A 123,406-nucleotide genomic window follows, 5' to 3' on the forward strand; every position below is an offset into this window, starting at 1 on the left:
AAGGGGATAGAGTACCCAATTTAATCAACTCTAAGAGATGTTGATCATTCTGTCAGCATTTCTTCTTGATTCCAGTAAATCTAACGCATCCACTATATCATATGCAAATTGAATGCATTCATATTATGATACGAATATTATTAAAATATACGGACAGAAGCACAAAAGTCAACGCCAGTCTAAAAGCTCCACCTAACAGACAATATGTTTAAAGTAATGAGACACTACCACTGCAAGCTACTATCAGTTGTTTCGTGTTCTAAATTGTTTATTCAAACGTTGTAATGGAGACAAAACGAAGAATGCACCGTGAAGACGTATAAACACTTCTCGTTTCAATCAACAATAACTGCATGAGATATGCATGCAGGATGTGTTCACGGTTTTAATGGAGGTACGATCACCGCCTCTCGGACACCTGAATTCGGTGGTCACAACATCGCGGTATAGAATGCGATGATTGTATTGGTGAAAATACTAAGTCTTAAAATTAAATTGTTGCCGTCCAGTTTCGGATGCTCAATCTAAATGAATGAAAATATGGATTTTTTAAAAATGATTTATCAATTGCGAGTTTTGATAATAGTTCTCGATTTAAGTAAGCTAAAGAATGCAATGCATCGTTTGAGAATTAAATGCATTAATTTTACGATTCAAACAATAACATAATATGTAATTCGCAATGTAACACAAATCTCAAAGGAATTTTAAAATCTGCGACTAAAAGTTAATATGTCTTAAAAAGAAGAGAAGAAAAGAGACTAGCACTGCAAGGTACTGTCAGTTCTTTCCTGTTCTGATGAGTTAGATGAAACTTTGCAACGTGGAGAAAATAAAGACTGCACCGTACATATGTGAAAGAAACCTATCTTAGATCAAGTCATGAAGGTTACAATAATGAGTTCACAGTTTTGTGGGAAGTATGATTACGGGCTATCGGACACTCGAAAGCAGTGGCCACAAGGATCGCGCAATCCGGTGCGGTGATATTAATGGTTAAAACACAAAAAAGAAGAATAAAAAAAAAAATGACCAAAAAAAAAAAAAAGGAAAGAAAGAAAGATGTTAGTCGTAAAAATGAATTTTTGCTGACTTACAATTTTAGTTGCTAAATCAAAATGAAGAAATAATTCGGAAGAATTGTTTATCAGTATTTTGGAAATTCCCACAATTGATAATAATAATAATAATAATAATAATAATAATAATAATAATAATAATAATAATAAAAATAATAACAATAATAATATTAATAATAATAATAATAATAATAATAATAATAATAATACTAATTATGTGGACTTAGTACAGCGCCTAAGAGGTTAAAGCGCTAAGAGCTCGAAAATATTAGATAACAAACAAAAATATACACCAGTACAAGGATAGGATAGAAAAATCCCAACACTATTGAATTACAAAACAAAACGCTTCAATAGAAGTATATAGAATATGTAAATGAACTTACATATTTCATTCACTTTTTATCTGGATGGGTACATACAGGGTCACTACCATAATCAGTACCTTTATGAGGGCTGTGTGGAAACCAGAAAGACATTGACAAGCTAATGAATTTGAAAAAGAGGATATCAAAATTCAACATAAAAATGATTATATGAGAAAATAAAAACATTTCTGTGGGACATTTACCATCACACCTATTTGTAGCTAAATAGACGCGTGTACAAAGTGTAGTATAAATTTGTAATGGTATTAAAAATTGTACGCCCACCGTGGGACTCGAACTCACGACCCTCAGATTTAAAGTCTGATGCTCTACCGACTGAGCTAGGCGGGCTACTTGTTAATGCATGGTCGAATGTTGGCTCGGGTAGTTATGCGCAACATGGTTAATCGTTATCTCATCAACTTCACATAGCTAGCGTCTAGGATTGATTGGATCTTAGATGTTAGCCCCTTATGGAAACAATAATCCAGTTTATATGGCAATCAACCATTCACGGAGGAATTTAAATTTTGCTGCATAAGGAAATGCACAAATGTGTCATTAGCCGAGCAAGTTGCTAAAGTTAAGACTAGTCATTGTTTCTTTGTGTTAACAGTTATGATTTTACAGTCCGGACAACACAAACACTATCCTTCTGCTCTTCTCTTAAATCTTCGCATTCTTTCCTTAATTTCTCTCAGTTAATTACACATGTGAAAATCACCTATCTTGAAATTTTTTGTTTCCAGAGAAAGCAATGCTTACACACTACATAATCAATTAAATAGTACCTGTAAGTTGATAAACTTGCTTCCAATTAATTGTTCTCTATACATATTTGTGATTTTCTTCTATGGATCGGTACAGGAGAAAATACATAAATACGGAAGGTGTGTGTTAGATGTGGTGGTTTTATTTCTACGACATGGGAGATTTGTGTGTGTGTGTGTGTGTGTTTGTGTGTGCATGTGATTTGTATTTTTAAGGTAGCTTTTAAGAATTTGTCAGTCATATCGCTACGATGTCTGCAGTGTGGCAGTTTATAGTGATGGCTAGCACTGGGGCATCATGCCGCAGACATGTGGCATGATGTCCCACCCAGTCACTTTATCCTGAGACCCGGCCGACCAGTCCTAACACTAACCTCTTAATGCTGAGCTCCAAGCAAGGCAGCTGTTAGTACCATATTTGTAAGTCTTTGGTATGACTCGGCCGGGGATCGATCCCACGAACTCCCGCATCCGAGGCGTACGCTGTAATTACTAGGCCACCGGAGCTTTTAGGGATATTTGTTCATTGTCACGTAGTGAGTAGTAGCTAATGAGTTTTCAGTCCTTATGTCTGTATTTAAGTACGTGGAGTTGGACTATTTGGTCAGTCATATTTTGTATGTTCTTCTTGTAACATTATTCTTCAGATATATTTATTGTTGTGTTTAGATATTATTTGGAAGCAAACATTTGTTTGAATTATTCATTGGAGCCACAAAATGCTATGTGGGTTAAAATATTATTTTTGGCCTATTGTGAATTATTTCTAAAGAATTCTTGAAAATGCCATTGTGATATATCAGAACTGTTGGTAGACCAATGCATTTGAGGATGTAGATTTTATTCGGAACATTCTATTCCTTTGGACTTGAAGATAACATTTTGGGATGATTTTGGATGCAATTCATAATGCTGTAAGTCCCTCTTACATTTTCATTTTACAACTTTGTTAACTGAATTATTTGTTCAGTATTACAAACCGTTTTGGTTTTGCTTAGGTTTGTTTTTTAGTGTATGACCATAGATTCGTAACACTATTGGGTAATTATGACTCATTCATTTCTCAGTTAACGAACTAATATGCAGCATTACTGGAAATGCAAATATGATGGCAGCAGTGGGGGACGCATTTACTGAATTTTGTTTTCATAACAAAAAACTCTTTATTCCAAAGACTTGTGCAATGAAATGATATTGACGTGAAATGTAAAGAAAAGCATTTTCGTTTGAACCGAGCTCTGGGCATCTATCTGCACCATAACTGCTAAACGTCATGTGATACAAATATGGCCGCACCCTTTAAATATTTAATGGAAAGGGCTACGCAGCAAAATCCGAGACTGACAAACTGACAGAATTTGGATGAGTAGTGCCCCAATCTCAGTCGCTAGAGCATCCGACATTTAATCTAAGGGTCATGGGTGAAAGTCCGAGGGTAGGTGGTTATGATTTAGCTTCCACTGATTTTCAATTGTTGTCAAAATGAATATAGATATACCTGCAAGTATTTCTCTCCTTTCCTAAGATGTCCCTAAATGAGAGCGTATCCACATGTCCATGCGAAGGGGATAGAGTACCCAATTTAATCAACTCTAAGAGATGTTGATCATTCTGTCAGCATTTCTTCTTGATTCCAGTAAATCTAACGCATCCACTATATCATATGCAAATTGAATGCATTCATATTATGATACGAATATTATTAAAATATACGGACAGAAGCACAAAAGTCAACGCCAGTCTAAAAGCTCCACCTAACAGACAATATGTTTAAAGTAATGAGACACTACCACTGCAAGCTACTATCAGTTGTTTCGTGTTCTAAATTGTTTATTCAAACGTTGTAATGGAGACAAAACGAAGAATGCACCGTGAAGACGTATAAACACTTCTCGTTTCAATCAACAATAACTGCATGAGATATGCATGCAGGATGTGTTCACGGTTTTAATGGAGGTACGATCACCGTCTCTCGGACACCTGAATTCGGTGGTCACAACATCGCGGTATAGAATGCGATGATTGTATTGGTGAAAATACTAAGTCTTAAAATTAAATTGTTGCCGTCCAGTTTCGGATGCTCAATCTAAATGAATGAAAATATGGATTTTTTAAAAATGATTTATCAATTGCGAGTTTTGATAATAGTTCTCGATTTAAGTAAGCTAAAGAATGCAATGCATCGTTTGAGAATTAAATGCATTAATTTTACGATTCAAACAATAACATAATATGTAATTCGCAATGTAACACAAATCTCAAAGGAATTTTAAAATCTGCGACTAAAAGTTAATATGTCTTGAAAAGAAGAGAAGAAAAGAGACTAGCACTGCAAGGTACTGTCAGTTCTTTCCTGTTCTGATGAGTTAGATGAAACTTTGCAACGTGGAGAAAATAAAGACTGCACCGTACATATGTGAAAGAAACCTATCTTAGATCAAGTCATGAAGGTTACAATAATGAGTTCACAGTTTTGTGGGAAGTATGATTACGGGCTATCGGACACTCGAAAGCAGTGGCCACAAGGATCGCGCAATCCGGTGCGGTGATATTAATGGTTAAAACACAAAAAAGAAGAATAAAAAAAAAATGACCAAAAAAAAAAAAGGAAAGAAAGAAAGATGTTAGTCGTAAAAATGAATTTTTGCTGACTTACAATTTTAGTTGCTAAATCAAAATAAAGAAATAATTCGGAAGAATTGTTTATCAGTATTTTGGAAATTCCCACAATTGATAATAATAATAATAATAATAATAATAATAATAATAATAATAATAAAAATAATAACAATAATAATATTAATAATAATAATAATAATAATAATAATAATAATAATAATAATAATAATTATGTGGACTTAGTACAGCGCCTAAGACGTTAAAGCGCTAAGAGCTCGAAAATATTAGATAACAAACAAAAATATACACCAGTACAAGGATAGGATAGAAAAATCCCAACACTATTGAATTACAAAACAAAACGCTTTAATAGAAGTATATAGAATATGTAAATGAACTTACATATTTCATTCACTTTTTATCTGGATGGGTACATACAGGGTCACTACCATAATCAGTACCTTTCTGAGGGCTGTGTGGAAACCAGAAAGACATTGACAAGCTAATGAATTTGAAAAAGAGGATATCAAAATTCAACATAAAAATGATTATATGAGAAAATAAAAACGTTTCTGTGGGACATTTACCATCACACCTATTTGTAGCTAAATAGACGCGTGTACAAAGTGTAGTATAACTTTGTAATGGTATTAAAAATTGTACGCCCACCGTGGGACTCGAACTCACGACCCTCAGATTAAAAGTCTGATGCTCTACCGACTGAGCTAGGCGGGCTACTTGTTAATGCATGGTCGAATGTTGGCTCGGGTAGTTATGCGCAACATGGTTAATCGTTATCTCATCAACTTCAAATAGCTAGCGTCTAGGATTGATTGGATCTTAGATGTTAGCCCCTTATGGAAACAATAATCCAGTTTATATGGCAATCAACCATTCACGGAGGAATTTAAATTTTGCTGCATAAGGAAATGCACAAATGTGTCATTAGCCGAGCAAGTTGTTAAAGTTAAGGCTAGTCATTGTTTCTTTGTGTTAACAGTTATGATTTTACAGTCCGGACAACACAAACACTATCCTTCTGCTCTTCTCTTAAATCTTCGCATTCTTTCCTTAATTTCTCTCAGTTAATTACACATGTGAAAATCACCTATCTTGAAATTTTTTGTTTCCAGAGAAAGCAATGCTTACACACTACATAATCAATTAAATAGTACCTGTAAGTTGATAAACTTGCTTCCAATTAATTGTTCTCTATACATATTTGTGATTTTCTTCTATGGATCGGTACAGGAGAAAATACATAAATACGGAAGGTGTGTGTTAGATGTGGTGGTTTTATTTCTACGACATGGGAGATTTGTGTGTGTGTGTGTGTGTGTGTTTGTGTGTGCATGTGATTTGTATTTTTAAGGTAGCTTTTAAGAATTTGTCAGTCATATCGCTACGATGTCTGCAGTGTGGCAGTTTATAGTGATGGCTAGCACTGGGGCATCATGCCGCAGACATGTGGCATGATGTCCCACCCAGTCACTTTATCCTGAGACCCGGCCGACCAGTCCTAACACTAACCTCTTAATGCTGAGCTCCAAGCAAGGCAGCTGTTAGTACCATATTTGTAAGTCTTTGGTATGACTCGGCCGGGGATCGATCCCACGAACTCCCGCATCCGAGGCGTACGCTGTAATTACTAGGCCACCGGAGCTTTTAGGGATATTTGTTCATTGTCACGTAGTGAGTAGTAGCTAATGAGTTTTCAGTCCTTATGTCTGTATTTAAGTACGTGGAGTTGGACTATTTGGTCAGTCATATTTTGTATGTTCTTCTTGTAACATTATTCTTCAGATATATTTATTGTTGTGTTTAGATATTATTTGGAAGCAAACATTTGTTTGAATTATTCATTGGAGCCACAAAATGCTATGTGGGTTAAAATATTATTTTTGGCCTATTGTGAATTATTTCTAAAGAATTCTTGAAAATGCCATTGTGATATATCAGAACTGTTGGTAGACCAATGCATTTGAGGATGTAGATTTTATTCGGAACATTCTATTCCTTTGGACTTGAAGATAACATTTTGGGATGATTTTGGATGCAATTCATAATGCTGTAAGTCCCTCTTACATTTTCATTTTACAACTTTGTTAACTGAATTATTTGTTCAGTATTACAAACCGTTTTGGTTTTGCTTAGGTTTGTTTTTTAGTGTATGACCATAGATTCGTAATACTATTGGGTAATTATGACTCATTCATTTCTCAGTTAACGAACTAATATGCAGCATTACTGGAAATGCAAATATGATGGCAGCAGTGGGGGACGCATTTACTGAATTTTGTTTTCATAACAAAAAACTCTTAATTCCAAAGACTTGTGCAATGAAATGATATTGACGTGAAATGTAAAGAAAAGCATTTTCGTTTGAACCGAGCTCTGGGCATCTATCTGCACCATAACTGCTAAACGTCATGTGATACAAATATGGCCGCGCCCTTTAAATATGTAATGGAAAGGGCTACGCAGCAAAATCCGAGACTGACAAACTGACAGAATTTGGATGAGTAGTGCCCCAATCTCAGTCGCTAGAGCATCCGACATTTAATCTAAGGGTCATGGGTGAAAGTCCGAGGGTAGGTGGTTATGATTTAGCTTCCACTGATTTTCAATTGTTGTCAAAATGAATATAGATATACCTGCAAGTATTTCTCTCCTTTCCTAAGATGTCCCTAAATGAGAGCGTATCCACATGTCCATGCGAACGGGATAGAGTACCCAATTTAATCAACTCTAAGAGATGTTGATCATTCTGTCAGCATTTCTTCTTGATTCCAGTAAATCTAACGCATCCACTATATCATATGCAAATTGAATGCATTCATATTATGATACGAATATTATTAAAATATACGGACAGAAGCACAAAAGTCAACGCCAGTCTAAAAGCTCCACCTAACAGACAATATGTTTAAAGTAATGAGACACTACCACTGCAAGCTACTATCAGTTGTTTCGTGTTCTAAATTGTTTATTCAAACGTTGTAATGGAGACAAAACGAAGAATGCACCGTGAAGACGTATAAACACTTCTCGTTTCAATCAACAATAACTGCATGAGATATGCATGCAGGATGTGTTCACGGTTTTAATGGAGGTACGATCACCGCCTCTCGGACACCTGAATTCGGTGGTCACAACATCGCGGTATAGAATGCGATGATTGTATTGGTGAAAATACTAAGTCTTAAAATTAAATTGTTGCCGTCCAGTTTCGGATGCTCAATCTAAATGAATGAAAATATGGATTTTTTAAAAATGATTTATCAATTGCGAGTTTTGATAATAGTTCTCGATTTAAGTAAGCTAAAGAATGCAATGCATCGTTTGAGAATTAAATGCATTAATTTTACGATTCAAACAATAACATAATATGTAATTCGCAATGTAACACAAATCTCAAAGGAATTTTAAAATCTGCGACTAAAAGTTAATATGTCTTAAAAAGAAGAGAAGAAAAGAGACTAGCACTGCAGGGTACTGTCAGTTCTTTCCTGTTCTGATGAGTTAGATGAAACTTTGCAACGTGGAGAAAATAAAGACTGCACCGTACATATGTGAAAGAAACCTATCTTAGATCAAGTCATGAAGGTTACAATAATGAGTTCACAGTTTTGTGGGAAGTATGATTACGGGCTATCGGACACTCGAAAGCAGTGGCCACAAGGATCGCGCAATCCGGTGCGGTGATATTAATGGTTAAAACACAAAAATGAAGAATAAAAATAAATGGCCAAAAAAAAAAAAGGAAAGAAAGAAAGATGTTAGTCGTAAAAATGAATTTTTGCTGACTTACAATTTTAGTTGCTAAATCAAAATGAAGAAATAATTCGGAAGAATTGATTATCAGTATTTTGGAAATTCCCACAATTGATAATAATAATAATAATAATAATAATAATAATAATAATAATAATAATAATAAAAATAATAACAATAATAATAATAATAATATTAATAATAATAATAATAATAATAATAATAATAATAATAATAATAATTATGTGGACTTAGTACAGCGCCTAAGACGTTAAAGCGCTGAGAGCTCGAAAATATTAGATAACAAACAAAAATATACACCAGTACAAGGATAGGATAGAAAAATCCCAACACTATTGAATTACAAAACAAAACGCTTTAATATAAGTATATAGAATATGTAAATGAACTTACATATTTCATTCACTTTTTATCTGGATGGGTACATACAGGGTCACTACCATAATCAGTACCTTTCTGAGGGCTGTGTGGAAACCAGAAAGACATTGACAAGCTAATGAATTTGAAAAAGAGGATATCAAAATTCAACATAAAAATGATTATATGAGAAAATAAAAACGTTTCTGTGGGACATTTACAATCACACCTATTTGTAGCTAAATAGACGCGTGTACAAAGTGTAGTATAACTTTGTAATGGTATTAAAAATTGTACGCCCACCGTGGAACTCGAACTCACGACCCTCAGATTAAAAGTCTGATGCTCTACCGACTGAGCTAGGCGGGCTACTTGTTAATGCATGGTCGAATGTTGGCTCGGGTAGTTATGCGCAACATGGTTAATCGTTATCTCATCAACTTCACATAGCTAGCGTCTAGGATTGATTGGATCTTAGATGTTAGCCCCTTATGGAAACAATAATCCAGTTTATATGGCAATCAATCATTCACGGAGGAATTTATATTTTGCTGCATAAGGAAATGCACAAATGTGTCATTAGCCGAGCAAGTTGTTAAAGTTAAGACTAGTCATTGTTTCTTTGTGTTATCAGTTATGATTTTACAGTCCGGACAACACAAACACTATCCTTCTGCTCTTCTCTTAAATCTTCGCATTCTTTCCTTAATTTCTCTCAGTTAATTACACATGTGAAAATCACCTATCTTGAAATTTTTTGTTTCCAGAGAAAGCAATGCTTACACACTACATAATCAATTAAATAGTACCTGTAAGTTGATAAACTTGCTTCCAATTAATTGTTCTCTATACATATTTGTGATTTTCTTCTATGGATCGGTACAGGAGAAAATACATAAATACGGAAGGTGTGTGTTAGATGTGGTGGTTTTATTTCTACGACATGGGAGATTTGTGTGTGTGTGTGTGTGTGTTTGTGTGTGCATGTGATTTGTATTTTTAAGGTAGCTTTTAAGAATTTGTCAGTCATATCGCTACGATGTCTGCAGTGTGGCAGTTTATAGTGATGGCTAGCACTGGGGCATCATGCCGCAGACATGTGGCATGATGTCCCACCCAGTCACTTTATCCTGAGACCCGGCCGACCAGTCCTAACACTAACCTCTTAATGCTGAGCTCCAAGCAAGGCAGCTGTTAGTACCATATTTGTAAGTCTTTGGTATGACTCGGCCGGGGATCGATCCCACGAACTCCCGCATCCGAGGCGTACGCTGTAATTACTAGGCCACCGGAGCTTTTAGGGATATTTGTTCATTGTCACGTAGTGAGTAGTAGCTAATGAGTTTTCAGTCCTTATGTCTGTATTTAAGTACGTGGAGTTGGACTATTTGGTCAGTCATATTTTGTATGTTCTTCTTGTAACATTATTCTTCAGATATATTTATTGTTGTGTTTAGATATTATTTGGAAGCAAACATTTGTTTGAATTATTCATTGGAGCCACAAAATGCTATGTGGGTTAAAATATTATTTTTGGCCTATTGTGAATTATTTCTAAAGAATTCTTGAAAATGCCATTGTGATATATCAGAACTGTTGGTAGACCAATGCATTTGAGGATGTAGATTTTATTCGGAACATTCTATTCCTTTGGACTTGAAGATAACATTTTGGGATGATTTTGGATGCAATTCATAATGCTGTAAGTCCCTCTTACATTTTCATTTTACAACTTTGTTAACTGAATTATTTGTTCAGTATTACAAACCGTTTTGGTTTTGCTTAGGTTTGTTTTTTAGTGTATGACCATAGATTCGTAACACTATTGGGTAATTATGACTCATTCATTTCTCAGTTAACGAACTAATATGCAGCATTACTGGAAATGCAAATATGATGGCAGCAGTGGGGGACGCATTTACTGAATTTTGTTTTCATAACAAAAAACTCTTAATTCCAAAGACTTGTGCAATTAAATGATATTGACGTGAAATGTAAAGAAAAGCATTTTCGTTTGAACCGAGCTCTGGGCATCTATCTGCACCATAACTGCTAAACGTCATGTGATACAAATATGGCCGCGCCCTTTAAATATGTAATGGAAAGGGCTACGCAGCAAAATCCGAGACTGACAAACTGACAGAATTTGGATGAGTAGTGCCCCAATCTCAGTCGCTAGAGCATCCGACATTTAATCTAAGGGTCATGGGTGAAAGTCCGAGGGTAGGTGATTATGATTTAGCTTCCACTGATTTTCAATTGTTGTCAAAATGAATATAGATATACCTGCAAGTATTTCTCTCCTTTCCTAAAATGTCCCTAAATGAGAGCGTATCCACATGTCCATGCGAAGGGGATAGAGTGCCCAATTTAATCAACTCTAAGAGATGTTGATCATTCTGTCAGCATTTCTTCTTGATTCCAGTAAATCTAACGCATCCACTATATCATATGCAAATTGAATGCATTCATATTATGATACGAATATTGTTAAAATATACGGACAGAAGCACAAAAGTCAACGCCAGTCTAAAAGCTCCACCTAACAGACAATATGTTTAAAGTAATGAGACACTACCACTGCAAGCTACTATCAGTTGTTTCGTGTTCTAAATTGTTTATTCAAACGTTGTAATGGAGACAAAACGAAGAATGCACCGTGAAGACGTATAAACACTTCTCGTTTCAATCAACAATAACTGCATGAGATATGCATGCAGGATGTGTTCACGGTTTTAATGGAGGTACGATCACCGCCTCTCGGACACCTGAATTCGGTGGTCACAACATCGCGGTATAGAATGCGATGATTGTATTGGTGAAAATACTAAGTCTTAAAATTAAATTGTTGCCGTCCAGTTTCGGATGCTCAATCTAAATGAATGAAAATATGGATTTTTTAAAAATGATTTATCAATTGCGAGTTTTGATAATAGTTCTCGATTTAAGTAAGCTAAAGAATGCAATGCATCGTTTGAGAATTAAATGCATTAATTTTACGATTCAAACAATAACATAATATGTAATTCGCAATGTAACACAAATCTCAAAGGAATTTTAAAATCTGCGACTAAAAGTTAATATGTCTTGAAAAGAAGAGAAGAAAAGAGACTAGCACTGCAAGGTACTGTCAGTTCTTTCCTGTTCTGATGAGTTAGATGAAACTTTGCAACGTGGAGAAAATAAAGACTGCACCGTACATATGTGAAAGAAACCTATCTTAGATCAAGTCATGAAGGTTACAATAATGAGTTCACAGTTTTGTGGGAAGTATGATTACGGGCTATCGGAAACTCGAAAGCAGTGGCCACAAGGATCGCGCAATCCGGTGCGGTGATATTAATGGTTAAAACACAAAAAAGAAGAATAAAAAAAAATGACCAAAAAAAAAAAAAAAAGGAAAGAAAGAAAGATGTTAGTCGTAAAAATGAATTTTTGCTGACTTACAATTTTAGTTGCTAAATCAAAATGAACAAATAATTCGGAAGAATTGTTTATCAGTATTTTGGAAATTCCCACAATTGATAATAATAATAATAATAATAATAATAATAATAATAATAATAATAATAATAATAAAAATAATAACAATAATAATATTAATAATAATAATAATAATAATAATAATAATAATAATACTAATTATGTGGACTTAGTACAGCGCCTAAGACGTTAAAGCGCTAAGAGCTCGAAAATATTAGATAACAAACAAAAATATACACCAGTACAAGGATAGGATAGAAAAATCCCAACACTATTGAATTACAAAACAAAACGCTTCAATAGAAGTATATAGAATATGTAAATGAACTTACATATTTCATTCACTTTTTATCTGGATGGGTACATACAGGGTCACTACCATAATCAGTACCTTTCTGAGGGCTGTGTGGAAACCAGAAAGACATTGACAAGCTAATGAATTTGAAAAAGAGGATATCAAAATTCAACATAAAAATGATTATATGAGAAAATAAAAACGTTTCTGTGGGACATTTACCATCACACCTATTTGTAGCTAAATAGACGCGTGTACAAAGTGTAGTATAAATTTGTAATGGTATTAAAAATTGTACGCCCACCGTGGGACTCGAACTCACGACCCTCAGATTAAAAGTCTGATGCTCTACCGACTGAGCTAGGCGGGCTACTTGTTAATGCATGGTCGAATGTTGGCTCGGGTAGTTATGCGCAACATGGTTAATCGTTATCTCATCAACTTCACATAGCTAGCGTCTAGGATTGATTGGATCTTAGATGTTAGCCCCTTATGGAAACAATAATCCAGTTTATATGGCAGTCAATCATTCACGGAGGAATTTAAATTTTGCTGCATAAGGAAATGCACAAATGTGTCATTAGCCGAGCAAGTTGTTAAAGTTAAGACTAGTCGTTGTTTCTTTGTGTTAACAGTTATGATTTTACAGTCCGGACAACACAAACACTATCCTTCTGCTCTTCTCTTAAATCTTCGCATTCTTTCCTTAATTTCTCTCAGTTAATTACACATGTGAAAATCACCTATCTTGAAATTTTTTGTTTCCAGAGAAAGCAATGCTTACACACTACATAATCAATTAAATAGTACCTGTAAGTTGATAAACTTGCTTCCAATTAATTGTTCTCTATACATATTTGTGATTTTCTTCTATGGATCGGTACAGGAGAAAATACATAAATACGGAAGGTGTGTGTTAGATGTGGTGGTTTTATTTCTACGACATGGGAGATTTGTGTGTGTGTGTGTGTGTGTTTGTGTGTGCATGTGATTTGTATTTTTAAGGTAGCTTTTAAGAATTTGTCAGTCATATCGCTACGATGTCTGCAGTGTGGCAGTTTATAGTGATGGCTAGCACTGGGGCATCATGCCGCAGACATGTGGCATGATGTCCCACCCAGTCACTTTATCCTGAGACCCGGCCGACCAGTCCTAACACTAACCTCTTAATGCTGAGCTCCAAGCAAGGCAGCTGTTAGTACCATATTTGTAAGTCTTTGGTATGACTCGGCCGGGGATCGATCCCACGAACTCCCGCATCCGAGGCGTACGCTGTAATTACTAGGCCACCGGAGCTTTTAGGGATATTTGTTCATTGTCACGTAGTGAGTAGTAGCTAATGAGTTTTCAGTCCTTATGTCTGTATTTAAGTACGTGGAGTTGGACTATTTGGTCAGTCATATTTTGTATGTTCTTCTTGTAACATTATTCTTCAGATATATTTATTGTTGTGTTTAGATATTATTTGGAAGCAAACATTTGTTTGAATTATTCATTGGAGCCACAAAATGCTATGTGGGTTAAAATATTATTTTTGGCCTATTGTGAATTATTTCTAAAGAATTCTTGAAAATGCCATTGTGATATATCAGAACTGTTGGTAGACCAATGCATTTGAGGATGTAGATTTTATTCGGAACATTCTATTCCTTTGGACTTGAAGATAACATTTTGGGATGATTTTGGATGCAATTCATAATGCTGTAAGTCCCTCTTACATTTTCATTTTACAACTTTGTTAACTGAATTATTTGTTCAGTATTACAAACCGTTTTGGTTTTGCTTAGGTTTGTTTTTTAGTGTATGACCATAGATTCGTAACACTATTGGGTAATTATGACTCATTCATTTCTCAGTTAACGAACTAATATGCAGCATTACTGGAAATGCAAATATGATGGCAGCAGTGGGGGACGCATTTATTGAATTTTGTTTTCATAACAAAAAACTCTTTATTCCAAAGACTTGTGCAATGAAATGATATTGACGTGAAATGTAAAGAAAAGCATTTTCGTTTGAACCGAGCTCTGGGCATCTATCTGCACCATAACTGCTAAACGTCATGTGATACAAATATGGCCGCACCCTTTAAATATTTAATGGAAAGGGCTACGCAGCAAAATCCGAGACTGACAAACTGACAGAATTTGGATGAGTAGTGCCCCAATCTCAGTCGCTAGAGCATCCGACATTTAATCTAAGGGTCATGGGTGAAAGTCCGAGGGTAGGTGGTTATGATTTAGCTTCCACTGATTTTCAATTGTTGTCAAAATGAATATAGATATACCTGCAAGTATTTCTCTCCTTTCCTAAGATGTCCCTAAATGAGAGCGTATCCACATGTCCATGCGAAGGGGATAGAGTGCCCAATTTAATCAACTCTAAGAGATGTTGATCATTCTGTCAGCATTTCTTCTTGATTCCAGTAAATCTAACGCATCCACTATATCATATGCAAATTGAATGCATTCATATTATGATACGAATATTATTAAAATATACGGACAGAAGCACAAAAGTCAACGCCAGTCTAAAAGCTCCACCTAACAGACAATATGTTTAAAGTAATGAGACACTACCACTGCAAGCTACTATCAGTTGTTTCGTGTTCTAAATTGTTTATTCAAACGTTGTAATGGAGACAAAACGAAGAATGCACCGTGAAGACGTATAAACACTTCTCGTTTCAATCAACAATAACTGCATGAGATATGCATGCAGGATGTGTTCACGGTTTTAATGGAGGTACGATCACCGCCTCTCGGACACCTGAATTCGGTGGTCACAACATCGCGGTATAGAATGCGATGATTGTATTGGTGAAAATACTAAGTCTTAAAATTAAATTGTTGCCGTCCAGTTTCGGATGCTCAATCTAAATGAATGAAAATATGGATTTTTTAAAAATGATTTATCAATTGCGAGTTTTGATAATAGTTCTCGATTTAAGTAAGCTAAAGAATGCAATGCATCGTTTGAGAATTAAATGCATTAATTTTACGATTCAAACAATAACATAATATGTAATTCGCAATGTAACACAAATCTCAAAGGAATTTTAAAATCTGCGACTAAAAGTTAATATGTCTTAAAAAGAAGAGAAGAAAAGAGACTAGCACTGCAAGGTACTGTCAGTTCTTTCCTGTTCTGATGAGTTAGATGAAACTTTGCAACGTGGAGAAAATAAAGACTGCACCGTACATATGTGAAAGAAACCTATCTTAGATCAAGTCATGAAGGTTACAATAATGAGTTCACAGTTTTGTGGGAAGTATGATTACGGGCTATCGGACACTCGAAAGCAGTGGCCACAAGGATCGCGCAATCCGGTGCGGTGATATTAATGGTTAAAACACAAAAAAGAAGAATAAAAAAAAAATGACCAAAAAAAAAAAAAAGGAAAGAAAGAAAGATGTTAGTCGTAAAAATGAATTTTTGCTGACTTACAATTTTAGTTGCTAAATCAAAATGAAGAAATAAGTCGGAAGAATTGTTTATCAGTATTTTGGAAATTCCCACAATTGATAATAATAATAATAATAATAATAATAATAATAATAATAATAATAAAAATAATAACAATAATAATATTAATAATAATAATAATAATAATAATAATAATAATAATACTAATTATGTGGACTTAGTACAGCGCCTAAGAGGTTAAAGCGCTAAGAGCTCGAAAATATTAGATAACAAACAAAAATATACACCAGTACAAGGATAGGATAGAAAAATCCCAACACTATTGAATTACAAAACAAAACGCTTCAATAGAAGTATATAGAATATGTAAATGAACTTACATATTTCATTCACTTTTTATCTGGATGGGTACATACAGGGTCACTACCATAATCAGTACCTTTATGAGGGCTGTGTGGAAACCAGAAAGACATTGACAAGCTAATGAATTTGAAAAAGAGGATATCAAAATTCAACATAAAAATGATTATATGAGAAAATAAAAACATTTCTGTGGGACATTTACCATCACACCTATTTGTAGCTAAATAGACGCGTGTACAAAGTGTAGTATAAATTTGTAATGGTATTAAAAATTGTACGCCCACCGTGGGACTCGAACTCACGACCCTCAGATTTAAAGTCTGATGCTCTACCGACTGAGCTAGGCGGGCTACTTGTTAATGCATGGTCGAATGTTGGCTCGGGTAGTTATGCGCAACATGGTTAATCGTTATCTCATCAACTTCACATAGCTAGCGTCTAGGATTGATTGGATCTTAGATGTTAGCCCCTTATGGAAACAATAATCCAGTTTATATGGCAATCAACCATTCACGGAGGAATTTAAATTTTGCTGCATAAGGAAATGCACAAATGTGTCATTAGCCGAGCAAGTTGCTAAAGTTAAGACTAGTCATTGTTTCTTTGTGTTAACAGTTATGATTTTACAGTCCGGACAACACAAACACTATCCTTCTGCTCTTCTCTTAAATCTTCGCATTCTTTCCTTAATTTCTCTCAGTTAATTACACATGTGAAAATCACCTATCTTGAAATTTTTTGTTTCCAGAGAAAGCAATGCTTACACACTACATAATCAATTAAATAGTACCTGTAAGTTGATAAACTTGCTTCCAATTAATTGTTCTCTATACATATTTGTGATTTTCTTCTATGGATCGGTACAGGAGAAAATACATAAATACGGAAGGTGTGTGTTAGATGTGGTGGTTTTATTTCTACGACATGGGAGATTTGTGTGTGTGTGTGTGTGTGTTTGTGTGTGCATGTGATTTGTATTTTTAAGGTAGCTTTTAAGAATTTGTCAGTCATATCGCTACGATGTCTGCAGTGTGGCAGTTTATAGTGATGGCTAGCACTGGGGCATCATGCCGCAGACATGTGGCATGATGTCCCACCCAGTCACTTTATCCTGAGACCCGGCCGACCAGTCCTAACACTAACCTCTTAATGCTGAGCTCCAAGCAAGGCAGCTGTTAGTACCATATTTGTAAGTCTTTGGTATGACTCGGCCGGGGATCGATCCCACGAACTCCCGCATCCGAGGCGTACGCTGTAATTACTAGGCCACCGGAGCTTTTAGGGATATTTGTTCATTGTCACGTAGTGAGTAGTAGCTAATGAGTTTTCAGTCCTTATGTCTGTATTTAAGTACGTGGAGTTGGACTATTTGGTCAGTCATATTTTGTATGTTCTTCTTGTAACATTATTCTTCAGATATATTTATTGTTGTGTTTAGATATTATTTGGAAGCAAACATTTGTTTGAATTATTCATTGGAGCCACAAAATGCTATGTGGGTTAAAATATTATTTTTGGCCTATTGTGAATTATTTCTAAAGAATTCTTGAAAATGCCATTGTGATATATCAGAACTGTTGGTAGACCAATGCATTTGAGGATGTAGATTTTATTCGGAACATTCTATTCCTTTGGACTTGAAGATAACATTTTGGGATGATTTTGGATGCAATTCATAATGCTGTAAGTCCCTCTTACATGTTCATTTTGCAACTTTGTTAACTGAATTATTTGTTCAGTATTACAAACCGTTTTGGTTTTGCTTATGTTTGTTTTTTAGTGTATGACCATAGATTCGTAATACTATTGGGTAATTATGACTCATTCATTTCTCAGTTAACGAACTAATATGCAGCATTACTGGAAATGCAAATATGATGGCAGCAGTGGGGGACGCATTTACTGAATTTTGTTTTCATAACAAAAAACTCTTAATTCCAAAGACTTGTGCAATGAAATGATATTGACGTGAAATGTAAAGAAAAGCATTTTCGTTTGAACCGAGCTCTGGGCATCTATCTGCACCATAACTGCTAAACGTCATGTGATACAAATATGGCCGCGCCCTTTAAATATGTAATGGAAAGGGCTACGCAGCAAAATCCGAGACTGACAAACTGACAGAATTTGGATGAGTAGTGCCCCAATCTCAGTCGCTAGAGCATCCGACATTTAATCTAAGGGTCATGGGTGAAAGTCCGAGGGTAGGTGGTTATGATTTAGCTTCCACTGATTTTCAATTGTTGTCAAAATGAATATAGATATACCTGCAAGTATTTCTCTCCTTTCCTAAAATGTCCCTAAATGAGAGCGTATCCACATGTCCATGCGAAGGGGATAGAGTACCCAATTTAATCAACTCTAAGAGATGTTGATCATTCTGTCAGCATTTCTTCTTGATTCCAGTAAATCTAACGCATCCACTATATCATATGCAAATTGAATGCATTCATATTATGATACGAATATTATTAAAATATACGGACAGAAGCACAAAAGTCAACGCCAGTCTAAAAGCTCCACCTAACAGACAATATGTTTAAAGTAATGAGACACTACCACTGCAAGCTACTATCAGTTGTTTCGTGTTCTAAATTGTTTATTCAAACGTTGTAATGGAGACAAAACGAAGAATGCACCGTGAAGACGTATAAACACTTCTCGTTTCAATCAACAATAACTGCATGAGATATGCATGCAGGATGTGTTCACGGTTTTAATGGAGGTACGATCACCGCCTCTCGGACACCTGAATTCGGTGGTCACAACATCGCGGTATAGAATGCGATGATTGTATTGGTGAAAATACTAAGTCTTAAAATTAAATTGTTGCCGTCCAGTTTCGGATGCTCAATCTAAATGAATGAAAATATGGATTTTTTAAAAATGATTTATCAATTGCGAGTTTTGATAATAGTTCTCGATTTAAGTAAGCTAAAGAATGCAATGCATCGTTTGAGAATTAAATGCATTAATTTTACGATTCAAACAATAACATAATATGTAATTCGCAATGTAACACAAATCTCAAAGGAATTTTAAAATCTGCGACTAAAAGTTAATATGTCTTAAAAAGAAGAGAAGAAAAGAGACTAGCACTGCAAGGTACTGTCAGTTCTTTCCTGTTCTGATGAGTTAGATGAAACTTTGCAACGTGGAGAAAATAAAGACTGCACCGTACATATGTGAAAGAAACCTATCTTAGATCAAGTCATGAAGGTTACAATAATGAGTTCACAGTTTTGTGGGAAGTATGATTACGGGCTATCGGACACTCGAAAGCAGTGGCCACAAGGATCGCGCAATCCGGTGCGGTGATATTAATGGTTAAAACACAAAAATGAAGAATAAAAATAAATGGCCAAAAAAAAAAAAGGAAAGAAAGAAAGATGTTAGTCGTAAAAATGAATTTTTGCTGACTTACAATTTTAGTTGCTAAATCAAAATGAAGAAATAATTCGGAAGAATTGATTATCAGTATTTTGGAAATTCCCACAATTGATAATAATAATAATAATAATAATAATAATAATAATAATAATAATAATAATAAAAATAATAACAATAATAATAATAATAATATTAATAATAATAATAATAATAATAATAATAATAATAATAATAATAATTATGTGGACTTAGTACAGCGCCTAAGACGTTAAAGCGCTGAGAGCTCGAAAATATTAGATAACAAACAAAAATATACACCAGTACAAGGATAGGATAGAAAAATCCCAACACTATTGAATTACAAAACAAAACGCTTTAATATAAGTATATAGAATATGTAAATGAACTTACATATTTCATTCACTTTTTATCTGGATGGGTACATACAGGGTCACTACCATAATCAGTACCTTTCTGAGGGCTGTGTGGAAACCAGAAAGACATTGACAAGCTAATGAATTTGAAAAAGAGGATATCAAAATTCAACATAAAAATGATTATATGAGAAAATAAAAACGTTTCTGTGGGACATTTACAATCACACCTATTTGTAGCTAAATAGACGCGTGTACAAAGTGTAGTATAACTTTGTAATGGTATTAAAAATTGTACGCCCACCGTGGAACTCGAACTCACGACCCTCAGATTAAAAGTCTGATGCTCTACCGACTGAGCTAGGCGGGCTACTTGTTAATGCATGGTCGAATGTTGGCTCGGGTAGTTATGCGCAACATGGTTAATCGTTATCTCATCAACTTCACATAGCTAGCGTCTAGGATTGATTGGATCTTAGATGTTAGCCCCTTATGGAAACAATAATCCAGTTTATATGGCAATCAATCATTCACGGAGGAATTTATATTTTGCTGCATAAGGAAATGCACAAATGTGTCATTAGCCGAGCAAGTTGTTAAAGTTAAGACTAGTCATTGTTTCTTTGTGTTATCAGTTATGATTTTACAGTCCGGACAACACAAACACTATCCTTCTGCTCTTCTCTTAAATCTTCGCATTCTTTCCTTAATTTCTCTCAGTTAATTACACATGTGAAAATCACCTATCTTGAAATTTTTTGTTTCCAGAGAAAGCAATGCTTACACACTACATAATCAATTAAATAGTACCTGTAAGTTGATAAACTTGCTTCCAATTAATTGTTCTCTATACATATTTGTGATTTTCTTCTATGGATCGGTACAGGAGAAAATACATAAATACGGAAGGTGTGTGTTAGATGTGGTGGTTTTATTTCTACGACATGGGAGATTTGTGTGTGTGTGTGTGTGTGTTTGTGTGTGCATGTGATTTGTATTTTTAAGGTAGCTTTTAAGAATTTGTCAGTCATATCGCTACGATGTCTGCAGTGTGGCAGTTTATAGTGATGGCTAGCACTGGGGCATCATGCCGCAGACATGTGGCATGATGTCCCACCCAGTCACTTTATCCTGAGACCCGGCCGACCAGTCCTAACACTAACCTCTTAATGCTGAGCTCCAAGCAAGGCAGCTGTTAGTACCATATTTGTAAGTCTTTGGTATGACTCGGCCGGGGATCGATCCCACGAACTCCCGCATCCGAGGCGTACGCTGTAATTACTAGGCCACCGGAGCTTTTAGGGATATTTGTTCATTGTCACGTAGTGAGTAGTAGCTAATGAGTTTTCAGTCCTTATGTCTGTATTTAAGTACGTGGAGTTGGACTATTTGGTCAGTCATATTTTGTATGTTCTTCTTGTAACATTATTCTTCAGATATATTTATTGTTGTGTTTAGATATTATTTGGAAGCAAACATTTGTTTGAATTATTCATTGGAGCCACAAAATGCTATGTGGGTTAAAATATTATTTTTGGCCTATTGTGAATTATTTCTAAAGAATTCTTGAAAATGCCATTGTGATATATCAGAACTGTTGGTAGACCAATGCATTTGAGGATGTAGATTTTATTCGGAACATTCTATTCCTTTGGACTTGAAGATAACATTTTGGGATGATTTTGGATGCAATTCATAATGCTGTAAGTCCCTCTTACATTTTCATTTTACAACTTTGTTAACTGAATTATTTGTTCAGTATTACAAACCGTTTTGGTTTTGCTTAGGTTTGTTTTTTAGTGTATGACCATAGATTCGTAACACTATTGGGTAATTATGACTCATTCATTTCTCAGTTAACGAACTAATATGCAGCATTACTGGAAATGCAAATATGATGGCAGCAGTGGGGGACGCATTTACTGAATTTTGTTTTCATAACAAAAAACTCTTAATTCCAAAGACTTGTGCAATTAAATGATATTGACGTGAAATGTAAAGAAAAGCATTTTCGTTTGAACCGAGCTCTGGGCATCTATCTGCACCATAACTGCTAAACGTCATGTGATACAAATATGGCCGCGCCCTTTAAATATGTAATGGAAAGGGCTACGCAGCAAAATCCGAGACTGACAAACTGACAGAATTTGGATGAGTAGTGCCCCAATCTCAGTCGCTAGAGCATCCGACATTTAATCTAAGGGTCATGGGTGAAAGTCCGAGGGTAGGTGATTATGATTTAGCTTCCACTGATTTTCAATTGTTGTCAAAATGAATATAGATATACCTGCAAGTATTTCTCTCCTTTCCTAAAATGTCCCTAAATGAGAGCGTATCCACATGTCCATGCGAAGGGGATAGAGTGCCCAATTTAATCAACTCTAAGAGATGTTGATCATTCTGTCAGCATTTCTTCTTGATTCCAGTAAATCTAACGCATCCACTATATCATATGCAAATTGAATGCATTCATATTATGATACGAATATTGTTAAAATATACGGACAGAAGCACAAAAGTCAACGCCAGTCTAAAAGCTCCACCTAACAGACAATATGTTTAAAGTAATGAGACACTACCACTGCAAGCTACTATCAGTTGTTTCGTGTTCTAAATTGTTTATTCAAACGTTGTAATGGAGACAAAACGAAGAATGCACCGTGAAGACGTATAAACACTTCTCGTTTCAATCAACAATAACTGCATGAGATATGCATGCAGGATGTGTTCACGGTTTTAATGGAGGTACGATCACCGCCTCTCGGACACCTGAATTCGGTGGTCACAACATCGCGGTATAGAATGCGATGATTGTATTGGTGAAAATACTAAGTCTTAAAATTAAATTGTTGCCGTCCAGTTTCGGATGCTCAATCTAAATGAATGAAAATATGGATTTTTTAAAAATGATTTATCAATTGCGAGTTTTGATAATAGTTCTCGATTTAAGTAAGCTAAAGAATGCAATGCATCGTTTGAGAATTAAATGCATTAATTTTACGATTCAAACAATAACATAATATGTAATTCGCAATGTAACACAAATCTCAAAGGAATTTTAAAATCTGCGACTAAAAGTTAATATGTCTTGAAAAGAAGAGAAGAAAAGAGACTAGCACTGCAAGGTACTGTCAGTTCTTTCCTGTTCTGATGAGTTAGATGAAACTTTGCAACGTGGAGAAAATAAAGACTGCACCGTACATATGTGAAAGAAACCTATCTTAGATCAAGTCATGAAGGTTACAATAATGAGTTCACAGTTTTGTGGGAAGTATGATTACGGGCTATCGGAAACTCGAAAGCAGTGGCCACAAGGATCGCGCAATCCGGTGCGGTGATATTAATGGTTAAAACACAAAAAAGAAGAATAAAAAAAAATGACCAAAAAAAAAAAAAAAAGGAAAGAAAGAAAGATGTTAGTCGTAAAAATGAATTTTTGCTGACTTACAATTTTAGTTGCTAAATCAAAATGAACAAATAATTCGGAAGAATTGTTTATCAGTATTTTGGAAATTCCCACAATTGATAATAATAATAATAATAATAATAATAATAATAATAATAATAATAATAATAATAAAAATAATAACAATAATAATATTAATAATAATAATAATAATAATAATAATAATAATAATACTAATTATGTGGACTTAGTACAGCGCCTAAGACGTTAAAGCGCTAAGAGCTCGAAAATATTAGATAACAAACAAAAATATACACCAGTACAAGGATAGGATAGAAAAATCCCAACACTATTGAATTACAAAACAAAACGCTTCAATAGAAGTATATAGAATATGTAAATGAACTTACATATTTCATTCACTTTTTATCTGGATGGGTACATACAGGGTCACTACCATAATCAGTACCTTTCTGAGGGCTGTGTGGAAACCAGAAAGACATTGACAAGCTAATGAATTTGAAAAAGAGGATATCAAAATTCAACATAAAAATGATTATATGAGAAAATAAAAACGTTTCTGTGGGACATTTACCATCACACCTATTTGTAGCTAAATAGACGCGTGTACAAAGTGTAGTATAAATTTGTAATGGTATTAAAAATTGTACGCCCACCGTGGGACTCGAACTCACGACCCTCAGATTAAAAGTCTGATGCTCTACCGACTGAGCTAGGCGGGCTACTTGTTAATGCATGGTCGAATGTTGGCTCGGGTAGTTATGCGCAACATGGTTAATCGTTATCTCATCAACTTCACATAGCTAGCGTCTAGGATTGATTGGATCTTAGATGTTAGCCCCTTATGGAAACAATAATCCAGTTTATATGGCAGTCAATCATTCACGGAGGAATTTAAATTTTGCTGCATAAGGAAATGCACAAATGTGTCATTAGCCGAGCAAGTTGTTAAAGTTAAGACTAGTCGTTGTTTCTTTGTGTTAACAGTTATGATTTTACAGTCCGGACAACACAAACACTATCCTTCTGCTCTTCTCTTAAATCTTCGCATTCTTTCCTTAATTTCTCTCAGTTAATTACACATGTGAAAATCACCTATCTTGAAATTTTTTGTTTCCAGAGAAAGCAATGCTTACACACTACATAATCAATTAAATAGTACCTGTAAGTTGATAAACTTGCTTCCAATTAATTGTTCTCTATACATATTTGTGATTTTCTTCTATGGATCGGTACAGGAGAAAATACATAAATACGGAAGGTGTGTGTTAGATGTGGTGGTTTTATTTCTACGACATGGGAGATTTGTGTGTGTGTGTGTGTGTGTTTGTGTGTGCATGTGATTTGTATTTTTAAGGTAGCTTTTAAGAATTTGTCAGTCATATCGCTACGATGTCTGCAGTGTGGCAGTTTATAGTGATGGCTAGCACTGGGGCATCATGCCGCAGACATGTGGCATGATGTCCCACCCAGTCACTTTATCCTGAGACCCGGCCGACCAGTCCTAACACTAACCTCTTAATGCTGAGCTCCAAGCAAGGCAGCTGTTAGTACCATATTTGTAAGTCTTTGGTATGACTCGGCCGGGGATCGATCCCACGAACTCCCGCATCCGAGGCGTACGCTGTAATTACTAGGCCACCGGAGCTTTTAGGGATATTTGTTCATTGTCACGTAGTGAGTAGTAGCTAATGAGTTTTCAGTCCTTATGTCTGTATTTAAGTACGTGGAGTTGGACTATTTGGTCAGTCATATTTTGTATGTTCTTCTTGTAACATTATTCTTCAGATATATTTATTGTTGTGTTTAGATATTATTTGGAAGCAAACATTTGTTTGAATTATTCATTGGAGCCACAAAATGCTATGTGGGTTAAAATATTATTTTTGGCCTATTGTGAATTATTTCTAAAGAATTCTTGAAAATGCCATTGTGATATATCAGAACTGTTGGTAGACCAATGCATTTGAGGATGTAGATTTTATTCGGAACATTCTATTCCTTTGGACTTGAAGATAACATTTTGGGATGATTTTGGATGCAATTCATAATGCTGTAAGTCCCTCTTACATTTTCATTTTACAACTTTGTTAACTGAATTATTTGTTCAGTATTACAAACCGTTTTGGTTTTGCTTAGGTTTGTTTTTTAGTGTATGACCATAGATTCGTAACACTATTGGGTAATTATGACTCATTCATTTCTCAGTTAACGAACTAATATGCAGCATTACTGGAAATGCAAATATGATGGCAGCAGTGGGGGACGCATTTATTGAATTTTGTTTTCATAACAAAAAACTCTTTATTCCAAAGACTTGTGCAATGAAATGATATTGACGTGAAATGTAAAGAAAAGCATTTTCGTTTGAACCGAGCTCTGGGCATCTATCTGCACCATAACTGCTAAACGTCATGTGATACAAATATGGCCGCACCCTTTAAATATTTAATGGAAAGGGCTACGCAGCAAAATCCGAGACTGACAAACTGACAGAATTTGGATGAGTAGTGCCCCAATCTCAGTCGCTAGAGCATCCGACATTTAATCTAAGGGTCATGGGTGAAAGTCCGAGGGTAGGTGGTTATGATTTAGCTTCCACTGATTTTCAATTGTTGTCAAAATGAATATAGATATACCTGCAAGTATTTCTCTCCTTTCCTAAGATGTCCCTAAATGAGAGCGTATCCACATGTCCATGCGAAGGGGATAGAGTGCCCAATTTAATCAACTCTAAGAGATGTTGATCATTCTGTCAGCATTTCTTCTTGATTCCAGTAAATCTAACGCATCCACTATATCATATGCAAATTGAATGCATTCATATTATGATACGAATATTATTAAAATATACGGACAGAAGCACAAAAGTCAACGCCAGTCTAAAAGCTCCACCTAACAGACAATATGTTTAAAGTAATGAGACACTACCACTGCAAGCTACTATCAGTTGTTTCGTGTTCTAAATTGTTTATTCAAACGTTGTAATGGAGACAAAACGAAGAATGCACCGTGAAGACGTATAAACACTTCTCGTTTCAATCAACAATAACTGCATGAGATATGCATGCAGGATGTGTTCACGGTTTTAATGGAGGTACGATCACCGCCTCTCGGACACCTGAATTCGGTGGTCACAACATCGCGGTATAGAATGCGATGATTGTATTGGTGAAAATACTAAGTCTTAAAATTAAATTGTTGCCGTCCAGTTTCGGATGCTCAATCTAAATGAATGAAAATATGGATTTTTTAAAAATGATTTATCAATTGCGAGTTTTGATAATAGTTCTCGATTTAAGTAAGCTAAAGAATGCAATGCATCGTTTGAGAATTAAATGCATTAATTTTACGATTCAAACAATAACATAATATGTAATTCGCAATGTAACACAAATCTCAAAGGAATTTTAAAATCTGCGACTAAAAGTTAATATGTCTTAAAAAGAAGAGAAGAAAAGAGACTAGCACTGCAAGGTACTGTCAGTTCTTTCCTGTTCTGATGAGTTAGATGAAACTTTGCAACGTGGAGAAAATAAAGACTGCACCGTACATATGTGAAAGAAACCTATCTTAGATCAAGTCATGAAGGTTACAATAATGAGTTCACAGTTTTGTGGGAAGTATGATTACGGGCTATCGGACACTCGAAAGCAGTGGCCACAAGGATCGCGCAATCCGGTGCGGTGATATTAATGGTTAAAACACAAAAAAGAAGAATAAAAAAAAAATGACCAAAAAAAAAAAAAAGGAAAGAAAGAAAGATGTTAGTCGTAAAAATGAATTTTTGCTGACTTACAATTTTAGTTGCTAAATCAAAATGAAGAAATAAGTCGGAAGAATTGTTTATCAGTATTTTGGAAATTCCCACAATTGATAATAATAATAATAATAATAATAATAATAATAATAATAATAATAAAAATAATAACAATAATAATATTAATAATAATAATAATAATAATAATAATAATAATAATACTAATTATGTGGACTTAGTACAGCGCCTAAGAGGTTAAAGCGCTAAGAGCTCGAAAATATTAGATAACAAACAAAAATATACACCAGTACAAGGATAGGATAGAAAAATCCCAACACTATTGAATTACAAAACAAAACGCTTCAATAGAAGTATATAGAATATGTAAATGAACTTACATATTTCATTCACTTTTTATCTGGATGGGTACATACAGGGTCACTACCATAATCAGTACCTTTATGAGGGCTGTGTGGAAACCAGAAAGACATTGACAAGCTAATGAATTTGAAAAAGAGGATATCAAAATTCAACATAAAAATGATTATATGAGAAAATAAAAACATTTCTGTGGGACATTTACCATCACACCTATTTGTAGCTAAATAGACGCGTGTACAAAGTGTAGTATAAATTTGTAATGGTATTAAAAATTGTACGCCCACCGTGGGACTCGAACTCACGACCCTCAGATTTAAAGTCTGATGCTCTACCGACTGAGCTAGGCGGGCTACTTGTTAATGCATGGTCGAATGTTGGCTCGGGTAGTTATGCGCAACATGGTTAATCGTTATCTCATCAACTTCACATAGCTAGCGTCTAGGATTGATTGGATCTTAGATGTTAGCCCCTTATGGAAACAATAATCCAGTTTATATGGCAATCAACCATTCACGGAGGAATTTAAATTTTGCTGCATAAGGAAATGCACAAATGTGTCATTAGCCGAGCAAGTTGCTAAAGTTAAGACTAGTCATTGTTTCTTTGTGTTAACAGTTATGATTTTACAGTCCGGACAACACAAACACTATCCTTCTGCTCTTCTCTTAAATCTTCGCATTCTTTCCTTAATTTCTCTCAGTTAATTACACATGTGAAAATCACCTATCTTGAAATTTTTTGTTTCCAGAGAAAGCAATGCTTACACACTACATAATCAATTAAATAGTACCTGTAAGTTGATAAACTTGCTTCCAATTAATTGTTCTCTATACATATTTGTGATTTTCTTCTATGGATCGGTACAGGAGAAAATACATAAATACGGAAGGTGTGTGTTAGATGTGGTGGTTTTATTTCTACGACATGGGAGATTTGTGTGTGTGTGTGTGTGTGTTTGTGTGTGCATGTGATTTGTATTTTTAAGGTAGCTTTTAAGAATTTGTCAGTCATATCGCTACGATGTCTGCAGTGTGGCAGTTTATAGTGATGGCTAGCACTGGGGCATCATGCCGCAGACATGTGGCATGATGTCCCACCCAGTCACTTTATCCTGAGACCCGGCCGACCAGTCCTAACACTAACCTCTTAATGCTGAGCTCCAAGCAAGGCAGCTGTTAGTACCATATTTGTAAGTCTTTGGTATGACTCGGCCGGGGATCGATCCCACGAACTCCCGCATCCGAGGCGTACGCTGTAATTACTAGGCCACCGGAGCTTTTAGGGATATTTGTTCATTGTCACGTAGTGAGTAGTAGCTAATGAGTTTTCAGTCCTTATGTCTGTATTTAAGTACGTGGAGTTGGACTATTTGGTCAGTCATATTTTGTATGTTCTTCTTGTAACATTATTCTTCAGATATATTTATTGTTGTGTTTAGATATTATTTGGAAGCAAACATTTGTTTGAATTATTCATTGGAGCCACAAAATGCTATGTGGGTTAAAATATTATTTTTGGCCTATTGTGAATTATTTCTAAAGAATTCTTGAAAATGCCATTGTGATATATCAGAACTGTTGGTAGACCAATGCATTTGAGGATGTAGATTTTATTCGGAACATTCTATTCCTTTGGACTTGAAGATAACATTTTGGGATGATTTTGGATGCAATTCATAATGCTGTAAGTCCCTCTTACATGTTCATTTTGCAACTTTGTTAACTGAATTATTTGTTCAGTATTACAAACCGTTTTGGTTTTGCTTATGTTTGTTTTTTAGTGTATGACCATAGATTCGTAATACTATTGGGTAATTATGACTCATTCATTTCTCAGTTAACGAACTAATATGCAGCATTACTGGAAATGCAAATATGATGGCAGCAGTGGGGGACGCATTTACTGAATTTTGTTTTCATAACAAAAAACTCTTAATTCCAAAGACTTGTGCAATGAAATGATATTGACGTGAAATGTAAAGAAAAGCATTTTCGTTTGAACCGAGCTCTGGGCATCTATCTGCACCATAACTGCTAAACGTCATGTGATACAAATATGGCCGCGCCCTTTAAATATGTAATGGAAAGGGCTACGCAGCAAAATCCGAGACTGACAAACTGACAGAATTTGGATGAGTAGTGCCCCAATCTCAGTCGCTAGAGCATCCGACATTTAATCTAAGGGTCATGGGTGAAAGTCCGAGGGTAGGTGGTTATGATTTAGCTTCCACTGATTTTCAATTGTTGTCAAAATGAATATAGATATACCTGCAAGTATTTCTCTCCTTTCCTAAAATGTCCCTAAATGAGAGCGTATCCACATGTCCATGCGAAGGGGATAGAGTACCCAATTTAATCAACTCTAAGAGATGTTGATCATTCTGTCAGCATTTCTTCTTGATTCCAGTAAATCTAACGCATCCACTATATCATATGCAAATTGAATGCATTCATATTATGATACGAATATTATTAAAATATACGGACAGAAGCACAAAAGTCAACGCCAGTCTAAAAGCTCCACCTAACAGACAATATGTTTAAAGTAATGAGACACTACCACTGCAAGCTACTATCAGTTGTTTCGTGTTCTAAATTGTTTATTCAAACGTTGTAATGGAGACAAAACGAAGAATGCACCGTGAAGACGTATAAACACTTCTCGTTTCAATCAACAATAACTGCATGAGATATGCATGCAGGATGTGTTCACGGTTTTAATGGAGGTACGATCACCGCCTCTCGGACACCTGAATTCGGTGGTCACAACATCGCGGTATAGAATGCGATGATTGTATTGGTGAAAATACTAAGTCTTAAAATTAAATTGTTGCCGTCCAGTTTCGGATGCTCAATCTAAATGAATGAAAATATGGATTTTTTAAAAATGATTTATCAATTGCGAGTTTTGATAATAGTTCTCGATTTAAGTAAGCTAAAGAATGCAATGCATCGTTTGAGAATTAAATGCATTAATTTTACGATTCAAACAATAACATAATATGTAATTCGCAATGTAACACAAATCTCAAAGGAATTTTAAAATCTGCGACTAAAAGTTAATATGTCTTAAAAAGAAGAGAAGAAAAGAGACTAGCACTGCAAGGTACTGTCAGTTCTTTCCTGTTCTGATGAGTTAGATGAAACTTTGCAACGTGGAGAAAATAAAGACTGCACCGTACATATGTGAAAGAAACCTATCTTAGATCAAGTCATGAAGGTTACAATAATGAGTTCACAGTTTTGTGGGAAGTATGATTACGGGCTATCGGACACTCGAAAGCAGTGGCCACAAGGATCGCGCAATCCGGTGCGGTGATATTAATGGTTAAAACACAAAAAAGAAGAATAAAAAAAAAAATGACCAAAAAAAAAAAAAAGGAAAGAAAGAAAGATGTTAGTCGTAAAAATGAATTTTTGCTGACTTACAATTTTAGTTGCTAAATCAAAATGAAGAAATAATTCGGAAGAATTGTTTATCAGTATTTTGGAAATTCCCACAATTGATAATAATAATAATAATAATAATAATAATAATAATAATAATAATAATAATAAAAATAATAACAATAATAATATTAATAATAATAATAATAATAATAATAATAATAATAATAATACTAATTATGTGGACTTAGTACAGCGCCTAAGAGGTTAAAGCGCTAAGAGCTCGAAAATATTAGATAACAAACAAAAATATACACCAGTACAAGGATAGGATAGAAAAATCCCAACACTATTGAATTACAAAACAAAACGCTTCAATAGAAGTATATAGAATATGTAAATGAACTTACATATTTCATTCACTTTTTATCTGGATGGGTACATACAGGGTCACTACCATAATCAGTACCTTTATGAGGGCTGTGTGGAAACCAGAAAGACATTGACAAGCTAATGAATTTGAAAAAGAGGATATCAAAATTCAACATAAAAATGATTATATGAGAAAATAAAAACATTTCTGTGGGACATTTACCATCACACCTATTTGTAGCTAAATAGACGCGTGTACAAAGTGTAGTATAAATTTGTAATGGTATTAAAAATTGTACGCCCACCGTGGGACTCGAACTCACGACCCTCAGATTTAAAGTCTGATGCTCTACCGACTGAGCTAGGCGGGCTACTTGTTAATGCATGGTCGAATGTTGGCTCGGGTAGTTATGCGCAACATGGTTAATCGTTATCTCATCAACTTCACATAGCTAGCGTCTAGGATTGATTGGATCTTAGATGTTAGCCCCTTATGGAAACAATAATCCAGTTTATATGGCAATCAACCATTCACGGAGGAATTTAAATTTTGCTGCATAAGGAAATGCACAAATGTGTCATTAGCCGAGCAAGTTGCTAAAGTTAAGACTAGTCATTGTTTCTTTGTGTTAACAGTTATGATTTTACAGTCCGGACAACACAAACACTATCCTTCTGCTCTTCTCTTAAATCTTCGCATTCTTTCCTTAATTTCTCTCAGTTAATTACACATGTGAAAATCACCTATCTTGAAATTTTTTGTTTCCAGAGAAAGCAATGCTTACACACTACATAATCAATTAAATAGTACCTGTAAGTTGATAAACTTGCTTCCAATTAATTGTTCTCTATACATATTTGTGATTTTCTTCTATGGATCGGTACAGGAGAAAATACATAAATACGGAAGGTGTGTGTTAGATGTGGTGGTTTTATTTCTACGACATGGGAGATTTGTGTGTGTGTGTGTGTGTGTTTGTGTGTGCATGTGATTTGTATTTTTAAGGTAGCTTTTAAGAATTTGTCAGTCATATCGCTACGATGTCTGCAGTGTGGCAGTTTATAGTGATGGCTAGCACTGGGGCATCATGCCGCAGACATGTGGCATGATGTCCCACCCAGTCACTTTATCCTGAGACCCGGCCGACCAGTCCTAACACTAACCTCTTAATGCTGAGCTCCAAGCAAGGCAGCTGTTAGTACCATATTTGTAAGTCTTTGGTATGACTCGGCCGGGGATCGATCCCACGAACTCCCGCATCCGAGGCGTACGCTGTAATTACTAGGCCACCGGAGCTTTTAGGGATATTTGTTCATTGTCACGTAGTGAGTAGTAGCTAATGAGTTTTCAGTCCTTATGTCTGTATTTAAGTACGTGGAGTTGGACTATTTGGTCAGTCATATTTTGTATGTTCTTCTTGTAACATTATTCTTCAGATATATTTATTGTTGTGTTTAGATATTATTTGGAAGCAAACATTTGTTTGAATTATTCATTGGAGCCACAAAATGCTATGTGGGTTAAAATATTATTTTTGGCCTATTGTGAATTATTTCTAAAGAATTCTTGAAAATGCCATTGTGATATATCAGAACTGTTGGTAGACCAATGCATTTGAGGATGTAGATTTTATTCGGAACATTCTATTCCTTTGGACTTGAAGATAACATTTTGGGATGATTTTGGATGCAATTCATAATGCTGTAAGTCCCTCTTACATTTTCATTTTACAACTTTGTTAACTGAATTATTTGTTCAGTATTACAAACCGTTTTGGTTTTGCTTAGGTTTGTTTTTTAGTGTATGACCATAGATTCGTAACACTATTGGGTAATTATGACTCATTCATTTCTCAGTTAACGAACTAATATGCAGCATTACTGGAAATACAAATATGATGGCAGCAGTGGGGGACGCATTTACTGAATTTTGTTTTCATAACAAAAAACTCTTTATTCCAAAGACTTGTGCAATGAAATGATATTGACGTGAAATGTAAAGAAAAGCATTTTCGTTTGAACCGAGCTCTGGGCATCTATCTGCACCATAACTGCTAAACGTCATGTGATACAAATATGGCCGCACCCTTTAAATATTTAATGGAAAGGGCTACGCAGCAAAATCCGAGACTGACAAACTGACAGAATTTGGATGAGTAGTGCCCCAATCTCAGTCGCTAGAGCATCCGACATTTAATCTAAGGGTCATGGGTGAAAGTCCGAGGGTAGGTGGTTATGATTTAGCTTCCACTGATTTTCAATTGTTGTCAAAATGAATATAGATATACCTGCAAGTATTTCTCTCCTTTCCTAAGATGTCCCTAAATGAGAGCGTATCCACATGTCCATGCGAAGGGGATAGAGTACCCAATTTAATCAACTCTAAGAGATGTTGATCATTCTGTCAGCATTTCTTCTTGATTCCAGTAAATCTAACGCATCCACTATATCATATGCAAATTGAATGCATTCATATTATGATACGAATATTATTAAAATATACGGACAGAAGCACAAAAGTCAACGCCAGTCTAAAAGCTCCACCTAACAGACAATATGTTTAAAGTAATGAGACACTACCACTGCAAGCTACTATCAGTTGTTTCGTGTTCTAAATTGTTTATTCAAACGTTGTAATGGAGACAAAACGAAGAATGCACCGTGAAGACGTATAAACACTTCTCGTTTCAATCAACAATAACTGCATGAGATATGCATGCAGGATGTGTTCACGGTTTTAATGGAGGTACGATCACCGTCTCTCGGACACCTGAATTCGGTGGTCACAACATCGCGGTATAGAATGCGATGATTGTATTGGTGAAAATACTAAGTCTTAAAATTAAATTGTTGCCGTCCAGTTTCGGATGCTCAATCTAAATGAATGAAAATATGGATTTTTTAAAAATGATTTATCAATTGCGAGTTTTGATAATAGTTCTCGATTTAAGTAAGCTAAAGAATGCAATGCATCGTTTGAGAATTAAATGCATTAATTTTACGATTCAAACAATAACATAATATGTAATTCGCAATGTAACACAAATCTCAAAGGAATTTTAAAATCTGCGACTAAAAGTTAATATGTCTTGAAAAGAAGAGAAGAAAAGAGACTAGCACTGCAAGGTACTGTCAGTTCTTTCCTGTTCTGATGAGTTAGATGAAACTTTGCAACGTGGAGAAAATAAAGACTGCACCGTACATATGTGAAAGAAACCTATCTTAGATCAAGTCATGAAGGTTACAATAATGAGTTCACAGTTTTGTGGGAAGTATGATTACGGGCTATCGGACACTCGAAAGCAGTGGCCACAAGGATCGCGCAATCCGGTGCGGTGATATTAATGGTTAAAACACAAAAATGAAGAATAAAAATAAATGACCAAAAAAAAAAAAAGGAAAGAAAGAAAGATGTTAGTCGTAAAAATGAATTTTTGCTGACTTACAATTTTAGTTGCTAAATCAAAATGAAGAAATAATTCGGAAGAATTGATTATCAGTATTTTGGAAATTCCCACAATTGATAATAATAATAATAATAATAATAATAATAATAATAATAATAATAATAAAAATAATAACAATAATAATAATAATAATATTAATAATAATAATAATAATAATAATAATAATAATAATAATAATAATTATGTGGACTTAGTACAGCGCCTAAGACGTTAAAGCGCTGAGAGCTCGAAAATATTAGATAACAAACAAAAATATACACCAGTACAAGGATAGGATAGAAAAATCCCAACACTATTGAATTACAAAACAAAACGCTTTAATATAAGTATATAGAATATGTAAATGAACTTACATATTTCATTCACTTTTTATCTGGATGGGTACATACAGGGTCACTACCATAATCAGTACCTTTCTGAGGGCTGTGTGGAAACCAGAAAGACATTGACAAGCTAATGAATTTGAAAAAGAGGATATCAAAATTCAACATAAAAATGATTATATGAGAAAATAAAAACGTTTCTGTGGGACATTTACAATCACACCTATTTGTAGCTAAATAGACGCGTGTACAAAGTGTAGTATAACTTTGTAATGGTATTAAAAATTGTACGCCCACCGTGGAACTCGAACTCACGACCCTCAGATTAAAAGTCTGATGCTCTACCGACTGAGCTAGGCGGGCTACTTGTTAATGCATGGTCGAATGTTGGCTCGGGTAGTTATGCGCAACATGGTTAATCGTTATCTCATCAACTTCACATAGCTAGCGTCTAGGATTGATTGGATCTTAGATGTTAGCCCCTTATGGAAACAATAATCCAGTTTATATGGCAATCAATCATTCACGGAGGAATTTAAATTTTGCTGCATAAGGAAATGCACAAATGTGTCATTAGCCGAGCAAGTTGTTAAAGTTAAGACTAGTCATTGTTTCTTTGTGTTATCAGTTATGATTTTACAGTCCGGACAACACAAACACTATCCTTCTGCTCTTCTCTTAAATCTTCGCATTCTTTCCTTAATTTCTCTCAGTTAATTACACATGTGAAAATCACCTATCTTGAAATTTTTTGTTTCCAGAGAAAGCAATGCTTACACACTACATAATCAATTAAATAGTACCTGTAAGTTGATAAACTTGCTTCCAATTAATTGTTCTCTATACATATTTGTGATTTTCTTCTATGGATCGGTACAGGAGAAAATACATAAATACGGAAGGTGTGTGTTAGATGTGGTGGTTTTATTTCTACGACATGGGAGATTTGTGTGTGTGTGTGTGTGTGTTTGTGTGTGCATGTGATTTGTATTTTTAAGGTAGCTTTTAAGAATTTGTCAGTCATATCGCTACGATGTCTGCAGTGTGGCAGTTTATAGTGATGGCTAGCACTGGGGCATCATGCCGCAGACATGTGGCATGATGTCCCACCCAGTCACTTTATCCTGAGACCCGGCCGACCAGTCCTAACACTAACCTCTTAATGCTGAGCTCCAAGCAAGGCAGCTGTTAGTACCATATTTGTAAGTCTTTGGTATGACTCGGCCGGGGATCGATCCCACGAACTCCCGCATCCGAGGCGTACGCTGTAATTACTAGGCCACCGGAGCTTTTAGGGATATTTGTTCATTGTCACGTAGTGAGTAGTAGCTAATGAGTTTTCAGTCCTTATGTCTGTATTTAAGTACGTGGAGTTGGACTATTTGGTCAGTCATATTTTGTATGTTCTTCTTGTAACATTATTCTTCAGATATATTTATTGTTGTGTTTAGATATTATTTGGAAGCAAACATTTGTTTGAATTATTCATTGGAGCCACAAAATGCTATGTGGGTTAAAATATTATTTTTGGCCTATTGTGAATTATTTCTAAAGAATTCTTGAAAATGCCATTGTGATATATCAGAACTGTTGGTAGACCAATGCATTTGAGGATGTAGATTTTATTCGGAACATTCTATTCCTTTGGACTTGAAGATAACATTTTGGGATGATTTTGGATGCAATTCATAATGCTGTAAGTCCCTCTTACATTTTCATTTTACAACTTTGTTAACTGAATTATTTGTTCAGTATTACAAACCGTTTTGGTTTTGCTTAGGTTTGTTTTTTAGTGTATGACCATAGATTCGTAACACTATTGGGTAATTATGACTCATTCATTTCTCAGTTAACGAACTAATATGCAGCATTACTGGAAATGCAAATATGATGGCAGCAGTGGGGGACGCATTTACTGAATTTTGTTTTCATAACAAAAAACTCTTAATTCCAAAGACTTGTGCAATGAAATGATATTGACGTGAAATGTAAAGAAAAGCATTTTCGTTTGAACCGAGCTCTGGGCATCTATCTGCACCATAACTGCTAAACGTCATGTGATACAAATATGGCCGCGCCCTTTAAATATGTAATGGAAAGGGCTACGCAGCAAAATCCGAGACTGACAAACTGACAGAATTTGGATGAGTAGTGCCCCAATCTCAGTCGCTAGAGCATCCGACATTTAATCTAAGGGTCATGGGTGAAAGTCCGAGGGTAGGTGATTATGATTTAGCTTCCACTGATTTTCAATTGTTGTCAAAATGAATATAGATATACCTGCAAGTATTTCTCTCCTTTCCTAAAATGTCCCTAAATGAGAGCGTATCCACATGTCCATGCGAAGGGGATAGAGTGCCCAATTTAATCAACTCTAAGAGATGTTGATCATTCTGTCAGCATTTCTTCTTGATTCCAGTAAATCTAACGCATCCACTATATCATATGCAAATTGAATGCATTCATATTATGATACGAATATTGTTAAAATATACGGACAGAAGCACAAAAGTCAACGCCAGTCTAAAAGCTCCACCTAACAGACAATATGTTTAAAGTAATGGGACACTACCACTGCAAGCTACTATCAGTTGTTTCGTGTTCTAAATTGTTTATTCAAACGTTGTAATGGAGACAAAACGAAGAATGCACCGTGAAGACGTATAAACACTTCTCGTTTCAATCAACAATAACTGCATGAGATATGCATGCAGGATGTGTTCACGGTTTTAATGGAGGTACGATCACCGCCTCTCGGACACCTGAATTCGGTGGTCACAACATCGCGGTATAGAATGCGATGATTGTATTGGTGAAAATACTAAGTCTTAAAATTAAATTGTTGCCGTCCAGTTTCGGATGCTCAATCTAAATGAATGAAAATATGGATTTTTTAAAAATGATTTATCAATTGCGAGTTTTGATAATAGTTCTCGATTTAAGTAAGCTAAAGAATGCAATGCATCGTTTGAGAATTAAATGCATTAATTTTACGATTCAAACAATAACATAATATGTAATTCGCAATGTAACACAAATCTCAAAGGAATTTTAAAATCTGCGACTAAAAGTTAATATGTCTTGAAAAGAAGAGAAGAAAAGAGACTAGCACTGCAAGGTACTGTCAGTTCTTTCCTGTTCTGATGAGTTAGATGAAACTTTGCAACGTGGAGAAAATAAAGACTGCACCGTACATATGTGAAAGAAACCTATCTTAGATCAAGTCATGAAGGTTACAATAATGAGTTCACAGTTTTGTGGGAAGTATGATTACGGGCTATCGGAAACTCGAAAGCAGTGGCCACAAGGATCGCGCAATCCGGTGCGGTGATATTAATGGTTAAAACACAAAAAAGAAGAATAAAAAAAAATGACCAAAAAAAAAAAAAAAAGGAAAGAAAGAAAGATGTTAGTCGTAAAAATGAATTTTTGCTGACTTACAATTTTAGTTGCTAAATCAAAATGAAGAAATAATTCGGAAGAATTGTTTATCAGTATTTTGGAAATTCCCACAATTGATAATAATAATAATAATAATAATAATAATAATAATAATAATAATAATAATAATAATAAAAATAATAACAATAATAATATTAATAATAATAATAATAATAATAATAATAATAATAATACTAATTATGTGGACTTAGTACAGCGCCTAAGACGTTAAAGCGCTAAGAGCTCGAAAATATTAGATAACAAACAAAAATATACACCAGTACAAGGATAGGATAGAAAAATCCCAACACTATTGAATTACAAAACAAAACGCTTCAATAGAAGTATATAGAATATGTAAATGAACTTACATATTTCATTCACTTTTTATCTGGATGGGTACATACAGGGTCACTACCATAATCAGTACCTTTCTGAGGGCTGTGTGGAAACCAGAAAGACATTGACAAGCTAATGAATTTGAAAAAGAGGATATCAAAATTCAACATAAAAATGATTATATGAGAAAATAAAAACGTTTCTGTGGGACATTTACCATCACACCTATTTGTAGCTAAATAGACGCGTGTACAAAGTGTAGTATAAATTTGTAATGGTATTAAAAATTGTACGCCCACCGTGGGACTCGAACTCACGACCCTCAGATTAAAAGTCTGATGCTCTACCGACTGAGCTAGGCGGGCTACTTGTTAATGCATGGTCGAATGTTGGCTCGGGTAGTTATGCGCAACATGGTTAATCGTTATCTCATCAACTTCACATAGCTAGCGTCTAGGATTGATTGGATCTTAGATGTTAGCCCCTTATGGAAACAATAATCCAGTTTATATGGCAGTCAATCATTCACGGAGGAATTTAAATTTTGCTGCATAAGGAAATGCACAAATGTGTCATTAGCCGAGCAAGTTGTTAAAGTTAAGACTAGTCGTTGTTTCTTTGTGTTAACAGTTATGATTTTACAGTCCGGACAACACAAACACTATCCTTCTGCTCTTCTCTTAAATCTTCGCATTCTTTCCTTAATTTCTCTCAGTTAATTACACATGTGAAAATCACCTATCTTGAAATTTTTTGTTTCCAGAGAAAGCAATGCTTACACACTACATAATCAATTAAATAGTACCTGTAAGTTGATAAACTTGCTTCCAATTAATTGTTCTCTATACATATTTGTGATTTTCTTCTATGGATCGGTACAGGAGAAAATACATAAATACGGAAGGTGTGTGTTAGATGTGGTGGTTTTATTTCTACGACATGGGAGATTTGTGTGTGTGTGTGTGTGTGTTTGTGTGTGCATGTGATTTGTATTTTTAAGGTAGCTTTTAAGAATTTGTCAGTCATATCGCTACGATGTCTGCAGTGTGGCAGTTTATAGTGATGGCTAGCACTGGGGCATCATGCCGCAGACATGTGGCATGATGTCCCACCCAGTCACTTTATCCTGAGACCCGGCCGACCAGTCCTAACACTAACCTCTTAATGCTGAGCTCCAAGCAAGGCAGCTGTTAGTACCATATTTGTAAGTCTTTGGTATGACTCGGCCGGGGATCGATCCCACGAACTCCCGCATCCGAGGCGTACGCTGTAATTACTAGGCCACCGGAGCTTTTAGGGATATTTGTTCATTGTCACGTAGTGAGTAGTAGCTAATGAGTTTTCAGTCCTTATGTCTGTATTTAAGTACGTGGAGTTGGACTATTTGGTCAGTCATATTTTGTATGTTCTTCTTGTAACATTATTCTTCAGATATATTTATTGTTGTGTTTAGATATTATTTGGAAGCAAACATTTGTTTGAATTATTCATTGGAGCCACAAAATGCTATGTGGGTTAAAATATTATTTTTGGCCTATTGTGAATTATTTCTAAAGAATTCTTGAAAATGCCATTGTGATATATCAGAACTGTTGGTAGACCAATGCATTTGAGGATGTAGATTTTATTCGGAACATTCTATTCCTTTGGACTTGAAGATAACATTTTGGGATGATTTTGGATGCAATTCATAATGCTGTAAGTCCCTCTTACATTTTCATTTTACAACTTTGTTAACTGAATTATTTGTTCAGTATTACAAACCGTTTTGGTTTTGCTTAGGTTTGTTTTTTAGTGTATGACCATAGATTCGTAACACTATTGGGTAATTATGACTCATTCATTTCTCAGTTAACGAACTAATATGCAGCATTACTGGAAATGCAAATATGATGGCAGCAGTGGGGGACGCATTTACTGAATTTTGTTTTCATAACAAAAAACTCTTAATTCCAAAGACTTGTGCAATGAAATGATATTGACGTGAAATGTAAAGAAAAGCATTTTCGTTTGAACCGAGCTCTGGGCATCTATCTGCACCATAACTGCTAAACGTCATGTGATACAAATATGGCCGCACCCTTTAAATTCGTAATGGAAGGGGCTACGCAGCAAAATCCGAGACTGACAAACTGACAGAATTTGGATGAGTAGTGCCCCAATCTCAGTCGCTAGAGCATCCGACATTTAATCTAAGGGTCATGGGTGAAAGTCCGAGGGTAGGTGGTTATGATTTAGCTTCCACTGATTTTCAATTGTTGTCAAAATGAATATAGATATACCTGCAAGTATTTCTCTCCTTTCCTAAGATGTCCCTAAATGAGAGCGTATCCACATGTCCATGCGAAGGGGATAGAGTACCCAATTTAATCAACTCTAAGAGATGTTGATCATTCTGTCAGCATTTCTTCTTGATTCCAGTAAATCTAACGCATCCACTATATCATATGCAAATTGAATGCATTCATATTATGATACGAATATTATTAAAATATACGGACAGAAGCACAAAAGTCAACGCCAGTCTAAAAGCTCCACCTAACAGACAATATGTTTAAAGTAATGAGACACTACCACTGCAAGCTACTATCAGTTGTTTCGTGTTCTAAATTGTTTATTCAAACGTTGTAATGGAGACAAAACGAAGAATGCACCGTGAAGACGTATAAACACTTCTCGTTTCAATCAACAATAACTGCATGAGATATGCATGCAGGATGTGTTCACGGTTTTAATGGAGGTACGATCACCGCCTCTCGGACACCTGAATTCGGTGGTCACAACATCGCGGTATAGAATGCGATGATTGTATTGGTGAAAATACTAAGTCTTAAAATTAAATTGTTGCCGTCCAGTTTCGGATGCTCAATCTAAATGAATGAAAATATGGATTTTTTAAAAATGATTTATCAATTGCGAGTTTTGATAATAGTTCTCGATTTAAGTAAGCTAAAGAATGCAATGCATCGTTTGAGAATTAAATGCATTAATTTTACGATTCAAACAATAACATAATATGTAATTCGCAATGTAACACAAATCTCAAAGGAATTTTAAAATCTGCGACTAAAAGTTAATATGTCTTGAAAAGAAGAGAAGAAAAGAGACTAGCACTGCAAGGTACTGTCAGTTCTTTCCTGTTCTGATGAGTTAGATGAAACTTTGCAACGTGGAGAAAATAAAGACTGCACCGTACATATGTGAAAGAAACCTATCTTAGATCAAGTCATGAAGGTTACAATAATGAGTTCACAGTTTTGTGGGAAGTATGATTACGGGCTATCGGACACTCGAAAGCAGTGGCCACAAGGATCGCGCAATCCGTTGCGGTGATATTAATGGTTAAAACACAAAAAAGAAGAATAAAAAAAAAATGACCAAAAAAAAAAAGGAAAGAAAGAAAGATGTTAGTCGTAAAAATGAATTTTTGCTGACTTACAATTTTAGTTGCTAAATCAAAATAAAGAAATAATTCGGAAGAATTGTTTATCAGTATTTTGGAAATTCCCACAATTGATAATAATAATAATAATAATAATAATAATAATAATAATAATAATAATATAAAAATAATAACAATAATAATATTAATAATAATAATAATAATAATAATAATAATAATAATAATAATTATGTGGACTTAGTACAGCGCCTAAGACGTTAAAGCGCTAAGAGCTCGAAAATATTAGATAACAAACAAAAATATACACCAGTACAAGGATAGGATAGAAAAATCCCAACACTATTGAATTACAAAACAAAACGCTTTAATAGAAGTATATAGAATATGTAAATGAACTTACATATTTCATTCACTTTTTATCTGGATGGGTACATACAGGGTCACTACCATAATCAGTACCTTTCTGAGGGCTGTGTGGAAACCAGAAAGACATTGACAAGCTAATGAATTTGAAAAAGAGGATATCAAAATTCAACATAAAAATGATTATATGAGAAAATAAAAACGTTTCTGTGGGACATTTACCATCACACCTATTTGTAGCTAAATAGACGCGTGTACAAAGTGTAGTATAAATTTGTAATGGTATTAAAAATTGTACGCCCACCGTGGGACTCGAACTCACGACCCTCAGATTAAAAGTCTGATGCTCTACCGACTGAGCTAGGCGGGCTACTTGTTAATGCATGGTCGAATGTTGGCTCGGGTAGTTATGCGCAACATGGTTAATCGTTATCTCATCAACTTCACATAGCTAGCGTCTAGGATTGATTGGATCTTAGATGTTAGCCCCTTATGGAAACAATAATCCAGTTTATATGGCAATCAATCATTCACGGAGGAATTTAAATTTTGCTGCATAAGGAAATGCACAAATGTGTCATTAGCCGAGCAAGTTGTTAAAGTTAAGACTAGTCATTGTTTCTTTGTGTTAACAGTTATGATTTTACAGTCCGGACAACACAAACACTATCCTTCTGCTCTTCTCTTAAATCTTCGCATTCTTTCCTTAATTTCTCTCAGTTAATTACACATGTGAAAATCACCTATCTTGAAATTTTTTGTTTCCAGAGAAAGCAATGCTTACACACTACATAATCAATTAAATAGTACCTGTAAGTTGATAAACTTGCTTCCAATTAATTGTTCTCTATACATATTTGTGATTTTCTTCTATGGATCGGTACAGGAGAAAATACATAAATACGGAAGGTGTGTGTTAGATGTGGTGGTTTTATTTCTACGACATGGGAGATTTGTGTGTGTGTGTGTGTGTTTGTGTGTGCATGTGATTTGTATTTTTAAGGTAGCTTTTAAGAATTTGTCAGTCATATCGCTACGATGTCTGCAGTGTGGCAGTTTATAGTGATGGCTAGCACTGGGGCATCATGCCGCAGACATGTGGCATGATGTCCCACCCAGTCGCTTTATCCTGAGACCCGGCCGATCAGTCCTAACACTAACCTCTTAATGCTGAGCTCCAAGCAAGGCAGCTGTTAGTACCATATTTGTAAGTCTTTGGTATGACTCGGCCGGGGATCGATCCCACGAACTCCCGCATCCGAGGCGTACGCTGTAATTACTAGGCCACCGGAGCTTTTAGGGATATTTGTTCATTGTCACGTAGTGAGTAGTAGCTAATGAGTTTTCAGTCCTTATGTCTGTATTTAAGTACGTGGAGTTGGACTATTTGGTCAGTCATATTTTGTATGTTCTTCTTGTAACATTATTCTTCAGATATATTTATTGTTGTGTTTAGATATTATTTGGAAGCAAACATTTGTTTGAATTATTCATTGGAGCCACAAAATGCTATGTGGGTTAAAATATTATTTTTGGCCTATTGTGAATTATTTCTAAAGAATTCTTGAAAATGCCATTGTGATATATCAGAACTGTTGGTAGACCAATGCATTTGAGGATGTAGATTTTATTCGGAACATTCTATTCCTTTGGACTTGAAGATAACATTTTGGGATGATTTTGGATGCAATTCATAATGCTGTAAGTCCCTCTTACATTTTCATTTTACAACTTTGTTAACTGAATTATTTGTTCAGTATTACAAACCGTTTTGGTTTTGCTTAGGTTTGTTTTTTAGTGTATGACCATAGATTCGTAACACTATTGGGTAATTATGACTCATTCATTTCTCAGTTAACGAACTAATATGCAGCATTACTGGAAATGCAAATATGATGGCAGCAGTGGGGGACGCATTTACTGAATTTTGTTTTCATAACAAAAAACTCTTAATTCCAAAGACTTGTGCAATGAAATGATATTGACGTGAAATGTAAAGAAAAGCATTTTCGTTTGAACCGAGCTCTGGGCATCTATCTGCACCATAACTGCTAAACGTCATGTGATACAAATATGGCCGCACCCTTTAAATATTTAACGGAAAGGGCTACGCAGCAAAATCCGAGACTGACAAACTGACAGAATTTGGATGAGTAGTGCCCCAATCTCAGTCGCTAGAGCATCCGACATTTAATCTAAGGGTCATGGGTGAAAGTCCGAGGGTAGGTGGTTATGATTTAGCTTCCACTGATTTTCAATTGTTGTCAAAATGAATATAGATATACCTGCAAGTATTTCTCTCCTTTCCTAAGATGTCCCTAAATGAGAGCGTATCCACATGTCCATGCGAACGGGATAGAGTACCCAATTTAATCAACTCTAAGAGATGTTGATCATTCTGTCAGCATTTCTTCTTGATTCCAGTAAATCTAACGCATCCACTATATCATATGCAAATTGAATGCATTCATATTATGATACGAATATTATTAAAATATACGGACAGAAGCACAAAAGTCAACGCCAGTCTAAAAGCTCCACCTAACAGACAATATGTTTAAAGTAATGAGACACTACCACTGCAAGCTACTATCAGTTGTTTCGTGTTCTAAATTGTTTATTCAAACGTTGTAATGGAGACAAAACGAAGAATGCACCGTGAAGACGTATAAACACTTCTCGTTTCAATCAACAATAACTGCATGAGATATGCATGCAGGATGTGTTCACGGTTTTAATGGAGGTACGATCACCGCCTCTCGGACACCTGAATTCGGTGGTCACAACATCGCGGTATAGAATGCGATGATTGTATTGGTGAAAATACTAAGTCTTAAAATTAAATTGTTGCCGTCCAGTTTCGGATGCTCAATCTAAATGAATGAAAATATGGATTTTTTAAAAATGATTTATCAATTGCGAGTTTTGATAATAGTTCTCGATTTAAGTAAGCTAAAGAATGCAATGCATCGTTTGAGAATTAAATGCATTAATTTTACGATTCAAACAATAACATAATATGTAATTCGCAATGTAACACAAATCTCAAAGGAATTTTAAAATCTGCGACTAAAAGTTAATATGTCTTAAAAAGAAGAGAAGAAAAGAGACTAGCACTGCAAGGTACTGTCAGTTCTTTCCTGTTCTGATGAGTTAGATGAAACTTTGCAACGTGGAGAAAATAAAGACTGCACCGTACATATGTGAAAGAAACCTATCTTAGATCAAGTCATGAAGGTTACAATAATGAGTTCACAGTTTTGTGGGAAGTATGATTACGGGCTATCGGACACTCGAAAGCAGTGGCCACAAGGATCGCGCAATCCGGTGCGGTGATATTAATGGTTAAAACACAAAAAAGAAGAATAAAAAAAAATGACCAAAAAAAAAAAAGGAAAGAAAGAAAGATGTTAGTCGTAAAAATGAATTTTTGCTGACTTACAATTTTAGTTGCTAAATCAAAATAAAGAAATAATTCGGAAGAATTGTTTATCAGTATTTTGGAAATTCCCACAATTGATAATAATAATAATAATAATAATAATAATAATAATAATAATAATAATAATGAAAATAATAACAATAATAATATTAATAATAATAATAATAATAATAATAATAATAATAAAAATAATAATTATGTGGACTTAGTACAGCGCCTAAGACGTTAAAGCGCTAAGAGCTCGAAAATATTAGATAACAAACAAAAATATACACCAGTACAAGGATAGGATAGAAAAATCCCAACACTATTGAATTACAAAACAAAACGCTTTAATAGAAGTATATAGAATATGTAAATGAACTTACATATTTCATTCACTTTTTATCTGGATGGGTACATACAGGGTCACTACCATAATCAGTACCTTTCTGAGGGCTGTGTGGAAACCAGAAAGACATTGACAAGCTAATGAATTTGAAAAAGAGGATATCAAAATTCAACATAAAAATGATTATATGAGAAAATAAAAACGTTTCTGTGGGACATTTACCATCACACCTATTTGTAGCTAAATAGACGCGTGTACAAAGTGTAGTATAAATTTGTAATGGTATTAAAAATTGTACGCCCACCGTGGGACTCGAACTCACGACCCTCAGATTAAAAGTCTGATGCTCTACCGACTGAGCTAGGCGGGCTACTTGTTAATGCATGGTCGAATGTTGGCTCGGGTAGTTATGCGCAACATGGTTAATCGTTATCTCATCAACTTCACATAGCTAGCGTCTAGGATTAGATTGGATCTTAGATGTTAGCCCCTTATGGAAACAATAATCCAGTCTATATGGCAATCAATCATTCACGGAGGAATTTAAATTTTGCTGCATAAGGAAATGCACAAATGTGTCATTAGCCGAGCAAGTTGTTAAAGTTAAGGCTAGTCATTGTTTCTTTGTGTTAACAGTTATGATTTTACAGTCCGGACAACACAAACACTATCCTTCTGCTCTTCTCTTAAATCTTCGCATTCTTTCCTTAATTTCTCTCAGTTAATTACACATGTGAAAATCACCTATCTTGAAATTTTTTGTTTCCAGAGAAAGCAATGCTTACACACTACATAATCAATTAAATAGTACCTGTAAGTTGATAAACTTGCTTCCAATTAATTGTTCTCTATACATATTTGTGATTTTCTTCTATGGATCGGTACAGGAGAAAATACATAAATACGGAAGGTGTGTGTTAGATGTGGTGGTTTTATTTCTACGACATGGGAGATTTGTGTGTGTGTGTGTGTGTGTTTGTGTGTGCATGTGATTTGTATTTTTAAGGTAGCTTTTAAGAATTTGTCAGTCATATCGCTACGATGTCTGCAGTGTGGCAGTTTATAGTGATGGCTAGCACTGGGGCATCATGCCGCAGACATGTGGCATGATGTCCCACCCAGTCACTTTATCCTGAGACCCGGCCGACCAGTCCTAACACTAACCTCTTAATGCTGAGCTCCAAGCAAGCCAGCTGTTAGTACCATATTTGTAAGTCTTTGGTATGACTCGGCCGGGGATCGATCCCACGAACTCCCGCATCCGAGGCGTACGCTGTAATTACTAGGCCACCGGAGCTTTTAGGGATATTTGTTCATTGTCACGTAGTGAGTAGTAGCTAATGAGTTTTCAGTCCTTATGTCTGTATTTAAGTACGTGGAGTTGGACTATTTGGTCAGTCATATTTTGTATGTTCTTCTTGTAACATTATTCTTCAGATATATTTATTGTTGTGTTTAGATATTATTTGGAAGCAAACATTTGTTTGAATTATTCATTGGAGCCACAAAATGCTATGTGGGTTAAAATATTATTTTTGGCCTATTGTGAATTATTTCTAAAGAATTCTTGAAAATGCCATTGTGATATATCAGAACTGTTGGTAGACCAATGCATTTGAGGATGTAGATTTTATTCGGAACATTCTATTCCTTTGGACTTGAAGATAACATTTTGGGATGATTTTGGATGCAATTCATAATGCTGTAAGTCCCTCTTACATTTTCATTTTACAACTTTGTTAACTGAATTATTTGTTCAGTATTACAAACCGTTTTGGTTTTGCTTAGGTTTGTTTTTTAGTGTATGACCATAGATTCGTAATACTATTGGGTAATTATGACTCTTTCATTTCTCAGTTAACGAACTAATATGCAGCATTACTGGAAATGCAAATATGATGGCAGCAGTGGGGGACGCATTTACTGAATTTTGTTTTCATAACAAAAAACTCTTAATTCCAAAGACTTGTGCAATGAAATGATATTGACGTGAAATGTAAAGAAAAGCATTTTCGTTTGAACCGAGCTCTGGGCATCTATCTGCACCATAACTGCTAAACGTCATGTGATACAAATATGGCCGCACCCTTTAAATACGTAATGGAAGGGGCTACGCAGCAAAATCCGAGACTGACAAACTGACAGAATTTGGATGAGTAGTGCCCCAATCTCAGTCGCTAGAGCATCCGACATTTAATCTAAGGGTCATGGGTGAAAGTCCGAGGGTAGGTGGTTATGATTTAGCTTCCACTGATTTTCAATTGTTGTCAAAATGAATATAGATATACCTGCAAGTATTTCTCTCCTTTCCTAAGATGTCCCTAAATGAGAGCGTATCCACATGTCCATGCGAACGGGATAGAGTACCCAATTTAATCAACTCTAAGAGATGTTGATCATTCTGTCAGCATTTCTTCTTGATTCCAGTAAATCTAACGCATCCACTATATCATATGCAAATTGAATGCATTCATATTATGATACGAATATTATTAAAATATACGGACAGAAGCACAAAAGTCAACGCCAGTCTAAAAGCTCCACCTAACAGACAATATGTTTAAAGTAATGAGACACTACCACTGCAAGCTACTATCAGTTGTTTCGTGTTCTAAATTGTTTATTCAAACGTTGTAATGGAGACAAAACGAAGAATGCACCGTGAAGACGTATAAACACTTCTCGTTTCAATCAACAATAACTGCATGAGATATGCATGCAGGATGTGTTCACGGTTTTAATGGAGGTACGATCACCGCCTCTCGGACACCTGAATTCGGTGGTCACAACATCGCGGTATAGAATGCGATGATTGTATTGGTGAAAATACTAAGTCTTAAAATTAAATTGTTGCCGTCCAGTTTCGGATGCTCAATCTAAATGAATGAAAATATGGATTTTTTAAAAATGATTTATCAATTGCGAGTTTTGATAATAGTTCTCGATTTAAGTAAGCTAAAGAATGCAATGCATCGTTTGAGAATTAAATGCATTAATTTTACGATTCAAACAATAACATAATATGTAATTCGCAATGTAACACAAATCTCAAAGGAATTTTAAAATCTGCGACTAAAAGTTAATATGTCTTAAAAAGAAGAGAAGAAAAGAGACTAGCACTGCAAGGTACTGTCAGTTCTTTCCTGTTCTGATGAGTTAGATGAAACTTTGCAACGTGGAGAAAATAAAGACTGCACCGTACATATGTGAAAGAAACCTATCTTAGATCAAGTCATGAAGGTTACAATAATGAGTTCACAGTTTTGTGGGAAGTATGATTACGGGCTATCGGACACTCGAAAGAAGTGGCCACAAGGATCGCGCAATCCGGTGCGGTGATATTAATGGTTAAAACACAAAAAAGAAGAATAAAAAAAAAAATGACCAAAAAAAAAAAAGGAAAGAAAGAAAGATGTTAGTCGTAAAAATGAATTTTTGCTGACTTACAATTTTAGTTGCTAAATCAAAATAAAGAAATAATTCGGAAGAATTGTTTATCAGTATTTTGGAAATTCCCACAATTGATAATAATAATAATAATAATAATAATAATAATAATAATAATAAAAATAATAACAATAATAATATTAATAATGATAATAATAATAATAATAATAATAATAATAATAATAATAATAAAAATAATAATAATTATGTGGACTTAGTACAGCGCCTAAGACGTTAAAGCGCTAAGAGCTCGAAAATATTAGATAACAAACAAAAATATACACCAGTACAAGGATAGGATAGAAAAATCCCAACACTATTGAATTACAAAACAAAACGCTTTAATAGAAGTATATAGAATATGTAAATGAACTTACATATTTCATTCACTTTTTATCTGGATGGGTACATACAGGGTCACTACCATAATCAGTACCTTTATGAGGGCTGTGTGGAAACCAGAAAGACATTGACAAGCTAATGAATTTGAAGAAGAGGATATCAAAATTCAACATAAAAATGATTATATGAGAGAAAAAAACGTTTCTGTGGGACATTTACCATCACACCTATTTGTAGCCAAATAGACGCGTGTACAAAGTGTAGTATAAATTTGTAATGGTATTAAAAATTGTACGCCCACCGTGGGACTCGAACTCACGACCCTCAGATTAAAAGTCTGATGCTCTACCGACTGAGCTAGGCGGGCTACTTGTTAATGCATGGTCGAATGTTGGCTCGGGTAGTTATGCGCAACATGGTTAATCGTTATCTTATCAACTTCACATAGCTAGCGTCTAGGATTGATTGGATCTTAGATGTTAGCCCCTTATGGAAACAATAATCCAGTTTATATGGCAATCAACCATTCACGGAGGAATTTAAATTTTGCTGCATAAGGAAATGCACAAATGTGTCATTAGCCGAGCAAGTTGCTAAAGTTAAGACTAGTCATTGTTTCTTTGTGTTAACAGTTATGATTTTACAGTCCGGACAACACAAACACTATCCTTCTGCTCTTCTCTTAAATCTTCGCATTCTTTCCTTAATTTCTCTCAGTTAATTACACATGTGAAAATCACCTATCTTGAAATTTTTTGTTTCCAGAGAAAGCAATGCTTACACACTACATAATCAATTAAATAGTACCTGTAAGTTGATAAACTTGCTTCCAATTAATTGTTCTCTATACATATTTGTGATTTTCTTCTATGGATCGGTACAGGAGAAAATACATAAATACGGAAGGTGTGTGTTAGATGTGGTGGTTTTATTTCTACGACATGGGAGATTTGTGTGTGTGTGTGTGTGTGTGTGTGTTTGTGTGTGCATGTGATTTGTATTTTTAAGGTAGCTTTTAAGAATTTGTCAGTCATATCGCTACGATGTCTGCAGTGTGGCAGTTTATAGTGATGGCTAGCACTGGGGCATCATGCCGCAGACATGTGGCATGATGTCCCACCCAGTCACTTTATCCTGAGACCCGGCCGACCAGTCCTAACACTAACCTCTTAATGCTGAGCTCCAAGCAAGGCAGCTGTTAGTACCATATTTGTAAGTCTTTGGTATGACTCGGCCGGGGAACGATCCCACGAACTCCCGCATCCGAGGCGTACGCTGTAATTACTAGGCCACCGGAGCTTTTAGGGATATTTGTTCATTGTCACGTAGTGAGTAGTAGCTAATGAGTTTTCAGTCCTTATGTCTGTATTTAAGTACGTGGAGTTGGACTATTTGGTCAGTCATATTTTGTATGTTCTTCTTGTAACATTATTCTTCAGATATATTTATTGTTGTGTTTAGATATTATTTGGAAGCAAACATTTGTTTGAATTATTCATTGGAGCCACAAAATGCTATGTGGGTTAAAATATTATTTTTGGCCTATTGTGAATTATTTCTAAAGAATTCTTGAAAATGCCATTGTGATATATCAGAACTGTTGGTAGACCAATGCATTTGAGGATGTAGATTTTATTCGGAACATTCTATTCCTTTGGACTTGAAGATAACATTTTGGGATGATTTTGGATGCAATTCATAATGCTGTAAGTCCCTCTTACATTTTCATTTTACAACTTTGTTAACTGAATTATTTGTTCAGTATTACAAACCGTTTTGGTTTTGCTTAGGTTTGTTTTTTAGTGTATGACCATAGATTCGTAACACTATTGGGTAATTATGACTCATTCATTTCTCAGTTAACGAACTAATATGCAGCATTACTGGAAATGCAAATATGATGGCAGCAGTGGGGGACGCATTTACTGAATTTTGTTTTCATAACAAAAAACTCTTAATTCCAAAGACTTGTGCAATGAAATGATATTGACGTGAAATGTAAAGAAAAGCATTTTCGTTTGAACCGAGCTCTGGGCATCTATCTGCACCATAACTGCTAAACGTCATGTGATACAAATATGGCCGCACCCTTTAAATATTTAATGGAAAGGGCTACGCAGCAAAATCCGAGACTGACAAACTGACAGAATTTGGATGAGTAGTGCCCCAATCTCAGTCGCTAGAGCATCCGACATTTAATCTAAGGGTCATGGGTGAAAGTCCGAGGGTAGGTGGTTATGATTTAGCTTCCACTGATTTTCAATTGTTGTCAAAATGAATATAGATATACCTGCAGGTATTTCTCTCCTTTCCTAAGATGTCCCTAAATGAGAGCGTATCCACATGTCCATGCGAACGGGATAGAGTACCCAATTTAATCAACTCTAAGAGATGTTGATCATTCTGTCAGCATTTCTTCTTGATTCCAGTAAATCTAACGCATCCACTATATCATATGCAAATTGAATGCATTCATATTATGATACGAATATTATTAAAATATACGGACAGAAGCACAAAAGTCAACGCCAGTCTAAAAGCTCCACCTAACAGACAATATGTTTAAAGTAATGAGACACTACCACTGCAAGCTACTATCAGTTGTTTCGTGTTCTAAATTGTTTATTCAAACGTTGTAATGGAGACAAAACGAAGAATGCACCGTGAAGACGTATAAACACTTCTCGTTTCAATCAACAATAACTGCATGAGATATGCATGCAGGATGTGTTCACGGTTTTAATGGAGGTACGATCACCGCCTCTCGGACACCTGAATTCGGTGGTCACAACATCGCGGTATAGAATGCGATGATTGTATTGGTGAAAATACTAAGTCTTAAAATTAAATTGTTGCCGTCCAGTTTCGGATGCTCAATCTAAATGAATGAAAATATGGATTTTTTAAAAATGATTTATCAATTGCGAGTTTTGATAATAGTTCTCGATTTAAGTAAGCTAAAGAATGCAATGCATCGTTTGAGAATTAAATGCATTAATTTTACGATTCAAACAATAACATAATATGTAATTCGCAATGTAACACAAATCTCAAAGGAATTTTAAAATCTGCGACTAAAAGTTAATATGTCTTAAAAAGAAGAGAAGAAACGAGACTAGCACTGCAAGGTACTGTCAGTTCTTTCCTGTTCTGATGAGTTAGATGAAACTTTGCAACGTGGAGAAAATAAAGACTGCACCGTACATATGTGAAAGAAACCTATCTTAGATCAAGTCATGAAGGTTACAATAATGAGTTCACAGTTTTGTGGGAAGTATGATTACGGGCTATCGGACACTCGAAAGCAGTGGCCACAAGGATCGCGCAATCCGGTGCGGTGATATTAATGGTTAAAACACAAAAAAGAAGAATAAAAAAAAAAATGACCAAAAAAAAAAAAAGGAAAGAAAGAAAGATGTTAGTCGTAAAAATGAATTTTTGCTGACTTACAATTTTAGTTGCTAAATCAAAATAAAGAAATAATTCGGAAGAATTGTTTATCAGTATTTTGGAAATTCCCACAATTGATAATAATAATAATAATAATAATAATAATAATAATAATAATAATAATAACAATAATAATATTAATAATGATAATAATAATAATAATAATGATAATAATAATAATAATAATAATTATGTGGACTTAGTACAGCGCCTAAGACGTTAAAGCGCTAAGAGCTCGAAAATATTAGATAACAAACAAAAATATACACCAGTACAAGGATAGGATAGAAAAATCCCAACACTATTGAATTACAAAACAAAACGCTTTAATAGAAGTATATAGAATATGTAAATGAACTTACATATTTCATTCACTTTTTATCTGGATGGGTACATACAGGGTCACTACCATAATCAGTACCTTTCTGAGGGCTGTGTGGAAACCAGAAAGACATTGACAAGCTAATGAATTTGAAAAAGAGGATATCAAAATTCAACATAAAAATGATTATATGAGAAAATAAAAACGTTTCTGTGGGACATTTACCATCACACCTATTTGTAGCTAAATAGACGCGTGTACAAAGTGTAGTATAAATTTGTAATGGTATTAAAAATTGTACGCCCACCGTGGGACTCGAACTCACGACCCTCAGATTAAAAGTCTGATGCTTTTTTTTTTTTTTTTTTTTTTTTTTTCTTTCTTTATTTAAAAACGCTTTGTACAGTATATAAGCTAAAAATATACAGTCAGTATGTACATGGTAGTTTGTAATGCTATATTACAAAATAATGGTTCTACAATAGTATTTTGTAATACTATATTACAAAACAATGATTCTACAATAGTATTTTGTTAAGCTATATTACAGAACAATGATTCTAAATTTTTATTTTGTAACGCTATAGTACAAAACAATGATTCTACAATGTAATAAACACTTGTTCCTCTTCTATTCTCATTAAAGGATTATCTTTTACAAAATACTTCGTAATCAAAGTCTGATTTTTGTCTTTGTAATGTTGATACGCATATAATATATATTTTCTAGTCAAATATTGGAACAATCTTTCGATGTCTATTTGTTTCCCTAATAAAGACATAATGTTTCTTCTTTTGTAAATGCACAATCGAGCAATGCTCAGAATGTAGTTCAAAAAATAACTATTTACTGATTTTGTTTCTTTGTTATATCCTATCATGAGCATTTGTTCAAAAGAAGTGCTATTGAGAACACCAACTCTACAATTTTTAAAAAGAATCTCAACTATATATACAATATAATTCTTAAAAGAGCTTAAGTCAGGACATTTCAAAAACATGTGAAATAAATCTTCTGTTTCCAACTGGCACACTGGACATAAGTCATTATCAATTTTGCCATAGTATTTTAGTCTCTCTTTTGTAAATATTCGATTGTGCATTATTCTGTAATCCAAATCTATACAATCTGGGGTCTTGAAAGGTAGGTGTATCAATTTCCAGTATTTATGCTTTTCCAAACTAAATATCTTACTCCAAAAGGAAACAGAAGCTGGTTCTTGAAAAATCAACGTACATAAAAGCTTGTAAAATAGTTGTGTTGTACATAAACAGAGGTCATATAATTTTGTATCAACTCTGAGAAACATATTATTTCTCCCATTGGTTACAGTGGGTTTTGACTCTGTTGCAACAATATTTCTCCAGCCTAATGGTATACTTTCTATTATGCAATTATAGTCTTTTTTTATCTTATCTGTTTTGATCTCAGAATTTGATTTGTATATCATTTCTTGAATAGCTCTATAAGGTAGTATTCCAGGTACAAATTCATATGTAATATCCTGAACACGAACAATTCCTGCTTCTATAAATTCTGCGAAAAACAACGTTTTACCAGCACATGTAATATTAGGATTTAAAAAGAGAGGTTGTTCAAAAACATTCCTCACATCAATATTTGTATCGATATTATTTCTAAGTTTTTCCCATGCATGAAACATTTCTCTGTAAAATATAGGTAGGGTATTCAATTGTTGCTTATTTAAAGACATGAGAAACAACTCTTTGGTCAACCTCATGTTCAGGACAGTAGATAAAAAGTGATCAAAGGTATTTTTCCACATAGCATGGCAATTCACATCAAAGTATCTTTTTAAAAATTTTAGTCTCAATGCATACATTTTCATCTTTATATCAGTTAACTGTAGTCCGCCATTTCGCTTATCACCAATTATTGTATAATAGTGAACCAAATGGGACTTTCCTGACCAGATAAATCTGAGAAATAATTTCTTCAATTCATCAGCAATCATATCAGGAAGAGGCTGAACTGACATTATGTACAATACTCTAGAAACTAATAAGTTATTAACCACTGTTACTTTTCCTTGTATTGTCAAAAATCTCTGTGACCACAGTTGCAATAAGTTTTTAATTTTAGACAATCTATCATTCCAGTTCAGTTGCTCACATAACTTTGCACATTTTCCAACATAAGCTCCCAAAATTAAGATGACTTGATCACACATTTGAATTTGTAATTGTTTGCAATAATCATCAGTAAGTTTACCAGATCCAATACACAGAAGTTCTGTCTTTTCCTTGTTCACCTTTGCACCAGATCCTTTACAATACAAGTCAAGTACATTAAAAGATTGATTAATGGATTGTGTGTCCGCTAATGTCAAGGTTGTATCATCTGCATGTTGAAAAACTTTACTTGTATTACTAGACAGTGGGAGTGGAATACCTTTGATAGTGGAATTTGCTTTGATAGCGAGTCCTAAGGGTTCTGCTGCTAATACATATAACATTGCTGATATAGGACAACCTTGTCTGACTGAATTTTTAATTAAAAAGGGTTTCGTTAGATGACCATTGCATTTAACACTACTTTTAATTTCATTATAAAATATCTTTATCCACTGAATAAAATTGTCACCAAAACCGAACTTTCGTAAAACAGAAATCAGATATGAGTGGCAAACTCTGTCAAACGTTTTTTCTTGATCAATTTTTAAGATATATCCCTCAAGATTGTCTCTCTCAACCATATCTATAATATCTCTTACAGTGACTATAGTATCAGCAATATCTCTCCCAACTATACAACATGTCTGAGTTTGAGAAATAATTTTGGGTAATACCAATTAAAAGTCTGATGCTCCACCGACTGAGCTAGGCGGGCTACTTGTTAATGCATGGTCGAATGTTGGCTCGGGTAGTTATGCGCAACATGGTTAATCGTTATCTCATCAACTTCACATAGCTAGCGTCTAGGATTGATTGGATCTTAGATGTTAGCCCCTTATGGAAACAATAATCCAGTTTATATGGCAATCAACCATTCACGGAGGAATTTAAATTTTGCTGCATAAGGAAATGCACAAATGTGTCATTAGCCGAGCAAGTTGTTAAAGTTAAGGCTAGTCATTGTTTCTTTGTGTTAACAGTTATGATTTTACAGTCCGGACAACACAAACACTATCCTTCTGCTCTTCTCTTAAATCTTCGCATTCTTTCCTTAATTTCTCTCAGTTAATTACACATGTGAAAATCACCTATCTTGAAATTTTTTGTTTCCGGAGAAAGCAATGCTTACACACTACATAATCAATTAAATAGTACCTGTAAGTTGATAAACTTGCTTCCAATTAATTGTTCTCTATACATATTTGTGATTTTCTTCTATGGATCGGTACAGGAGAAAATACATAAATACGGAAGGTGTGTGTTAGATGTGGTGGTTTTATTTCTACGACATGGGAGATTTGTGTGTGTGTGTGTGTGTGTTTGTGTGTGCATGTGATTTGTATTTTTAAGGTAGCTTTTAAGAATTTGTCAGTCATATCGCTACGATGTCTGCAGTGTGGCAGTTTATAGTGATGGCTAGCACTGGGGCATCATGCCGCAGACATGTGGCATGATGTCCCACCCAGTCACTTTATCCTGAGACCCGGCCGACCAGTCCTAACACTAACCTCTTAATGCTGAGCTCCAAGCAAGGCAGCTGTTAGTACCATATTTGTAAGTCTTTGGTATGACTCGGCCGGGGATCGATCCCACGAACTCCCGCATCCGAGGCGTACGCTGTAATTACTAGGCCACCGGAGCTTTTAGGGATATTTGTTCATTGTCACGTAGTGAGTAGTAGCTAATGAGTTTTCAGTCCTTATGTCTGTATTTAAGTACGTGGAGTTGGACTATTTGGTCAGTCATATTTTGTATGTTCTTCTTGTAACATTATTCTTCAGATATATTTATTGTTGTGTTTAGATATTATTTGGAAGCAAACATTTGTTTGAATTATTCATTGGAGCCACAAAATGCTATGTGGGTTAAAATATTATTTTTGGCCTATTGTGAATTATTTCTAAAGAATTCTTGAAAATGCCATTGTGATATATCAGAACTGTTGGTAGACCAATGCATTTGAGGATGTAGATTTTATTCGGAACATTCTATTCCTTTGGACTTGAAGATAACATTTTGGGATGATTTTGGATGCAATTCATAATGCTGTAAGTCCCTCTTACATTTTCATTTTACAACTTTGTTAACTGAATTATTTGTTCAGTATTACAAACCGTTTTGGTTTTGCTTAGGTTTGTTTTTTAGTGTATGACCATAGATTCGTAACACTATTGGGTAATTATGACTCATTCATTTCTCAGTTAACGAACTAATATGCAGCATTACTGGAAATGCAAATATGATGGCAGCAGTGGGGGACGCATTTACTGAATTTTGTTTTCATAACAAAAAACTCTTAATTCCAAAGACTTGTGCAATGAAATGATATTGACGTGAAATGTAAAGAAAAGCATTTTCGTTTGAACCGAGCTCTGGGCATCTATCTGCACCATAACTGCTAAACGTCATGTGATACAAATATGGCCGCACCCTTAAAATATTTAATGGAAAGGGCTACGCAGCAAAATCCGAGACTGACAAACTGACAGAATTTGGATGAGTAGTGCCCCAATCTCAGTCGCTAGAGCATCCGACATTTAATCTAAGGGTCATGGGTGAAAGTCCGAGGGTAGGTGGTTATGATTTAGCTTCCACTGATTTTCAATTGTTGTCAAAATGAATATAGATATACCTGCAGGTATTTCTCTCCTTTCCTAAGATGTCCCTAAATGAGAGCGTATCCACATGTCCATGCGAACGGGATAGAGTACCCAATTTAATCAACTCTAAGAGATGTTGATCATTCTGTCAGCATTTCTTCTTGATTCCAGTAAATCTAACGCATCCACTATATCATATGCAAATTGAATGCATTCATATTATGATACGAATATTATTAAAATATACGGACAGAAGCACAAAAGTCAACGCCAGTCTAAAAGCTCCACCTAACAGACAATATGTTTAAAGTAATGAGACACTACCACTGCAAGCTACTATCAGTTGTTTCGTGTTCTAAATTGTTTATTCAAACGTTGTAATGGAGACAAAACGAAGAATGCACCGTGAAGACGTATAAACACTTCTCGTTTCAATCAACAATAACTGCATGAGATATGCATGCAGGATGTGTTCACGGTTTTAATGGAGGTACGATCACCGCCTCTCGGACACCTGAATTCGGTGGTCACAACATCGCGGTATAGAATGCGATGATTGTATTGGTGAAAATACTAAGTCTTAAAATTAAATTGTTGCCGTCCAGTTTCGGATGCTCAATCTAAATGAATGAAAATATGGATTTTTTAAAAATGATTTATCAATTGCGAGTTTTGATAATAGTTCTCGATTTAAGTAAGCTAAAGAATGCAATGCATCGTTTGAGAATTAAATGCATTAATTTTACGATTCAAACAATAACATAATATGTAATTCGCAATGTAACACAAATCTCAAAGGAATTTTAAAATCTGCGACTAAAAGTTAATATGTCTTAAAAAGAAGAGAAGAAACGAGACTAGCACTGCAAGGTACTGTCAGTTCTTTCCTGTTCTGATGAGTTAGATGAAACTTTGCAACGTGGAGAAAATAAAGACTGCACCGTACATATGTGAAAGAAACCTATCTTAGATCAAGTCATGAAGGTTACAATAATGAGTTCACAGTTTTGTGGGAAGTATGATTACGGGCTATCGGACACTCGAAAGCAGTGGCCACAAGGATCGCGCAATCCGGTGCGGTGATATTAATGGTTAAAACACAAAAAAGAAGAATAAAAAAAAAATGACCAAAAAAAAAAAAGGAAAGAAAAAAAGATGTTAGTCGTAAAAATGAATTTTTGCTGACTTACAATTTTAGTTGCTAAATCAAAATAAAGAAATAATTCGGAAGAATTGTTTATCAGTATTTTGGAAATTCCCACAATTGATAATAATAATAATAATAATAATAATAATAATAATAATAATAATAATAATAATAACAATAATAATATTAATAATAATAATAATAATAATAATAATAATAATAATAATAATAATAATAATAATTATGTGGACTTAGTACAGCGCCTAAGACGTTAAAGCGCTAAGAGCTCGAAAATATTAGATAACAAACAAAAATATACACCAGTACAAGGATAGGATAGAAAAATCCCAACACTATTGAATTACAAAACAAAACGCTTTAATAGAAGTATATAGAATATGTAAATGAACTTACATATTTCATTCACTTTTTATCTGGATGGGTACATACAGGGTCACTACCATAATCAGTACCTTTCTGAGGGCTGTGTGGAAACCAGAAAGACATTGACAAGCTAATGAATTTGAAAAAGAGGATATCAAAATTCAACATAAAAATGATTATATGAGAAAATAAAAACGTTTCTGTGGGACATTTACCATCACACCTATTTGTAGCTAAATAGACGCGTTTACAAAGTGTAGTATAAATTTGTAATGGTATTAAAAATTGTACGCCCACCGTGGGACTCGAACTCACGAACCTCAGATTAAAAGTCTGATGCTCTACCGACTGAGCTAGGCGGGCTACTTGTTAATGCATGGTCGAATGTTGGCTCGGGTAGTTATGCGCAACATGGTTAATCGTTATCTCATCAACTTCAAATAGCTAGCGTCTAGGATTGATTGGATCTTAGATGTTAGCCCCTTATGGAAACAATAATCCAGTTTATATGGCAATCAACCATTCACGGAGGAATTTAAATTTTGCTGCATAAGGAAATGCACAAATGTGTCATTAGCCGAGCAAGTTGTTAAAGTTAAGACTAGTCATTGTTTCTTTGTGTTAACAGTTATGATTTTACAGTCCGGACAACACAAACACTATCCTTCTGCTCTTCTCTTAAATCTTCGCATTCTTTCCTTAATTTCTCTCAGTTAATTACACATGTGAAAATCACCTATCTTGAAATTTTTTGTTTCCAGAGAAAGCAATGCTTACACACTACATAATCAATTAAATAGTACCTGTAAGTTGATAAACTTGCTTCCAATTAATTGTTCTCTATACATATTTGTGATTTTCTTCTATGGATCGGTACAGGAGAAAATACATAAATACGGAAGGTGTGTAATAGATGTGGTGGTTTTATTTCTACGACATGGGAGATTTGTGTGTGTGTGTGTGTGTGTGTGTTTGTGTGTGCATGTGATTTGTATTTTTAAGGTAGCTTTTAAGAATTTGTCAGTCATATCGCTACGATGTCTGCAGTGTGGCAGTTTATAGTGATGGCTAGCACTGGGGCATCATGCCGCAGACATGTGGCATGATGTCCCACCCAGTCACTTTATCCTGAGACCCGGCCGACCAGTCCTAACACTAACCTCTTAATGCTGAGCTCCAAGCAAGGCAGCTGTTAGTACCATATTTGTAAGTCTTTGGTATGACTCGGCCGGGGATCGATCCCACGAACTCCCGCATCCGAGGCGTACGCTGTAATTACTAGGCCACCGGAGCTTTTAGGGATATTTGTTCATTGTCACGTAGTGAGTAGTAGCTAATGAGTTTTCAGTCCTTATGTCTGTATTTAAGTACGTGGAGTTGGACTATTTGGTCAGTCATATTTTGTATGTTCTTCTTGTAACATTATTCTTCAGATATATTTATTGTTGTGTTTAGATATTATTTGGAAGCAAACATTTGTTTGAATTATTCATTGGAGCCACAAAATGCTATGTGGGTTAAAATATTATTTTTGGCCTATTGTGAATTATTTCTAAAGAATTCTTGAAAATGCCATTGTGATATATCAGAACTGTTGGTAGACCAATGCATTTGAGGATGTAGATTTTATTCGGAAAATTCTATTCCTTTGGACTTGAAGATAACATTTTGGGATGATTTTGGATGCAATTCATAATGCTGTAAGTCCCTCTTACATTTTCATTTTACAACTTTGTTAACTGAATTATTTGTTCAGTACTACAAACCGTTTTGGTTTTGCTTAGGTTTGTTTTTTAGTGTATGACCATAGATTCGTAATACTATTGGGTAATTATGACTCATTCATTTCTCAGTTAACGAACTAATATGCAGCATTACTGGAAATGCAAATATGATGGCAGCAGTGGGGGACGCATTTACTGAATTTTGTTTTCATAACAAAAAACTCTTAATTCCAAAGACTTGTGCAATGAAATGATATTGACGTGAAATGTAAAGAAAAGCATTTTCGTTTGAACCGAGCTCTGGGCATCTATCTGCACCATAACTGCTAAACGTCATGTGATACAAATATGGCCGCACCCTTTAAATACGTAATGGAAAGGGCTACGCAGCAAAATCCGAGACTGACAAACTGACAGAATTTGGATGAGTAGTGCCCCAATCTCAGTCGCTAGAGCATCCGACATTTAATCTAAGGGTCATGGGTGAAAGTCCGAGGGTAGGTGGTTATGATTTAGCTTCCACTGATTTTCAATTGTTGTCAAAATGAATATAGATATACCTGCAAGTATTTCTCTCCTTTCCTAAGATGTCCCTAAATGAGAGCGTATCCACATGTCCATGCGAACGGGATAGAGTACCCAATTTAATCAACTCTAAGAGATGTTGATCATTCTGTCAGCATTTCTTCTTGATTCCAGTAAATCTAACGCATCCACTATATCATATGCAAATTGAATGCATTCATATTATGATACGAATATTATTAAAATATACGGACAGAAGCACAAAAGTCAACGCCAGTCTAAAAGCTCCACCTAACAGACAATATGTTTAAAGTAATGAGACACTACCACTGCAAGCTACTATCAGTTGTTTCGTGTTCTAAATTGTTTATTCAAACGTTGTAATGGAGACAAAACGAAGAATGCACCGTGAAGACGTATAAACACTTCTCGTTTCAATCAACAATAACTGCATGAGATATGCATGCAGGATGTGTTCACGGTTTTAATGGAGGTACGATCACCGCCTCTCGGACACCTGAATTCGGTGGTCACAACATCGCGGTATAGAATGCGATGATTGTATTGGTGAAAATACTAAGTCTTAAAATTAAATTGTTGCCGTCCAGTTTCGGATGCTCAATCTAAATGAATGAAAATATGGATTTTTTAAAAATGATTTATCAATTGCGAGTTTTGATAATAGTTCTCGATTTAAGTAAGCTAAAGAATGCAATGCATCGTTTGAGAATTAAATGCATTAATTTTACGATTCAAACAATAACATAATATATAATTCGCAATGTAACACAAATCTCAAAGGAATTTTAAAATCTGCGACTAAAAGTTAATATGTCTTAAAAAGAAGAGAAGAAAAGAGACTAGCACTGCAAGGTACTGTCAGTTCTTTCCTGTTCTGATGAGTTAGATGAAACTTTGCAACGTGGAGAAAATAAAGACTGCACCGTACATATGTGAAAGAAACCTATCTTAGATCAAGTCATGAAGGTTACAATAATGAGCTCACAGTTTTGTGGGAAGTATGATTACGGGCTATCGGACACTCGAAAGCAGTGGCCACAAGGATCGCGCAATCCGGTGCGGTGATATTAATGGTTAAAACACAAAAAAGAAGAATAAAAAAAAAATGACCAAAAGAAAAAAAGGAAAGAAAGAAAGATGTTAGTCGTAAAAATGAATTTTTGCTGACTTACAATTTTAGTTGCTAAATCAAAATGAAGAAATAATTCGGAAGAATTGTTTATCAGTATTTTGGAAATTCCCACAATTGATAATAATAATAATAATAATAATAATAATAATAATAACAATAATAAAAATAATAACAATAATAATATTAATAATGATAATAATAATAATAATAATAATAATAATAATAATAATAATAATAAAAATAATAACAATAATAATATTAATAATAATAATGATAATAATAATAATAATTATGTGGACTTAGTACAGCGCCTAAGACGTTAAAGCGCTAAGAGCTCGAAAATATTAGATAACAAACAAAAATATACACCAGTACAAGGATAGGATAGAAAAATCCCAACACGATTGAATTACAAAACAAAACGCTTTAATAGAAGTATATAGAATATGTAAATGAACCTACATATTTCATTCACTTTTTATCTGGATGGGTACATACAGGGTCACTACCATAATCAGTACCTTTCTGAGGGCTGTGTGGAAACCAGAAAGACATTGACAAGCTAATGAATTTGAAAAAGAGGATATCAAAATTCAACATAAAAATGATTATATGAGAAAATAAAAACGTTTCTGTGGGACATTTACCATCACACCTATTTGTAGCTAAATAGACGCGTGTACAAAGTGTAGTATAAATTTGTAATGGTATTAAAAATTGTACGCCCACCGTGGGACTCGAACTCACGACCCTCAGATTAAAAGTCTGATGCTCTACCGACTGAGCTAGGCGGGCTACTTGTTAATGCATGGTCGAATGTTGGCTCGGGTAGTTATGCGCAACATGGTTAATCGTTATCTCATCAACTTCACATAGCTAGCGTCTAGGATTGATTGGATCTTAGATGTTAGCCCCTTATGGAAACAATAATCCAGTTTATATGGCAATCAACCATTCACGGAGGAATTTAAATTTTGCTGCATAAGGAAATGCACAAATGTGTCATTAGCCGAGCAAGTTGCTAAAGTTAAGACTAATCATTGTTTCTTTGTGTTAACAGTTATGATTTTACAGTCCGGACAACACAAACACTATCCTTCTGCTCTTCTCTTAAATCTTCGCATTCTTTCCTTAATTTCTCTCAGTTAATTACACATGTGAAAATCACCTATCTTGAAATTTTTTGTTTCCAGAGAAAGCAATGCTTACACACTACATAATCAATTAAATAGTACCTGTAAGTTGATAAACTTGCTTCCAATTAATTGTTCTCTATACATATTTGTGATTTTCTTCTATGGATCGGTACAGGAGAAAATACATAAATACGGAAGGTGTGTGTTAGATGTGGTGGTTTTATTTCTACGACATGGGAGATTTGTGTGTGTGTGTGTGTGTGTGTGTGTGTTTGTGTGTGCATGTGATTTGTATTTTTAAGGTAGCTTTTAAGAATTTGTCAGTCATATCGCTACGATGTCTGCAGTGTGGCAGTTTATAGTGATGGCTAGCACTGGGGCATCATGCCGCAGACATGTGGCATGATGTCCCACCCAGTCACTTTATCCTGAGACCCGGCCGACCAGTCCTAACACTAACCTCTTAATGCTGAGCTCCAAGCAAGGCAGCTGTTAGTACCATATTTGTAAGTCTTTGGTATGACTCGGCCGGGGATCGATCCCACGAACTCCCGCATCCGAGGCGTACGCTGTAATTACTAGGCCACCGGAGCTTTTAGGGATATTTGTTCATTGTCACGTAGTGAGTAGTAGCTAATGAGTTTTCAGTCCTTATGTCTGTATTTAAGTACGTGGAGTTGGACTATTTGGTCAGTCATATTTTGTATGTTCTTCTTGTAACATTATTCTTCAGATATATTTATTGTTGTGTTTAGATATTATTTGGAAGCAAACATTTGTTTGAATTATTCATTGGAGCCACAAAATGCTATGTGGGTTAAAATATTATTTTTGGCCTATTGTGAATTATTTCTAAAGAATTCTTGAAAATGCCATTGTGATATATCAGAACTGTTGGTAGACCAATGCATTTGAGGATGTAGATTTTATTCGGAACATTCTATTCCTTTGGACTTGAAGATAACATTTTGGGATGATTTGGGATGCAATTCATAATGCTGTAAGTCCCTCTTACATTTTCATTTTACAACTTTGTTAACTGAATTATTTGTTCAGTATTACAAACCGTTTTGGTTTTGCTTAGGTTTGTTTTTTAGTGTATGACCATAGATTCGTAACACTATTGAGTAATTATGACTCATTCATCTCTCAGTTAACGAACTAATATGCAGCATTACTGGAAATGCAAATATGATATCAGCAGTGGGGGACGCATTTATTGAATTTTGTTTTCATAACAAAAAACTCTTAATTCCAAAGACTTGTGCAATGAAATGATATTGACGTGAAATGTAAAGAAAAGCATTTTCGTTTGAACCGAGCTCTGGGCATCTATCTGCACCATAACTGCTAAACGTCATGTGATACAAATATGGCCGCACCCTTTAAATATTTAATGGAAAGGGCTACGCAGCAAAATCCGAGACTGACAAACTGACAGAATTTGGATGAGTAGTGCCCCAATCTCAGTCGCTAGAGCATCCGACATTTAATCTAAGGGTCATGGGTGAAAGTCCGAGGGTAGGTGGTTATGATTTAGCTTCCACTGATTTTCAATTGTTGTCAAAATGAATATAGATATACCTGCAAGTATTTCTCTCCTTTCCTAAGATGTCCCTAAATGAGAGCGTATCCACATGTCCATGCGAACGGGATAGAGTACCCAATTTAATCAACTCTAAGAGATGTTGATCATTCTGTCAGCATTTCTTCTTGATTCCAGTAAATCTAACGCATCCACTATATCATATGCAAATTGAATGCATTCATATTATGATACGAATATTATTAAAATATACGGACAGAAGCACAAAAGTCAACGCCAGTCTAAAAGCTCCACCTAACAGACAATATGTTTAAAGTAATGAGACACTACCACTGCAAGCTACTATCAGTTGTTTCGTGTTCTAAATTGTTTATTCAAACGTTGTAATGGAGACAAAACGAAGAATGCACCGTGAAGACGTATAAACACTTCTCGTTTCAATCAACAATAACTGCATGAGATATGCATGCAGGATGTGTTCACGGTTTTAATGGAGGTACGATCACCGCCTCTCGGACACCTGAATTCGGTGGTCACAACATCGCGGTATAGAATGCGATGATTGTATTGGTGAAAATACTAAGTCTTAAAATTAAATTGTTGCCGTCCAGTTTCGGATGCTCAATCTAAATGAATGAAAATATGGATTTTTTAAAAATGATTTATCAATTGCGAGTTTTGATAATAGTTCTCGATTTAAGTAAGCTAAAGAATGCAATGCATCGTTTGAGAATTAAAGGCATTAATTTTACGATTCAAACAATAACATAATATGTAATTCGCAATGTAACACAAATCTCAAAGGAATTTTAAAATCTGCGACTAAAAGTTAATATGTCTTAAAAAGAAGAGAAGAAAAGAGACTAGCACTGCAAGGTACTGTCAGTTCTTTCCTGTTCTGATGAGTTAGATGAAACTTTGCAACGTGGAGAAAATAAAGACTGCACCGTACATATGTGAAAGAAACCTATCTTAGATCAAGTCATGAAGGTTACAATAATGAGTTCACAGTTTTGTGGGAAGTATGATTACGGGCTATCGGACACTCGAAAGCAGTGGCCACAAGGATCGCGCAATCCGGTGCGGTGATATTAATGGATAAAACACAAAAAAGAAGAATAAAAAAAAAATGACCAAAAAAAAAAAAGGAAAGAAAGAAAGATGTTAGTCGCAAAAATGAATTTTTGCTGACTTACAATTTTAGTTGCTAAATCAAAATGAAGAAATAATTCGGAAGAATTGTTTATCAGTATTTTGGAAATTCCCACAATTGATAAAAATAATAATAATAATAATAATAATAATAATAATAAAATTAATAATAACAATAATAAAAATAATAACAATAATAATATTAATAATGATAATAATAATAATAATATTAATAATAATAATAATAATAATAATAAAAATAATAACAATAATAATATTAATAATAATAATAATAATAATAATAATAATTATGTGGACTTAGTACAGCGCCTAAGACGTTAAAGCGCTAAGAGCTCGAAAATATTAGATAACAAACAAAAATATACACCAGTACAAGGATAGGATAGAAAAATCCCAACACGATTGAATTACAAAAGAAAACGCTTTAATAGAAGTATATAGAATATGTAAATGAACCTACATATTTCATTCACTTTTTATCTGGATGGGTACATACAGGGTCACTACCATAATCAGTACCTTTCTGAGGGCTGTGTGGAAACCAGAAAGACATTGACAAGCTAATGAATTTGAAAAAGAGGATATCAAAATTCAACATAAAAATGATTATATGAGAAAATAAAAACGTTTCTGTGGGACATTTACCATCACACCTATTTGTAGCTAAATAGACGCGTGTACAAAGTGTAGTATAAATTTGTAATGGTATTAAAAATTGTACGCCCACCGTGGGACTCGAACTCACGACCCTCAGATTAAAAGTCTGATGCTCTACCGACTGAGCTAGGCGGGCTACTTGTTAATGCATGGTCGAATGTTGGCTCGGGTAGTTATGCGCAACATGGTTAATCGTTATCTCATCAACTTCACATAGCTAGCGTCTAGGATTGATTGGATCTTAGATGTTAGCCCCTTATGGAAACAATAATCCAGTTTATATGGCAATCAACCATTCACGGAGGAATTTAAATTTTGCTGCATAAGGAAATGCACAAATGTGTCATTAGCCGAGCAAGTTGTTAAAGTTAAGACTAGTCATTGTTTCTTTGTGTTAACAGTTATGATTTTACAGTCCGGACAACACAAACACTATCCTTCTGCTCTTCTCTTAAATCTTCGCATTCTTTCCTTAATTTCTCTCAGTTAATTACACATGTGAAAATCACCTATCTTGAAATTTTTTGTTTCCAGAGAAAGCAATGCTTACACACTACATAATCAATTAAATAGTACCTGTAAGTTGATAAACTTGCTTCCAATTAATTGTTCTCTATACATATTTGTGATTTTCTTCTATGGATCGGTACAGGAGAAAATACATAAATACGGAAGGTGTGTGTTAGATGTGGTGGTTTTATTTCTACGACATGGGAGATTTGTGTGTGTGTGTGTGTGTGTTTGTGTGTGCATGTGATTTGTATTTTTAAGGTAGCTTTTAAGAATTTGTCAGTCATATCGCTACGATGTCTGCAGTGTGGCAGTTTATAGTGATGGCTAGCACTGGGGCATCATGCCGCAGACATGTGGCATGATGTCCCACCCAGTCACTTTATCCTGAGACCCGGCCGACCAGTCCTAACACTAACCTCTTAATGCTGAGCTCCAAGCAAGGCAGCTGTTAGTACCATATTTGTAAGTCTTTGGTATGACTCGGCCGGGGATCGATCCCACGAACTCCCGCATCCGAGGCGTACGCTGTAATTACTAGGCCACCGGAGCTTTTAGGGATATTTGTTCATTGTCACGTAGTGAGTAGTAGCTAATGAGTTTTCAGTCCTTATGTCTGTATTTAAGTACGTGGAGTTGGACTATTTGGTCAGTCATATTTTGTATGTTCTTCTTGTAACATTATTCTTCAGATATATTTATTGTTGTGTTTAGATATTATTTGGAAGCAAACATTTGTTTGAATTATTCATTGGAGCCACAAAATGCTATGTGGGTTAAAATATTATTTTTGGCCTATTGTGAATTATTTCTAAAGAATTCTTGAAAATGCCATTGTGATATATCAGAACTGTTGGTAGACCAATGCATTTGAGGATGTAGATTTTATTCGGAACATTCTATTCCTTTGGACTTGAAGATAACATTTTGGGATGATTTGGGATGCAATTCATAATGCTGTAAGTCCCTCTTACATTTTCATTTTACAACTTTGTTAACTGAATTATTTGTTCAGTATTACAAACCGTTTTGGTTTTGCTTAGGTTTGTTTTTTAGTGTATGACCATAGATTCGTAACACTATTGAGTAATTATGACTCATTCATCTCTCAGTTAACGAACTAATATGCAGCATTACTGGAAATGCAAATATGATGGCAGCAGTGGGGGACGCATTTATTGAATTTTGTTTTCATAACAAAAAACTCTTAATTCCAAAGACTTGTGCAATGAAATGATATTGACGTGAAATGTAAAGAAAAGCATTTTCGTTTGAACCGAGCTCTGGGCATCTATCTGCACCATAACTGCTAAACGTCATGTGATACAAATATGGCCGCACCCTTTAAATATTTAATGGAAAGGGCTACGCAGCAAAATCCGAGACTGACAAACTGACAGAATTTGGATGAGTAGTGCCCCAATCTCAGTCGCTAGAGCATCCGACATTTAATCTAAGGGTCATGGGTGAAAGTCCGAGGGTAGGTGGTTATGATTTAGCTTCCACTGATTTTCAATTGTTGTCAAAATGAATATAGATATACCTGCAAGTATTTCTCTCCTTTCCTAAGATGTCCCTAAATGAGAGCGTATCCACATGTCCATGCGAACGGGATAGAGTACCCAATTTAATCAACTCTAAGAGATGTTGATCATTCTGTCAGCATTTCTTCTTGATTCCAGTAAATCTAACGCATCCACTATATCATATGCAAATTGAATGCATTCATATTATGATACGAATATTATTAAAATATACGGACAGAAGCACAAAAGTCAACGCCAGTCTAAAAGCTCCACCTAACAGACAATATGTTTAAAGTAATGAGACACTACCACTGCAAGCTACTATCAGTTGTTTCGTGTTCTAAATTGTTTATTCAAACGTTGTAATGGAGACAAAACGAAGAATGCACCGTGAAGACGTATAAACACTTCTCGTTTCAATCAACAATAACTGCATGAGATATGCATGCAGGATGTGTTCACGGTTTTAATGGAGGTACGATCACCGCCTCTCGGACACCTGAATTCGGTGGTCACAACATCGCGGTATAGAATGCGATGATTGTATTGGTGAAAATACTAAGTCTTAAAATTAAATTGTTGCCGTCCAGTTTCGGATGCTCAATCTAAATGAATGAAAATATGGATTTTTTAAAAATGATTTATCAATTGCGAGTTTTGATAATAGTTCTCGATTTAAGTAAGCTAAAGAATGCAATGCATCGTTTGAGAATTAAATGCATTAATTTTACGATTCAAACAATAACATAATATGTAATTCGCAATGTAACACAAATCTCAAAGGAATTTTAAAATCTGCGACTAAAAGTTAATATGTCTTAAAAAGAAGAGAAGAAAAGAGACTAGCACTGCAAGGTACTGTCAGTTCTTTCCTGTTCTGATGAGTTAGATGAAACTTTGCAACGTGGAGAAAATAAAGACTGCACCGTACATATGTGAAAGAAACCTATCTTAGATCAAGTCATGAAGGTTACAATAATGAGTTCACAGTTTTGTGGGAAGTATGATTACGGGCTATCGGACACTCGAAAGCAGTGGCCACAAGGATCGCGCAATCCGGTGCGGTGATATTAATGGTTAAAACACAAAAAAGAAGAATAAAAAAAAAATGACCAAAAAAAAAAAAGGAAAGAAAGAAAGATGTTAGTCGTAAAAATGAATTTTTGCTGACTTACAATTTTAGTTGCTAAATCAAAATAAAGAAATAATTCGGAAGAATTGTTTATCAGTATTTTGGAAATTCCCACAATTGATAATAATAATAATAATAATAATAATAATAATAATAATAATAATAATAACAATAATAAAAATAATAACAATAATAATATTAATAATGATAATAATAATAATAATAATAATAATAATAATAATTATGTGGACTTAGTACAGCGCCTAAGACGTTAAAGCGCTAAGAGCTCGAAAATATTAGATAACAAACAAAAATATACACCAGTACAAGGATAGGATAGAAAAATCCCAACACTATTGAATTACAAAACAAAACGCTTTAATAGAAGTATATAGAATATGTAAATGAACTTACATATTTCATTCACTTTTTATCTGGATGGGTACATACAGGGTCACTACCATAATCAGTACCTTTCTGAGGGCTGTGTGGAAACCAGAAAGACATTGACAAGCTAATGAATTTGAAAAAGAGGATATCAAAATTCAACATAAAAATGATTATATGAGAAAATAAAAACGTTTCTGTGGGACATTTACCATCACACCTATTTGTAGCTAAATAGACGCGTGTACAAAGTGTAGTATAAATTTGTAATGGTATTAAAAATTGTACGCCCACCGTGGGACTCGAACTCACGACCCTCAGATTAAAAGTCTGATGCTCTACCGACTGAGCTAGGCGGGCTACTTGTTAATGCATGGTCGAATGTTGGCTCGGGTAGTTATGCGCAACATGGTTAATCGTTATCTCATCAACTTCACATAGCTAGCGTCTAGGATTGATTGGATCTTAGATGTTAGCCCCTTATGGAAACAATAATCCAGTTTATATGGCAATCAACCATTCACGGAGGAATTTAAATTTTGCTGCATAAGGAAATGCACAAATGTGTCATTAGCCGAGCAAGTTGTTAAAGTTAAGACTAGTCATTGTTTCTTTGTGTTAACAGTTATGATTTTACAGTCCGGACAACACAAACACTATCCTTCTGCTCTTCTCTTAAATCTTCGCATTCTTTCCTTAATTTCTCTCAGTTAATTACACATGTGAAAATCACCTATCTTGAAATTTTTTGTTTCCAGAGAAAGCAATGCTTACACACTACATAATCAATTAAATAGTACCTGTAAGTTGATAAACTTGCTTCCAATTAATTGTTCTCTATACATATTTGTGATTTTCTTCTATGGATCGGTACAGGAGAAAATACATAAATACGGAAGGTGTGTGTTAGATGTGGTGGTTTTATTTCTACGACATGGGAGATTTGTGTGTGTGTGTGTGTGTGTTTGTGTGTGCATGTGATTTGTATTTTTAAGGTAGCTTTTAAGAATTTGTCAGTCATATCGCTACGATGTCTGCAGTGTGGCAGTTTATAGTGATGGCTAGCACTGGTTCATCATGCCGCAGACATGTGGCATGATGTCCCACCCAGTCACTTTATCCTGAGACCCGGCCGACCAGTCCTAACACTAACCTCTTAATGCTGAGCTCCAAGCAAGGCAGCTGTTAGTACCATATTTGTAAGTCTTTGGTATGACTCGGCCGGGGATCGATCCCACGAACTCCCGCATCCGAGGCGTACGCTGTAATTACTAGGCCACCGGAGCTTTTAGGGTTATTTGTTCATTGTCACGTAGTGAGTAGTAGCTAATGAGTTTTCAGTCCTTATGTCTTTATTTAAGTACGTGGAGTTGGACTATTTGGTCAGTCATATTTTGTATGTTCTTCTTGTAACATTATTCTTCAGATATATTTATTGTTGTGTTTAGATATTATTTGGAAGCAAACATTTGTTTGAATTATTCATTGGAGCCACAAAATGCTATGTGGGTTAAAATATTATTTTTGGCCTATTGTGAATTATTTCTAAAGAATTCTTGAAAATGCCATTGTGATATATCAGAACTGTTGGTAGACCAATGCATTTGAGGATGTAGATTTTATTCGGAACATTCTATTCCTTTGGACTTGAAGATAACATTTTGGGATGATTTTGGATGCAATTCATAATGCTGTAAGTCCCTCTTACATTTTCGTTTTACAACTTTGTTAACTGAATTATTTGTTCAGTATTACAAACCGTTTTGGTTTTGCTTAGGTTTGTTTTTTAGTGTATGACCATAGATTCGTAACACTATTGAGTAATTATGACTCATTCATCTCTCAGTTAACGAACTAATATGCAGCATTACTGGAAATGCAAATATGATGGCAGCAGTGGGGGACGCATTTGTTGAATTTTGTTTTCATAACAAAAAACTCTTAATTCCAAAGACTTGTGCAATGAAATGATATTGACGTGAAATGTAAAGAAAAGCATTTTCGTTTGAACCGAGCTCTGGGCATCTATCTGCACCATAACTGCTAAACGTCATGTGATACAAATATGGCCGCACCCTTTAAATACGTAATGGAAAGGGCTACGCAGCAAAATCCGAGACTGACAAACTGACAGAATTTGGATGAGTAGTGCCCCAATCTCAGTCGCTAGAGCATCCGACATTTAATCTAAGGGTCATGGGTGAAAGTCCGAGGGTAGGTGGTTATGATTTAGCTTCCACTGATTTTCAATTGTTGTCAAAATGAATATAGATATACCTGCAAGTATTTCTCTCCTTTCCTAAGATGTCCCTAAATGAGAGCGTATCCACATGTCCATGCGAACGGGATAGAGTACCCAATTTAATCAACTCTAAGAGATGTTGATCATTCTGTCAGCATTTCTTCTTGATTCCAGTAAATCTAACGCATCCACTATATCATATGCAAATTGAATGCATTCATATTATGATACGAATATTATTAAAATATACGGACAGAAGCACAAAAGTCAACGCCAGTCTAAAAGCTCCACCTAACAGACAATATGTTTAAAGTAATGAGACACTACCACTGCAAGCTACTATCAGTTGTTTCGTGTTCTAAATTGTTTATTCAAACGTTGTAATGGAGACAAAACGAAGAATGCACCGTGAAGACGTATAAACACTTCTCGTTTCAATCAACAATAACTGCATGAGATATGCACGCAGGATGTGTTCACGGTTTTAATGGAGGTACGATCACCGCCTCTCGGACACCTGAATTCGGTGGTCACAACATCGCGGTATAGAATGCGATGATTGTATTGGTGAAAATACTAAGTCTTAAAATTAAATTGTTGCCGTCCAGTTTCGGATGCTCAATCTAAATGAATGAAAATATGGATTTTTTAAAAATGATTTATCAATTGCGAGTTTTGATAATAGTTCTCGATTTAAGTAAGCTAAAGAATGCAATGCATCGTTTGAGAATTAAATGCATTAATTTTACGATTCAAACAATAACATAATATGTAATTCGCAATGTAACACAAATCTCAAAGGAATTTTAAAATCTGCGACTAAAAGTTAATATGTCTTAAAAAGAAGAGAAGAAAAGAGACTAGCACTGCAAGGTACTGTCAGTTCTTTCCTGTTCTGATGAGTTAGATGAAACTTTGCAACGTGGAGAAAATAAAGACTGCACCGTACATATGTGAAAGAAACCTATCTTAGATCAAGTCATGAAGGTTACAATAATGAGTTCACAGTTTTGTGGGAAGTATGATTACGGGCTATCGGACACTCGAAAGCAGTGGCCACAAGGATCGCGCAATCCGGTGCGGTGATATTAATGGTTAAAACACAAAAAAGAAGAATAAAAAAAAAATGACCAAAAAAAAAAAAGGAAAGAAAGAAAGATGTTAGTCGTAAAAATGAATTTTTGCTGACTTACAATTTTAGCTGCTAAATCAAAATGAAGAAATAATTCGGAAGAATTGTTTATCAGTATTTTGGAAATTCCCACAATTGATAATAATAATAATAATAATAATAATAATAATAATAATAATAATAATAATAATAAAAATAATAATAATAATAATAATAATAATAATAATAATAATAATAATAATAATAATAATAAAATAATAACAATAATAATATTAATTATAATAATAATAATAATAATAATAATAATAATAATAATAATAATTATGTGGACTTAGTACAGCGCCTAAGACGTTAAAGCGCTAAGAGCTCGAAAGTATTAGATAACAAACAAAAATATACACCAGTACAAGGATAGGATAGAAAAATCCCAACACTATTGAATTACAAAACAAAACGCTTCAATAGAAGTATATAGAATATGTAAATGAACTTACATATTTCATTCACTTTTTATCTGGATGGGTACATACAGGGTCACTACCATAATCAGTACCTTTCTGAGGGCTGTGTGGAAACCAGAAAGACATTGACAAGCTAATGAATTTGAAAAAGAGGATATCAAAATTCAACATAAAAATGATTATATGAGAAAATGAAAACGTTTCTGTGGGACATTTACCATCACACCTATTTGTAGCTAAATAGACGCGTGTACAAAGTGTAGTATAAATTTGTACTGGTATTAAAAATTGTACGCCCACCGTGGGACTCGAACTCACGACCCTCAGATTAAAAGTCTGATGTTCTACCGACTGAGCTAGGCGGGCTACTTGTTAATGCATGGTCGAATGTTGGCTCGGGTAGTTATGCGCAACATGGTTAATCGTTATCTCATCAACTTCACATAGCTAGCGTCTAGGATTGATTGGATCTTAGATGTTAGCCCCTTATGGAAACAATAATCCAGTTTATATGGCAATCAACCATTCACGGAGGAATTTAAATTTTGCTGCATAAGGAAATGCACAAATGTGTCATTAGCCGAGCAAGTTGCTAAAGTTAAGACTAATCATTGTTTGTTTGTGTTAACAGTTATGATTTTACAGTCCGGACAACACAAACACTATCCTTCTGCTCTTCTCTTAAATCTTCGCATTCTTTCCTTAATTTCTCTCAGTTAATTACACATGTGAAAATCACCTATCTTGAAATTTTTTGTTTCCAGAGAAAGCAATGCTTACACACTACATAATCAATTAAATAGTACCTGTAAGTTGATAAACTTGCTTCCAATTAATTGTTCTCTATACATATTTGTGATTTTCTTCTATGGATCGGTACAGGAGAAAATACATAAATACGGAAGGTGTGTGTTAGATGTGGTGGTTTTATTTCTACGACATGAGAGATTTGTGTGTGTGTGTGTGTGTTTGTGTGTGCATGTGATTTGTATTTTTAAGGTAGCTTTTAAGAATTTGTCAGTCATATCGCTACGATGTCTGCAGTGTGGCAGTTTATAGTGATGGCTAGCACTGGGGCATCATGCCGCAGACATGTGGTATGATGTCCCACCCAGTCACTTTATCCTGAGACCCGGCCGACCAGTCCTAACACTAACCTCTTAATGCTGAGCTCCAAGCAAGGCAGCTGTTAGTACCATATTTGTAAGTCTTTGGTATGACTCGGCCGGGGATCGATCCCACGAACTCCCGCATCCGAGGCGTACGCTGTAATTACTAGGCCACCGGAGCTTTTAGGGATATTTGTTCATTGTCACGTAGTGAGTAGTAGCTAATGAGTTTTCAGTCCTTATGTCTGTATTTAAGTACGTGGAGTTGGACTATTTGGTCAGTCATATTTTGTATGTTCTTCTTGTAACATTATTCTTCAGATATATTTATTGTTGTGTTTAGATATTATTTGGAAGCAAACATTTGTTTGAATTATTCATTGGAGCCACAAAATGCTATGTGGGTTAAAATATTATTTTTGGCCTATTGTGAATTATTTCTAAAGAATTCTTGAAAATGCCATTGTGATATATCAGAACTGTTGGTAGACCAATGCATTTGAGGATGTAGATTTTATTCGGAACATTCTATTCCTTTGGACTTGAAGATAACATTTTGGGATGATTTTGGATGCAATTCATAATGCTGTAAGTCCCTCTTACATTTTCATTTTACAACTTTGTTAACTGAATTATTTGTTCAGTATTACAAACCGTTTTGGTTTTGCTTAGGTTTGTTTTTTAGTGTATGACCATAGATTCGTAATACTATTGGGTAATTATGACTCATTCATTTCTCAGTTAACGAACTAATATGCAGCATTACTGGAAATGCAAATATGATGGCAGCAGTGGGGGACGCATTTACTGAATTTTGTTTTCATAACAAAAAACTCTTAATTCCAAAGACTTGTGCAATGAAATGATATTGACGTGAAATGTAAAGAAAAGCATTTTCGTTTGAACCGAGCTCTGGGCATCTATCTGCACCATAACTGCTAAACGTCATGTGATACAAATATGGCCGCACCCTTTAAATACGTAATGGAAAGGGCTACGCAGCAAAATCCGAGACTGACAAACTGACAGAATTTGGATGAGTAGTGCCCCAATCTCAGTCGCTAGAGCATCCGACATTTAATCTAAGGGTCATGGGTGAAAGTCCGAGGGTAGGTGGTTATGATTTAGCTTCCACTGATTTTCAATTGTTGTCAAAATGAATATAGATATACCTGCAAGTATTTCTCTCCTTTCCTAAGATGTCCCTAAATGAGAGCGTATCCACATGTCCATGCGAACGGGATAGAGTACCCAATTTAATCAACTCTAAGAGATGTTGATCATTCTGTCAGCATTTCTTCTTGATTCCAGTAAATCTAACGCATCCACTATATCATATGCAAATTGAATGCATTCATATTATGATACGAATATTATTAAAATATACGGACAGAAGCACAAAAGTCAACGCCAGTCTAAAAGCTCCACCTAACAGACAATATGTTTAAAGTAATGAGACACTACCACTGCAAGCTACTATCAGTTGTTTCGTGTTCTAAATTGTTTATTCAAACGTTGTAATGGAGACAAAACGAAGAATGCACCGTGAAGACGTATAAACACTTCTCGTTTCAATCAACAATAACTGCATGAGATATGCATGCAGGATGTGTTCACGGTTTTAATGGAGGTACGATCACCGCCTCTCGGACACCTGAATTCGGTGGTCACAACATCGCGGTATAGAATGCGATGATTGTATTGGTGAAAATACTAAGTCTTAAAATTAAATTGTTGCCGTCCAGTTTCGGATGCTCAATCTAAATGAATGAAAATATGGATTTTTTAAAAATGATTTATCAATTGCGAGTTTTGATAATAGTTCTCGATTTAAGTAAGCTAAAGAATGCAATGCATCGTTTGAGAATTAAATGCATTAATTTTACGATTCAAACAATAACATAATATGTAATTCGCAATGTAACACAAATCTCAAAGGAATTTTAAAATCTGCGACTAAAAGTTAATATGTCTTAAAAAGAGAGAAGAAAAGAGACTAGCACTGCAAGGTACTGTCAGTTCTTTCCTGTTCTGATGAGTTAGATGAAACTTTGCAACGTGGAGAAAATAAAGACTGCACCGTACATATGTGAAAGAAACCTATCTTAGATCAAGTCATGAAGGTTACAATAATGAGTTCACAGTTTTGTGGGAAGTATGATTACGGGCTATCGGACACTCGAAAGCAGTGGCCACAAGGATCGCGCAATCCGGTGCGGTGATATTAATGGTTAAAACACAAAAAAGAAGAATAAAAAAAAAATGACCAAAAAAAAAAAAAAAGGAAAGAAAGAAAGATGTTAGTCGTAAAAATGAATTTTTGCTGACTTACAATTTTAGTTGCTAAATCAAAATGAAGAAATAATTCGGAAGAATTGTTTATCAGTATTTTGGAAATTCCCACAATTGATAATAATAATAATAATAATAATAATAATAATAATAATAACAATAATAATAATAATAATAATAATAATAATAATAATAATAATAATAAAATAATAACAATAATAATATTAATTATAATAATTGTAATAATAATAATAATAATAATTATGTGGACTTAGTACAGCGCCTAAGACGTTAAAGCGCTAAGAGCTCGAAAGTATTAGATAACAAACAAAAATATACACCAGTACAAGGATAGGATAGAAAAATCCCAACACTATTGAATTACAAAACAAAACGCTTCAATAGAAGTATATAGAATATGTAAATGAACTTACATATTTCATTCACTTTTTATCTGGATGGGTACATACAGGGTCACTACCATAATCAGTACCTTTCTGAGGGCTGTGTGGAAACCAGAAAGACATTGACAAGCTAATGAATTTGAAAAAGAGGATATCAAAATTCAACATAAAAATGATTATATGAGAAAATGAAAACGTTTCTGTGGGACATTTACCATCACACCTATTTGTAGCTAAATAGACGCGTGTACAAAGTGTAGTATAAATTTGTACTGGTATTAAAAATTGTACGCCCACCGTGGGACTCGAACTCACGACCCTCAGATTAAAAGTCTGATGCTCTACCGACTGAGCTAGGCGGGCTACTTGTTAATGCATGGTCGAATGTTGGCTCGGGTAGTTATGCGCAACATGGTTAATCGTTATCTCATCAACTTCACATAGCTAGCGTCTAGGATTGATTGGATCTTAGATGTTAGCCCCTTATGGAAACAATAATCCAGTTTATATGGCAATCAACCATTCACGGAGGAATTTAAATTTTGCTGCATAAGGAAATGCACAAATGTGTCATTAGCCGAGCAAGTTGCTAAAGTTAAGACTAGTCATTGTTTCTTTGTGTTAACAGTTATGATTTTACAGTCCGGACAACACAAACACTATCCTTCTGCTCTTCTCTTAAATCTTCGCATTCTTTCCTTAATTTCTCTCAGTTAATTACACATGTGAAAATCACCTATCTTGAAATTTTTTGTTTCCAGAGAAAGCAATGCTTACACACTACATAATCAATTAAATAGTACCTGTAAGTTGATAAACTTGCTTCCAATTAATTGTTCTCTATACATATTTGTGATTTTCTTCTATGGATCGGTACAGGAGAAAATACATAAATACGGAAGGTGTGTGTTAGATGTGGTGGTTTTATTTCTACGACATGGGAGATTTGTGTGTGTGTGTGTGTGTGTTTGTGTGTGCATGTGATTTGTATTTTTAAGGTAGCTTTTAAGAATTTGTCAGTCATATCGCTACGATGTCTGCAGTGTGGCAGTTTATAGTGATGGCTAGCACTGGGGCATCATGCCGCAGACATGTGGCATGATGTCCCACCCAGTCACTTTATCCTGAGACCCGGCCGACCAGTCCTAACACTAACCTCTTAATGCTGAGCTCCAAGCAAGGCAGCTGTTAGTACCATATTTGTAAGTCTTTGGTATGACTCGGCCGGGGATCGATCCCACGAACTCCCGCATCCGAGGCGTACGCTGTAATTACTAGGCCACCGGAGCTTTTAGGGATATTTGTTCATTGTCACGTAGTGAGTAGTAGCTAATGAGTTTTCAGTCCTTATGTCTTTATTTAAGTACGTGGAGTTGGACTATTTGGTCAGTCATATTTTGTATGTTCTTCTTGTAACATTATTCTTCAGACATATTTATTGTTGTGTTTAGATATTATTTGGAAGCAAACATTTGTTTGAATTATTCATTGGAGCCACAAAATGCTATGTGGGTTAAAATATTATTTTTGGCCTATTGTGAATTATTTCTAAAGAATTCTTGAAAATGCCATTGTGATATATCAGAACTGTTGGTAGACCAATGCATTTGAGGATGTAGATTTTATTCGGAACATTCTATTCCTTTGGACTTGAAGATAACATTTTGGGATGATTTGGGATGCAATTCATAATGCTGTAAGTCCCTCTTACATTTTCATTTTACAACTTTGTTAACTGAATTATTTGTTCAGTATTACAAACCGTTTTGGTTTTGCTTAGGTTTGTTTTTTAGTGTATGACCATAGATTCGTAATACTATTGGGTAATTATGACTCATTCATTTCTCAGTTAACGAACTAATATGCAGCATTACTGGAAATGCAAATATGATGGCAGCAGTGGGGGACGCATTTACTGAATTTTGTTTTCATAACAAAAAACTCTTAATTCCAAAGACTTGTGCAATGAAATGATATTGACGTGAAATGTAAAGAAAAGCATTTTCGTTTGAACCGAGCTCTGGGCATCTATCTGCACCATAACTGCTAAACGTCATGTGATACAAATATGGCCGCGCCCTTTAAATATGTAATGGAAAGGGCTACGCAGCAAAATCCGAGACTGACAAACTGACAGAATTTGGATGAGTAGTGCCCCAATCTCAGTCGCTAGAGCATCCGACATTTAATCTAAGGGTCATGGGTGAAAGTCCGAGGGTAGGTGGTTATGATTTAGCTTCCACTGATTTTCAATTGTTGTCAAAATGAATATAGATATACCTGCAAGTATTTCTCTCCTTTCCTAAAATGTCCCTAAATGAGAGCGTATCCACATGTCCATGCGAACGGGATAGAGTACCCAATTTAATCAACTCTAAGAGATGTTGATCATTCTGTCAGCATTTCTTCTTGATTCCAGTAAATCTAACGCATCCACTATATCATATGCAAATTGAATGCATTCATATTATGATACGAATATTATTAAAATATACGGACAGAAGCACAAAAGTCAACGCCAGTCTAAAAGCTCCACCTAACAGACAATATGTTTAAAGTAATGAGACACTACCACTGCAAGCTACTATCAGTTGTTTCGTGTTCTAAATTGTTTATTCAAACGTTGTAATGGAGACAAAACGAAGAATGCACCGTGAAGACGTATAAACACTTCTCGTTTCAATCAACAATAACTGCATGAGATATGCATGCAGGATGTGTTCACGGTTTTAATGGAGGTACGATCACCGCCTCTCGGACACCTGAATTCGGTGGTCACAACATCGCGGTATAGAATGCGATGATTGTATTGGTGAAAATACTAAGTCTTAAAATTAAATTGTTGCCGTCCAGTTTCGGATGCTCAATCTAAATGAATGAAAATATGGATTTTTTAAAAATGATTTATCAATTGCGAGTTTTGATAATAGTTCTCGATTTAAGTAAGCTAAAGAATGCAATGCATCGTTTGAGAATTAAATGCATTAATTTTACGATTCAAACAATAACATAATATGTAATTCGCAATGTAACACAAATCTCAAAGGAATTTTAAAATCTGCGACTAAAAGTTAATATGTCTTAAAAAGAAGAGAAGAAAAGAGACTAGCACTGCAAGGTACTGTCAGTTCTTTCCTGTTCTGATGAGTTAGATGAAACTTTGCAACGTGGAGAAAATAAAGACTGCACCGTACATATGTGAAAGAAACCTATCTTAGATCAAGTCATGAAGGTTACAATAATGAGTTCACAGTTTTGTGGGAAGTATGATTAAGGGCTATCGGACACTCGAAAGCAGTGGCCACAAGGATCGCGCAATCCGGTGCGGTGATATTAATGGTTAAAACACAAAAAAGAAGTATAAAAAAAAATGACCAAAAAAAAAAAAGGAAAGAAAGAAAGATGTTAGTCGTAAAAATGAATTTTTGCTGACTTACAATTTTAGTTGCTAAATCAAAATGAAGAAATAATTCGGAAGAATTGTTTATCAGTATTTTGGAAATTCCCACAATTGATAATAATAATAATAATAATAATAATAATAATAATAATAATAATAATAATAATAATAAAAATAATAACAATAATAATATTAATAATAATAATAATAATAATAATAATAATAATAATAATAATAAAAAAATAATAACAATAATAATATTAATAATAATAATAATAATAATAATAATAATAATAATAATAATAATTATGTGGACTTAGTACAGCGCCTAAGACGTTAAAGCGCTAAGAGCTCGAAAGTATTAGATAACAAACAAAAATATACACCAGTACAAGGATAGGATAGAAAAATCCCAACACTATTGAATTACAAAACAAAACGCTTCAATAGAAGTATATAGAATATGTAAATGAACTTACATATTTCATTCACTTTTTATCTGGATGGGTACATACAGGGTCACTACCATAATCAGTACCTTTCTGAGGGCTGTGTGGAAACCAGAAAGACATTGACAAGCTAATGAATTTGAAAAAGAGGATATCAAAATTCAACATAAAAATGATTATATGAGAAAATGAAAACGTTTCTGTGGGACATTTACCATCACACCTATTTGTAGCTAAATAGACGCGTGTACAAAGTGTAGTATAAATTTGTAATGGTATTAAAAATTGTACGCCCACCGTGGGACTCGAACTCACGACCCTCAGATTAAAAGTCTGATGCTCTACCGACTGAGCTAGGCGGGCTACTTGTTAATGCATGGTCGAATGTTGGCTCGGGTAGTTATGCGCAACATGGTTAATCGTTATCTCATCAACTTCACATAGCTAGCGTCTAGGATTGATTGGATCTTAGATGTTAGCCCCTTATGGAAACAATAATCCAGTTTATATGGCAATCAACCATTCACGGAGGAATTTAAATTTTGCTGCATAAGGAAATGCACAAATGTGTCATTAGCCGAGCAAGTTGTTAAAGTTAAGACTAGTCATTGTTTCTTTGTGTTAACAGTTATGATTTTACAGTCCGGACAACACAAACACTATCCTTCTGCTCTTCTCTTAAATCTTCGCATTCTTTCCTTAATTTCTCTCAGTTAATTACACATGTGAAAATCACCTATCTTGAAATTTTTTGTTTCCAGAGAAAGCAATGCTTACACACTACATAATCAATTAAATAGTACCTGTAAGTTGATAAACTTGCTTCCAATTAATTGTTCTCTATACATATTTGTGATTTTCTTCTATGGATCGGTACAGGAGAAAATACATAAATACGGAAGGTGTGTGTTAGATGTGGTGGTTTTATTTCTACGACATGGGAGATTTGTGTGTGTGTGTGTGTGTTTGTGTGTGCATGTGATTTGTATTTTTAAGGTAGCTTTTAAGAATTTGTCAGTCATATCGCTACGATGTCTGCAGTGTGGCAGTTTATAGTGATGGCTAGCACTGGGGCATCATGCCGCAGACATGTGGCATGATGTCCCACCCAGTCACTTTATCCTGAGACCCGGCCGACCAGTCCTAACACTAACCTCTTAATGCTGAGCTCCAAGCAAGGCAGCTGTTAGTACCATATTTGTAAGTCTTTGGTATGACTCGGCCGGGGATCGATCCCACGAACTCCCGCATCCGAGGCGTACGCTGTAATTACTAGGCCACCGGAGCTTTTAGGGATATTTGTTCATTGTCACGTAGTGAGTAGTAGCTAATGAGTTTTCAGTCCTTATGTCTGTATTTAAGTACGTGGAGTTGGACTATTTGGTCAGTCATATTTTGTATGTTCTTCTTGTAACATTATTCTTCAGACATATTTATTGGTGTGTTTAGATATTATTTGGAAGCAAACATTTGTTTGAATTATTCATTGGAGCCACAAAATGCTATGTGGGTTAAAATATTATTTTTGGCCTATTGTGAATTATTTCTAAAGAATTCTTGAAAATGCCATTGTGATATATCAGAACTGTTGGTAGACCAATGCATTTGAGGATGTAGATTTTATTCGGAACATTCTATTCCTTTGGACTTGAAGATAACATTTTGGGATGATTTTGGATGCAATTCATAATGCTGTAAGTCCCTCTTACATTTTCATTTTACAACTTTGTTAACTGAATTATTTGTTCAGTATTACAAACCGTTTTGGTTTTGCTTAGGTTTGTTTTTTAGTGTATGACCATAGATTCGTAATACTATTGGGTAATTATGACTCATTCATTTCTCAGTTAACGAACTAATATGCAGCATTACTGGAAATGCAAATATGATGGCAGCAGTGGGGGACGCATTTACTGAATTTTGTTTTCATAACAAAAAACTCTTAATTCCAAAGACTTGTGCAATGAAATGATATTGACGTGAAATGTAAAGAAAAGCATTTTCGTTTGAACCGAGCTCTGGGCATCTATCTGCACCATAACTGCTAAACGTCATGTGATACAAATATGGCCGCGCCCTTTAAATATGTAATGGAAAGGGCTACGCAGCAAAATCCGAGACTGACAAACTGACAGAATTTGGATGAGTAGTGCCCCAATCTCAGTCGCTAGAGCATCCGACATTTAATCTAAGGGTCATGGGTGAAAGTCCGAGGGTAGGTGGTTATGATTTAGCTTCCACTGATTTTCAATTGTTGTCAAAATGAATATAGATATACCTGCAAGTATTTCTCTCCTTTCCTAAAATGTCCCTAAATGAGAGCGTATCCACATGTCCATGCGAACGGGATAGAGTACCCAATTTAATCAACTCTAAGAGATGTTGATCATTCTGTCAGCATTTCTTCTTGATTCCAGTAAATCTAACGCATCCACTATATCATATGCAAATTGAATGCATTCATATTATGATACGAATATTATTAAAATATACGGACAGAAGCACAAAAGTCAACGCCAGTCTAAAAGCTCCACCTAACAGACAATATGTTTAAAGTAATGAGACACTACCACTGCAAGCTACTATCAGTTGTTTCGTGTTCTAAATTGTTTATTCAAACGTTGTAATGGAGACAAAACGAAGAATGCACCGTGAAGACGTATAAACACTTCTCGTTTCAATCAACAATAACTGCATGAGATATGCATGCAGGATGTGTTCACGGTTTTAATGGAGGTACGATCACCGCCTCTCGGACACCTGAATTCGGTGGTCACAACATCGCGGTATAGAATGCGATGATTGTATTGGTGAAAATACTAAGCCTTAAAATTAAATTGTTGCCGTCCAGTTTCGGATGCTCAATCTAAATGAATGAAAATATGGATTTTTTAAAAATGATTTATCAATTGCGAGTTTTGATAATAGTTCTCGATTTAAGTAAGCTAAAGAATGCAATGCATCGTTTGAGAATTAAATGCATTAATTTTACGATTCAAACAATAACATAATATGTAATTCGCAATGTAACACAAATCTCAAAGGAATTTTAAAATCTGCGACTAAAAGTTAATATGTCTTAAAAAGAAGAGAAGAAAAGAGACTAGCACTGCAAGGTACTGTCAGTTCTTTCCTGTTCTGATGAGTTAGATAAAACTTTGCAACGTGGAGAAAATAAAGACTGCACCGTACATATGTGAAAGAAACCTATCTTAGATCAAGTCATGAAGGTTACAATAATGAGTTCACAGTTTTGTGGGAAGTATGATTACGGGCTATCGGACACTCGAAAGCAGTGGCCACAAGGATCGCGCAATCCGGTGCGGTGATATTAATGGTTAAAACACAAAAAAGAAGAATAAAAAATAAATGACCAAAAAAAAAAATGGAAAGAAAGAAAGATGTTAGTCGTAAAAATGAATTTTTGCTGACTTACAATTTTAGTTGCTAAATCAAAATGAAGAAATAATTCGGAAGAATTGTTTATCAGTATTTTGGAAATTCCCACAATTGATAATAATAATAATAATAATAATAATAATAATAATAATAATAATAATAAAAATAATAACAATAATAATAATAATAATAATAATAATAATAATAATAATAATAATAATAATAATAAAATAATAACAATAATAATATTGATAATAATAATAATAATAATAATAATAATAATAATAATAATAATAATAATTATGTGTACTTAGTACAGCGCCTAAGACGTTAAAGCGCTAAGAGCTCGAAAGTATTAGATAACAAACAAAAATATACACCAGTACAAGGATAGGATAGAAAAATCCCAACACTATTGAATTACAAAACAAAAAGCTTCAATAGAAGTATATAGAATATGTAAATGAACTTACATATTTCATTCACTTTTTATCTGGATGGGTACATACAGGGTCACTACCATAATCAGTACCTTTCTGAGGGCTGTGTGGAAACCAGAAAGACATTGACAAGCTAATGAATTTGAAAAAGAGGATATCAAAATTCAACATAAAAATGATTATATGAGAAAATGAAAACGTTTCTGTGGGACATTTACCATCACACCTATTTGTAGCTAAATAGACGCGTGTACAAAGTGTAGTATAAATTTGTAATGGTATTAAAAATTGTACGCCCACCGTGGGACTCGAACTCACGACCCTCAGATTAAAAGTCTGATGCTCTACCGACTGAGCTAGGCGGGCTACTTGTTAATGCATGGTCGAATGTTGGCTCGGGTAGTTATGCGCAACATGGTTAATCGTTATCTCATCAACTTCACATAGCTAGCGTCTAGGATTGATTGGATCTTAGATGTTAGCCCCTTATGGAAACAATAATCCAGTTTATATGGCAATCAACCATTCACGGAGGAATTTAAATTTTGCTGCATAAGGAAATGCACAAATGTGTCATTAGCCGAGCAAGTTGCTAAAGTTAAGACTAGTCATTGTTTCTTTGTGTTAACAGTTATGATTTTACAGTCCGGACAACACAAACACTATCCTTCTGCTCTTCTCTTAAATCTTCGCATTCTTTCCTTAATTTCTCTCAGTTAATTACACATGTGAAAATCACCTATCTTGAAATTTTTTGTTTCCAGAGAAAGCAATGCTTACACACTACATAATCAATTAAATAGTACCTGTAAGTTGATAAACTTGCTTCCAATTAATTGTTCTCTATACATATTTGTGATTTTCTTCTATGGATCGGTACAGGAGAAAATACATAAATACGGAAGGTGTGTGTTAGATGTGGTGGTTTTATTTCTACGACATGGGAGATTTGTGTGTGTGTGTGTGTGTGTTTGTGTGTGCATGTGATTTGTATTTTTAAGGTAGCTTTTAAGAATTTGTCAGTCATATCGCTACGATGTCTGCAGTGTGGCAGTTTATAGTGATGGCTAGCACTGGGGCATCATGCCGCAGACATGTGGCATGATGTCCCACCCAGTCACTTTATCCTGAGACCCGGCCGACCAGTCCTAACACTAACCTCTTAATGCTGAGCTCCAAGCAAGGCAGCTGTTAGTACCATATTTGTAAGTCTTTGGTATGACTCGGCCGGGGATCGATCCCACGAACTCCCGCATCCGAGGCGTACGCTGTAATTACTAGGCCACCGGAGCTTTTAGGGATATTTGTTCATTGTCACGTAGTGAGTAGTAGCTAATGAGTTTTCAGTCCTTATGTCTTTATTTAAGTACGTGGAGTTGGACTATTTGGTCAGTCATATTTTGTATGTTCTTCTTGTAACATTATTCTTCAGACATATTTATTGTTGTGTTTAGATATTATTTGGAAGCAAACATTTGTTTGAATTATTCATTGGAGCCACAAAATGCTATGTGGGTTAAAATATTATTTTTGGCCTATTGTGAATTATTTCTAAAGAATTCTTGAAAATGCCATTGTGATATATCAGAACTGTTGGTAGACCAATGCATTTGAGGATGTAGATTTTATTCGGAACATTCTATTCCTTTGGACTTGAAGATAACATTTTGGGATGATTTGGGATGCAATTCATAATGCTGTAAGTCCCTCTTACATTTTCATTTTACAACTTTGTTAACTGAATTATTTGTTCAGTATTACAAACCGTTTTGGTTTTGCTTAGGTTTGTTTTTTAGTGTATGACCATAGATTCGTAATACTATTGGGTAATTATGACTCATTCATTTCTCAGTTAACGAACTAATATGCAGCATTACTGGAAATGCAAATATGATGGCAGCAGTGGGGGACGCATTTACTGAATTTTGTTTTCATAACAAAAAACTCTTAATTCCAAAGACTTGTGCAATGAAATGATATTGACGTGAAATGTAAAGAAAAGCATTTTCGTTTGAACCGAGCTCTGGGCATCTATCTGCACCATAACTGCTAAACGTCATGTGATACAAATATGGCCGCGCCCTTTAAATATGTAATGGAAAGGGCTACGCAGCAAAATCCGAGACTGACAAACTGACAGAATTTGGATGAGTAGTGCCCCAATCTCAGTCGCTAGAGCATCCGACATTTAATCTAAGGGTCATGGGTGAAAGTCCGAGGGTAGGTGGTTATGATTTAGCTTCCACTGATTTTCAATTGTTGTCAAAATGAATATAGATATACCTGCAAGTATTTCTCTCCTTTCCTAAAATGTCCCTAAATGAGAGCGTATCCACATGTCCATGCGAACGGGATAGAGTACCCAATTTAATCAACTCTAAGAGATGTTGATCATTCTGTCAGCATTTCTTCTTGATTCCAGTAAATCTAACGCATCCACTATATCATATGCAAATTGAATGCATTCATATTATGATACGAATATTATTAAAATATACGGACAGAAGCACAAAAGTCAACGCCAGTCTAAAAGCTCCACCTAACAGACAATATGTTTAAAGTAATGAGACACTACCACTGCAAGCTACTATCAGTTGTTTCGTGTTCTAAATTGTTTATTCAAACGTTGTAATGGAGACAAAACGAAGAATGCACCGTGAAGACGTATAAACACTTCTCGTTTCAATCAACAATAACTGCATGAGATATGCATGCAGGATGTGTTCACGGTTTTAATGGAGGTACGATCACCGCCTCTCGGACACCTGAATTCGGTGGTCACAACATCGCGGTATAGAATGCGATGATTGTATTGGTGAAAATACTAAGTCTTAAAATTAAATTGTTGCCGTCCAGTTTCGGATGCTCAATCTAAATGAATGAAAATATGGATTTTTTAAAAATGATTTATCAATTGCGAGTTTTGATAATAGTTCTCGATTTAAGTAAGCTAAAGAATGCAATGCATCGTTTGAGAATTAAATGCATTAATTTTACGATTCAAACAATAACATAATATGTAATTCGCAATGTAACACAAATCTCAAAGGAATTTTAAAATCTGCGACTAAAAGTTAATATGTCTTAAAAAGAAGAGAAGAAAAGAGACTAGCACTGCAAGGTACTGTCAGTTCTTTCCTGTTCTGATGAGTTAGATGAAACTTTGCAACGTGGAGAAAATAAAGACTGCACCGTACATATGTGAAAGAAACCTATCTTAGATCAAGTCATGAAGGTTACAATAATGAGTTCACAGTTTTGTGGGAAGTATGATTAAGGGCTATCGGACACTCGAAAGCAGTGGCCACAAGGATCGCGCAATCCGGTGCGGTGATATTAATGGTTAAAACACAAAAAAGAAGTATAAAAAAAAATGACCAAAAAAAAAAAAGGAAAGAAAGAAAGATGTTAGTCGTAAAAATGAATTTTTGCTGACTTACAATTTTAGTTGCTAAATCAAAATGAAGAAATAATTCGGAAGAATTGTTTATCAGTATTTTGGAAATTCCCACAATTGATAATAATAATAATAATAATAATAATAATAATAATAATAATAATAATAATAATAAAAATAATAACAATAATAATATTAATAATAATAATAATAATAATAATAATAATAATAATAATAAAAAAATAATAACAATAATAATATTAATAATAATAATAATAATAATAATAATAATAATAATAATAATAATTATGTGGACTTAGTACAGCGCCTAAGACGTTAAAGCGCTAAGAGCTCGAAAGTATTAGATAACAAACAAAAATATACACCAGTACAAGGATAGGATAGAAAAATCCCAACACTATTGAATTACAAAACAAAACGCTTCAATAGAAGTATATAGAATATGTAAATGAACTTACATATTTCATTCACTTTTTATCTGGATGGGTACATACAGGGTCACTACCATAATCAGTACCTTTCTGAGGGCTGTGTGGAAACCAGAAAGACATTGACAAGCTAATGAATTTGAAAAAGAGGATATCAAAATTCAACATAAAAATGATTATATGAGAAAATGAAAACGTTTCTGTGGGACATTTACCATCACACCTATTTGTAGCTAAATAGACGCGTGTACAAAGTGTAGTATAAATTTGTAATGGTATTAAAAATTGTACGCCCACCGTGGGACTCGAACTCACGACCCTCAGATTAAAAGTCTGATGCTCTACCGACTGAGCTAGGCGGGCTACTTGTTAATGCATGGTCGAATGTTGGCTCGGGTAGTTATGCGCAACATGGTTAATCGTTATCTCATCAACTTCACATAGCTAGCGTCTAGGATTGATTGGATCTTAGATGTTAGCCCCTTATGGAAACAATAATCCAGTTTATATGGCAATCAACCATTCACGGAGGAATTTAAATTTTGCTGCATAAGGAAATGCACAAATGTGTCATTAGCCGAGCAAGTTGTTAAAGTTAAGACTAGTCATTGTTTCTTTGTGTTAACAGTTATGATTTTACAGTCCGGACAACACAAACACTATCCTTCTGCTCTTCTCTTAAATCTTCGCATTCTTTCCTTAATTTCTCTCAGTTAATTACACATGTGAAAATCACCTATCTTGAAATTTTTTGTTTCCAGAGAAAGCAATGCTTACACACTACATAATCAATTAAATAGTACCTGTAAGTTGATAAACTTGCTTCCAATTAATTGTTCTCTATACATATTTGTGATTTTCTTCTATGGATCGGTACAGGAGAAAATACATAAATACGGAAGGTGTGTGTTAGATGTGGTGGTTTTATTTCTACGACATGGGAGATTTGTGTGTGTGTGTGTGTGTTTGTGTGTGCATGTGATTTGTATTTTTAAGGTAGCTTTTAAGAATTTGTCAGTCATATCGCTACGATGTCTGCAGTGTGGCAGTTTATAGTGATGGCTAGCACTGGGGCATCATGCCGCAGACATGTGGCATGATGTCCCACCCAGTCACTTTATCCTGAGACCCGGCCGACCAGTCCTAACACTAACCTCTTAATGCTGAGCTCCAAGCAAGGCAGCTGTTAGTACCATATTTGTAAGTCTTTGGTATGACTCGGCCGGGGATCGATCCCACGAACTCCCGCATCCGAGGCGTACGCTGTAATTACTAGGCCACCGGAGCTTTTAGGGATATTTGTTCATTGTCACGTAGTGAGTAGTAGCTAATGAGTTTTCAGTCCTTATGTCTTTATTTAAGTACGTGGAGTTGGACTATTTGGTCAGTCATATTTTGTATGTTCTTCTTGTAACATTATTCTTCAGACATATTTATTGTTGTGTTTAGATATTATTTGGAAGCAAACATTTGTTTGAATTATTCATTGGAGCCACAAAATGCTATGTGGGTTAAAATATTATTTTTGGCCTATTGTGAATTATTTCTAAAGAATTCTTGAAAATGCCATTGTGATATATCAGAACTGTTGGTAGACCAATGCATTTGAGGATGTAGATTTTATTCGGAACATTCTATTCCTTTGGACTTGAAGATAACATTTTGGGATGATTTTGGATGCAATTCATAATGCTGTAAGTCCCTCTTACATTTTCATTTTACAACTTTGGTAACTGAATTATTTGTTCAGTATTACAAACCGTTTTGGTTTTGCTTAGGTTTGTTTTTTAGTGTATGACCATAGATTCGTAATACTATTGGGTAATTATGACTCATTCATTTCTCAGTTAACGAACTAATATGCAGCATTACTGGAAATGCAAATATGATGGCAGCAGTGGGGGACGCATTTACTGAATTTTGTTTTCATAACAAAAAACTCTTAATTCCAAAGACTTGTGCAATGAAATGATATTGACGTGAAATGTAAAGAAAAGCATTTTCGTTTGAACCGAGCTCTGGGCATCTATCTGCACCATAACTGCTAAACGTCATGTGATACAAATATGGCCGCGCCCTTTAAATATGTAATGGAAAGGGCTACGCAGCAAAATCCGAGACTGACAAACTGACAGAATTTGGATGAGTAGTGCCCCAATCTCAGTCGCTAGAGCATCCGACATTTAATCTAAGGGTCATGGGTGAAAGTCCGAGGGTAGGTGGTTATGATTTAGCTTCCACTGATTTTCAATTGTTGTCAAAATGAATATAGATATACCTGCAAGTATTTCTCTCCTTTCCTAAAATGTCCCTAAATGAGAGCGTATCCACATGTCCATGCGAACGGGATAGAGTACCCAATTTAATCAACTCTAAGAGATGTTGATCATTCTGTCAGCATTTCTTCTTGATTCCAGTAAATCTAACGCATCCACTATATCATATGCAAATTGAATGCATTCATATTATGATACGAATATTATTAAAATATACGGACAGAAGCACAAAAGTCAACGCCAGTCTAAAAGCTCCACCTAACAGACAATATGTTTAAAGTAATGAGACACTACCACTGCAAGCTACTATCAGTTGTTTCGTGTTCTAAATTGTTTATTCAAACGTTGTAATGGAGACAAAACGAAGAATGCACCGTGAAGACGTATAAACACTTCTCGTTTCAATCAACAATAACTGCATGAGATATGCATGCAGGATGTGTTCACGGTTTTAATGGAGGTACGATCACCGCCTCTCGGACACCTGAATTCGGTGGTCACAACATCGCGGTATAGAATGCGATGATTGTATTGGTGAAAATACTAAGCCTTAAAATTAAATTGTTGCCGTCCAGTTTCGGATGCTCAATCTAAATGAATGAAAATATGGATTTTTTAAAAATGATTTATCAATTGCGAGTTTTGATAATAGTTCTCGATTTAAGTAAGCTAAAGAATGCAATGCATCGTTTGAGAATTAAATGCATTAATTTTACGATTCAAACAATAACATAATATGTAATTCGCAATGTAACACAAATCTCAAAGGAATTTTAAAATCTGCGACTAAAAGTTAATATGTCTTAAAAAGAAGAGAAGAAAAGAGACTAGCACTGCAAGGTACTGTCAGTTCTTTCCTGTTCTGATGAGTTAGATAAAACTTTGCAACGTGGAGAAAATAAAGACTGCACCGTACATATGTGAAAGAAACCTATCTTAGATCAAGTCATGAAGGTTACAATAATGAGTTCACAGTTTTGTGGGAAGTATGATTACGGGCTATCGGACACTCGAAAGCAGTGGCCACAAGGATCGCGCAATCCGGTGCGGTGATATTAATGGTTAAAACACAAAAAAGAAGAATAAAAAATAAATGACCAAAAAAAAAAATGGAAAGAAAGAAAGATGTTAGTCGTAAAAATGAATTTTTGCTGACTTACAATTTTAGTTGCTAAATCAAAATGAAGAAATAATTCGGAAGAATTGTTTATCAGTATTTTGGAAATTCCCACAATTGATAATAATAATAATAATAATAATAATAATAATAATAATAATAATAATAAAAATAATAACAATAATAATAATAATAATAATAATAATAATAATAATAATAATAATAATAATAATAATAAAATAATAACAATAATAATATTGATAATAATAATAATAATAATAATAATAATAATAATAATAATAATTATGTGTACTTAGTACAGCGCCTAAGACGTTAAAGCGCTAAGAGCTCGAAAGTATTAGATAACAAACAAAAATATACACCAGTACAAGGATAGGATAGAAAAATCCCAACACTATTGAATTACAAAACAAAAAGCTTCAATAGAAGTATATAGAATATGTAAATGAACTTACATATTTCATTCACTTTTTATCTGGATGGGTACATACAGGGTCACTACCATAATCAGTACCTTTCTGAGGGCTGTGTGGAAACCAGAAAGACATTGACAAGCTAATGAATTTGAAAAAGAGGATATCAAAATTCAACATAAAAATGATTATATGAGAAAATGAAAACGTTTCTGTGGGACATTTACCATCACACCTATTTGTAGCTAAATAGACGCGTGTACAAAGTGTAGTATAAATTTGTAATGGTATTAAAAATTGTACGCCCACCGTGGGACTCGAACTCACGACCCTCAGATTAAAAGTCTGATGCTCTACCGACTGAGCTAGGCGGGCTACTTGTTAATGCATGGTCGAATGTTGGCTCGGGTAGTTATGCGCAACATGGTTAATCGTTATCTCATCAACTTCACATAGCTAGCGTCTAGGATTGATTGGATCTTAGATGTTAGCCCCTTATGGAAACAATAATCCAGTTTATATGGCAATCAACCATTCACGGAGGAATTTAAATTTTGCTGCATAAGGAAATGCACAAATGTGTCATTAGCCGAGCAAGTTGCTAAAGTTAAGACTAGTCATTGTTTCTTTGTGTTAACAGTTATGATTTTACAGTCCGGACAACACAAACACTATCCTTCTGCTCTTCTCTTAAATCTTCGCATTCTTTCCTTAATTTCTCTCAGTTAATTACACATGTGAAAATCACCTATCTTGAAATTTTTTGTTTCCAGAGAAAGCAATGCTTACACACTACATAATCAATTAAATAGTACCTGTAAGTTGATAAACTTGCTTCCAATTAATTGTTCTCTATACATATTTGTGATTTTCTTCTATGGATCGGTACAGGAGAAAATACATAAATACGGAAGGTGTGTGTTAGATGTGGTGGTTTTATTTCTACGACATGGGAGATTTGTGTGTGTGTGTGTGTGTGTTTGTGTGTGCATGTGATTTGTATTTTTAAGGTAGCTTTTAAGAATTTGTCAGTCATATCGCTACGATGTCTGCAGTGTGGCAGTTTATAGTGATGGCTAGCACTGGGGCATCATGCCGCAGACATGTGGCATGATGTCCCACCCAGTCACTTTATCCTGAGACCCGGCCGACCAGTCCTAACACTAACCTCTTAATGCTGAGCTCCAAGCAAGGCAGCTGTTAGTACCATATTTGTAAGTCTTTGGTATGACTCGGCCGGGGATCGATCCCACGAACTCCCGCATCCGAGGCGTACGCTGTAATTACTAGGCCACCGGAGCTTTTAGGGATATTTGTTCATTGTCACGTAGTGAGTAGTAGCTAATGAGTTTTCAGTCCTTATGTCTTTATTTAAGTACGTGGAGTTGGACTATTTGGTCAGTCATATTTTGTATGTTCTTCTTGTAACATTATTCTTCAGACATATTTATTGGTGTGTTTAGATATTATTTGGAAGCAAACATTTGTTTGAATTATTCATTGGAGCCACAAAATGCTATGTGGGTTAAAATATTATTTTTGGCCTATTGTGAATTATTTCTAAAGAATTCTTGAAAATGCCATTGTGATATATCAGAACTGTTGGTAGACCAATGCATTTGAGGATGTAGATTTTATTCGGAACATTCTATTCCTTTGGACTTGAAGATAACATTTTGGGATGATTTTGGATGCAATTCATAATGCTGTAAGTCCCTCTTACATTTTCATTTTACAACTTTGTTAACTGAATTATTTGTTCAGTATTACAAACCGTTTTGGTTTTGCTTAGGTTTGTTTTTTAGTGTATGACCATAGATTCGTAATACTATTGGGTAATTATGACTCATTCATTTCTCAGTTAACGAACTAATATGCAGCATTACTGGAAATGCAAATATGATGGCAGCAGTGGGGGACGCATTTACTGAATTTTGTTTTCATAACAAAAGACTCTTAATTCCAAAGACTTGTGCAATGAAATGATATTGACGTGAAATGTAAAGAAAAGCATTTTCGTTTGAACCGAGCTCTGGGCATCTATCTGCACCATAACTGCTAAACGTCATGTGATACAAATATGGCCGCGCCCTTTAAATATGTAATGGAAAGGGCTACGCAGCAAAATCCGAGACTGACAAACTGACAGAATTTGGATGAGTAGTGCCCCAATCTCAGTCGCTAGAGCATCCGACATTTAATCTAAGGGTCATGGGTGAAAGTCCGAGGGTAGGTGGTTATGATTTAGCTTCCACTGATTTTCAATTGTTGTCAAAATGAATATAGATATACCTGCAAGTATTTCTCTCCTTTCCTAAAATGTCCCTAAATGAGAGCGTATCCACATGTCCATGCGAACGGGATAGAGTACCCAATTTAATCAACTCTAAGAGATGTTGATCATTCTGTCAGCATTTCTTCTTGATTCCAGTAAATCTAACGCATCCACTATATCATATGCAAATTGAATGCATTCATATTATGATACGAATATTATTAAAATATACGGACAGAAGCACAAAAGTCAACGCCAGTCTAAAAGCTCCACCTAACAGACAATATGTTTAAAGTAATGAGACACTACCACTGCAAGCTACTATCAGTTGTTTCGTGTTCTAAATTGTTTATTCAAACGTTGTAATGGAGACAAAACGAGGAATGCACCGTGAAGACGTATAAACACTTCTCGTTTCAATCAACAATAACTGCATGAGATATGCATGCAGGATGTGTTCACGGTTTTAATGGAGGTACGATCACCGCCTCTCGGACACCTGAATTCGGTGGTCACAACATCGCGGTATAGAATGCGATGATTGTATTGGTGAAAATACTAAGTCTTAAAATTAAATTGTTGCCGTCCAGTTTCGGATGCTCAATCTAAATGAATGAAAATATGGATTTTTTAAAAATGATTTATCAATTGCGAGTTTTGATAATAGTTCTCGATTTAAGTAAGCTAAAGAATGCAATGCATCGTTTGAGAATTAAATGCATTAATTTTACGATTCAAACAATAACATAATATGTAATTCGCAATGTAACACAAATCTCAAAGGAATTTTAAAATCTGCGACTAAAAGTTAATATGTCTTAAAAAGAGAGAAGAAAAGAGACTAGCACTGCAAGGTACTGTCAGTTCTTTCCTGTTCTGATGAGTTAGATGAAACTTTGCAACGTGGAGAAAATAAAGACTGCACCGTACATATGTGAAAGAAACCTATCTTAGATCAAGTCATGAAGGTTACAATAATGAGTTCACAGTTTTGTGGGAAGTATGATTACGGGCTATCGGACACTCGAAAGTAGTGGCCACAAGGATCGCGCAATCCGGTGCGGTGATATTAATGGTTAAAACACAAAAAAGAAGAATAAAAAAAAAATGACCAAAAAAAAAAAAAGGAAAGAAAGAAAGATGTTAGTCGTAAAAATGAATTTTTGCTGACTTACAATTTTAGTTGCTAAATCAAAATGAAGAAATAATTCGGAAGAATTGTTTATCAGTATTTTGGAAATTCCCACAATTGATAATAATAATAATAATAATAATAAAAATAATAACAATAATAATATTAATAATAATAATAATAATAATAATAATAATAATAATAATAAAAATAATAACAATAATAATATTATTAATAATAATAATAATAATAATAATAATAATAATAATAATAATAATAATAAAAAATAATAACAATAATAATAATAATAATAATAATAAGAATAATAATAATAATTATGTGGACTTAGTACAGCGCCTAAGACGTTAAAGCGCTAAGAGCTCGAAAATATTAGATAACAAACAAAAATATACACCAGTACAAGGATAGGATAGAAAAATCCCAACACTATTGAATTACAAAACAAAACGCTTCAATAGAAGTATATAGAATAAGTAAATGAACTTACATATTTCATTCACTTTTTATCTGGATGGGTACATACAGGGTCACTACCATAATCAGTACCTTTCTGAGGGCTGTGTGGAAACCAGAAAGACATTGACAAGCTAATGAATTTGAAAAAGAGGATATCAAAATTCAAGATAAAAATGATTATATGAGAAAATGAAAACGTTTCTGTGGGACATTTACCATCACACCTATTTGTAGCTAAATAGACGCGTGTACAAAGTGTAGTATAAATTTGTACTGGTATTAAAAATTGTACGCCCACCGTGGGACTCGAACTCACGACCCTCAGATTAAAAGTCTGATGCTCTACCGACTGAGCTAGGCGGGCTACTTGTTAATGCATGGTCGAATGTTGGCTCGGGTAGTTATGCGCAACATGGTTAATCGTTATCTCATCAACTTCACATAGCTAGCGTCTAGGATTGATTGGATCTTAGATGTTAGCCCCTTATGGAAACAATAATCCAGTCTATATGGCAATCAACCATTCACGGAGGAATTTAAATTTTGTTGCATAAGGAAATGCACAAATGTGTCATTAGCCGAGCAAGTTGCTAAAGTTAAGACTAGTCATTGTTTCTTTGTGTTAACAGTTATGATTTTACAGTCCGGACAACACAAACACTATCCTTCTGCTCTTCTCTTAAATCTTCGCATTCTTTCCTTAATTTCTCTCAGTTAATTACACATGTGAAAATCACCTATCTTGAAATTTTTTGTTTCCAGAGAAAGCAATGCTTACACACTACATAATCAATTAAATAGTACCTGTAAGTTGATAAACTTGCTTCCAATTAATTGTTCTCTATACATATTTGTGATTTTCTTCTATGGATCGGTACAGGAGAAAATACATAAATACGGAAGGTGTGTGTTAGATGTGGTGGTTTTATTTCTACGACATGGGAGATTTGTGTGTGTGTGTGTGTGTGTTTGTGTGTGCATGTGATTTGTATTTTTAAGGTAGCTTTTAAGAATTTGTCAGTCATATCGCTACGATGTCTGCAGTGTGGCAGTTTATAGTGATGGCTAGCACTGGGGCATCATGCCGCAGACATGTGGCATGATGTCCCACCCAGTCACTTTATCCTGAGACCCGGCCGACCAGTCCTAACACTAACCTCTTAATGCTGAGCTCCAAGCAAGGCAGCTGTTAGTACCATATTTGTAAGTCTTTGGTATGACTCGGCCGGGGATCGATCCCACGAACTCCCGCATCCGAGGCGTACGCTGTAATTACTAGGCCACCGGAGCTTTTAGGGATATTTGTTCATTGTCACGTAGTGAGTAGTAGCTAATGAGTTTTCAGTCCTTATGTCTTTATTTAAGTACGTGGAGTTGGACTATTTGGTCAGTCATATTTTGTATGTTCTTCTTGTAACATTATTCTTCAGACATATTTATTGTTGTGTTTAGATATTATTTGGAAGCAAACATTTGTTTGAATTATTCATTGGAGCCACAAAATGCTATGTGGGTTAAAATATTATTTTTGGCCTATTGTGAATTATTTCTAAAGAATTCTTGAAAATGCCATTGTGATATATCAGAACTGTTGGTAGACCAATGCATTTGAGGATGTAGATTTTATTCGGAACATTCTATTCCTTTGGACTTGAAGATAACATTTTGGGATGATTTTGGATGCAATTCATAATGCTGTAAGTCCCTCTTACATTTTCATTTTACAACTTTGGTAACTGAATTATTTGTTCAGTATTACAAACCGTTTTGGTTTTGCTTAGGTTTGTTTTTTAGTGTATGACCATAGATTCGTAATACTATTGGGTAATTATGACTCATTCATTTCTCAGTTAACGAACTAATATGCAGCATTACTGGAAATGCAAATATGATGGCAGCAGTGGGGGACGCATTTACTGAATTTTGTTTTCATAACAAAAAACTCTTAATTCCAAAGACTTGTGCAATGAAATGATATTGACGTGAAATGTAAAGAAAAGCATTTTCGTTTGAACCGAGCTCTGGGCATCTATCTGCACCATAACTGCTAAACGTCATGTGATACAAATATGGCCGCGCCCTTTAAATATGTAATGGAAAGGGCTACGCAGCAAAATCCGAGACTGACAAACTGACAGAATTTGGATGAGTAGTGCCCCAATCTCAGTCGCTAGAGCATCCGACATTTAATCTAAGGGTCATGGGTGAAAGTCCGAGGGTAGGTGGTTATGATTTAGCTTCCACTGATTTTCAATTGTTGTCAAAATGAATATAGATATACCTGCAAGTATTTCTCTCCTTTCCTAAAATGTCCCTAAATGAGAGCGTATCCACATGTCCATGCGAACGGGATAGAGTACCCAATTTAATCAACTCTAAGAGATGTTGATCATTCTGTCAGCATTTCTTCTTGATTCCAGTAAATCTAACGCATCCACTATATCATATGCAAATTGAATGCATTCATATTATGATACGAATATTATTAAAATATACTGACAGAAGCACAAAAGTCAACGCCAGTCTAAAAGCTCCACCTAACAGACAATATGTTTAAAGTAATGAGACACTACCACTGCAAGCTACTATCAGTTGTTTCGTGTTCTAAATTGTTTATTCAAACGTTGTAATGGAGACAAAACGAAGAATGCACCGTGAAGACGTATAAACACTTCTCGTTTCAATCAACAATAACTGTATGAGATATGCATGCAGGATGTGTTCACGGTTTTAATGGAGGTACGATCACCGCCTCTCGGACACCTGAATTCGGTGGTCACAACATCGCGGTATAGAATGCGATGATTGTATTGGTGAAAATACTAAGCCTTAAAATTAAATTGTTTCCGTCCAGTTTCGGATGCTCAATCTAAATGAATGAAAATATGGATTTTTTAAAAATGATTTATCAATTGCGAGTTTTGATAATAGTTCTCGATTTAAGTAAGCTAAAGAATGCAATGCATCGTTTGAGAATTAAATGCATTAATTTTACGATTCAAACAATAACATAATATGTAATTCGCAATGTAACACAAATCTCAAAGGAATTTTAAAATCTGCGACTAAAAGTTAATATGTCTTAAAAAGAAGAGAAGAAAAGAGACTAGCACTGCAAGGTACTGTCAGTTCTTTCCTGTTCTGATGAGTTAGATAAAACTTTGCAACGTGGAGAAAATAAAGACTGCACCGTACATATGTGAAAGAAACCTATCTTAGATCAAGTCATGAAGGTTACAATAATGAGTTCACAGTTTTGTGGGAAGTATGATTACGGGCTATCGGACACTCGAAAGCAGTGGCCACAAGGATCGCGCAATCCGGTGCGGTGATATTAATGGTTAAAACACAAAAAAGAAGAATAAAAAATAAATGACCAAAAAAAAAAAAGGAAAGAAAGAAAGATGTTAGTCGTAAAAATGAATTTTTGCTGACTTACAATTTTAGTTGCTAAATCAAAATGAAGAAATAATTCGGAAGAATTGTTTATCAGTATTTTGGAAATTCCCACAATTGATAATAATAATAATAATAATAATAATAATAATAATAATAATAATAATAATAATAATAAAAAAAATAATAACAATAATAATATTAATAATAATAATAATAATAATAATAATAATAATAATAATAATAACATTTATGTGGACTTAGTACAGCGCCTAAGACGTTAAAGCGCTAAGAGCTCGAAAATATTAGATAACAAACAAAAATATACACCAGTACAAGGATAGGATAGAAAAATCCCAACACTATTGAATTACAAAACAAAACGCTTCAATAGAAGTATATAGAATATGTAAATGAACTTACATATTTCATTCACTTTTTATGTGGATGGGTACATACAGGGTCACTACCATAATCAGTACCTTTCTGAGGGCTGTGTGGAAACCAGAAAGACATTGACAAGCTAATGAATTTGAAAAAGAGGATATCAAAATTCAACATAAAAATGATTATATGAGAAAATAAAAACGTTTCTGTGGGACATTTACCATCACACCTATTTGTAGCTAAATAGACGCGTGTACAAAGTGTAGTATAAATTTGTAATGGTATTAAGAATTGTACGCCCACCGTGGGACTCGAACTCACGACCCTCAGATTAAAAGTCTGATGCTCTACCGACTGAGCTAGGCGAGCTACTTGTTAATGCATGGTCGAATGTTGGCTCGGGTAGTTATGCGCAACATGGTTAATCGTTATCTCATCAACTTCACATAGCTAGCGTCTAGGATTGATTGGATCTTAGATGTTAGCCCCTTATGGAAACAATAATCCAGTTTATATGGCAATCAACCATTCACGGAGGAATTTAAATTTTGCTGCATAAGGAAATGCACAAATGTGTCATTAGCCGAGCAAGTTGCTAAAGTTAAGACTAGTCATTGTTTCTTTGTGTTAACAGTTATGATTTTACAGTCCGGACAACACAAACACTATCCTTCTGCTCTTCTCTTAAATCTTCGCATTCTTTCCTTAATTTCTCTCAGTTAATTACACATGTGAAAATCACCTATCTTGAAATTTTTTGTTTCCAGAGAAAGCAATGCTTACACACTACATAATCAATTAAATAGTACCTGTAAGTTGATAAACTTGCTTCCAATTAATTGTTCTCTATACATATTTGTGATTTTCTTCTATGGATCGGTACAGGAGAAAATACATAAATACGGAAGGTGTGTGTTAGATGTGGTGGTTTTATTTCTACGACATGGGAGATTTGTGTGTGTGTGTGTGTGTGTTTGTGTGTGCATGTGATTTGTATTTTTAAGGTAGCTTTTAAGAATTTGTCAGTCATATCGCTACGATGTCTGCAGTGTGGCAGTTTATAGTGATGGCTAGCACTGGGGCATCATGCCGCAGACATGTGGCATGATGTCCCACCCAGTCACTTTATCCTGAGACCCGGCCGACCAGTCCTAACACTAACCTCTTAATGCTGAGCTCCAAGCAAGGCAGCTGTTAGTACCATATTTGTAAGTCTTTGGTATGACTCGGCCGGGGATCAATCCCACGAACTCCCGCATCCGAGGCGTACGCTGTAATTACTAGGCCACCGGAGCTTTTAGGGATATTTGTTCATTGTCACGTAGTGAGTAGTAGCTAATGAGTTTTCAGTCCTTATGTCTTTATTTAAGTACGTGGAGTTGGACTATTTGGTCAATCATATTTTGTATGTTCTTCTTGTAACATTATTCTTCAGATATATTTATTGTTGTGTTTAGATATTATTTGGAAGCAAACATTTGTTTGAATTATTCATTGGAGCCACAAAATGCTATGTGGGTTAAAATATTATTTTTGGCCTATTGTGAATTATTTCTAAAGAATTCTTGAAAATGCCATTGTGATATATCAGAACTGTTGGTAGACCAATGCATTTGAGGATGTAGATTTTATTCGGAACATTCTATTCCTTTGGACTTGAAGATAACATTTTGGGATGATTTTGGATGCAATTCATAATGCTGTAAGTCCCTCTTACATTTTCATTTTACAACTTTGGTAACTGAATTATTTGTTCAGTATTACAAACCGTTTTGGTTTTGCTTAGGTTTGTTTTTTAGTGTATGACCATAGATTCGTAATACTATTGGGTAATTATGACTCATTCATTTCTCAGTTAACGAACTAATATGCAGCATTACTGGAAATGCAAATATGATGGCAGCAGTGGGGGACGCATTTACTGAATTTTGTTTTCATAACAAAAAACTCTTAATTCCAAAGACTTGTGCAATGAAATGATATTGACGTGAAATGTAAAGAAAAGCATTTTCGTTTGAACCGAGCTCTGGGCATCTATCTGCACCATAACTGCTAAACGTCATGTGATACAAATATGGCCGCGCCCTTTAAATATGTAATGGAAAGGGCTACGCAGCAAAATCCGAGACTGACAAACTGACAGAATTTGGATGAGTAGTGCCCCAATCTCAGTCGCTAGAGCATCCGACATTTAATCTAAGGGTCATGGGTGAAAGTCCGAGGGTAGGTGGTTATGATTTAGCTTCCACTGATTTTCAATTGTTGTCAAAATGAATATAGATATACCTGCAAGTATTTCTCTCCTTTCCTAAAATGTCCCTAAATGAGAGCGTATCCACATGTCCATGCGAACGGGATAGAGTACCCAATTTAATCAACTCTAAGAGATGTTGATCATTCTGTCAGCATTTCTTCTTGATTCCAGTAAATCTAACGCATCCACTATATCATATGCAAATTGAATGCATTCATATTATGATACGAATATTATTAAAATATACGGACAGAAGCACAAAAGTCAACGCCAGTCTAAAAGCTCCACCTAACAGACAATATGTTTAAAGTAATGAGACACTACCACTGCAAGCTACTATCAGTTGTTTCGTGTTCTAAATTGTTTATTCAAACGTTGTAATGGAGACAAAACGAAGAATGCACCGTGAAGACGTATAAACACTTCTCGTTTCAATCAACAATAACTGCATGAGATATGCATGCAGGATGTGTTCACGGTTTTAATGGAGGTACGATCACCGCCTCTCGGACACCTGAATTCGGTGGTCACAACATCGCGGTATAGAATGCGATGATTGTATTGGTGAAAATACTAAGTCTTAAAATTAAATTGTTGCCGTCCAGTTTCGGATGCTCAATCTAAATGAATGAAAATATGGATTTTTTAAAAATGATTTATCAATTGCGAGTTTTGATAATAGTTCTCGATTTAAGTAAGCTAAAGAATGCAATGCATCGTTTGAGAATTAAATGCATTAATTTTACGATTCAAACAATAACATAATATGTAATTCGCAATGTAACACAAATCTCAAAGGAATTTTAAAATCTGCGACTAAAAGTTAATATGTCTTAAAAAGAAGAGAAGAAAAGAGACTAGCACTGCAAGGTACTGTCAGTTCTTTCCTGTTCTGATGAGTTAGATAAAACTTTGCAACGTGGAGAAAATAAAGACTGCACCGTACATATGTGAAAGAAACCTATCTTAGATCAAGTCATGAAGGTTACAATAATGAGTTCACAGTTTTGTGGGAAGTATGATTACGGGCTATCGGACACTCGAAAGCAGTGGCCACAAGGATCGCGCAATCCGGTGCGGTGATATTAATGGTTAAAACACAAAAAAGAAGAATAAAAAATAAATGACCAAAAAAAAAAAAGGAAAGAAAGAAAGATGTTAGTCGTAAAAATGAATTTTTGCTGACTTACAATTTTAGTTGCTAAATCAAAATGAAGAAATAATTCGGAAGAATTGTTTATCAGTATTTTGGAAATTCCCACAATTGATAATAATAATAATAATAATAATAATAATAATAATAATAATAATAATAATAATAATAATAAAAAAAATAATAACAATAATAATATTAATAATAATAATAATAATAATAATAATAATAATAATAATAATAATAACATTTATGTGGACTTAGTACAGCGCCTAAGACGTTAAAGCGCTAAGAGCTCGAAAATATTAGATAACAAACAAAAATATACACCAGTACAAGGATAGGATAGAAAAATCCCAACACTATTGAATTACAAAACAAAACGCTTCAATAGAAGTATATAGAATATGTAAATGAACTTACATATTTCATTCACTTTTTATGTGGATGGGTACATACAGGGTCACTACCATAATCAGTACCTTTCTGAGGGCTGTGTGGAAACCAGAAAGACATTGACAAGCTAATGAATTTGAAAAAGAGGATATCAAAATTCAACATAAAAATGATTATATGAGAAAATAAAAACGTTTCTGTGGGACATTTACCATCACACCTATTTGTAGCTAAATAGACGCGTGTACAAAGTGTAGTATAAATTTGTAATGGTATTAAGAATTGTACGCCCACCGTGGGACTCGAACTCACGACCCTCAGATTAAAAGTCTGATGCTCTACCGACTGAGCTAGGCGAGCTACTTGTTAATGCATGGTCGAATGTTGGCTCGGGTAGTTATGCGCAACATGGTTAATCGTTATCTCATCAACTTCACATAGCTAGCGTCTAGGATTGATTGGATCTTAGATGTTAGCCCCTTATGGAAACAATAATCCAGTTTATATGGCAATCAACCATTCACGGAGGAATTTAAATTTTGCTGCATAAGGAAATGCACAAATGTGTCATTAGCCGAGCAAGTTGCTAAAGTTAAGACTAGTCATTGTTTCTTTGTGTTAACAGTTATGATTTTACAGTCCGGACAACACAAACACTATCCTTCTGCTCTTCTCTTAAATCTTCGCATTCTTTCCTTAATTTCTCTCAGCTAATTACACATGTGAAAATCACCTATCTTGAAATTTTTTGTTTCCAGAGAAAGCAATGCTTACACACTACATAATCAATTAAATAGTACCTGTAAGTTGATAAACTTGCTTCCAATTAATTGTTCTCTATACATATTTGTGATTTTCTTCTATGGATCGGTACAGGAGAAAATACATAAATACGGAAGGTGTGTGTTAGATGTGGTGGTTTTATTTCTACGACATGGGAGATTTGTGTGTGTGTGTGTGTGTGTTTGTGTGTGCATGTGATTTGTATTTTTAAGGTAGCTTTTAAGAATTTGTCAGTCATATCGCTACGATGTCTGCAGTGTGGCAGTTTATAGTGATGGCTAGCACTGGGGCATCATGCCGCAGACATGTGGCATGATGTCCCACCCAGTCACTTTATCCTGAGACCCGGCCGACCAGTCCTAACACTAACCTCTTAATGCTGAGCTCCAAGCAAGGCAGCTGTTAGTACCATATTTGTAAGTCTTTGGTATGACTCGGCCGGGGATCAATCCCACGAACTCCCGCATCCGAGGCGTACGCTGTAATTACTAGGCCACCGGAGCTTTTAGGGATATTTGTTCATTGTCACGTAGTGAGTAGTAGCTAATGAGTTTTCAGTCCTTATGTCTTTATTTAAGTACGTGGAGTTGGACTATTTGGTCAATCATATTTTGTATGTTCTTCTTGTAACATTATTCTTCAGATATATTTATTGTTGTGTTTAGATATTATTTGGAAGCAAACATTTGTTTGAATTATTCATTGGAGCCACAAAATGCTATGTGGGTTAAAATATTATTTTTGGCCTATTGTGAATTATTTCTAAAGAATTCTTGAAAATGCCATTGTGATATATCAGAACTGTTGGTAGACCAATGCATTTGAGGATGTAGATTTTATTCGGAACATTCTATTCCTTTGGACTTGAAGATAACATTTTGGGATGATTTTGGATGCAATTCATAATGCTGTAAGTCCCTCTTACATTTTCATTTTACAACTTTGGTAACTGAATTATTTGTTCAGTATTACAAACCGTTTTGGTTTTGCTTAGGTTTGTTTTTTAGTGTATGACCATAGATTCGTAATACTATTGGGTAATTATGACTCATTCATTTCTCAGTTAACGAACTAATATGCAGCATTACTGGAAATGCAAATATGATGGCAGCAGTGGGGGACGCATTTACTGAATTTTGTTTTCATAACAAAAAACTCTTAATTCCAAAGACTTGTGCAATGAAATGATATTGACGTGAAATGTAAAGAAAAGCATTTTCGTTTGAACCGAGCTCTGGGCATCTATCTGCACCATAACTGCTAAACGTCATGTGATACAAATATGGCCGCGCCCTTTAAATATGTAATGGAAAGGGCTACGCAGCAAAATCCGAGACTGACAAACTGACAGAATTTGGATGAGTAGTGCCCCAATCTCAGTCGCTAGAGCATCCGACATTTAATCTAAGGGTCATGGGTGAAAGTCCGAGGGTAGGTGGTTATGATTTAGCTTCCACTGATTTTCAATTGTTGTCAAAATGAATATAGATATACCTGCAAGTATTTCTCTCCTTTCCTAAAATGTCCCTAAATGAGAGCGTATCCACATGTCCATGCGAACGGGATAGAGTACCCAATTTAATCAACTCTAAGAGATGTTGATCATTCTGTCAGCATTTCTTCTTGATTCCAGTAAATCTAACGCATCCACTATATCATATGCAAATTGAATGCATTCATATTATGATACGAATATTATTAAAATATACGGACAGAAGCACAAAAGTCAACGCCAGTCTAAAAGCTCCACCTAACAGACAATATGTTTAAAGTAATGAGACACTACCACTGCAAGCTACTATCAGTTGTTTCGTGTTCTAAATTGTTTATTCAAACGTTGTAATGGAGACAAAACGAAGAATGCACCGTGAAGACGTATAAACACTTCTCGTTTCAATCAACAATAACTGCATGAGATATGCATGCAGGATGTGTTCACGGTTTTAATGGAGGTACGATCACCGCCTCTCGGACACCTGAATTCGGTGGTCACAACATCGCGGTATAGAATGCGATGATTGTATTGGTGAAAATACTAAGTCTTAAAATTAAATTGTTGCCGTCCAGTTTCGGATGCTCAATCTAAATGAATGAAAATATGGATTTTTTAAAAATGATTTATCAATTGCGAGTTTTGATAATAGTTCTCGATTTAAGTAAGCTAAAGAATGCAATGCATCGTTTGAGAATTAAATGCATTAATTTTACGATTCAAACAATAACATAATATGTAATTCGCAATGTAACACAAATCTCAAAGGAATTTTAAAATCTGCGACTAAAAGTTAATATGTCTTAAAAAGAAGAGAAGAAAAGAGACTAGCACTGCAGGGTACTGTCAGTTCTTTCCTGTTCTGATGAGTTAGATGAAACTTTGCAACGTGGAGAAAATAAAGACTGCACCGTACATATGTGAAAGAAACCTATCTTAGATCAAGTCATGAAGGTTACAATAATGAGTTCACAGTTTTGTGGGAAGTATGATTACGGGCTATCGGACACTCGAAAGCAGTGGCCACAAGGATCGCGCAATCCGGTGCGGTGATATTAATGGTTAAAACACAAAAATGAAGAATAAAAATAAATGACCCAAAAAAAAAAAAGGAAAGAAAGAAAGATGTTAGTCGTAAAAATGAATTTTTGCTGACTTACAATTTTAGTTGCTAAATCAAAATGAAGAAATAATTCGGAAGAATTGATTATCAGTATTTTGGAAATTCCCACAATTGATAATAATAATAATAATAATAATAATGATAATAATAATAATAATAATAATAATAATAATAATAAAAATAATAACAATAATAATAATAATAATAATAATAATAATAATAATAATAATAATAATAACATTTATGTGGACTTAGTACAGCGCCTAAGACGTTAAAGCGCTAAGAGCTCGAAAATATTAGATAACAAACAAAAATATACACCAGAACAAGGATAGGATAGAAAAATCCCAACACTATTGAATTACAAAACAAAACGCTTCAATAGAAGTATATAGAATATGTAAATGAACTTACATATTTCATTCACTTTTTATGTGGATGGGTACATACAGGGTCACTACCATAATCAGTACCTTTCTGAGGGCTGTGTGGAAACCAGAAAGACATTGACAAGCTAATGAATTTGAAAAAGAGGATATCAAAATTCAACATAAAAATGATTATATGAGAAAATAAAAACGTTTCTGTGGGACATTTACCATCACACCTATTTGTAGCTAAATAGACGCGTGTACAAAGTGTAGTATAAATTTGTAATGGTATTAAAAATTGTACGCCCACCGTGGGACTCGAACTCACGACCCTCAGATTAAAAGTCTGATGCTCTACCGACTGAGCTAGGCGGGCTACTTGTTAATGCATGGTCGAATGTTGGCTCGGGTAGTTATGCGCAACATGGTTAATCGTTATCTCATCAACTTCACATAGCTAGCGTCTAGGATTGATTGGATCTTAGATGTTAGCCCCTTATGGAAACAATAATCCAGTTTATATGGCAATCAACCATTCACGGAGGAATTTAAATTTTGCTGCATAAGGAAATGCACAAATGTCTCATTAGCCGAGCAAGTTGCTAAAGTTAAGACTAGTCATTGTTTCTTTGTGTTAACAGTTATGATTTTACAGTCCGAACAACACAAACACTATCCTTCTGCTCTTCTCTTAAATCTTCGCATTCTTTCCTTAATTTCTCTCAGCTAATTACACATGTGAAAATCACCTATCTTGAAATTTTTTGTTTCCAGAGAAAGCAATGCTTACACACTACATAATCAATTAAATAGTACCTGTAAGTTGATAAACTTGCTTCCAATTAATTGTTCTCTATACATATTTGTGATTTTCTTCTATGGATCGGTACAGGAGAAAATACATAAATACGGAAGGTGTGTGTTAGATGTGGTGGTTTTATTTCTACGACATGGGAGATTTGTGTGTGTGTGTGTGTGTGTTTGTGTGTGCATGTGATTTGTATTTTTAAGGTAGCTTTTAAGAATTTGTCAGTCATATCGCTACGATGTCTGCAGTGTGGCAGTTTATAGTGATGGCTAGCACTGGGGCATCATGCCGCAGACATGTGGCATGATGTCCCACCCAGTCACTTTATCCTGAAACCCGGCCGACCAGTCCTAACACTAACCTCTTAATGCTGAGCTCCAAGCAAGGCAGCTGTTAGTACCATATTTGCAAGTCTTTGGTATGACTCGGCCGGGGATCGATCCCACGAACTCCCGCATCCGAGGCGTACGCTGTAATTACTAGGCCACCGGAGCTTTTAGGGATATTTGTTCATTGTCACGTAGTGAGTAGTAGCTAATGAGTTTTCAGTCCTTATGTCTTTATTTAAGTACGTGGAGTTGGACTATTTGGTCAATCATATTTTGTATGTTCTTCTTGTAACATTATTCTTCAGATATATTTATTGTTGTGTTTAGATATTATTTGGAAGCAAACATTTGTTTGAATTATTCATTGGAGCCACAAAATGCTATGTGGGTTAAAATATTATTTTTGGCCTATTGTGAATTATTTCTAAAGAATTCTTGAAAATGCCATTGTGATATATCAGAACTGTTGGTAGACCAATGCATTTGAGGATGTAGATTTTATTCGGAACATTCTATTCCTTTGGACTTGAAGATAACATTTTGGGATGATTTTGGATGCAATTCATAATGCTGTAAGTCCCTCTTACATTTTCATTTTACAACTTTGTTAACTGAATTATTTGTTCAGTATTACAAACCGTTTTGGTTTTGCTTATGTTTGTTTTTTAGTGTATGACCATAGATTCGTAATACTATTGGGTAATTATGACTCATTCATTTCTCAGTTAACGAACTAATATGCAGCATTACTGGAAATGCAAATATGATGGCAGCAGTGGGGGACGCATTTACTGAATTTTGTTTTCATAACAAAAAACTCTTAATTCCAAAGACTTGTGCAATGAAATGATATTGACGTGAAATGTAAAGAAAAGCATTTTCGTTTGAACCGAGCTCTGGGCATCTATCTGCACCATAACTGCTAAACGTCATGTGATACAAATATGGCCGCGCCCTTTAAATATGTAATGGAAAGGGCTACGCAGCAAAATCCGAGACTGACAAACTGACAGAATTTGGATGAGTAGTGCCCCAATCTCAGTCGCTAGAGCATCCGACATTTAATCTAAGGGTCATGGGTGAAAGTCCGAGGGTAGGTGGTTATGATTTAGCTTCCACTGATTTTCAATTGTTGTCAAAATGAATATAGATATACCTGCAAGTATTTCTCTCCTTTCCTAAAATGTCCCTAAATGAGAGCGTATCCACATGTCCATGCGAACGGGATAGAGTACCCAATTTAATCAACTCTAAGAGATGTTGATCATTCTGTCAGCATTTCTTCTTGATTCCAGTAAATCTAACGCATCCACTATATCATATGCAAATTGAATGCATTCATATTATGATACGAATATTATTAAAATATACGGACAGAAGCACAAAAGTCAACGCCAGTCTAAAAGCTCCACCTAACAGACAATATGTTTAAAGTAATGAGACACTACCACTGCAAGCTACTATCAGTTGTTTCGTGTTCTAAATTGTTTATTCAAACGTTGTAATGGAGACAAAACGAAGAATGCACCGTGAAGACGTATAAACACTTCTCGTTTCAATCAACAATAACTGCATGAGATATGCATGCAGGATGTGTTCACGGTTTTAATGGAGGTACGATCACCGCCTCTCGGACACCTGAATTCGGTGGTCACAACATCGCGGTATAGAATGCGATGATTGTATTGGTGAAAATACTAAGTCTTAAAATTAAATTGTTGCCGTCCAGTTTCGGATGCTCAATCTAAATGAATGAAAATATGGATTTTTTAAAAATGATTTATCAATTGCGAGTTTTGATAATAGTTCTCGATTTAAGTAAGCTAAAGAATGCAATGCATCGTTTGAGAATTAAATGCATTAATTTTACGATTCAAACAATAACATAATATGTAATTCGCAATGTAACACAAATCTCAAAGGAATTTTAAAATCTGCGACTAAAAGTTAATATGTCTTAAAAAGAAGAGAAGAAAAGAGACTAGCACTGCAGGGTACTGTCAGTTCTTTCCTGTTCTGATGAGTTAGATGAAACTTTGCAACGTGGAGAAAATAAAGACTGCACCGTACATATGTGAAAGAAACCTATCTTAGATCAAGTCATGAAGGTTACAATAATGAGTTCACAGTTTTGTGGGAAGTATGATTACGGGCTATCGGACACTCGAAAGCAGTGGCCACAAGGATCGCGCAATCCGGTGCGGTGATATTAATGGTTAAAACACAAAAATGAAGAATAAAAATAAATGACCCAAAAAAAAAAAAAGGAAAGAAAGAAAGATGTTAGTCGTAAAAATGAATTTTTGCTGACTTACAATTTTAGTTGCTAAATCAAAATGAAGAAATAATTCGGAAGAATTGATTATCAGTATTTTGGAAATTCCCACAATTGATAATAATAATAATAATAATAATAATAATAATAATAATAATAATAAAAATAATAACAATAATAATATTAATAATAATAATAATAATAATAATAATAATAATAATAATAACATTTATGTGGACTTAGTACAGCGCCTAAGACGTTAAAGCGCTAAGAGCTCGAAAATATTAGATAACAAACAAAAATATACACCAGAACAAGGATAGGATAGAAAAATCCCAACACTATTGAATTACAAAACAAAACGCTTCAATAGAAGTATATAGAATATGTAAATGAACTTACATATTTCATTCACTTTTTATGTGGATGGGTACATACAGGGTCACTACCATAATCAGTACCTTTCTGAGGGCTGTGTGGAAACCAGAAAGACATTGACAAGCTAATGAATTTGAAAAAGAGGATATCAAAATTCAACATAAAAATGATTATATGAGAAAATAAAAACGTTTCTGTGGGACATTTACCATCACACCTATTTGTAGCTAAATAGACGCGTGTACAAAGTGTAGTATAAATTTGTAATGGTATTAAGAATTGTACGCCCACCGTGGGACTCGAACTCACGACCCTCAGATTAAAAGTCTGATGCTCTACCGACTGAGCTAGGCGGGCTACTTGTTAATGCATGGTCGAATGTTGGCTCGGGTAGTTATGCGCAACATGGTTAATCGTTATCTCATCAACTTCACATAGCTAGCGTCTAGGATTGATTGGATCTTAGATGTTAGCCCCTTATGGAAACAATAATCCAGTTTATATGGCAATCAACCATTCACGGAGGAATTTAAATTTTGCTGCATAAGGAAATGCACAAATGTGTCATTAGCCGAGCAAGTTGCTAAAGTTAAGACTAGTCATTGTTTCTTTGTGTTAACAGTTATGATTTTACAGTCCGGACAACACAAACACTATCCTTCTGCTCTTCTCTTAAATCTTCGCATTCTTTCCTTAATTTCTCTCAGCTAATTACACATGTGAAAATCACCTATCTTGAAATTTTTTGTTTCCAGAGAAAGCAATGCTTACACACTACATAATCAATTAAATAGTACCTGTAAGTTGATAAACTTGCTTCCAATTAATTGTTCTCTATACATATTTGTGATTTTCTTCTATGGATCGGTACAGTAGAAAATACATAAATACGGAAGGTGTGTGTTAGATGTGGTGGTTTTATTTCTACGACATGGGAGATTTGTGTGTGTGTGTGTGTGTGTGTTTGTGTGTGCATGTGATTTGTATTTTTAAGGTAGCTTTTAAGAATTTGTCAGTCATATCGCTACGATGTCTGCAGTGTGGCAGTTTATAGTGATGGCTAGCACTGGGGCATCATGCCGCAGACATGTGGCATGATGTCCCACCCAGTCACTTTATCCTGAGACCCGGCCGACCAGTCCTAACACTAACCTCTTAATGCTGAGCTCCAAGCAAGGCAGCTGTTAGTACCATATTTGTAAGTCTTTGGTATGACTCGGCCGGGGATCGATCCCACGAACTCCCGCATCCGAGGCGTACGCTGTAATTACTAGGCCACCGGAGCTTTTAGGGATATTTGTTCATTGTCACGTAGTGAGTAGTAGCTAATGAGTTTTCAGTCCTTATGTCTTTATTTAAGTACGTGGAGTTGGACTATTTGGTCAATCATATTTTGTATGTTCTTCTTGTAACATTATTCTTCAGATATATTTATTGTTGTGTTTAGATATTATTTGGAAGCAAACATTTGTTTGAATTATTCATTGGAGCCACAAAATGCTATGTGGGTTAAAATATTATTTTTGGCCTATTGTGAATTATTTCTAAAGAATTCTTGAAAATGCCATTGTGATATATCAGAACTGTTGGTAGACCAATGCATTTGAGGATGTAGATTTTATTCGGAACATTCTATTCCTTTGGACTTGAAGATAACATTTTGGGATGATTTTGGATGCAATTCATAATGCTGTAAGTCCCTCTTACATTTTCATTTTACAACTTTGTTAACTGAATTATTTGTTCAGTATTACAAACCGTTTTGGTTTTGCTTAGGTTTGTTTTTTAGTGTATGACCATAGATTCGTAATACTATTGGGTAATTATGACTCATTCATTTCTCAGTTAACGAACTAATATGCAGCATTACTGGAAATGCAAATATGATGGCAGCAGTGGGGGACGCATTTACTGAATTTTGTTTTCATAACAAAAAACTCTTAATTCCAAAGACTTGTGCAATGAAATGATATTGACGTGAAATGTAAAGAAAAGCATTTTCGTTTGAACCGAGCTCTGGGCATCTATCTGCACCATAACTGCTAAACGTCATGTGATACAAATATGGCCGCGCCCTTTAAATATGTAATGGAAAGGGCTACGCAGCAAAATCCGAGACTGACAAACTGACAGAATTTGGATGAGTAGTGCCCCAATCTCAGTCGCTAGAGCATCCGACATTTAATCTAAGGGTCATGGGTGAAAGTCCGAGGGTAGGTGGTTATGATTTAGCTTCCACTGATTTTCAATTGTTGTCAAAATGAATATAGATATACCTGCAAGTATTTCTCTCCTTTCCTAAAATGTCCCTAAATGAGAGCGTATCCACATGTCCATGCGAAGGGGATAGAGTACCCAATTTAATCAACTCTAAGAGATGTTGATCATTCTGTCAGCATTTCTTCTTGATTCCAGTAAATCTAACGCATCCACTATATCATATGCAAATTGAATGCATTCATATTATGATACGAATATTATTAAAATATACGGACAGAAGCACAAAAGTCAACGCCAGTCTAAAAGCTCCACCTAACAGACAATATGTTTAAAGTAATGAGACACTACCACTGCAAGCTACTATCAGTTGTTTCGTGTTCTAAATTGTTTATTCAAACGTTGTAATGGAGACAAAACGAAGAATGCACCGTGAAGACGTATAAACACTTCTCGTTTCAGTATTTTGGAAATTCCCACAATTGATAATAATAATAATAATAATAATAATAATAATAATAATAAAAATAATAACAATAATAATATTAATAATAATAATAATAATAATAATAATAATAATAATAATAACATTTATGTGGACTTAGTACAGCGCCTAAGACGTTAAAGCGCTAAGAGCTCGAAAATATTAGATAACAAACAAAAATATACACCAGAACAAGGATAGGATAGAAAAATCCCAACACTATTGAATTACAAAACAAAACGCTTCAATAGAAGTATATAGAATATGTAAATGAACTTACATATTTCATTCACTTTTTATGTGGATGGGTACATACAGGGTCACTACCATAATCAGTACCTTTCTGAGGGCTGTGTGGAAACCAGAAAGACATTGACAAGCTAATGAATTTGAAAAAGAGGATATCAAAATTCAACATAAAAATGATTATATGAGAAAATAAAAACGTTTCTGTGGGACATTTACCATCACACCTATTTGTAGCTAAATAGACGCGTGTACAAAGTGTAGTATAAATTTGTAATGGTATTAAGAATTGTACGCCCACCGTGGGACTCGAACTCACGACCCTCAGATTAAAAGTCTGATGCTCTACCGACTGAGCTAGGCGGGCTACTTGTTAATGCATGGTCGAATGTTGGCTCGGGTAGTTATGCGCAACATGGTTAATCGTTATCTCATCAACTTCACATAGCTAGCGTCTAGGATTGATTGGATCTTAGATGTTAGCCCCTTATGGAAACAATAATCCAGTTTATATGGCAATCAACCATTCACGGAGGAATTTAAATTTTGCTGCATAAGGAAATGCACAAATGTGTCATTAGCCGAGCAAGTTGCTAAAGTTAAGACTAGTCATTGTTTCTTTGTGTTAACAGTTATGATTTTACAGTCCGGACAACACAAACACTATCCTTCTGCTCTTCTCTTAAATCTTCGCATTCTTTCCTTAATTTCTCTCAGCTAATTACACATGTGAAAATCACCTATCTTGAAATTTTTTGTTTCCAGAGAAAGCAATGCTTACACACTACATAATCAATTAAATAGTACCTGTAAGTTGATAAACTTGCTTCCAATTAATTGTTCTCTATACATATTTGTGATTTTCTTCTATGGATCGGTACAGTAGAAAATACATAAATACGGAAGGTGTGTGTTAGATGTGGTGGTTTTATTTCTACGACATGGGAGATTTGTGTGTGTGTGTGTGTGTGTTTGTGTGTGCATGTGATTTGTATTTTTAAGGTAGCTTTTAAGAATTTGTCAGTCATATCGCTACGATGTCTGCAGTGTGGCAGTTTATAGTGATGGCTAGCACTGGGGCATCATGCCGCAGACATGTGGCATGATGTCCCACCCAGTCACTTTATCCTGAGACCCGGCCGACCAGTCCTAACACTAACCTCTTAATGCTGAGCTCCAAGCAAGGCAGCTGTTAGTACCATATTTGTAAGTCTTTGGTATGACTCGGCCGGGGATCGATCCCACGAACTCCCGCATCCGAGGCGTACGCTGTAATTACTAGGCCACCGGAGCTTTTAGGGATATTTGTTCATTGTCACGTAGTGAGTAGTAGCTAATGAGTTTTCAGTCCTTATGTCTTTATTTAAGTACGTGGAGTTGGACTATTTGGTCAATCATATTTTGTATGTTCTTCTTGTAACATTATTCTTCAGATATATTTATTGTTGTGTTTAGATATTATTTGGAAGCAAACATTTGTTTGAATTATTCATTGGAGCCACAAAATGCTATGTGGGTTAAAATATTATTTTTGGCCTATTGTGAATTATTTCTAAAGAATTCTTGAAAATGCCATTGTGATATATCAGAACTGTTGGTAGACCAATGCATTTGAGGATGTAGATTTTATTCGGAACATTCTATTCCTTTGGACTTGAAGATAACATTTTGGGATGATTTTGGATGCAATTCATAATGCTGTAAGTCCCTCTTACATTTTCATTTTACAACTTTGTTAACTGAATTATTTGTTCAGTATTACAAACCGTTTTGGTTTTGCTTAGGTTTGTTTTTTAGTGTATGACCATAGATTCGTAATACTATTGGGTAATTATGACTCATTCATTTCTCAGTTAACGAACTAATATGCAGCATTACTGGAAATGCAAATATGATGGCAGCAGTGGGGGACGCATTTACTGAATTTTGTTTTCATAACAAAAAACTCTTAATTCCAAAGACTTGTGCAATGAAATGATATTGACGTGAAATGTAAAGAAAAGCATTTTCGTTTGAACCGAGCTCTGGGCATCTATCTGCACCATAACTGCTAAACGTCATGTGATACAAATATGGCCGCGCCCTTTAAATATGTAATGGAAAGGGCTACGCAGCAAAATCCGAGACTGACAAACTGACAGAATTTGGATGAGTAGTGCCCCAATCTCAGTCGCTAGAGCATCCGACATTTAATCTAAGGGTCATGGGTGAAAGTCCGAGGGTAGGTGGTTATGATTTAGCTTCCACTGATTTTCAATTGTTGTCAAAATGAATATAGATATACCTGCAAGTATTTCTCTCCTTTCCTAAAATGTCCCTAAATGAGAGCGTATCCACATGTCCATGCGAAGGGGATAGAGTACCCAATTTAATCAACTCTAAGAGATGTTGATCATTCTGTCAGCATTTCTTCTTGATTCCAGTAAATCTAACGCATCCACTATATCATATGCAAATTGAATGCATTCATATTATGATACGAATATTATTAAAATATACGGACAGAAGCACAAAAGTCAACGCCAGTCTAAAAGCTCCACCTAACAGACAATATGTTTAAAGTAATGAGACACTACCACTGCAAGCTACTATCAGTTGTTTCGTGTTCTAAATTGTTTATTCAAACGTTGTAATGGAGACAAAACGAAGAATGCACCGTGAAGACGTATAAACACTTCTCGTTTCAATCAACAATAACTGCATGAGATATGCATGCAGGATGTGTTCACGGTTTTAATGGAGGTACGATCACCGCCTCTCGGACACCTGAATTCGGTGGTCACAACATCGCGGTATAGAATGCGATGATTGTATTGGTGAAAATACTAAGTCTTAAAATTAAATTGTTGCCGTCCAGTTTCGGATGCTCAATCTAAATGAATGAAAATATGGATTTTTTAAAAATGATTTATCAATTGCGAGTTTTGATAATAGTTCTCGATTTAAGTAAGCTAAAGAATGCAATGCATCGTTTGAGAATTAAATGCATTAATTTCACGATTCAAACAATAACATAATATGTAATTCGCAATGTAACACAAATCTCAAAGGAATTTTAAAATCTGCGACTAAAAGTTAATATGTCTTAAAAAGAAGAGAAGAAAAGAGACTAGCACTGCAGGGTACTGTCAGTTCTTTCCTGTTCTGATGAGTTAGATGAAACTTTGCAACGTGGAGAAAATAAAGACTGCACCGTACATATGTGAAAGAAACCTATCTTAGATCAAGTCATGAAGGTTACAATAATGAGTTCACAGTTTTGTGGGAAGTATGATTACGGGCTATCGGACACTCGAAAGCAGTGGCCACAAGGATCGCGCAATCCGGTGCGGTGATATTAATGGTTAAAACACAAAAATGAAGAATAAAAATAAATGACCCAAAAAAAAAAAAGGAAAGAAAGAAAGATGTTAGTCGTAAAAATGAATTTTTGCTGACTTACAATTTTAGTTGCTAAATCAAAATGAAGAAATAATTCGGAAGAATTGATTATCAGTATTTTGGAAATTCCCACAATTGATAATAATAATAATAATAATAATAATGATAATAATAATAATAATAATAATAATAATAATAAAAAAAATAATAACAATAATAATAATAATAATAATAATAATAATAATAATAATAATAACATTTATGTGGACTTAGTACAGCGCCTAAGACGTTAAAGCGCTAAGAGCTCGAAAATATTAGATAACAAACAAAAATATACACCAGAACAAGGATAGGATAGAAAAATCCCAACACTATTGAATTACAAAACAAAACGCTTCAATAGAAGTATATAGAATATGTAAATGAACTTACATATTTCATTCACTTTTTATGTGGATGGGTACATACAGGGTCACTACCATAATCAGTACCTTTCTGAGGGCTGTGTGGAAACCAGAAAGACATTGACAAGCTAATGAATTTGAAAAAGAGGATATCAAAATTCAACATAAAAATGATTATATGAGAAAATAAAAACGTTTCTGTGGGACATTTACCATCACACCTATTTGTAGCTAAATAGACGCGTGTACAAAGTGTAGTATAAATTTGTAATGGTATTAAAAATTGTACGCCCACCGTGGGACTCGAACTCACGACCCTCAGATTAAAAGTCTGATGCTCTACCGACTGAGCTAGGCGGGCTACTTGTTAATGCATGGTCGAATGTTGGCTCGGGTAGTTATGCGCAACATGGTTAATCGTTATCTCATCAACTTCACATAGCTAGCGTCTAGGATTGATTGGATCTTAGATGTTAGCCCCTTATGGAAACAATAATCCAGTTTATATGGCAATCAACCATTCACGGAGGAATTTAAATTTTGCTGCATAAGGAAATGCACAAATGTCTCATTAGCCGAGCAAGTTGCTAAAGTTAAGACTAGTCATTGTTTCTTTGTGTTAACAGTTATGATTTTACAGTCCGAACAACACAAACACTATCCTTCTGCTCTTCTCTTAAATCTTCGCATTCTTTCCTTAATTTCTCTCAGCTAATTACACATGTGAAAATCACCTATCTTGAAATTTTTTGTTTCCAGAGAAAGCAATGCTTACACACTACATAATCAATTAAATAGTACCTGTAAGTTGATAAACTTGCTTCCAATTAATTGTTCTCTATACATATTTGTGATTTTCTTCTATGGATCGGTACAGGAGAAAATACATAAATACGGAAGGTGTGTGTTAGATGTGGTGGTTTTATTTCTACGACATGGGAGATTTGTGTGTGTGTGTGTGTGTGTTTGTGTGTGCATGTGATTTGTATTTTTAAGGTAGCTTTTAAGAATTTGTCAGTCATATCGCTACGATGTCTGCAGTGTGGCAGTTTATAGTGATGGCTAGCACTGGGGCATCATGCCGCAGACATGTGGCATGATGTCCCACCCAGTCACTTTATCCTGAAACCCGGCCGACCAGTCCTAACACTAACCTCTTAATGCTGAGCTCCAAGCAAGGCAGCTGTTAGTACCATATTTGCAAGTCTTTGGTATGACTCGGCCGGGGATCGATCCCACGAACTCCCGCATCCGAGGCGTACGCTGTAATTACTAGGCCACCGGAGCTTTTAGGGATATTTGTTCATTGTCACGTAGTGAGTAGTAGCTAATGAGTTTTCAGTCCTTATGTCTTTATTTAAGTACGTGGAGTTGGACTATTTGGTCAATCATATTTTGTATGTTCTTCTTGTAACATTATTCTTCAGATATATTTATTGTTGTGTTTAGATATTATTTGGAAGCAAACATTTGTTTGAATTATTCATTGGAGCCACAAAATGCTATGTGGGTTAAAATATTATTTTTGGCCTATTGTGAATTATTTCTAAAGAATTCTTGAAAATGCCATTGTGATATATCAGAACTGTTGGTAGACCAATGCATTTGAGGATGTAGATTTTATTCGGAACATTCTATTCCTTTGGACTTGAAGATAACATTTTGGGATGATTTTGGATGCAATTCATAATGCTGTAAGTCCCTCTTACATTTTCATTTTACAACTTTGTTAACTGAATTATTTGTTCAGTATTACAAACCGTTTTGGTTTTGCTTATGTTTGTTTTTTAGTGTATGACCATAGATTCGTAATACTATTGGGTAATTATGACTCATTCATTTCTCAGTTAACGAACTAATATGCAGCATTACTGGAAATGCAAATATGATGGCAGCAGTGGGGGACGCATTTACTGAATTTTGTTTTCATAACAAAAAACTCTTAATTCCAAAGACTTGTGCAATGAAATGATATTGACGTGAAATGTAAAGAAAAGCATTTTCGTTTGAACCGAGCTCTGGGCATCTATCTGCACCATAACTGCTAAACGTCATGTGATACAAATATGGCCGCGCCCTTTAAATATGTAATGGAAAGGGCTACGCAGCAAAATCCGAGACTGACAAACTGACAGAATTTGGATGAGTAGTGCCCCAATCTCAGTCGCTAGAGCATCCGACATTTAATCTAAGGGTCATGGGTGAAAGTCCGAGGGTAGGTGGTTATGATTTAGCTTCCACTGATTTTCAATTGTTGTCAAAATGAATATAGATATACCTGCAAGTATTTCTCTCCTTTCCTAAAATGTCCCTAAATGAGAGCGTATCCACATGTCCATGCGAACGGGATAGAGTACCCAATTTAATCAACTCTAAGAGATGTTGATCATTCTGTCAGCATTTCTTCTTGATTCCAGTAAATCTAACGCATCCACTATATCATATGCAAATTGAATGCATTCATATTATGATACGAATATTATTAAAATATACGGACAGAAGCACAAAAGTCAACGCCAGTCTAAAAGCTCCACCTAACAGACAATATGTTTAAAGTAATGAGACACTACCACTGCAAGCTACTATCAGTTGT

General features: G+C 34.8%; 20 non-coding genes across 20 annotated transcripts; all 20 read right to left on the reverse strand.

Moving 5' to 3' along the window:
• Positions 1-5,498: 5,498 nt before the first annotated feature.
• Trnak-uuu (transfer RNA lysine (anticodon UUU)) lies at positions 5,499-5,571 on the reverse strand. The gene has a single exon. It is a non-coding gene; the product is annotated as a tRNA-Lys (tRNA).
• A 7,492-nt stretch (positions 5,572-13,063) lies between these two features.
• On the reverse strand, positions 13,064-13,136 carry Trnak-uuu (transfer RNA lysine (anticodon UUU)). Its single transcript has one exon. It is a non-coding gene; the product is annotated as a tRNA-Lys (tRNA).
• An 11,259-nt stretch (positions 13,137-24,395) lies between these two features.
• Positions 24,396-24,468, reverse strand: Trnak-uuu (transfer RNA lysine (anticodon UUU)). Its single transcript has one exon. It is a non-coding gene; the product is annotated as a tRNA-Lys (tRNA).
• A 15,039-nt stretch (positions 24,469-39,507) lies between these two features.
• Positions 39,508-39,580, reverse strand: Trnak-uuu (transfer RNA lysine (anticodon UUU)). The gene has a single exon. It is a non-coding gene; the product is annotated as a tRNA-Lys (tRNA).
• Positions 39,581-43,278: 3,698 nt separating this feature from the next.
• On the reverse strand, positions 43,279-43,351 carry Trnak-uuu (transfer RNA lysine (anticodon UUU)). Its single transcript has one exon. It is a non-coding gene; the product is annotated as a tRNA-Lys (tRNA).
• Positions 43,352-47,051: 3,700 nt separating this feature from the next.
• Positions 47,052-47,124, reverse strand: Trnak-uuu (transfer RNA lysine (anticodon UUU)). Its single transcript has one exon. It is a non-coding gene; the product is annotated as a tRNA-Lys (tRNA).
• Positions 47,125-50,837: 3,713 nt separating this feature from the next.
• Trnak-uuu (transfer RNA lysine (anticodon UUU)) lies at positions 50,838-50,910 on the reverse strand. Its single transcript has one exon. It is a non-coding gene; the product is annotated as a tRNA-Lys (tRNA).
• A 13,796-nt stretch (positions 50,911-64,706) lies between these two features.
• Positions 64,707-64,779, reverse strand: Trnak-uuu (transfer RNA lysine (anticodon UUU)). The gene has a single exon. It is a non-coding gene; the product is annotated as a tRNA-Lys (tRNA).
• Positions 64,780-68,559: 3,780 nt separating this feature from the next.
• On the reverse strand, positions 68,560-68,632 carry Trnak-uuu (transfer RNA lysine (anticodon UUU)). The gene has a single exon. It is a non-coding gene; the product is annotated as a tRNA-Lys (tRNA).
• A 3,706-nt stretch (positions 68,633-72,338) lies between these two features.
• Positions 72,339-72,411, reverse strand: Trnak-uuu (transfer RNA lysine (anticodon UUU)). Its single transcript has one exon. It is a non-coding gene; the product is annotated as a tRNA-Lys (tRNA).
• A 7,570-nt stretch (positions 72,412-79,981) lies between these two features.
• Positions 79,982-80,054, reverse strand: Trnak-uuu (transfer RNA lysine (anticodon UUU)). Its single transcript has one exon. It is a non-coding gene; the product is annotated as a tRNA-Lys (tRNA).
• Positions 80,055-83,830: 3,776 nt separating this feature from the next.
• Trnak-uuu (transfer RNA lysine (anticodon UUU)) lies at positions 83,831-83,903 on the reverse strand. Its single transcript has one exon. It is a non-coding gene; the product is annotated as a tRNA-Lys (tRNA).
• Positions 83,904-87,672: 3,769 nt separating this feature from the next.
• On the reverse strand, positions 87,673-87,745 carry Trnak-uuu (transfer RNA lysine (anticodon UUU)). The gene has a single exon. It is a non-coding gene; the product is annotated as a tRNA-Lys (tRNA).
• A 3,770-nt stretch (positions 87,746-91,515) lies between these two features.
• Trnak-uuu (transfer RNA lysine (anticodon UUU)) lies at positions 91,516-91,588 on the reverse strand. The gene has a single exon. It is a non-coding gene; the product is annotated as a tRNA-Lys (tRNA).
• Positions 91,589-95,354: 3,766 nt separating this feature from the next.
• Positions 95,355-95,427, reverse strand: Trnak-uuu (transfer RNA lysine (anticodon UUU)). The gene has a single exon. It is a non-coding gene; the product is annotated as a tRNA-Lys (tRNA).
• Positions 95,428-99,227: 3,800 nt separating this feature from the next.
• Positions 99,228-99,300, reverse strand: Trnak-uuu (transfer RNA lysine (anticodon UUU)). The gene has a single exon. It is a non-coding gene; the product is annotated as a tRNA-Lys (tRNA).
• Positions 99,301-110,594: 11,294 nt separating this feature from the next.
• On the reverse strand, positions 110,595-110,667 carry Trnak-uuu (transfer RNA lysine (anticodon UUU)). The gene has a single exon. It is a non-coding gene; the product is annotated as a tRNA-Lys (tRNA).
• Positions 110,668-114,365: 3,698 nt separating this feature from the next.
• Positions 114,366-114,438, reverse strand: Trnak-uuu (transfer RNA lysine (anticodon UUU)). Its single transcript has one exon. It is a non-coding gene; the product is annotated as a tRNA-Lys (tRNA).
• Positions 114,439-117,322: 2,884 nt separating this feature from the next.
• On the reverse strand, positions 117,323-117,395 carry Trnak-uuu (transfer RNA lysine (anticodon UUU)). Its single transcript has one exon. It is a non-coding gene; the product is annotated as a tRNA-Lys (tRNA).
• Positions 117,396-121,101: 3,706 nt separating this feature from the next.
• Trnak-uuu (transfer RNA lysine (anticodon UUU)) lies at positions 121,102-121,174 on the reverse strand. Its single transcript has one exon. It is a non-coding gene; the product is annotated as a tRNA-Lys (tRNA).
• Positions 121,175-123,406: the final 2,232 nt, after the last annotated feature.

Source organism: Sinohyriopsis cumingii, unplaced genomic scaffold, assembly GCF_028554795.1.
Source record: "Sinohyriopsis cumingii isolate HCF-2022 unplaced genomic scaffold, ASM2855479v2 utg001656l, whole genome shotgun sequence".
Classification (NCBI taxonomy): domain Eukaryota; kingdom Metazoa; phylum Mollusca; class Bivalvia; order Unionida; family Unionidae; genus Sinohyriopsis; species Sinohyriopsis cumingii.